Below are 128,221 nucleotides of genomic sequence, written 5' to 3' on the forward strand. Positions count from 1 at the left end.
TGCAGCTGAATGAAGGTGCTCTCCAGCCTCTGGAACAAGTGCCCTTATTGTGAGCCTCTCTCTTCTCATTTCCAGTCACTTGAGCTTCCCTTCTGTGTCCCTCAACAATGTCACCTGTCACTCGAAGCCAGGTGACACTCAGAGGAGGAGAACTTGAGTTGGAGTGTACCTGGGTCTCCAGACTCCCCTTACGGTCTTTCTCCCACTGATTTCCAAGGGCCTCAGCCTTGTTCTCTGGACCATCAGCTAATGAATTATTTCAGCTACTGGGTCCCTCCCTGTCTTCCTAAGGGGCATCTCACAATTGCTCAGCTACCCCGCCCTCCTCAGTCTCCCCCCCAGTCCCACCCCACCTCTCAGACAGCTGGACCCGCAAGGATCCTGGGGCAGCGCAAGGCACCCAGGGCTCAGATTTTAAGAGGGCGCCCACTCTCAGGGCTGTGTTAGTGTCACCTTAAATTTTGTGCCCTGAGTGCCTCGCCCCAGTCCTGGCTTGACGCTGGGCTGGCTATGGATAAAGGGATGGGAGGAGGAAAGGAGGGTAGAAGGGAGTGTGCTAGGAGGACAAGGTGGGAAATCTGACATCAACAGAAAGGCGGAGACTAATGGGCACAGGTGACCACGGGCAGGACTTCAAAGCAGGCATCCCCACAAAGCTCTCCTGCACGCAGCCCTGGACCCGCCAGCCAGCCAGACAGCCGGCACTAGAGAAGGAGGAGCAATAGGAAAAACAAAACACATGCACCCCTTTCTCATTAGGTTTCCCCGAGTTTCTTGTGGACGTCGGAGGTAGGGGGATGTGGGGCAAATCCCCAAAGTCATGAGCCCTCTGCTTTCACTCCCTCCTCCGATTTGACATCTTTTTCTTGATGCCATGAACCTCACCCTAGCCTTGGTGATCCAGACCCCTAAAATGCCAGTGCCTGAAGAGCCCTTAGAAACGGCTGGTCCAGGGCTGGAAGCTGGTCCAGGGCTGGTCCAATCTGGTCAGGGCTGGAAGCATAAAACACATACTGGGCATTTGAGGATGTAGTTTGAAAAAAAAAAAGAATGTAAAGCAGCTCATTAATATTTTTAAAAATATTGATTACATGTTGAAATGATAATGTCTGGGGTCTCTTGGGTTACATAAAATACATCATTAAAATTAATTCCTCCTGTTTCTTTTTATTTCTTTTAATGTGGCTGCTAGAAAATTTAAATTACACACGTGGCTGACCTTCGTGGCTTGAATGACACATCTAGGGGACAAGGCTGAACTAGTTCAACTTCCTCCTTCAACAGATGAGAAAACTGTGGTCAAGAGAGGAGACCTGATTTAGCAGATGGCACACACTAAAAAGCACTGTCGTTCCCAGTCCCTGACAATCACACACACACACACACACACACACACACACACACATGCACATGCATGCCTAGGAGCCTGGGAGAGGAGCCCGTGGACCTGAGCTTCAGGCCTCAAGGGAAGTGTTTCAGGACTCAAGACATTGGCTGTGGTTTCTTGAGAGAGAGAAATAAAAACCTAACAAAAGTGGAGGCACTGTCTCCAAAAAGTCACCTTTAAAAAGACTGGAAACTTGCGGTGTGAGGAGACGTGAGGAGAAGGCTGGGGAGCCCTAGGCCTTCCCTGTTCATTACATGCATAGTATCCCAGGTTAGCTGACCAGTGTGCTAACCAAGCAGCACCTTAAAAGCACACAGCGCCCTCCTGCCAGGCAGTGGGGTAGAGCCTTGCCTGAGGCCAGCACCCAGGAGGCAGCCTCTCAGGGACTGTTTGACAAGTCAATAAAGACAGGTTTCAGTGGGATTGGCTTGATCATGACCAAGGAGTGGGCAGCGGAGGGAGCGGAAACCAGACACCAAAGGCAAATTCCTTTATTTCATAATTTTATCTGGCATCCACATTCTCCTCCACCTGCACTGTCAAGGCTTTAAGAGAGGTAGGAAAGTAGAGAGGGAACCATCTCCCCGTCTCTCCGCACTGGGACAGCCTTCACGGTGCCCGTCTGGGGAGAGCTCTGACCGGCGGAATTGCAGAGCTGACTCTGGGCCCAGGGAGGAGGCTTTCCTTGGCTTCACCTGCCTTGGCTGAAGAGATCCGAGAGGGTGGCCAGCTCCTCCTCTCCCGGGCCTAGCTTCCCAGGGGTCCCAGGACCCAGGAATCACTCAGGCGCTGCGAGCTGTCTAGCCCTTGTCCTGGGCGCACGGGAGTGCCCGGAGCAAGGGCAGGTGTGGCTCCCTCCTGGGGGTGACAGCTGGCAGGACGGACACTGATCAGTCCCCTCTGACTCCTTTCTTTACCCCCGCGCCCTGGGACGTCCTGAGCTGCTGATGCGCCGGGTGGGGCGGGTTGGGTGCCTTGGGTGCCCCCTCCCATCACCACCACCACCTATTTCAAGGGTGACTGTGCCGCTGACGTCAGGCGGCTTTTGGCTCATTCCCTGGCACGGGGACTTTATTTTCATAACAGCACGCAGTGCCGTGGAACTGGAATAGGCGTGTCCTCTCCCCCTACTCCACCCCACCCTGACCCTCCCCCGCCCCTCGTGCCTCTGCTCACCCCCTCTCTCCCTCCTCCCTCCGGCGACAGCCGCCTTTATAACTGCTCCGCGCCGGGAGGGCGGGATTGCTGCCCGCGGGCTCCGCTAGCACCGAGGGGCTCCTGTGCTGCCTCTGTGCGTGGGAAGCAGCGCCAAGTTCACTCGCCGAAGCCAAGGTAGCAGGGTAAGTGAGGCGCGCTGCGCACAGAGCGCGCCCGGCCTCGGGATTGAAATCCTCCGGGGGGGACGCGCGGCGGGGAGAGCGGCGCTGGGAGAGGGGATACGAGAGGAAAGAAACCCTGGTAATAGACTACAGCTGGCTCGGAGCAAAAAACAATCCCAGGAAAGGAATTCCTGTAGTTTAATTCAACTCAGATTCCCACACCCCCATCCCGGGCTTCCCAGGCTAAGAGGCAGAGAGCAAAAAGATAATCAGGATAAATAGTTTCTGCTCAGACACATTGAACAAACTGAGTAGGTGGAATCCCGGCCAGGCAGGTGAGCAGTTCTGGGGTCAGTCTAGGGGAAGAGAAAAGAAGGAGGAAGATCTTAGAGGAATGGCAGGGAATTGGTTGGGTGGGCAGGAAGAAGGAGATGGTGACCACTGCTACTTTACCCAGGTACTACAAAGTGTCCATTTATTTTGTCCTTCCACGACAAATGTGCCCTTCTGAATTTTGGGAAGTAGATTCTAGAAGCCATCCCTTCTCTTGACGTGAGTGTGGCCCTCAGCTCTGCAGCTTTCCCTCCTCTGCTGTCCCTTGAGTTGCTCTGGATCCCTGGGTTGAATGTCCATTTGAATGTCCAGTAATAGCCCACCTTCAGGCACCAACCAGATGGGACTCGGGAATGGGCCCAAACTGTCCAAGATGGTCCCTTAAACATCCACGGGGGAAGGAAGCGGAGGCAGCTCAGGTTCAAGGAATTTGAAGGACTTTCCATTCCTGACTTCTTTACAGACTGATTTTTGCCTCTGAGGGTTTTGTAAACGCCACACCTGTTGAAGGGTTTGGTTGAATCAGCCAGGCCTGTGGGCTCATTCCTGAAGGGGAATACTTGAGCCACTTCAGATACAAGGGGCCTGGGGAGGGGTGAGGATGGGGGGTCAGAACTCCGCCCTCCGGTCTGTGTGCTGGCTTCTCCTAGGAGAGGGAAGAAATGCAGGGGGAAGGAGGGTCAGCAGAGGTGTCACCCAGGAAAGAGGCTCCTCTGGGGTGTGGAGAGGTAGGTGGGTGCTCCAAGGGCAGATGGGAATGAGCAGAACTCAGAAGGAGCTAACATTCCTGGGAAGTGCTCTTAGCCTTGAGTCAGGAAGCCTGATTTCTCACCCCAGCTCTGCAGGCTATGTAGCTGTGAGGAGGCCTGGGCTGGGCCTTGAGTTCCTCCTAAGGGATCTTGGAAAGGCCCCCAGCTCCTTCCCAGGGCTGAGATTCTAGCCCTTCTCTATCTGTATGTGTCTCTTTGGGCGTCCTCATTGGAGCCTGCTTCTTTGTATTCCACTCCTTAGTGGGAATTGAAGGTAAGAGGGCGTGAAGAAGAGTTTTTTTTTTTTTTTAATTAATTAATTAATTAATTTTTTATTTTATGGCTGTGTTGGGTCTTCGTTTCTGTGTGAGGGCTTTCTCTAGTTGTGGCAAGCGGGGGCCACTCTTCATCACGGTGCACGGGCCTCTCACTATCACGGCCTCTCTTGTTGCGGAGCACAGGCTCCAGACGCGCAGGCTCAGTAATTGTGGCTCACGGGCCCAGTTGCTCCGTGGCATGTGGGATCTTCCCAGACCAGGGCTCGAACCCGTGTCCCCTGCATTGGCAGGCAGATTCTCAACCACTGCGCCACCAGGGAAGCCCCAAGAAGAGTTTTGACTGTGATTTTATTCTCATTCTGGGGGTTTGTCTTCAGGTCCACTGCTATTTAAAAATCCACAGACTGAGCTGAGGAAATGGGCAGGAAATGATATGTTGGTATGATAGGGCCTTTAAAAACAATGAATCGAATAATAATTTTGCTTGAGGAGTCTCAAATTTTCTGAGTAGTTTGGTGTTTTTGTTTCTACTTATATTCCTATTTTTATTGCCTGTGGTCAGATTATATACATTTCTGTGCATTATGTACATTCCTGTACATTTCTTATTTCAGACTTTTTTTTTTGGTGTGGTCTAAAATACGCTGTTTTTGTAAACATTCCATGACCACTTCAATAAAAGAAATCATATAGAGAGGGCTGGTAAACTAGATTCCTGGCTAAACACTTCCCACAGTCTGTTTTTGTAAATAAAGTTTTATTGGAACTCAGTTATGCTCATTCTCTATTTATCATCTATGACTGCTCTCAGCTACAAACAAATGGCCTGCAAAGCCTAAGTTCCTTATTATCTGGTGCTTTACAAAAGATGTTTGCTGATCACAGATATAAAGGATCTGAATGGCATGATTAATAGTAGAGATCTAATAAAATATGAAGATAGAGCATATTAAAGGATCCATAGAACATTTATAAAAATTTACCATATTACTATTTGCTTTTTCTATTTCATCTGCTGAAGACTGATAAAGAAGTATTAAAGTTTCTGTAACTATAGTATTTCTTTGGATTTCTCCTTGTATTTCTGGTAGCTTTTGTTTTAGGTATTTTGGTGCTGTATTATTCAGTGCATAAAAGTTTATGATGGTTGTATCTTCAATGTGGAGTATTCTTAATTATTATAAAGAAAGCTTTTAGGTCAATATAATAGCTTTTTGTCTTGACTAAACTTTGTGTGATATTAATAACTCAACTCTTACTTAATTTTCTTACCTTGAGCAAGCTATTATTTAACTTTGTACCTGATACATAATACTTGCTAAATAAACATATCTGTTATTGTTGGGTTTTTTTGCACTTATTTTCATTTTTTCCTTTCTTTCACTTTCAACTTTTCTGAATCTCATTGTTTTAGGTGAGGTTCTTACAGGTATAATATGGTTTAATTTCATCTTTTCAAAATAAAAAATTACCATTTACATTTATTGTAATAATAGTTGCTTGCTATTGTCATCTAATTTTTGGCCATGTGGTCTGCTCTCTCTATCTTCCCCCACATTAGATAGTCTATATTGTATTTTTAGATACACTGAGTGTATGGTAGTACCATTCTCAGGGTTTAGAAATAAAGGCTTGTAAGGAGAGATAAGTTTAGCTTGGGAACATAAATATGTTACCTTCATATGTTGAAATAAAATACTTGAAAGAAGGTGTCTTTGAGAGCTTTGAGGCGGTATACCAGTAGAGGCCTTCACTTTATCCACCTATTTCCTGGAAATTTTATGTCTTAAAATTCTGGGCCTAAGAGATTTAGTAGTTTCACTCAAAATCTTAAGTTAAAAAAGGGGATTTCCAGTATTTTATTTTATATTTCAGTAATTTATCTGAAGTTCACATGCATTGTTTAGAGCAGAGGAAGATGGTAATACCTCCAAAAGTGAATAAATTGGGATGAACACTGTTGTTATACTTGTTTAGATCTGCCTGTGGTGGAATGATGATTTATTTTCTCCCAGTTACTACATAGAAACTCAACTCAGTGATGTTATTCAGATGTTATTCATAAGCTGTTGCCACGATGTATCACTTTTATGTCCTCAGAATCTGGATGGCTTACCCAGAAGAGGGGATCCTGGAGATTTCCCTGTAGACACTTTCCATTTACAGCTAATCCTTCACCTAGGGCAGAGAAATTTCTGTGGGACTCCACCCTCGTCTTAGAGCTCAGCCTAGATAAAAATACAAGGATTAGCATCAGCACATATTCAGCTCCCCAAATCCTTCCTCCCCATTACTCACACTTGCTAATGAATAACTTGCTTTGAGTTATATTCATGCTCAGTTTTAGTCCAAAACATTTGCTCAACAGCCACTGTGCAGAGCACATAGGGAGATACCAACAAATAGAAGACTTGCTCTATTTCCTTAAGAAGCTTGTTATCTGATAGGTGAGTTAGCACTGATATTAATGTATAATATATGACATATATATGGAAAAACTTGAGCACCGAGAAATTCTTAATTGTAAAAACTATGAAGAGATCTACAAATTTAGAATGAGATGGGACTAATAATTAAAAAACCCTCAAGGTAGAGGTAAGTTTTGCGTCAAGTTTCTAAGAAACATGGTACATGAATTGTGGCTAGGAGGAGAAGGGCCTTTCTGGCAAGGAGAATAATGCATGTAATGAGGCAAAGAGCGACTTTGTAAGAGAGGGTCTTAGATGAGCCCCAGTTCCCTTCCAGATAGAAAATACTCTTGGAAGTTTTGCTTACCTTGCATAGATGTGGGGAGGGGAGTTAGGAAACCAGGAAAAAGTGGGTGGGAGGACCAGTTGGAGAAAAGCCTTGAAGCTCACACTGAGGCTGAATCTGTTGTAACAGACAGAAAGGAGCTGATATGCTTTTAATTATTTATTTATTTTTCTTTTTTCTTTTTTAAATTTATTTTATTTATGGCTGTGTTGGGTCTTCGTTTCTGTGCGAGGGCTTTCTCTAGTTGCGGCAAGCGGGGGCCACTCTTGATCGCGGTGTGCGGGCCTCTCACTATCGCGGCCTCTCTTGTTGCGGAGCACAGGCTCCAGACGCGCAGGCTCAGTAATTGTGGCTCACGGGCCCAGCTGCTCTGCGGCATGTGGGATCTTCCCAGACCAGGGCTCGAACCCGTGTCCCCTGCATTGGCAGGCAGATTCTCAACCACTGTGCCACCAGGGAAGCCCTTATTTTTCTTTTGATATGCTTTTAAATTGCTAAACCCAAAGATTCCTTCCCACGCCTTCTCTTCTTTGCTGCCCTTGTAGCATTTAACTCCATCAACCACTCTTTGGGAAACTGCTCCTTGACGTCTAGGAAACCAGCCGGGCTTATTTCTCGTACTAACCCTGGCAATTTCTTTTGAACAACCTTTGCTGACTCCTGCTTCCATGAGACGGTGTCCCAGGGTTCTGTCCTTGGCCCTCTTGCTGTCGTGCATGCTTCCTCTGTGATCTGGTCTCCTCCAAAGCCTTCCAATACCTGCAATGAGCCCGTGACCCCCCATCTGTGCTCATAGCCCAAACCTCTCCTGAGCCTCAGGCTCACATGTTCAAGCACGCAGGGTCAGCACAATCTGGTGTTGTGGAGCCTGGCTTTTATTTTAAATTGTTTTTGGCTGCGCCACTCGGCTTGCGGGATCTCAGTTCCCTGACCAGGGATTGAACCCGGGCCATGGTGGTGAAAGTGCTGAGTCCTAACCACTGGGCCACCAGGGAACTCCCAGGAGCCTGACTTCTAAGAGCCAGGTGATCTTGGGCAAGTTATTTAATGTCTCTGTTCCTCTTTTTCCTCCACTGTAAAAAGAGGGCGTAATCTGGCATGAACACACACACACACCCCACTATATATGAGACAGATTACCAACAAGGACCTACTGTATAGCACAGGGAACTCTACTCAATACTCTGTGATAACCTATATGAGAAAAGAATCTAAAAAAGAATGAATATATGTATATGTATAACTGAATCACTTAGCTGTACACCTGAAACTAACCCAACATTGTAAATCAACTATACTCCAATAAAAAAAAAGATCTTAGTTCCCCGACCAGGGATCGAACCCGTGCCCCCTGTGGTGGAAGCGTGGAGTCTTAACCACTGAACTGCCAGGGAAGTCCCCCCAATTCATCTTAGATTTAACAAAGTTAAACTGGATATCTCTCCCCACGAGCCTGTATTTCTAAGCTCCATTTGGTTCTACCTTCTTAAAATCTCCCACCATTCCCTGCCCATCTTTCAGGCCTCATTTCCCCCTGGTCTCCTCTCTAAAGCCTTTTTTTTTTTTTACCGCTTTAGGTAGAGTGGGTCACTGTTTTCCGTGTGCCCTCAGCAGTCCCTGCACACTCTGCAACCCGTATTTGTATGTCAGTGTGACTCTGTTGGTGCTCCTAGGGGCAGTGGCCACACTTTCTGTCTGCGGGTCTGCATGATTTGTACACTTAACACAGCAAATGCAGGAAGATTGACCAAATGCAGGATTGCTTATTTTGGAGACTTCTTGGATGTGGTTTAAATAGAGAGAGGCTTGAACAGACTTGTGGTTGCCAAGGGGAGGGGTGTGAGGGAGGGATGGATTGGGAGTTTGGGGTTAGCAGATGCAAACTATTATACAGAGAATGGATAAACAACAAGGTCCTATTGTATAGCACAGGGAACTATATTCAATATCCTGTAATAAACCATAATGGAAAAGAATATGAAAAAGAATATATACATATGTATAACTGAATCACTTTGCTGTACACCAGGACCTAACACAGCATTGTAAATCAACTATACTTCAATTTCAAAAGAAAAAAAATAGAGTGAAGCTGGAGTCAGGGAGAAAAGCTTCAGAGAGCATAATAGTGATTTAGAGATGAAACAAAAGATTAAATTCTAATTAAGACTACTCATAAAGGGATATTCTTCCTAACTAATTCACACTGGACGTGTAACTTCATCTCTCCAAGAGTCAGTCTTAGCACCTATAAAACGGGTTGTAGGAATATTAAATATGAAAATAGATGTAAAAGCATGTAAATGAGTGAACACACATAAAAAAACATATAAACACTCAGCATCGAGCCTGGCTCATAAGAGGACTCAGTACGTGACAGTAGTTGTCATTAGTTTTAATCATACTTATATTGTGACTATTGTTATTACTACTGACTGAATGTGGCAATTCCAAGAATAGAGAGAAAATTAAAATGCTAGAAAATTGCCAGTTTGCCTGGCTTGGGATGGTGTGAAGGCCCAGCTTTAACAAACACTTGAGTTATTTGATATCATTCCCCAGGCAGTTGTCCTAAGAGGTCAGTATCGTCCTCTTCTTTTTATTTTTATTAAAAATATTTTTTTATTGGAGTATAGTTGATTTACAATGTTGTGTTAGTTTCAGGTGTACAGCAAAGTGAATCAGTTATACATGTATCGTCTTCTTCTTTTTAGATGACAGAAGGAGATAGATCTCATAAGGAGGAACATAAGATCAGCTCTGGGCAAGATTCAGGGCCGCGGGTAATTCCTGCTCAGCTAATCTGGGGTGGGCCGCGTACAATCAGCTAGGCAATTTACTAGGTCTGGACGTAAGTAACTCCAGACGCCTCCCCACCTCTCTGGGGAAACAGGAGTCTCAGAGGTTGCAAAGAAGAAGTTGAGAGACCCTTCACATGCTGGCATTTGTCCCTGCATCGCAGTCAATGCCGTGTGTCAAGGCCAGTCTAGGGCCAGTCCTGCTCTAGCACCCCTGTGGCTCTGTCTGGCAGGTGAGCGTTCACCTTGCGTCCTGAGCCCAGCCCGTACTCAGACCCTTCCATCTCACCTCCAGTCCTGGTCTGGGGTTTGGTTAGGAGTTTGCGGCACATATTCTTTTAATGACAGGAAATGGGGCAGGAAGGAGGATGAGAGGGAGGGAGAAAGTGATTTGGAAATTGTCTACAAGGAGTTCCCCAGAGGGATGAACAGAGGAAATGGACATGGGTTCAGACCGCCTAGTTCAGCACCCAGCCCCGCTTTGGAGAGGATGGAGGTTCCAGGAGATGGTGTCCGCACACAGAGGCCGCTGAAACCCCTCTTTCCTAAAGGGGCGGAGTCACAGGGCTGGGAATTGAGCGCAGCGACTCCCTCCTTTCCGGTCCTCCCCTCCCCCTCAGCCGCGCCTTCTGGTTCTTCTTGTTTCTCCTTTCCTTCTCCCTTTCCTCCCTCTTTCGTTTTTTTTTTTTTTTAACCTTTCTGTCATGCCTTGGCTCACCTGTAAAGGGCTTAAGGCAGCGCCGAGGGCTATCAGGGTCTTGGTTGTGGGTGTTGGTGGATTATTGGACGGCGGTAGTTGGCTCAGCTGCTGTAATAAGTGAAGAGGGTCTCACCCTCATGCCTCAAAGTCCTTTCTCGTGTCTCAGGCCAGAGGCGGCACACGCTGAAACCTCACTATCTCCCTCCAGAGCGCAGGGTTTAGTCAATCAGGGAACTGAGTGGGAGTGAATGACTGGATGCCAGTGAATCCCTCTGCTTACTGGCGCTGCTTGCTCAGGACCCATGCTACCAGAAGACACCTGGGGTCACTTAGATAGGAGCCCAGCCGCGGCCAGGGCTGTCCCCGTTTGGTCTTTGTAGGAGCAAGTCCTTTCTTGGTTGGACCCTAGGTCTCTCTGCCCTTTTTTCTCTTTGCTGTGCCTCGCAACTCGTGGGATCTTAGCTCCTCGACCAGGGATTGAACCCGGGCCGCGGCAGTGACGGCGCAGGGTCCTAAGCACTGGACCACCAGGGAATTCCCACAGGTCTGTCTGCCCTTGACTCTGGTGATGAGCAGACATAACCAGACCAGAATCTGGTTCTGACTCTGGTCCTATGATGTCCATATGACCACCAGTTTCATTTTCTCCTGCTCCAGCCCTTAGGTTCTTCTCTGAGGCTGTCGCTTTAGCTCCTGGTGGTTTCTGATCCCAAATGCTGATGCTTCCCTTTTCTTCCTCAAACCCTGCTTGCTAGAAGCCCTCAGCTTCTCAGAACCCTGTCCTTCGTCCCCAGCCACTTTCCTGGTGGCTCATCTGGGCCATTCCCTATGTGACCCAGCGCCTTCTCAGTGCAGACCTGCTTGTTAGTGCGTTTGGTGAGTTTGATTTCTCTCTGACAAAATTCAAAGTGCTCAGGACACTTCAGACCCGTTGCGAAATCGCTGTCATGCTGGGGAAGGGGTGGAGGAGGGCTGAGAGGTGAATTAGGAAGGATTATTCCAAAAAAATTAGTCACTCAGATAAAAAATTACTCACTCAGAAGTTTTTAAAAAAGACGTTTGAGAGAATTGAGAACTATGAACCCTAACTGGATATTTGATATTAAAGGATCATCGTTAATTTTTAAAGTGGGGTTAAGTTAAAAGCGGTTTTATCTTTTAGAGATACATACTGAAGCATTTATGCATAGAATGATGTCTGGGATTTCTCACTAGATTAAAAATGATCTAGTGAGTGGGATGGGGATGTAGATGAAGGAAAATTGGCCAAATAGTGGTAAGTTTTGAAACCAAATGATGGGCCTTCTTTATACTATTCTCTTTATTTTTGAGATGCTTGAAATTTTCTATAATAAAAACAAACATTAAAAAAAGTGGATTTTTTTAACATCTTTTCATGTTTTTTTTTTATCTTTATCTTGATAAAATTTATTCTTTTTTTTTAAAACATCTTTATTGGAGTATAATTGCTTTACAATGGTGTGTTAGTTTCTGCTTTATAACAAAGTGAATCAGCTATACATATACATATATCCCCATATCTCCTCCCTCTTGCGTCTCCCTCCCACCCTCCCTATCCCACCCCTCTAGGTGGTCACAAAGCACCGAGCTGATCTCCCTGTGCTATGCAGCTGCTTCCCACTAGCTATCTATTTTACGTTTGGTGGTGTATATATGTCCATGCCACTCTCTCACTTCGTCCCAGCTTACCCTTCCCCCTCTCCGTGTCCTCAAGTCCATTCTCTGCGTCTGCGTCTTTATTCCTGTCCTGCCCCTAGGTTCTTCATTACCATTTTTTTCTTTTTTTTTTAGATTCCATATATATGTGTTAGCATACGTTATTTGGTTTTCTCCTTCTGACTTACTTCACTCTCTATGACAGACTCTAATCTATCCACCTCGCTACAAATAACTCAATTTTGTTTCTTTTTATGGCTGAGTAATATTCCATTGTATATATGTGCCACATCTTCTTTACCCATTCATCTGTCAATGGACATTTAGGTTGCTTCCATGTCTTGGCTATTGTAAATAGTGCTGCGATGAACATTGTGGTACATGACTCTTTTTGAATTGTGGTTTTCTGAGGGTATATGCCCAGTAGTGGGATTGCTGGGTCATATCGTAGTTCTATTTTTACTTAAAAAAAAGCGTTTTAAAGGTAATTCAGGGACTGTTTCTCCATCTCCCTTGCATGATTGGGGGTGGGAGGTGGAGGTGAAATTGGGGGAAGTGGGGTTCTTCTCCTCTACATACCCACTGTCAATTGCTCGTGTCGTTACTTGGAAAACTGGATTCACTTCTTGGTGAGTGTTGAGCCAAAAGACACAACCAAGCCAAAGATCAGGAGAAGGAAGGATTTATTATTACTTGTAGCAAGTAAGGAGAACACTGGGGATCTTTCCCAAAGCAGTGTCTCTCCAAATGGCAAAATTGGGGAAGTTTTAAGCTAAGGGTCCATGCATATTCATGAAGGGGCTTGGGCATCGACAGAATCCAAGCTTTTGTTGACTGAAGTCATGATGGTCAGAAAAGGTCAACACCATCACCCCTTAGACTCCAATTGATCTGGTGGTTGAGCGCTTCAGGCTAATCTTTGAGCAGAACTGGGAGTCTTTACAACTGATCTATTATCTTTGCTGTTGGTACTTCTCTTGCCTGATCACGGTTGCTTATTTCTGCTTTCTTTTATTCCCTTAAGATCATTAATTGCTGGGACTTCCCTGGTGGTCCAGTGGTTAAGCCTTCGTCTTCCAATGCAGTGGATGCAGGTTTGATACCTGGTCGGGGAGCTAAGATCCCACATGCCTCCTGGCCAAAAAAACAAAACATAAAACAGAAGCACTATTGTAACAAATTCAATAAAGACTTTAAAAAAATGGTCCTCATCAAAAAAAAAAAAAATCTTAAAAAAAAAAAAAGATCATTAATTTCTGAGACCTGTTCATGGGCAAGCACTGTGACCAGGCTTAGATCACAAAACAACTTAGGCCAAAAATGGCTTCTCTTATGTCAAGAAAGCCATGCCTCGTTCTCTTTCTCCAGGGATCCCCTACCTTACGTGCTTACAGTGTCGGACCCTGGTCTGTGGGCACCAGGAGGCCCCAAGACACAAACCCTTCCTGCACAGCTGCACAGATGGGAAGGGCCTAGAGGTCCAAGTTGGGAGCAGGAGGTCTCTGCCCTGCCATCCCTCTGTGCAGCACCAGAACCTTCCTTTAGGTGAGAACCTCATCAGTCTCTCCAGACTGACAGTCATCAGGTTCAGAGTCCTTTATAATTATCAGGTAATTATGATAACAACTACCTGTCAACAAACAGCACTGCCCTGAGGGGTGGGGAAGGAGCAGTTTCCAGGGAAGGGCGGGGAGGTGAGAGAAATACCTTTCCAGCTGGACACTGCCCTTATGATTAATCTGAGAGGAAGTGAGGTGGGGAGGTGGAGAGTAAAGAAAATGCTGGAGCCTGGTCCCTTCCCCTGTGCCGCTGCCCTTGAATTAGACCCGGCTCTTCTTCTTCTGCATCCTCAGCATAGACAAGGGGGCGTGTCCCCACCCACCCGTCCGGTTCCACCCAGGGCGAAGTGTATCAGACTTTGGGGGGCCTTGTATTTCAGGGGTTGCCTGTATCTGAAGTGCATTTGCCTTTCTTTTTCCTCCTGTGTCTCATTCTGCACTGCCCTGGGGAGGTGGAACGTAACCCACTCTTTGCTCTGTGCTCTGCATGCGGTCGGGATGACCAGGGTGTCATTTCCCTGGAGTGGACTGCAGGTGACAGACCCCTGGCCAGGGAAGGCCACAGGAAGGTCGTGGCAGTGGTGGTAGATTACGTCCATCTGTCTACTTCTTCTCTACAGCAAGGATCATGTCTGATGTCTGTTTTCCCCTTTACCATTGAGCATCTAGAAGAGTGATTGACATGATTGACACATAGTGGTGCTGGTTGAATGAATGGCTATATTGTAAAGTGAAGCTTGCAGGGACTTCCCTGGGGGTCCAGTGGTTAAGACTTCGTGCTTCCCCTCCAGGGTACACTGGTTCGATCCCTGGTCGGGAAACTAAGATCCTGCATGCCACCCAGCGCAGCCAAAAAAAAAAAAAAAAAGTTAAGCTTGGAGAGGCACATTTCATTACAAAGTATGGAAGATGGATTTAAGCCATCAATTATTTAAGTTATTTATTTTATTCGAACACACCACACATATAAAATGCTAGCATCTACATAATAGTCATTCATATATGTATGTATGTGTTATATGGCATATACATATGTATAATTTTTTCCTAATGGCTATGTGAATAAAACAATGCTGGGACACAACTATCTCATTGAACTGAAGAGATGATTTTGCATCTTTATTTATTGTTATTATTTTAAAATTTATTTATTTATTTTGGCTGAGCCGGGTCTTAGTTGCAGCACGTGGGATCTTCGTTGGCGGCATGGAAACTCTTAGTTGCTGCATGTAGGCTCTTAGTTGCTGCATGTGGGCTCTTAGTTGTGGCATGTGGGATCTAGTTCCTCGACCAGGGATTGAACCTGGGCCCCCTGCATTGGGAGAGTGGAGTCTTACCCACTGGAACACCAGGGAAGTCCAGATTTTGCATCTTTAAGGGAAGCAGGTGTTTGAATTCTGTCTACGCGGAGGAAGATGCTTGTTTGCTCTGCAGAGTCAGCCAGCAATTGCTCATTATGTGTCCCACCTCGCTGTGCTCCGTCTTGTGATTTGATCTTTTTTTTTTTAAATAAATTTATTTATTTATTTTTGACTGCGTTGGGTCTTCGTTGCAGTGCACGGGCTTCTCTTGTTGCGGACCACGGGCTCTAGGCACACGGGTTTCAGTAGTTGTGGCACGTGGGCTCTAGAGCACAGGCTCAGTAGTTGTGGCGCACAGGCTTAGTTGCTCCGCGGCATGTGGGATCTTCCCGGACCAGGGATCGAACCTGTGTCCCCTGCATTGGCAGGCAGATTCTTAACCGCTGTGCCACTGGGGAAGTCCTTGATCTTTTTTTAAAAAATTCTTTTCCATTATGATTTATTACAGGATATTGAATATAGTTCCCTGTGTTATGCAGTAGGACCTTTTTTATCCATTTTACATATAATAGTTTACATCAGCTAACCCAAACTCCCAATCCATCCCTCCCCCACCCCCTCCCTCTTGGCAACCACAAGTCTGTTCTTTATGTCTGTGAGTCTGTTTCTGTTTCATGGATAAGTTCATTTGTGTCATATTTTGTGATTTGGTTTTGAAGAGACAGGATGGAAGGGGAGGGGAGGGTTTTCTTGTTTGTCTTGGGTTGATCACAGCACCCCTACAGTGCTGTGAAGGGCCTGAGAAATCTTGTTTATAAGCATTTATGGGTATGTGGTGCAGAAATTCTGAGCTATATTTTCTGCTATAAGGAAAGAGGCAGGACTCTAGATAGTTTTTGCTTTTTCCTGCTTCTCAATCCCAGCTGTCTTCTTCTTGCTGATTTCTTTATGCACATTTTCTCCCAATTTGGCACTAGAAGAGGCCAAGAGCTTTCACTTGTGCTTTTCTATGGAGGGGGTCTCAACGAGCCTTCCCTTCTTTTAACTCTGCCCCCGCTCCCCACCCCCGCAATATTTGTCTTCTAGTCAATTCAAAAGATTTCTCTGTTGAGTGAGCAATCCTGTCAGAAAAAGAAAAGCTAGAGCAAAAAAAAAAAAAAAAAAAAAGACTACATGCATAAATAGTATACAACAAATCAATAAGAATCGTGCCATAGAAACTTATAAACAGTAATATAATTCAGAAAAAAATTATAGTTTTGTTGAGAAGCTGTTAAAACCAGAGCGGTCCTGAATTTCAACATCTTATCTGACACTGACTTTGGAATTTAAGAATCATCCATTTTGAGGAAATATACAAACTCCTTTCCCTTCCCATTTCCCAACTCATCTTCCCACGTGTGCCCGGAATCCCTAGGAATTCGATTTCATGGGGTTTGGGAAATCAGCTGGGTCTAAAATTGACATGGAGGTTGTGGAAGGAAAAAAGGCAGCAGATCTGGGAGATTAAGGACAGATGTATAGGAAGTAAGCTGCTCTACCTCAAGTCGATTTCTGATTATCCCTGAGTGGGTGAGTAGATCACCTGCTTTGTGGATCATCTATCACCTGGGAGCACCTATCCTTCATTGGGGCTGAACTAAGAGAGTAGAATTAGGACCACAAATAGCTGGTTTATGGGGCATCTGATGAGGGAAAGAAGGGGGAGGGAATATCTCAGATTGCATTCTAAGGCCCATTAGAACTCCCTGGAGAGGTAGCACCTATAGTAGTTAAGACCAGGGATCCTCACCTAGAGCCAGATAAAACCTGGATTCAAATCCTGCCTCTGCCATTTCCTGGCTGTGTGATGTTGGGAAAATAACTTGATCTCTCCCTGCCTCAGTTTCCTCATCTGTCAAATAGGGATAATCATTTTTACCTTATAGGATTGCTATCAAATTAAACTAATAAATATATATATGAGAAGTGATTAGAAGGGTTTCTGATTCATAGTAAAAATGAGCATTAGCTATTGGGAATATTTTTTGTTGGGTCACCCACCGTTTTTGTGTCATCCGGGCCATCCCTCCTTACAGGTAGCTAATTAAGAGCTCACTATGGGGAATTCCCTGGCGGTCCAGTGGTTAGGACTCCACACTTTCATTGCCGAGGGCATGGGTTCGATCCCTAGCTGGGGAACTAAGATCCAACAAGCCGCAACGCGTGTCCAACCCTATGACAGGGAAGACCCCTTCCATTGCTTTTCTGGATTAGCAGAGCCATCCTTACAAACCTTAATTAAGAAGGGAAAATAATATGTGACAGCACAGCTGAGGAAGAGGACCCAGGGGCTGAGAGGGGAAGGCTGGCCTTCTGCAGAGAAATCTACAATTCAGATAACTCCTCTTGTCCGTGAGAGAATGGGATGCTTACAAATAATATCTGAGGCCGGGCCCAAGGTGGAAAAAAAACTGGAGACTGACAAATTATGTTTAAAGTGTTTACTTTTTAAATTTTTTGGCCACACTGCCCTGCTTGTGGGATCTTAGTTCCCTGACCAGGGATCCAACCCGGACCCCACCAGTGAGAGCACTGAGTGCTAACCACTGGACCGCCAGGGACTTCCCAAAGTGTTAACTTTATGGTTACATATTTCCATGTTCACCAATTCCTAAGGAAACACTAGCCAAACATATCAGGACCCCTGGCAAGTTATTTGTGACGTAGTTTTTGAGATGTGACTCTGAAACACCTTGTCAGAGCCCTGGGCCCTCTGGCTTCAGGGTAAATATTAACATAGTTAAATTGCGGGGAGGAAGGTATGAGATTGTTTCTTCCCTTCATCAGCCTTTAGAATTTGCCATGAGAGGTGGAGAACAGCTAGTAGCTTGATCTAACGTTGTAAGTTCAGGGGCAAAACCCTGGCTAAATATACAAAATAGTTTCCGAATCGTTTTTGGTCCTCCGTGCCTGAGTTTGTGGGGAGATTCACCCCCACCTGCAACTTTGCTTTCTTGCAGGACGAGAATGGGCACAGTTCGCCCTGACGGTTGCTGCTTGGGCCTGGACCCCAGGTACCACAGGCTCTGTGATAGGAAGGCAGCCTGGGGCATCGTCTTAGAGGCCTTGGCTGCGGTGGGCGCTGTGACCTCGGTGGCCTTCATGATCGCCCTCCTGGTCTTCATCTGCAAGGTGCAGGACTCCAACAAGCGTAAAGTGCTCCCCACCCAGTTCCTCTTTCTCCTGGGTGTGCTGGGGATCTTCGGCCTCACCTTCGCCTTCATCATCAGCCTTGACGGCAGCACGGGGCCCACACGCTTCTTCCTCTTCGGCATCCTCTTTGCCCTCTGCTTCTCCTGCCTCCTGGTTCACGCCTTCAACCTGACGAAGCTGGTCCAAGGGAGGCAGCCCCTCTCCATGCTGGCGATGCTGGCCCTGGCCCTGGGCTTCAGCCTGGTGCAGGATGTCATCGCCATCGAGTATGTGGTCCTCACCATGAACAGGACCAACGTCAACATCTTCTCTGAGCTTCCTCCGCCTCGGCGCAATGAGGACTTCGTCATGCTGCTCATCTACGTCTTCTTCCTGATGACGCTGACCTTCTTCACAACCTCTTTCACCTTTTGGGGACCCTTCACTGGCTGGAAGAGGCACGGGGCCCACATCTTCCTCGCTACGCTCCTCTCCATTGCCATCTGGGTGACGTGGATCAGCCTGCTCTTGGTTCCCACCCCTGGCCCAGAGTGGGATGACACCATCCTCAGTTCAGCCTTGGTGGCCAATGGCTGGGTTTTCCTGTTGGCTTATGTTGCACCCGAGCTTCAGCTGCTCACAAAGCAACGGAACCCCATGGATTACCCTGTGGAGGATGCTTTCTGTAAACCTCAGCTCATGAAGCAGAGCTATGGTGTGGAGAACACAGCTTATTCTCAAGAGGGAATCACTCAAGGTACAGAGCCTGGCTGGGTGGAGAATCCCTTATGGGAAAATGGGGGAGAATCATAAGATATTATTACTGTAAGGAACATGCAAGATTATCAGGTCATACTCCCGATAGAACAGATAAGGTCCCCGCAGCTCAGATCTTACTTAAAATCATCCAGCTAGAGGGACCTCCCTGGTGGTGCAGTGGTTAAGAATCTGCCTGCCAATGCAGGGGACATGGGTTCGAGCCCTGGTCTGGGAAGATCCCACATACCACGGAGCAACTAAGCCCGTGAGCCACAACTACTGAGCCTGCGCTCTAGAACCCACGTGCCACAACTACTGAAGCCCATGCACCTAGAGCCCGTGCTCCACAACAAGAGAAGCCACCGCAATAAGTCTGCACACCGCAATGAAGAGTAGCCCCCGCTTGCCGCAACTAGAGAAAGGCTGTGCGCAGCAACAAAGACCCAACGCAGCCAAAAAATGAACAAATAAATGAATAAAAATTAAAAAAAGAAAAAATCATCCAGCTAGTTAGAGACAAGTAGAACTAGAAGCTGGCCTTAGTGGTCTTTATCTAGTATGTTCTACCCAATACCATGTAGATTTCTCTGCATTAAAACAAGATGGAGCAAAGGAATGGGAAAAGAATGATTAGACAAATTCCCAGAGACAAGTGGGTGAGATAGTGTTCTTCATAAATGTCAACTAGGCAATCCTTCCAGAAATGTGGAGGCTTTGTAGATTTGAATGCACAAAACCCAGCCATGCAGTGACCACAGAGCACAGAGTGGGGAGAAAGCTCTTTTATCATAAACCAGCGGGAATCTCCGTAAATTTACTGAGGATTTCGATGTAGCCTGAAGAGACACATTTTATTGCCCGTCTGTGGCCCACGGGAGGGAATTTTGCTCTTGTCTGGAGTCCTGAGCAACCAGGTTGCACCGATAGCCAGAAACTGCTTTTGCTCCTACGCCTCTATGCATTGATCTCTTGGGTTTACATCAGCCTCTGGGCCTAATCAGGGGAGGGGAGTGGGTATGGGACAGGAGTGAGGGACCTCCAAGGCCAGGTTCGTAGCTCCAGCTAGTAAATCTCTTTGCTCTTGAAGCCTTCAGTGCAAAGCTTGCCGGTGTTTCTCTCTGCAGCCCTGGTCCCTCTCCTGTGCACTGGGAAGAGTGAAGGGAGGGGGAGGGCCGAGGGGATATTTTACCACCCACCTCCTCCTGTGCATTCCCAATGGACACTCTCACTCTGTCACCTCACGCTTGGACTCTGTGTTATCGGTCCCTAACTAGTCGTCCTTCCCTTATTATTAATTAATTTATTTATTTAGGCTGCGCAGGGTCTTAATTGCGGCACGCGGGATCTTTAGTTGCGGCACGCGGGATCTTTAGTTGCGGCATGCGGGATCTAGTTCCCCGACCAGGGATGGAACCTGGGCCCCCTGCATTGGGAGCTTGGAGTCTTACCTACTGGACCACCAGGGAAGTCCCTAGTCTTCCTTCCTTTAATCCTTGTTTCCCTTCATTCTACTGGCCATTGCCAGCTTCCCCTCCCTACAATGCTTCTCTGGCCACCACCCCTTCCGGCCCGCGTGCCTCACTGGAGCCCCAGCATCCACTGCGTTTCCCGAACCCTTGGCGAGGCTTTTCACAGCCCGAACCCACCACCCCGGAAGCTGTGCTCTCACTTCAAACAAACCAAGTCCCTGCAATTTCCTGCCTGCGTATCCGGGCTCAAAGAGCGTCTGTCCTCTGCCTGACGTCTCCCTCCTTATTCTTGCCCTTTTGCAGAGTCCCTAGTCCCCAGTCCCCTCAGTCTTTGCTCCGCCCGCCTAACTCTAGACCTTTGAGATGATCTTATCAGAGTCTGTCTCATTGCGTAGTTATTTGTGTAGCTGTCATATATTCCGGACTCTCCAGCGGCACCCTCAGGGCAGGAATCATTCTGATGAATCCTTCTATTCCTCACAATATCTTACAGACAGAAGGTGTTTAGGTATTTATTGAGTAAACTGAACAGGTAAATTTGGTGGGAAATAAATGGATTGCTTTACATTGTATTTATTTAGCCGTGCCCTGCGGCATGTGGGATCTTAGTTCCCCAACCAGGGATCGAACCCAGGCCATGACAGTGAAAGCGCAGAGTCCTAACCACTGGACTGCCAGCGAATTCCCTAAATCGTATTCATGATGAGCGTATGTGTTGACTCGTCTGTTCCTGAGTTTAAATCCCTCTGATTTTGGACTTCCCTGGTGGTCCAGTGGTTAGGACTCAGTACTTCCACTTCAAGGAGCATGGCTTCCATCCCTGGTTGGGGAACTAACATCCTGCATGCTGCGTGGTGCGGCGAAAAAAAAAAAAAATCCTTCTGATTTCCCCTAAATATATAGAAAACAATTACTCACAGGTTCTATCCCTTCACAAAGAAACTCATGACTTTTTCCCGCCCTGGTTGGGCAGGTAAGGAAGTGGGTAAATCCCCAGTGAGATTCTCTCTAGGTACACCTCCAGCCAGATCTGTGTCTGAAAAGACTGGTGTCAAATGTGCTTTTGAAGTGGTCCTAGGATGAGAAGGGCTCTGGAGAGGTTTTGGAAAGCATTTCCCTAGTGATTATACGTGGCTAGTTATTCATTTGTTCAACCAGTTTTGGGCTGACTCTGTGCCTGCGCTTGAGGACGCAGTCTTCTCCCACATGAAACTGACCATCTACCAGGGAGACAGAGAATTAAAGGGATAAGGCATCATGCTTTATAAATGACTCAACTGGGGCGAGCACAGGTGGGGGCTGTCAAGGAGGGGACCCTGACATTTACCTAATCCACATTGTCTGTTTCAGGTGCTGAAGAGACAGGTGACACGTTCTATGCCCCATACTCCACCCATTTCCAGCTGCAGGTAAATGAGCTCTTTCTCTTTGTTCATCAGCAGTGTTAGCACCCCAGGAGCATTTGGGAATGCTTTGGGAATAGATGATGTTGCCACCCTGATGGCCCCTAGACGCCACCTAGAAAGGATCGCGGGTCTACTTTCCTGTAATCTGCCTCATGGCGTTAGGACAGGAGACTGGAGTGCAGGGCCGGGGAGGGCTTAGAGGAAGGGAAGGAAAGCTAGACTCCTGCCCAGGTTGGAGTGCAGAGTGCTGTGGAAATGGCCGGGAAGTGGAGTGGGTTGAAGAATATGAATGTTTTCTTTTCAGAATCGGAACTCCCCAAAGGATTACTCCATTCCGCGGGCCCAGACTCGGGTTAGCCCTTACAGTGACTATGAAGGAAGGAAAGATGTCAGTTAACACGTCCCGAAGGGTGGGATGAACACAGCAAGTCAGCAGGGCCAGCGGGGAGTTCATGGGATGTGGGCGGAGTCCTGAGTCTTCCCAGGAAGCTGTACAGAACATCACAGGAAGACCTCGCCTCCCTGCAGCCTTCAGCCATGATTCTTCTGTTCTGGGGTTAACGAGGGCCGACGGGACCGCAGTTCTCAGCACCACTGTAGTTGTTCCCTTTGTCCCATAGCTAGGCTACTTCTCTCGAGTGGGAGTCTCGGGCCACTCCGGGTGGTTGTTAACCATCCCTGCCATCTTACACGTGACTCAGGCTCTGGTCATCTGACCACACACTGGCTCATTCAGCCTCAGAAGCCAACTCTCCCAACTGTGGGCTGATTCTGTGAGAATTGCTTGGCTCAGAGCAGAGCTGCAAATCTGAGCGAACCAGCAAAGGCCTGTCTCTCAGACCACCCCACCCACATCTACACTGGAAGCCAACTTACCGACACTTCCCTCCATGCCCGGATGGGAGAGGCTAAAAGTCACCCGGAATTTGCTAACCTCTGTGATGCTGCCTAACCAGGGTCCCCAGTGCCAATTCACTCCCAGACTCACCACTGGTCCCAGACTCACCTCCCGGCCCTGTGCTTCACCGGGAGATCTCCCTCCAGGCCTCACCAGCGTGGACAAGCCCAGTTTCTCTTTGCCAGGAGAACGTGTGCACTGGCTTGCTCTAAGCTCTGCTCAGTGCCCTAAGCACTGACTCTTCTCCCACCCCCTTGCTCCTCAGACTCTGTAAATAGATGTACTCCGTGTTCACCCCCTGCGTTCTGGAAGTGGGTATTGTCCACTCACGGGGGAGCGTTCCTTGTAAAATAAGTTACTCACCGTTCTTCACTGGCGATGCAATAAAGGTGTGGTGGCAGCTCTTGGACTGTTGCTGTGGCAGTGTGAGTGGTGGACACCGGACACGGGGAGAGTCGCAGGCTCTCGTCTTCACGTGGGAGCTGAAGTTCAAGGTTCAGTCCCACTGGGTGTGGACTTGACCTTTCTTTCCTCCTCCTTACAGACGTAAGGACGACAAGTGTGTGTTCCCCAGTTTTGGGGGTGAGCGGCAAAGGTGAGGGGGAAGCTGGGAAGGGTCACGGACCTGAGGTTTTGCTCCAGGAAACAGAGGAGTGGCAACTTCAGAATGGGGTTTGGCAGCCCGGGTCAGACAGGGAGGAGACCTCAAAGGCAGTTAGTTTCTCGTTTCATCTGAGGTTTAATTGTAGGAGGGGATAAATCCAGATCCCTAATTTGACAGAATTGGTTCATAATATGTCTCGGAAAAGACAAGGGTACCTAACAATGATCATTTGCTTAATCCCAGAAACGGCTTTGTGGGGCAGGGCAATTGAAACTCGCTTTCGGGTGAAGAAGAAAAAAATAAATCCCCGTGCACAGAAACTGAATGACCTTTACGAGATTATAGCTGAGTTAGGGAGTTACCGCCTAAGAGCCTGACGCTTGGCTTCTCATCACAAAGAAAACCCAGTTTTCTGGGGAGAAATTGGAGAGCAATTAATGACTTGCTGAATTAAGGATATTGACATTCCACAGAGATTTAGTTGATTGTTTCCCATATGACTTCGCACCCACATTAGCCCAGCTTTGTATTGAAAAGGGGAATTATAGATGATGATTTGGATCCTTCTAGACTATTCAAGTCTTCCCAAAGAGTCCATAACCCAGTGAGGTTTGTTGTGAAGAGAAAACAATATTGTTTCATGGATATTATCTATCGCAGTGTGGTTACTCAAGAAACATGTATTTCCTTCCCTCTTTTCTTTCCTTCTCTGTCTCTGGCCTGTCAACCAAGCAAAGGGGGCTGAGTGAGAGGTAAAGCCACAAAATACTCTGGATTTGCTTTCTTATTAAGGAAAGAATGTGCCAGGCCTTTGTAGCCCCATGATGGCCATCCTCAAGCCTCTTCAAAAACAGGAGAGGGCATGGAAGTGGCACCCATCGCTGGAGATTGGTTTCTCCTCCAAGAAATACAGTTTGGGGACTTCCCTGGCAGTCCCGTGGTTACGCCTCCACGCTTCCACTGCAGGGGGCATGGGTTCGATCCCTGGTTGGGGAACTAAGATCCCATGTGCCATGTGACATGGCCAAAAAAATTTAAAAATTAAAAAAAGAAAGAAGTACAGTTTGGACAAGTAGATCATCACCTCACTGAGTTCTTTTTCTTTCCAGGTGGCAGAAGAATGCTGCCCATTCAAATAGCACTTGTCACCCCTGTCCCCCCGCCCATGCTAACCTGACTTCAGGTCTCTGTCTTCTGGACATAATGAAACGCTTTTATTAAAATAGGGACATCTCAGGGACGGGAGGTTTGGGAATCTGAGAATCGCTATGCTACTGGAGAAGAGGGTTTCAAAGCCCTCCTGTAAGTCTCCATCGCCACCTGGGCTGAAATAGAATGTGCAAATTTAGCCCAGCCTGGTCCTTGAGTGACGCCAGTTGATTGATGGCTGGAAACCGGAACGGCATCTCCTTGTAACTAAATGGGTGATAATGAAATGAAGCTCAACGACCTTCCCCTCATCTTTCACTGTCGGTTGAGAAATAGACCCGAGTGTCGTCTCTGCCTCTCACTTGAGGCTGAGGCCGTCCACAGCGGCCATCCCCCCTGGTTCCACTGGATGGCGGTGACACCCCAGGTATCGGCCCTCAGGGACTCAGCGTAAGTCCACAGCTGCTCTTCCGTGAACCGTACGAGGCAGGGCGGCAGCTACTCAGCTGGCTTGAGGCAAACGCGTCCCATTTTAAAAGGCTCGAACGTGTGAGCTGTTTGCATCGCCCCTCCCAGCGTCTTTAAAGAAGCCACGCTCCGTCTCCTTTCCCAGAGCTTCACTGCCCTGTGTCTCATTTTTGTGAAACGCTCCAAGGTATTTCCAGCTCATCTGCATGCAACCTGGCATCTTTACAGGTATTGGTCTCATAGGCTGTTGTTATTAATGTCGAAGAGTGTTTATGTGGTGAGAACATTGGCTTTTGTCAGGGAAAGTTTGCCAAAACCAAGAGTACAGCCTGGCCCCGGGAATGCAGCAGTGAAATCCCTGCCCCACGCGTTCTGGGCTTTCTCCCGTCATTTCTGGACTTGTCATCGTCCCTGAGAACTGAACTGCGCCCCGCCAATCTTTCCCTCCTTGTCCACTTCCTCCTGTTGCTACCGGGTTTGCAGGTTTGCCACTGTTCCAGCCCCAACCTGAAACATGGGATTACTTTAGAACTGGAGGTGGCAGCTTCAGAAAAATCTTTCTCAGGTGTCGATCGATCGCTGAGATCCCGGATCTGGGAGCTCGGCCTCCAGGGTATAGCCAGCTGCCTTTGGAAATTCTGTGGTCCACCTGTGGTCATTTTCTGGCATCCCTTCCATCGAGGCAGATGATGCTTTGCCTCCTTGGCTTCAGGTTTTCCAGGTATGCAGAGTGTGTGGCAGAGGATGGGTGCCTGACCCCGATTCCTGCAACCTTCTGATTACCACCACTTCCCTGACCCTTCAGAGTGGGACACTGCGCTGCCTAAAACGTTAGCGTTTGAGAAGGTCACAGAGCTTCCTTAGCTGGTGACCACAGCCCTCATTTTACAGAGGAGGGAATTCAGGCCTGAAGGACTTAATACAACTGGGCTCAGATTTCTGGTACTGTGCTCCTTCTACTGTCAACACTTGTGTGGTCCGTTTTAGACACTTTGTTTTCCAAAGGGGGTGTTTGAGGAAAGAATCAGACAAAATGACTGTGGTCAGCATATATTTTAAGCTCTCCTCTAATCTTCCTTTGCCTCCCCAGATGCCTTTCCTGCCCCCCGATTTCTCCTCCAGGCACCCCTCCCCCGGGCATGGAAGCTGTGGGGAGAGGGACCGGGTGAGGACTGACATTTTCTGGGTCACCCCAGGTCACTCCTCCGCAACCTGCAAGCCACACGAGCCTCCTTCTGTCAAAGGAGGGGCTGCAAGCGAAAGCAAGAGTTCATCTTCCCAGTTGCTGTAATAATCGTTCCACTTCCTTGAGTCCCAGCCTGTGTCAAAAACCCATACCCAGCCCCTGTTCTTTTCCTTGGCCTGGAGCTATAGATACCCTTGGTAATCTCTCACTCTCTATGCGATTTCTTTTTCTTTTTTTCAAATGGAAATATAATTGACTTACAATATATTTGTCTCAGGCGTGCAACATAGTGATTCCATATTTTATTCATTACAAAATGATCACCACCCTATGTGGTTTCTGAGGGCAGATTTCAGAGGCAGTCCTCAGGAAAACTTTGCAAGGAGCTGTTGTGTGTGTAGTGGATCTCAAGCACCAGATCGAACCATGATCTTCAACAGAAAAGAAGATGAAACTTTAATGAAATTTGGTTACCAGCTGCTTTGAGTCAGATCCCCTTCCATAATATGATCTACCAAACCTGCTGGATTTTTATCAACTCAATTTAAAAAGCTCTGAGAAACCCATGTAGCTATGCCCTGAGCTCTGGGACATGGTGGTAGAAGTTAGCACCATACCCTGTGATTATGTAAAGCTACTTCATTTCTCTTTAGAAGGAATAATTCCAGATCAACTATTTTTTTACCCACAAGAAATTGAAATAGTAAAAGCATACATTGTTTTAGCAGGTATCTTTTAAAAAATTTTTTTATTGAAGTATAGTTGATTTACAATGCTGTGTTAATTTCTGCTGCACAGCAACGTGATTCAATTATACATCTATATATTCGTCTTCATATTCTTTTCCATTATGGTTTACCACAGGATACTGAATGTGGTTCCCTGTGCTATACAGTAGGACCTTGTTGTTTATCCATTCTATATATAATAGTTTGCGTCTAGCATGATATCTTTATGAACAAGCTATCTTCATGAAAAAGGCAGGTCTAATGATCATAGAGTTAGGTGGAGTCATAAGTCAAACATCCAAGAAAAGGTCATTTATTAGCTGGAGGTCTCTAGTGGTGTCCCACAGGGCTCTGTTTTTGGATCTGTTTGGATAACATTTTTATTGACCATTTGGATAAAAATAAAGCATATTTCTCAAATTTTGCACATGACACAAAATTAGGAAAGACTGAATAATAAAACCAGAATACAAATGTAGTGCAGTAGACTGGAATAAAGATCCCAGACCAAGAATTTAGTTTAATAGATGTAAATGTATTCATGCCTCCAAAATAAATTACATAAGTATAGGTTGGAAAGGCTTGGTTCGACCGCAGGTTTTATGAAAAAGACCTAGTAGTTTTAGGTGTTTATTAGACTGATAAGATCCAACCTCATCCACCAGAACACAGGCACTAGTCCCCTCCACCAGGAAGCCTACACAACCCACTGAACCAACCTTAGCCACTGGGGACAGATACCAAAAACAACGGGAACTACGAACCTGCAGCCTGTGAAAAGGAGACCCCAAACACAGTAAGATAAGCAAAATGAGAAGACAAAAAAACACACAGCAGGTGAAGGAGCAGGGTCAAAACACACCAGACCTAACAAATGAAGAGGAAATAGGCAGTCTACCTGAAAAAGAATTCAGAATAATGATAGTAAAGATGATCCAAAATCTTGGAAATAGAATAGACTGATAAGGACCAAGCAGGCAAAAAGCCAACTCAATCGAAGGCAGCACTGATACCATTGTGAAGTCTGGGTCAAGGCAGGTGCTATTCCCACTGAACTTGGGGCAGGTTATACCGCATCAGAATATTAAATCCATTCCTGTGCATCTCACCGTAATGGAGGAGCTTCTAACGGAGGAGCTATTTTTAGAACTACTTGATATACAGCATGGTTGATGGTATTGGAGATATTTCATCTGGAAAGGAGAAGACTTTGCAGTGTGTATGACCATCATCACAGCTAACATTTATTGTGTGCTTCCTCTATGCCAGGCTCCATTTAAGTGCTTTACTTGTTTCATATAATTTAATACTTATAAAAACCATATGAGTTATTATGATCATCATCTCCCTTTATTTAACAGCTGCAAGAAATGGAAGCATGAAGAGGTTAACTAGTGTCCAAGGTGACACAGTTGCCAAGTGGGAGGGCTGGGAGTCAAAGCTGGAGGGCCACCTCTGGATCTCCTATGCACAGCTGCAGCCTGCCTCAGCTACCTGTAATCATGACGGCACAGCAGACGGCTCCAGGGTTAGAAATTCGAGGGAGATGGATCCCAGAAGAGCTGCCTGTGAAGTGGTGGGTTATCTCTTGCTAGAAGTGTTCAAGGTCAAGGGTGCTCTGCTGAGGATGATGTGGGGAATTCTGTGTTAGGAATGAGGCTGGACTAGATAACCTCAGGGAGTCTTGTAACCCTCAGGGCTCTGGACTTCTACTTGCCGCGTTGCTGTTCTTGGTGCCCTCACCTTTTAGTAAGTGTTATTATTGGGTGTCTTAATCCATCCCCTGGCTGGTAGTTGTATTTTACAGAACCTTTCTTCATAGCCTTGCTTTAGAATGGAAGGTGCCTTGTGAATAGAGTCTGTGCTATATTTAATTTTGCATTACTGTGGACATGATGATGATGATGTAGAATCCTTTGCAACGATACTTGAACTTTATAAAAACCAGTGTGCCCCTACCCCTTGCCTCGGGTACATGCACTCCATGCCTGAAATATTGCCTGATTTAGTTCTTTACTCAAAAGCTACTATGTCTTAAGTCCAAAAACTACTAGTCCCTGTTGTTCTTCAAGGGTGATTCATGGCATAAGAATGCTATGATTTGTATTGCTCAGCAAAATCAAAAAGGCTTGTGGGTTGCACTTGGACAGCATGAGCTTAGTCCTCTGAGTCATGAGCCCATGAAGTCTGTGAACACTTGGGAACCAGGATGAGGGTCAGAGGGAGCATCTGATTGTACTTAGCTAGTCGAGAGAGAGAGAGAGACAGAGACAGAGAGAGAGAAGAAGGAGAAGGAGAAGGAGAAGGAAAGAAGAAGAAGAAGAGGAAGAAGAGGAAGAAGAAGAAGAAGAAGAAGAAGGAGGAAGAGGAGGAGGAGGAGGAGGAGGGGCGGGGGAGGGGGAGGGGAGGGGGAGGAGAAGGAGGAGGAGGAGGAGGAGGAGGAGAAGAAGAAGAGGAGGAGGAAGGGGGAGGAGAGGGGAGGGGGAGGACCAGGGCTGTGGAGAGAGGAGAAAGTGTGGGAGTCGGGGGGAGGAGATGGGGAGAGAGGGTTGAAAGGCAGGAGAAAGGGTTGTAACATCAACCAAATAATGGCAAAATAATGAAGAAAAAAGCATTGTAAGGTGAAATAAAAGTTAAGGACTTAAGAATCAGAAATTCAGGAAAACATTAAGTTCCAGTTCCCAGAGTGTCACGAACTGTCTGTGATATTGGGCAGATGGGTTTGACCTCATCACAGAACCTCCTATGAAGAATGGCTATTTTTCCCTCTAAGTTCCCAGAAGTTCCCTGAATCATGGAAGAGGGGGACGGTGTGAGGAGAAGCAGCCTCTGAAGGCACAGACCCTGGCATGTGGTTCTTCTGATTGCCTTGACCCTCCCTCCCCCCTCCCCTCCCCCCTCCCCTCCCCACCCCCTTCAAAGGCACTGGCTGGGGCCTCTGTCCCCTCCTTTTCCTGACACACCACACCTGGAGGCAGTGACACACCAAACCGGAACCCGTTTATTTTCCCCAGGTCACTGGGGCGTATGCGTGCGTGCGTGTGTGTGTTTTGCATTTAATTTTAGGAGAAAACAAGAGGATGGGGGAAAAAGAGTTCTTGGGAATACCCTGGGGGTCCAGTGGTTAGGATGGTTAGGACTTTCACCAAGGCCTGGGTTTGATCCCTGGTCGGGGAACTAAGATCCCGCAAGCCACATGGCATGGCCAAAAAAAAAAAAAAAAAAAAAAAATGGCCTTGGTTTAAAAAGAAAAAAAAAATTGTTCTTTATCAAGCCCACAAAAGGGATAAATGGAAGAGTTTTCATGCTCTGCAAATACGTTTTCCAGCGGCCTGTGGGAGTCTCTGAAATCCCAGTACATGTGTGAGGTGTCCGCCTGTGTAAGCACATGTGCACTCCAGCCCCCAGCCCTCCCCCCGGCAATACACATATCTACCCTTGCCTATAGCCACAGATCAGATGGAACCGTAAGGTACGGAGAGCCCTTCCCACAAGCGTGACTAAACGATTATCCTTGATCCCGGTCGCTGCCTGTATGCATACATATTATCACGCCAAAGAAAACATATTTCCATTCAAATCAGTAGCAGATCAGAAGGTTGCTGAGTGCGTAGCTGAGAAGGGATGCATGCCAACCACTGTCCCTTACTCAGGGCGCATGACCCATCCCTGGGACCTCGGTCTCCACAATCTCACGTACCCTAAGGGTTGGGTCACAACCAGACGGCATTACCCCACTTGCTCCAGCTTCCCAGACCCCTGCTTTTCTCAGAGTGTCCCATCAGCCAGAAATGCATTCCAGTCTGAAAAAACCTTTCCATATACAGCGAAGAAATTTGAGCATATAACCTAAATACCTAGTCGAGGTTAATCCCAAGTAGGTTTTCACGAGATGGTTCGGTTTGGGCCTAAAGCCTTAAGTAGGGCCTTCTAATCAGTTCACCTACTGGGACACTTAGAAGTGGTGCAAATAATTTAAGGCACACAGGGGTAAATGGACACTGCTGTGCGTTGTCCCACATAGCCAGTCTGGGTCTCTGGTCTCCCCAAACCCTGCCTGCTGCCCCAGTGCCTAGGGAATCAGTATTTTGCCACCCTTGTCATCCATTCCACTCAATGCCTCTCTCCTGTCTGGTTCTGACCCTTCCGGGTAGAGTTCTTTTTTTTTTTTTTTTTCTGACTTGGAAATAAGTTTTTTTTTCTTTTTAACATCCTTATTGGAGTATAATTGCTTTACAATGGTGTGTTAGTTTCTGCTTTATAACAAAGTGCATCAGTTATACATATACTGATATGTTCCCATATCTCTTCCCTCTTGCGTCTCCCTCGCTCCCACCCTCCCTATCCCACCCCTCTAGGTGGCCACAAAGCACCGAGCTGATCTCCCTGTGCTATGCGGCTGCTTCCCACTAGCTGTCTATTTTACGTTTGGTAGTGTATATACGTCCATGCCACTCTCTCACTTCGGCCCAGCTTCCCCTTCCCCCTCCCCATATCCTCAAGTCCATTCTCTAGTAGGTCTGTGTCTTTATTCCCGGCCGTGCCGCACAGCATGCGGGATCTTAGTTCCCCGACCAGGGATCGAACCTGTGCCCCCTGCAGTGGAGGCGTGGAGTCTTAACCACTGGACCGCCAGGGAAGGCCCCGAGTTCTTAATGTTTCAATCACTCATTTCTGAGACAAGTTTCTCCATCAGTTCTTCCCTCGAGGGGGTCCAGCTCTACACGCCTCTCACTGGAGTCTCCCTGCCCCCGCCGCTGCAGCTCTTCCCCTTCACAACATTTGCATCTCAGCTCAAATGTCACCTCCTTAATGAGGCCTCCCACCTCCAGTCTATTTAATGCTGGTCTCCCCTAGCAGCTGGTCTTCCGAGTCATCAGTCTGTTTGCTTCAGAGCACTTATAATTTGCAATTACATTTCTGTGTTGGTTTACTTGCGTTTCTCCCACTATTCTGAATGTTTTAGAAAGACAGAAAATTGTTTTGTTTCCTCCTGTAGCCCCAGGGCCTAGCACAGTGCCTGCAGCAGGTAGGAGAATTTATTGCAGGAACCAATAAATTTTGGGGGAGAAAGGTAATTCTTTTGTTTGTCACAGGCTAATTAGGATTATGGCACCTCCCACAGAGAGCACCACGGTCAGATTCCCTCTTGTTTGCTCTGGTGTCTTCGGTGTCATTTATCTTTAAATAATTGTGATGAATTTCAGCTGATCAACCATCCGATTTTTTTGTTTGTTTCCTTACAAGAACACTTAACTCCAATGTGATAAAAGCTATTCACAACCCTGAGCCTTGGAGGAAGGAAAGGAAATTCTTTATTTTTTGGGCTGAGTGCATTTCATCACGTCCAAGTTTTATTTCCCTGAGGCTTTTCTTTGTCAAGCTTGGGAAAGTGCTGTTTCCTAGGAGAACTACATAAGAACAAACTTCAAATATGAGAAAAGAGAAAAGCAGCCCCCAAGGCAAAAATCAAAGAAGCATTTTAGATTGATTCCCCCTTCCCGAGCCCCGCCAAGAGCGATGGCAATCTTTTTCTTTTCAAGTGCATTCCTTTTCTAAACTGACTAGAACAAAATGGATGAACAAGGACCTTTCAGACTGTATAAACCAAACTGGAAATAGATGAGAGTGTCAGCAAAGAGGCTCGGAAAGGATTTATCTTCCTAAATCTCAAGGCAGTAAGCTGCTTCTGGCAACATTTTCTCTTAGGAAAACTGGGTGAGTGTGTCCTGGGTTGGGACTGGATGGGAGTGGGCGAGGGTCAGCAGGGATGCGGCAGGCGTGGGGTCGGAGTGAGCTGAACATTACACGGGACAAGGGGAGAGAAGAAGATGCAACCTGGACGCTGAATGTTCCTAGGGACAGGACTGACTCATAAAATCTTTCCATTGATTATGCCATATCAAGCCAGTCACTTTCTGCCTTCTCGGGCCAAATTGGAAAAGCCCAGGCAGACTTTGCTCCAAACCAGAGCAAAGAGGAAGCCTTCTCTTGTCAGCAGAGCAGCACTTCCCAAACTCATGCTATCTTAAGAGTCACATGGGAACTTGTTAAAAAGGCAGAGTCCTAGGGCCCTCTCTGGAGGTCCTGATTTAGTAGGTCCGGATCCAGGTATGAGAAGTTATATTTGTAACAAGTGTCCCAGATGATTCTTCTGATTGGGCAGGTTTGGGGAAAGGCGTTGGAGAGTTAGCTACATTTGTCCTCATTTTCTAATTCCCCAATCTTCCAGGCAAGCCCCAGCAGCTGCCTTCCCCACCTTTGAACTCAAATCCAGAGGAAGACTCTCCGTCTGCTCTCTTGTTTTGGAGCTATAGTGTGATTCTGCAAACAGGGCTCCGGTTCCGTCGCTGGAGGGATCTTGGTGGAGACCCCCCAGTGTTAAAGGTGGAAGTGGCTATGGAAGCAACGGCATCAGGAGGGAATCCCCTTAGGGATGGAGCAGGCTTCTCCACCAATAGGCGTTCTGGGGCCCTTTCCTCATGCTCCCCGTAAAAGCACATCTCCTCTCACAACACCCGCCTCCACCTCTAAGCTCATTCCCGAAACTCTCTCTCTGTTTCTGGTGGAACTCCACAGCCTTGGATTCAGATGACTGTGCATTTCCACTTCCAACTCAACCGGTTCAACACAACTCATCTGCTGCCCTCTCCATTTCCAGATCTGTTTCTCCTCCTGGACCCTCCACCTGGGGTCACCTCTTTTACAAACTCCTCCGCCGAGTTACCCAGGTCAGGATCCTGGCACCTTCCTCTTCCTCATTCTGTACATCGAAACCTAAATATCTGTTTAACCGCAGTGGTTTGCAAGCCTGGCTGCAAAACAGAATCATCTGGAAAGATTTAAGCACATACCCATGCCTGGGCTCCACTCCCAGAAATTCTGATTTAAATTGGTCTGTGGTGAGGTCAGGCCATGGAGAGCTCTTAAAACTTCCTAAGTAATTCTAACATCAGCCAGGGTTCCCTCTCCAGCCGCCGTCCCACCCTTTCCCACCAGGCAAATCTGGTCCATCCGCAGGGCTGGGGCCAGGGTGGGGAGAGCGGAGCTCTTACCTCGGGCACAAAATTCAAGGGAGCGCCAAAACCCTCAGTCATCAAGATAAATTACAATATTTAAAAGAACCAAAATTAGTGCAAAAAGTCCATGATCAACAACACAGAGACATTTTATAAAAAACAGGCTGTCACGGTTTGTTTGTTTCACGACCCTGCGTTATTTCGCAACAGGAACAATTTTTTCCAATCAGGCTGCGGTTCCCCGGCTGGTGTGCCTGTCAGGTCCCTCCCAGGGGGTTTATGAGGGTTGACAAAGGCGTGTAAACAGACTGTGCAATGAAGGGCTCTAGATTTTTTTTGACTGGAGAGCTTTTGTTAACTTTTTCCATTAGGTTCAAAATGTGGGAGGATTTGTTGATAAGCGTGCTCAGGGGTACACATGCCTCTGCCCCAGCTTCCAGGCTGAACGGCCGCTCCTTTCCGTGTCCTTCACACCCACATCCAGATTCCTGCTTTTGGGATATAAGCCTGGTGTGAGCCGAGGAACCCCAGTTCTCCAACGTCATCTCTTACTGCTTTCCGCTTTGTGTGTTTCTGCTCTGGCAATAATGAATGCCTTGCAGTTCTCCAATACGCCTTGGTTTTCTTTGCAGCTATGCCTTTGCACTGACATGTTTTCTGCCCTGCAAATCTGGGTCATTGCGGTCAGTTGCATGGTTGTTGTTGATTTCTGCACTGCGCCAAGACACCTGGCTGAGATGGTGAGTGGGGTTGGAATTCAGCCTTGCTCTGCTTACCAAGCTCCGTGCCCTTAGCATAGGCTGCATCCCTGGGGGCTGCGGGCATGCGTTCTGATTCATCCACCCAGAGGGGGCACGTTTTTCTAACTTAAACAAAGACGCCCTGTTAGCGGCTGCTCAGAGTATCATTCCCAACGTCATCTGCCCCATGAATTCCTACCTACCTCCCATGTAAGACAGAGCTCAAGCTTTGACCTCTATTGGGAAGTCTTTCTTGCCCTCGGTCTCTGAGACAGAGTGACTCTAAGTTACCACCTTGCCCTCTGCATGCTTTTATGACGGCAGCTGTCCCAGTGAAGTGTAATTATGTGAACAGCTGTAAAGCCATATGCCTGGCAGAGAGGTCTGGCCTATATCAGTTAAATTCAGGATCGTTTTTCTTTAATCTAAGGATGCCTTTGTAGAACACTGGAAGAACAAGTGGTAAAGTAAAATATTCAGACAAGTACCTCCTTGTTTTACGTTAAGGTACCAGACAATTTGTTCAGTGGCTACGACAGTCAGTCAGGCTGGGCTGGGCAGGCGGAGGTAACAACCCCAAATCTGGGCGGCTTACAATAAGAAAGTTCTATTTCTTGCTCACACCGTATGTTCATCATGGAACCCAGATGGATGCAGCAGCCACTGTTTGAAGCTCTGCTTGCCACACGGTGGAGGAAAAAAGTTCTTGACCTTGTTGGACCAACAATTAATTGCTTCTGCCTGGAATCAGCTTTGGAAATGACATCATTTCTGCTCCGACTTATTGGCCAGAATTAATGTCGTGGTCCCACCCAACCTCAAAAGGGACAAAAAGTGCCATCCTACCATGGGCCTGGACGGCAGGAGAGTTTGGAAACATTTGGCAAATAGCACTGCTGACTCCCAGAGCTGACATTTTCCATAAAATGGACTGACTTTTCTTATTTCCTAAATAGCCATTTCTACCAGTTGTTTTGGCCTTCACAAAAATGCATTATCAACAGCAGGACATGGCAATAACAACTATAGCTAAAGCACAGTCTTTTTTGGAAACCTTTCAGTGACATCTCTGTCCATAAATAAGGATTCTTTGGAGGTATGTGTCTATTTTATTTTATAGTTCAGATTGCATTGTACAAAACAGCCGAGTGATGGTGGCCCAAGGGCAGTTTTAGATTCTTTGTATCTTAAGAATAAATAAATAAATAAATTGTCTAATCCATCCAGTAGATCAAATGAGATAGACAGTGGATGTGAAAACTATTTGTAAATTGTAAGATGCTAAAAAATAAAAACGCATTATTATTAGCCTAATGCACCAGTCAACCCAAATCTTTATGTTCTAAGATCTCCTCCTGCTATAGGTATCTTCTCATTTCTTTTCCATAGATTTTCATTTGCTTTTAAAACAAACCCCTAATAAGAACAGAACCACAGAAAACATTCTTTCAGTCTGAATCAGCTATATATTCAAAACAAAAATTGGAAAGCTCAGTTTTTCCAGAAACAAATTGCCCTGGGAATGATGCCACTGAATTAGACATTAAGGGATTTAAAAATGAGTTGAAGATGAAGTCTATACAAGTTTCTTCTGCATGCAGATAAAGTCCAGGTGGAAACTACATCCAAACGTTCCCTTTGTAGCATATATTTTAAAAAGCCCAGCCCCCCTCCTTATACGCAGGTGGAAGATGTACAAAGCCTTCAACTCCTAATAACAATAATTAAGGGGTGAATTTCAAAAAGGAATTTTAAAAGCACAATGTGCTCCCTTAGTGCGTTTATATCATATAAAGAACATGTTACACTTAAGAAGTGTCGGTTCTATAAATGGAAATATATATGCAATGCCATATTTTGTATCTTTTCTTTGTCTGTGTTTCACACCTTTTAAAATGGATAGCTTCTTCTCTTCTGCTTCACAGCATAGACTCCATTATCCTACAGTTAGTGGACAGTAATGGATGGCAACTGAAATTCCTACCAGTTTAGTTTATCTTGAATCCTGTGATGACACAGAACTTGTGACTCCAGAATTTGTGACTGTAATCATGTGAAAATCCTGTTGAAATGAAAAATTACGTTAACCTCCAATTAAAGAATTTATGTGTAAAAATGTGAATAAATCTCAGATCAAAAATCAAACATTTAGATGTGAATTGGGTTTCTCTAAGAATGTAGAAAAGTCAATATAATCCTCTAAATTTTCACATTAAAAAAAAGTCTGCCCAGAGGACTCTTTTCCAAACCCAGACTTGATTTAACCACATCCTAAATATGGTTCAAGTTCTAATAGTTTCACTATCTTTAGAAAAATCCAGGGACTTCCCTGGCAGTCCAGTGGTTAAGACTCCACGCTCCCAGTGCAGGGGGCCCGGGTTTGATCCCTGGTTGGGGAACTAGATCCCACATGCTGCGTGGCGTGGCCAGAATTGGGTTCTTACTATCTAAAACCTTGGTCAAGTGGCTTAATCTCCCTGATCCTCAATTTCTTCATCTGCAAAATAACAACATGCCTTGCAAGTGTGTACCTTGCCTATGCATAAGTATTAAACAAAAAAATCCAGAAAGATAGCAGATGGTATTTCCAAAGTGTACTTGGTAATTCTTTGAGTGATGGATGAGATCAGTAGTAGAAATTCATCCTTGAACTCACCTCTCTGATCTGACAGTTTGACCATCCTAGCAACCCAATCCCTCTGATTTTCCTGAGACATTCTTTTTTTTTAAAATAAATTTATTTATTTATTATTTATTTATTGGCTGCACTGGGTCTTTGTTGCTGCACGCCGGCTTTCTCTAGTTGTGGCGAGCGGGGGCTACTCTTCATTGTGGTGCATGGGCTTCTCACTGTGGTGGCTTCTCTTGTTGTGGAGCACAGGCTCTAGGCTTGTGGGCTTCAGTAGTTGTGGCTCGCGGGCTCAGTAGTTGTGGCTCGTGGGCTCTAGCACGCAGGCTCAGTAGTTGTGGCGCACGGGCTTAGTTGCTCCGCGGCATGTGGGATCTTCCCGGACCAGGACTCGAACCCATGTCCTCTGCATTGGCAGGCGGATTCGTAACCACTGCACCAGCAGGGAAGCCCCCTGAGACATTCTTGAAGGCAGTCCAGGAAAGGCATTCTAATAATGCTTTAAGTAATGGTGATCTTTATGCCTCCTGAGGTAGTCACTTTGAAGTCCTTTGAATAAATAAGTTCTGATATATGTTAAAATGCAAACATAATTCTAACTAATCTATCTTTGAAGAGTAGCAACATGATCTCTCACTGGAGACCAGCGGCTTAAAACTGGTCTTAGCCATTAAGACATTTTAAACAACTCCTGGGGACTTCCGTCGTGGTCCAGTGGTTGAGAATCTGTCCTGCAATGCAGGGGACGCTGGTTTGATCCCTGGTTGGGAAACTAGGATCCCACATGCCACAGGGCAACTAAGCCCACGTGCCACAAGTAGAAGCTCATGTATCGCAACAAAGCGAAGAGCCCTTGCGCCACAACGAAAGATCCCGCGTGCCGCAACTAAGACCCAACGCAGCCAAAATAAGTAAGTAAATAAACAAATATTTTTTTAAGAAAGACAACAAGAAAAAGTTTTTCTTTACTCAGATGTCAAGCTTGACTTCTCAGAAGTTAAGGATGTTCACTCCCATTTAATGTTAACTGAGAAGCACTTCTTTCAGACGCAAAATACAGAGGCTTTTGTACCAAGGAAGAAAAAACAAGATTTTCTAGTTTATTTCTCATGAATTGTGTACTTTTGAAATAGATGATTAGACTTATTCAGAGAAAGATGCTACAGAAGTATCTTGTTTACCATCTGAGTTTGAAGAAAAAAAGAGACTTTTATTCTGCCATAAGTTGGTGTGTGACAGCCCTGTGTCTCCATGTCATCAGAGAGAGTTTCTGGGAAAAGGTAGATTCGGAACTGATTGTGGAAGGGGGAAAAGAAGGATAAGAAGGCATGAATCTGGCCAATGTGAAGTAGATATAATCCTAGGAAAAGGGAGCATTTGTTTAAAAGAAGAAATAAGAAGGAATAATGGGTAGAGAGAATGAGGAAACTTGAACCTGACTAGACCACAGGTTGAAATAAGGCATAAGTAAAAGACCCTTTAAGCTTATGGAGAGATCATGGAATTTAATGTAGAGAGAAACAAATCTTTGATCCTCTGGATCAGGAAAAAATTCATCAAGATGAAGGATATATTAATTCCACCTGGGCAGGTATTTCATTAGCACCATGCTCTACTGAGCAAACCAGCCATGCTCTACCAGGAAGGCATTTTATTTTATTTTATCTTATTTTATTTATTTATTTAATTAATTTTTTTGGCCACACCACGTGGCATGCAGGATCTTAGTTCCCTGACCAGAGATTGGACCCGGGCCCCCTGCAGTGGAAGCGTGGAGTTCTAACTACTGGACCACCAGGGAATTCCCTCCAGCAGGAAGGTATTTTGTAATGAATTTTTTCATTGATACCCTTTCTTTTGGTAAATGAATAAAATCAGAAAAATAAAATCAGAAGAGGATGATCTAAAATGCTTAAGTGAGTAAACAGCTTTTGCATTCAGTAAATGAGTTTAGATCTTCAGATACTCCATGTTGAACTGAGTAATTGAGTAATTGAGTATAATATGTGTATCATAAATCGTTTTTAAAAAATTTATTTATTTTATTTACTTACTTTTGACTGAGTTTGGTCTTCACCGCTGTGCATGGGCTCTCTCCAGTTGCGGCGAGCGGGGGCTACTCTTTGTTGCAGTGTGCGGGCTTCTCACTGCGGTGGCTTCTCTTGTTGCAGAGCACGGGCCCCAGGTGCATGGGCTTCAGTAGTTGTGCCACGCGGGCTCAGTAGTTGTGGCTTACGGGCTCCACAGCGCAGGCTCAGCAGCTGTGGCACACGGGCTTAGTTGCTCCGTGGCATGTGGGATCTTCCCAGACCAGGGCTCGAACCAGTGCCCCCCTCATTGGCAGGTGGATTCGCAACCACTGCATCACCAGGGAAGCCCCATAAATAGTTTTATCTATTCTTTTAAGTGGTTCCTCATGGATCCCAACTTAGAAGACTATTGAGGTTTTTAGCTTTACATGAATTGCTGCATAAACTCAAAAGAAATGAATTGGTATTTTCACTAAAATATTCTATAATTTCATAAAATTATATTTTCCTGGATTAATCTCTCCGGAGTAGGTCACTCATCATGCATGCTATACCTTCCCTAGCTGCCCAGAGGATAATTCCCTGCCCACAGCATCTCACTGAGGGAGCAGACATACACAATCAAGTCTGCACCGCAAGACCAAGCCACACATAGCTGAATGGACCAATGGTGGGTACTGGATCCAAGGGCAGCCAATCCACAGGCTGAATGTAAATGAAGAGGCTGGCCAAGGCAAAGGAGTACCCAATCAGAGACAATGGTGATCAGCTGGACCAAGCAGACTCCCTCTCAGGAATCTGAATTATGACATATGGGGAGAGAATAAGTCAGCGGCTAGTGGGTGGATGGACATGTGAAGATACCACAAAAGGAAATAGTGAGGAAAGTATCAAAGTGGCTGAGGGGGATTGTGGGGCTGGGGCAGGAGACAACAGGGTCCACCCAACACCTGACAGTATTCCATCTCCATGAAGCCGGCGGCTGTTGTGGGTTCCCGGAGAGAGTTTTCGCTCCCTCCTCCCACATGTAACCTTACAACTCCATTCTTGAAACAGCCTGAAGGAGATACTTTGCAACCTTACAATCCCCCAAATCTAACTAGTATTAATGCACGGTCCAAAATTTGATAAAATTGTGCTATAAACCTCGGAGGCAATTTGGTACAAAGAGGTTCAATTTTACCTTTACTGATTTTAGGGAAAACATTTTGGGAAACAATATTAGCCATCCTATATGACTTTAATAGGTTTATTGACATTTGTCAGCTGACTTAAACACCTCTCACCTACAAAACTGAACAGAACAAAATTATGTTGAAGGTGTCATTGTCATCATTTTGGGGATAAAAACTAGGAGATCAGTGATGATGTTTTCCCTCCAGAGCAGACGGAAGTTTGCATGGCTTGCTGTTCTCTCTCACATTAGGTTTCTTATGTGGTTTGTTGAATAGTATGCCACCTAATCAGTAGGTCAGAGTCTTAATGTTTAAACATTTTCTATTTTTTTATTACCAATAAGGGCAGAAGGTCAAACTCTTTGGTCGTTCACCTAGGTGCTTGCTTGTGCTGAGAACATTGCTCAGGGCACAGATTTGAAAAAGGAGCAGGTAATCTGAGAGCAGCAGAAAAATATATGAAATCGCTGGAACATTGTGTAGAGGGTGAGCCCTTGAACAGCAGCTGGGAACCTGGATTCTAGCTGGTTCTTCCCCTAACAAGCCATATTATCCTGGGCAAGTCCCTTTCCTTGTCTGTAAAAGGAGGTGTAACAGAGGAAGAACAGAACTAACACCATGTTGAAACTGCCTCTCTCATTCTTTAGCCTGTGTATTCCATTACTTTAGCCTTGCACATCAAGAGTTAAACATTAGAGAAATGTTGCTTGTACCCAAATAGTTCATTAAACTCCTGAAGAAAGTTTCTATCCCACGGACTGGATCTGGATTAGTTATGGCTATTATTTATAGATAAGTTCTCTTTCAGCCTGGAAACCTTGCAACTAAGCAGAGATAAGAATGGGAAAGTAAAAATAACTGCTAACAACTTGAAGTTTTGCAGAAGCCTCGTGATCCAGCCTACGTGAGCAAGCAGAAGAACAAAGTTATGCTTCCCTTGAAGGCCAGGTGGCTCCAAGAAGCCTGCAATCCACCTTTATCCTTTAATCTTGAACCCTCTTGCTTCCCCTTTTCCCTTAGCATAAAAGAAGCCTGAATTCTATTCTGAGTTAAGATGGTCTTTAGGACATTAGCCCTCCATCTTCTTGGTTTTTTGACTTTCCGAATAAAGTTGCCGTTCTTTGCCCCAACACTTTGTCTCTGGACTGATTGGCCTGTTGTGCTGTGAGCAGTATGTGTCTGGACTTGATAACAGAGGAAGTGGTGTTCCTGAAATTCTCTGCATTGTGTTATCTCCCCCACCAAAAACGTAAGCCCCGTCAGAGCAGCGTTGTGTGCCTTGTCTGCCTAGGACTGAGTCCGAGAACAATTCCTGGTACCTTGCAGGTGCTCGGGAAATACTCATCCATGCTGTGCACTGGTCATTAAAAGGGCTTTTTTTCAATATATGGAATCTTAGTTTCTTTTCAAAGTGTTTTCACATAGCAGGCGCTCAGCACTCACTGGTCTGAAATATCACATTTGATTCTCAAGGGTGCACGCCTTACTTGTTAATACAGAAATACAGGCATGGAGAAGCCTCGTAGCGTGAGAGAGGAGTGGCCTGAGAGTCAGAAGACCTGGCCCAACACAAACTACCGTGTGACTTTGGACAAGTCATTCCATTTCTCCGAGGCTCTGTTTTCTCATCTGCGAGGTGGGAGGCTGAATTAGACTCTAAAAATCCTTAGGGCAACACGCCTCTGACTCTGGTCCTGTTATACCTGTTATATCTAACAAATGGGTCTTAAGGATGTATATATCCACTGGGAAGGATGGGAAGCTGCATGAGGGATGAAGGAAAAGTAATTAGGGCAGAGGCATCAGTGCATTAGAAACATCAAGACAGGTGGACTCTCCTTTTCATGTACACCTGAAATCCTTTACGAGCATCAACTCGGGTGGCTCTCCCTTTGCTGTTTTTAGTTCATCAAAGCAGGTCATTGACCTCAGTCACATCTGCTGCCGTACTCACTGTCATGAGGGTGCTAACATCATGGGAGAAACCTGCCAGATTGCAAGCCCACGAGATGCACAATTGTGGGGATCCTGAGGGTTCTGCTATAACTTTTATTGCAAATTCTGGGTCAATCATATTTAGGGGCCCTTTATAAAAATGACTAGAGGGGTAATCCAGTACTAAGTTGCTACTGACATCTATAATTTGTCATATTAGCATGACCATAATTTCATCAAACTGAGGTCTTTCGGTCCCATTAGTAAGAGATGCCAATTTGTCCTAGCATTACTGGGGAAGGGAATCTTTCAGTTACATGAATGAAGAAAGAGGGACTCCCCTGGTAGTCCAGTGGTTAAGAACCCGCCTTCCAGTGCAGGGGAGGCGGGTTTGATCCCTGGTCGGGGAACTAAGATCCCACATGCCATGGGGCAACTAAGCCTGTGTGCCACAACTACTGAGCTCCAGCGCTGGAACAAAGATCCCGCGTGCTGGAACAAAGATCCTGCGTGCAACTAGAACCCAATGCAGCCAAAAAAAAAAAAAAAGAAAAAGAATGAAGAAAGAGACACATAGTCACGGTAGGGTGGCCAGCAAGATTGTAATTCTGCTTGAAAGGGCAGTCTCCTGATGAAGGGTCCAGATGGATGGAGAGGACTAGGTGTCAGGGAAGGAAGGACGAGCCGATGTTTTGTTGACAGGTGGGCTTCCCAGTGGCCCATCAGGGCTACAGTAGGATGATCTTCTGGGCTTTCACTACTCATGTTTCCTGCGGACTTTATCATTCTGCATCTTGCTGAGGGCTTCCTTTAGCCCAAGGGATGAAATCCTCCTGTGTGGGATCAACAGTATGCAAAAGAAGAAATGCCATCATCAGCTTTCTGAGGCAACATAGGGGATAATACTCTCCAAAACTATGCTTGAAATATTATCATTTCACCATCATTTAATCCTTTGATAATAAAAAAAAGGAAAAAAATGTTGAGCCTATCCATATCACAACTACTTTGCCATCTTCCCTCTTAGCCATTAACAAGAATCTTTTTGCAGGATTACTGGAAATTGAAAGTAATCCGAGAAATTCTTGGCAGGGATAGTAAAGATTTTCTCATCGTGTAAAGGCCCTCTGGAGGATTAATTACAGCAGATGATATAGCTGTGTCCTGGTCTGTGTGTCATTCCAGGAAAAGGCAAATTCTCAGATAACAGACCAGAGGGTTTAACCTAGTTAGAGTTGCCTGGTACAGTTCATTGAACAGACAGTCTGAGCATGGCTTTCCCTCTTGGATCTTAGTGACTTCTGATCCTCATAATAAAACAATTGTGTCCCAAAGTGGTATTTTTAGCTGTTCGTATTTGTGTGTCTTCAAGTCGTCATGGCACAAACGCAAGTTACTTCCAGTCCTACTCAGCAGTGTCCCTCTGTTTTCGCAGGCAAGGATTAAAATTGGTACACCCATCTGGGCGTCCAGCTGATGCTGACAGACCCAGCCCGATTCTCGGGGCAGCCTGGGCTGCTGGAGCTAGACAGTGACTCAGAGAGGCAGCCAGCGTGGCCCAGAGGATACATTTAGACAACTGATAATAAGAACAGATCTGACACTCATACATATTTATAATCCCCTGTTGTCCCCAAGGCAACAAGCCGTGAGCTTGCATCTCTTCACCCTCACACAAACCCTTCAAGCTGCCTTTTCCTTCAGGGACATTCACCTGCACCAGAATATACTGTCGATGGCAATGGCGGAGGGGATTGGGAGGGGCTCGGGAGGGGCTCCTGCAGAGGCAAAGGCATGATTTAGCTTTACTGCACTGCCCTGGTGTGGATTCAGTCTGGATGGCTCAAGCTCCACATGCCTGGAGGGAAGACCCTGCCCTGCCTCTCCTCTCTCAGGTCAGTACAGCCATTGGAGATGAAGACTGACTGCTCTCCTAGGGAAGGAGTGAGTTGCTCTGTCCTTCCCTGGAGAATGCAGATGGGCACATTTACCTGCTGCTGAGTTGGGGTTACCATATTCAGTTAATGCTACATCCTCCTCAGCTCCATCACCGTCTTGGACTGAAAGTCAAAGGAGAGAAGGGCTGGCTTAGTGTCACGGATTCACCTGGAAACAGCACCTGAGGACTATGAGACTCAGTGGCTTGCAAAGAGGCTCCTGACCCTTTAAAAAAGGAATTCTCTGCTGAGGCTGTGTGTGTGTGTTTTAATCTGTGATTTTAAAAAGAGTGTTTTTAAAGCTTCTGAGGAAGGTTGCATAGGGATCACATTTGTGTGCTCAGGAGAAGCACATCTGTGTTTAGTAACTGAAGAGGCTGAAGGCTCATCATCGCTTTCTACAGAAAGAGCCCTAGCACGGGGTCAGGGTCTTTGTACCTTCGTGACCTTGGGCATCTCACTGTCTTCAGCAGTAAAATAAAAGGCCTTCACTACGTCATCTCTAAAGTCCCTTTAGGCTTGATACTCTGCAATCTTTGGTTCAATTTAAAAAACTGGACATAGGGAATTCCCTGACCGTCCAGTTGTTCGGGCTCTGCACTTCCACTGCAGGGGACATGGGTTCGGCCCCTGATCTGGGAATTAAGATCCCGCAGGCCGTGCCGTGCGGCCAAAAAAAAAAAAAAGAAAAGAAAGAAACTGGACATAATTTTTAAAATCCCTAAAGACCATTTTATACTGTCGTAGAATAATCACACATGGTTGTTTAATATCTGTCTCCTCAACAAGCCTGTAAACTGCTCTGTGAAGACAGGAGTTGTGTCTGTCTCTTAGACCAGGTCCTTGCTCGATACTTAGTTGTCATTTGATGGTCTGGGACGTAGCCGTGTCATTTTGTTCCTGCTTAGTGGCTGCAGCACGGACTGTTCTGCCCTCTCACTTGTTAGCTGTGTTACCTGCGGCCAAGTTCCTTAACGTTTTGTTGCCTCTGTTTCCTGATGGGAGTAAAAGAGGAATCATGATGATCATAATAGTCAATCTATCTCATACGGTTGCTTTGAAGATTAAATCTATCAGTATCTATCTAGAAAGCCCTTGGAATAGGACATGAAATATAGAAAGCACCATAGTGCTTCCCTTTGTATATTGTTATTGGCGGTGGTGTTGGTGGTATAGTTATAATTGATGCTCTGACATCCTCCTCCTACTGGTGTTTTTTAGAGGGATTGAATCCTGTGAAAATAAAACATTCTTCTTTCAGCAGAAATGAACTGAATCCTTGGTTTAACTTCGTTCCTTGCAGCATAACAAGACTCCTTCCCACTCAGCCCCTTGGTAACCCGTGTTCCTCCAATAGTCTCATCAGACCAGATCATAAATTAGAGAAGCCTAATTCTCCGGCTTGAGTTATTGTTCATGAATTTACCAAAAAGTCGAGTGTTTCTCTCTATTAATCCTGCCACCACCTCCTGGTATGGATTCGAGTTGAGTAAGTAAGACCTTACATTGATACCTGGAGGGGCCAGGGACACTATGACCATCATTTCACTACAAGGAGCCTGAGCTCCCAGAGGTTGGGGAGCTTGGTTGGGTCTCAACGTTGGTAAGAAGCAGAGCTGAGCCTCGAAGCCAGGGCATGTGAGGACAGGGTCTGCACCCTTTCTGCTGCCCCATTATCCTTGTCACCCAAGCATAATGACAAAGAGAATGTCATTATCCTTGCCTGGTCTGTCCTCACACCAAGCAAATCCTGCCCAGACCCACGGCTTCTTCTGTACTTCACGCCAGTTCGCTCTTTGTGACCTGTAGCTCTAGAGGGTTACAAAGAGAGGTTTTCAGTTTTGTCCCCCTGAAAGAACAAACAAAAATGACACTGCCTGGGACCATCCAAATTTGGTTTCTCCTAGTAAGGTGGGCACCTTGAAGCAAAAAGTGTTGAGAATTGTCCAAAAAAAGGCTATGTTTGCCAAAAGTTGGTATGCCTGGTACTTGCTGTAAGGAAAACAATCTGAAGGACCTCTGTTTGCAAGAACATTTTTCTCTCGTTTTACATCATTTGATATTCATTGACCCATTTTTACATTTCATAGCCTCATTATTTCTGTCTTAATAATACCTTCAAAAAAATCATACTAGATTTGTCTGTAGATATTTAAACACAGGATAGAAAAAATGCCCACAATTACGTGATCCTTTAAAATATACAGGGGTCTTGCTTTTAGCAAACTTGATATAACAATATTCTAATTCATCTAAAACAGATAAAGCAGGCCATAATTAGAACAGGAGCTTTCCCTTCATAAACAAAGATTCATGGCTGATATTCTATATTTAAGGTCTTTGCAAATTATATCACATTTAAAATTCTCAGTTAAAAGAGCAATTGATTTTAAAAGTTCAATCAGTCTACAGTTTTTAAGGAACACGTTTATAACATGGGGCAAAGAATATTTATACCCATTTGTTTGGTGTTTTGTAGTAATACGCCTGATTGCATTTTCATTCTCCATCAAGATGTTTTTATATCTTCGAACTAAGTTCCTAAGCCAATTCCAAGAGATAAAGACTAATCTTTTGAAAGACTTCCAAGGAAATGAAGTCCTTAATCCGCTTTGCTGATCTGTTTCAGTGTGTACCAACTCTTAGTTTTGTATTTAATCTAAATGCTTTGTGCTTCGATTTGAGTCTATTTCTACCCCTCGTCTTTAGCTGGAGACAGAAAGCAGGACAACAACCTCTTGGAGAGAGGTATTCATACGTGTGAAATTCCCTGCTAATCCCCTCTTGTCTGACTCTTCTTTCAACTGAATAATTCTGGTCTCACAACCCAGCGGTAAATCAAATAATTATGTGACAGGAGTCATAGCTATAAATTCGAAGAGTCACATGACAAATGCACGCCTCAGGGACTGGTACAAAATGTTGTGTTTCAGTACAGAATTTAGAGAAAGGCACATAAAGCTTAAGAACTACCATCTCAGTTTCACTGTCCTAACCTTTCCATGTAGGTCTGACGTTATAACCCCTTCATCATCTCTGTGGTTTTCCACCCAGCCTCTCCCACACTTCTCATCAGTGGATCTCAGAGCTGAAATGGGTATTCTTGTCAGAGACTGACAGATGCTGAGAACAACGGCCGGATTGTTCCAGCTGACCACTTGTCTGTTTACACAGCACTACGATTGTTTCTTGAGCAAACAAAAACAGACAGCCGTGGGCTGCGCTCCCACCGTCAGCTCATGACCTACAGCAACACTTAGGATTTTTTGAGTTATTGTTATTATACTGTACTGGTCTGGCTCTTATTTATTTTGTATCTCTTTGTACGTGTTTCCTAGCTAGGTGTCATCCTGTACTTTTTCTTGCATTTTAATCATCCTTCTAATTTTTGATATTTGTACTTTTTCTAGGTGACCTAAATTCTGATTTCCTTCTCTAAGCTTAAGTTTCTGGTTATTCTGCCTAGTTCTGCAGAGCAATCTATATGTTCTTTTCTACACTATCGATTTTTTTTCCGCCACAAAATATTGAGCTACGTTGCTAATGACTCTCACTGGCAGAAATGGATATTCTACCCACGCTCCAGAAATACGGATAGTTATAAGGAAACATTGTGCTTTTGAAAGCTCTTGCTTTTCCACTAAGACACTTCTTAGAACACTTTAAACACCTGCCTAGTCTTTTGGGCGCATGGAAAATTGATCATTACAAGTCCCAGTGGGTTTTGGGTATTATGAAACTCTAAGAACTTTCTCTCTCTCTCTCTGACTTTTGTTTCCTGGAAACATAACAGCAACAAAGCAAACAGAAGAAGTTTTATCCTATTTTTCGGTGAGAACTATGAGAAGTAGTTTCAAGAAAGATCGACTCTGCAATTCTGCCCCAAACCTCACATCATCAAAAGCAATGAAAAACTCTTAAAAGAAGGATGTGTAGTGTCAATTTCCAACTCGTGGTCAACTGAACTGAAAAGAATTAATAGATGCTTCCATCTGCACAGGATTGAATTTGAGTATGTAATTAGCCATAGATTACAGCTCAGAAAAGTGTATGACTTAAAAGGAAAGCTTCTATTAATTTTTTTGAGCCTGGTAAGCATAATGTGTGCTATACAATATATAAAATAACATCATCTTTGCACATTAGAAATACACTGTGAGAAATCAGATGCCTATTAAGACACAAAATTTGATGTAGAACTGTGATACTGGGTTATGAATAATAGGCCAGATATTTCAGAAAGGGATTAATGAGTTTTGACACATTTCCAGATAACTGAAATTAGCCACTAATCCCCCCAGGTTATTGGGGTCCAAGCCTCCTTGTTATCATGGATAATATATTTTATTCTTTAACAGTATATAGTCAGGTGGCTTGGTCTTATATAAGGATACAAATCCGACCCAGAAATTATTATGAAAATGTCACATAAGCAAGTTCTTTATCTCTATTAATGATTACACATCTGAGACTCTGCTCAGAATTCTGACTTCATGGCTCATCCTGTCACTTTTTGTAAACCTCGAAGGCTTTCAAGGAGTGAATGGTTTACAAAGTAGGAATCCAGCAGTTATTGGGCTTTGAGACTCTAATGAGGGGATGAGTCATACAAATCAGTCTGTTATGATATTTGGGCAAGTTGGCTTTGAGACTTAAATTTGAAAAGTGTCAGCCACTGGTGCCAGGGTTGCTTTTGCACTTGATGGCCAAAACATCTGCACTTAGCATAGTATGCCATGCAATGGCATGGGCCAAGCCTAATTTGGGGCTGGTTAACTCATTTTATAGGGGGTGCCTTTCTTTATCCAGCATGAATACTCAGAGCCACACCCTTTCTATTTAGGGCCTTTGAGTCATTTCTGTCTTGGCCTCTCCCCATAAATCTCTGTATTTCGGAGGAACTGAATTTTCAGAAAAGTTTAACCTTGACTCTGAGTGTCCCCATCTCCAGGCTTGAGGTATGTAGTCACCCACCTAAATTCTGACCATTCCCTTTTCTTTCTCTCTTGGTTCATCCTCTTGCCCTGTTTTTTCTCCTGCTTCTCTTACAGGAGAGCCTCCCCAAGCTCCCCAGGAAAGTACCTCTTGAGAGTTGCTGATTCTCCGCTCTGAAGCTGCGTTCATAAACTGGGAGTGGGCAGGCATTGCCTTGCAGAGGGCAATCCTGCTGACACGATCTATAGAGAAAGCACAGCTCCGGTATGATGTACAGCAGCAGGAAAACCCACGCGTTGGTGACCAGGGCGATGCAGAGGACAGGGTCGTCCCACTCGGGCTGCCGCTGGAGCTGTGGGTTGCCTCTCATGAGCATGGAGATCCACGCCACCCAGATGATGATGGAGATGAGCACGGTGACGAAGATGAGCCTTCCGTGCTGCTTCCAGTTCTCACACGGCCCACAGAAGGTGGCTTTGGAGACGAAGAACGTGAGGGCCATCAGGAAGAGGACGTAAACCAGGAGGACCACGAAGTCCACGTTGAGTTGATAGGGTGTCATATCCATGAACATTGTACCTCTGGTCATGATGAGAGTCACATACTCGGTGGCGATGATCGTCTGCAACAGGCTGACACCAATAGCAATGCACAGAATTGTCGTCCAAGAGGAGGACACTTGACCCCAGACCAGCTTCACCAGGTTGGAGGCATGAGCCAAGAGGCATGAGAAACAGAGAGCAAAGAGGACCCCAAAGAGAAAGTAGCGGATGGGGGCGGTCTGCTGATTGAGCTGGATGATGAAGGCAAAAGCAAGGCTGAAGAGCCCCAGCACGCCCAGGAGGAAGAGGAACTGCGTGGGGAGGACATTCCACTGGCTGCAGTCTTGAACCCTTCTCATGAGGAAGACAAATGCCAGGAGCAGCAAAACTGTAACTGCTATGCCAGTGGCTGCCAGGGACTCCAGAACAGTGCTCCACGCTCCCGTGGTGTCACAGAGGAAGTAATAGTCCCCAGTGGGCTCTCTGCAGTGCTCATACATGGTGACTTGGAGGTGGACCTCACAAGAATGGTCTTTTGTTCCCGTGCAAAAAAAAAGTAAAAGACAAAGGAACAAACATAACTTCATAACTTGACCTGCACCCTCAAGAACCCCTGTTGGGTAGTCTTGGGCAGGACACTATAATATCTCCGATTCCCACATCAAGATACCTGGACCTACTGAATGAAATAGCTCAAAACTATCAACCCCTCAAAACGATCCTAGCTCTATCCTGCTGGGAAAGGAGAACCATCTTCACTTAGGGGCTCCAGAAAACTCATGAATTTTCACGTCGTAATTTCCACCAAGGCTTTTTGAGGGCTAAGGCAGAATCTTTTTCATAAAAATCGGGCATGTGACCACGTTTGCATGATGGTTAGGACTCCAGTTATAGCAGGCTCCAGAACAAGCGTTGTCAACATTAATGGACCATTTGATCATTCAAGACATGAGGCACTGCTCGAAGGAGACGGGCAGATGATTTTTCCCAGTCATTTTAATGACTCTTCCTTCTTTTAATTCAAGTCAATCCAAGGCAGCGCATTACAGTTAAATACCCACTGTTTTAGTCTGTCAAAGAATTTTACAAAAAGGTCTCTGCCTTCAATTAACTTTTTGGAGAGTTTAGCACCAAACTCTATGTCTTGCCTGGGGTTGTCTAGAAAAACATCACACATATTCATTTGGAAACAAGTACCTTGCAGTTGAATACCCCTAGCTCTACTCCCCTTCAGCTATTCCCAGGCCAGCTGGCTGGAGTGACCCAGGCTGACAGCTGAGGGCATGGCCCCTTCAGTCCCACTTACCTCCTCTGTGTGCACGCTGGAGGCCGAGACTGTAGTGGCTGCGAGGTTGTAACTGCCAATGAGTAAGAAGGAGACAACCTCAGTGTCTTTAATCTCTCCCCAAACGGGCGGAAGGATGGAGGCCCGCACTCGGGTTCCTGCAGGGCCTATAAAGGGGTGTGGCTTTAGGAAAGACCGCCTCCTCCCCACAGCCTCCGATGTGGTCTGGAGGCTGCGAGAGGCCCTCTGTTGGGCTCACGCGAGGACACTTCGTTCTTCTTCTGACCTATTCCCTAAAAAGCCGTCTCCAGTCTTCCCCACATCTTGATCATAAGATCCAAAAGAGCATCCATCCCAGAGGAATAAGAGGTTTACTGGGCCATAAAGAAGGGTTATGCACATTAAAAGGGCCCGTGGTTGGCATCAGTGTGATTAGGGGAAATTTGTCTTCTCTGCTCTGCCCATTTCTTTTCCTCTCCTGTGGAGGTCCTTCCTCAGGCTTTTTTTTTTTTTTTTTAGTATTTTGTTTACTTATTTATTTATGGCTGTGTTGGGTCTTTGTTTCTGTGCAAGGGCTTTCTCTAGTTGCGGCAAACGGGGGCCTCTCTTCATCACGGTGCGTGGGCCTCTCACTATCGCGGCCTCTCTTGTTGCGGAGCACAGGCTCCAGACGCGCAGGCTCAGTAGTTGTGGCTCACGGGCCCAGTTGCTCCGCGGCACGTGGGATCTTCCCAGACCAGGGCTCGAACCCGTGTTCCCTGCATTGGCAGGCAGACTCTCAACCACTGCGCCACCAGGGAAGCCCCTTCCTCAGGCTTTGGCTGCCCATCAAGTGGGGTCCCTACCTGGACCAGCTCTTCCGGGATTGCCAAAGCCTTTGGTATAATTTCCCTCTCTCCTTGCTCTCCTCACGCCCTTCAGAACGTACTCTTTCTGGGTCTCATTCCGTCGTGGCTTTCCCAGGGCCCAAGATAGAAGAACTTGCAGTTAAAAGTTCCAGCTGATATTGGTATAACATATTCTTTTTCTCTGTGGTGACGTATAATAGAACACGCAGTACAGGGTCCAAGCTATACTGACCTCAGGCCACCCCCCCAAGCCCCCCTTCAAATTTACTTAACTCCTTGGTTCTTTTCCTGGATATTTGCCTTTTTAAAAAATGTTTGGAGGTTTTCCTTGCTTTCATTTTTTTAATGAATTATTATTTTTATTTTATTTTTAAAAATTTTTTATCGGGGTATAGTTGTTTACAATGTTGTGTTAGTTTGTGCTGTATGGCAAAGTGAATCAGTTATACATATACATATGTCCACTCTTTTTTTAGATTCCTTTCCCGTATAGGCCATTACAGAGTATTGAGTAGAGTTCCCTATGCTAGACATTAGGTCCCTATTAGTTATCTGCAATTAATTTTTAAAGATAGAAGTATAGTTGATTTACAATGTTATGTTAGATTCTGGTGTACAGCAAAGTGGTTCAGAGATATATATATATCTTTGCTGTTGATATATATTCTTTTTCATATTCTTTTCTGTTATGATTTATTACAGGATATTGAATATATGGATATTTGCATTTGACAGAGGACTTCTGAAGACCCCAATCAGTGCTTGTTAGTGTGGTTTCAAGTGTCCCTGTGATCTGGCCCCTCCCTCCCCCATCCAACCATATTTCCTTCAGGTCTCCTGACCCTGTGTTTTATTCAGGTTGGTTTTCTCACTCCCATCTGCTTGCCTTCTCTTAGAGATTGTCCCTGTCCTGAACTGCCTTTTGCTTTATTCCCACTTATCCTCTGTGCTCAATTCCCATTGATCCTGCTTCCTACCCAAATACACTTTCCCTGCCTCTGAGGTCTAGTTCATCTTCTCTCGTCTGTGAGCTTCCCTGATCACTCTGGCCCTCACTGATCACTCCTGCCGGAAACTCTACAACATGTAGGGTCTATGCTGTCCAAAACTACGGAAATAATATTTTCTGTCCATTTTATTTGTATTAATCAATTTATTCATAACTATAAGCAACAAATGACTTTAAATAATACATCTATTAATTACTTTTATTTGTAATGGTCTCATCCCCTTGATTAGACTTGTAGTTGCTTGGGGGTTAGGCTCCACAGTTTATGTCCCCACAGCACCTGGCCCTGTGGGGAGCACCTCCTAGGTGATGGATGGGTTGATTAATTGAAGGATTCTAATGATAGAATTCCAGGCCATGTGAAGGTACTTTTTAGCAGTGTGGTTTTCCAACCAATGCTTCTAAATGGAAACCATCTGCAAATAAATCAGAATCTTAACAAACCCTGGACAAATTCATTCTGCAGTTGTGTTTTATCATATAAAGGCTCTTTAACTTTATTTTTTATTTTTAAAAATTTATTTATTTATTTATTTATGACTGCATTGGGTCTTTGTTGCTGTGCGCGGGCTTTCTCTAGTTGAGGTGAGCGGGGGCTACTCTTCTTTGTGGTGCGCGGGCTTCTCATTGCGGTGGCTTCCCTTGTGTGGAGCACGGGCTCTAGGCGCGCGGGCTTCAGTAGTTGTGGCACGTGGGCTCAGCAGTTGTGGCTTGCGGGCTCTAGAGCGCAGGCTCAGTAGTTGTGGCGCACGGGCTTAGTTGCTCCACAGCATGTGGGATCTTTCCGGACCAGGGCTCGAACCCGTGTCCCTGCATTGGCAGGCGGATTCTTAACCACTGCGCCACCAGGGAAGTCCCAAGACGCCTTAACTTTAAAAAGCTTTTTTTTTTCCTCTGAGAGAAGATGATTCTAGGGAGAAGAGTCCTCCCCTTTACTTGCTTTGGGCATAAGCACGGTCTGTCTGAAGCTGTAAAAGCTAATCTGAAGTTTACGTTAAGCATAAAGGAATTTTCCAGATGCTAAAATGTGACATGCAGGAGGATTCACTCAAAGACCCTTGTGAGCTGTGAAATTGCTGTTAGTAGACCAACAGGAAGATTTCCCATTTAATTCTTCCAAGAGGACTATTTTGGTGGCCCTGTCTCTCCTCCGGCCCAGTTCTGGCTGGCCTTTAGTCATGGCATTCCTCACTGTTGTGAGGTTTGAGCTCCTGGTGTGCTGGTCTTCTAAGGAGATTCCTCCTGACCCCCTGATGGCTTGAGGCAGGTGAATTAATGGGTTAATGACCACAAAGCCCTCTGAGCACCTTAGATAAAAGAACTGTCACAGGTACTAATTATTGTTATTTTAAAATCTGGAGTCATAGGATTAGCCTATCTGCTCTGGGCCCTAAGGAAATGAGGGCTTCCTTTGCTTACTCACACCTCCTTACTTTTGTCTTTTATGTGGTGACAACATCACACCAAACAGCTCAGATATGGCTTTGATAAGTCAAATTATACTGATTACAACGAGTCCATTGAAAATGGAGATAAAACAGTCAAGAGGCTAAACGCCTTTTGCCAAACATCTATTTGCATTGTTTCCTTCTCCCAGAAACAGAGCTGGAGGGAATGTTAGAGGTGACCTAGTCTAACCCTTTCATTAATAATAATAAGGAAGCCACCATTATAACATGAAGAATTTAGCAATAAGGAAGCAGAGGGGACGTGCCCAAGGTGTGGAATGTTAGAGGGAGACAACCAGCGTTGTCTGACTCCTGGTCCCATTCTTGCTGCTGTACGAGGTTGCTTTCCTGACACTTCTCACCTCGTGAGGACAGGCCCTAAGAGAGATAAGCCCTTAGATGTGATGAGTCGGTCAAGACGTGAAAGAAAAAAAAAGATTCGGAGAGTGCATCACATACCCTTCATCCCCAAACAGCTGTCATGGCAACCATGTGAGGACCAGCTAGCTGTGTGAGATGGGGTGAGTCAGCTGGGGACATCCTTCACTCTTCTGCTCACTGCCCTCTCCAGGGCTGGCTTCATGGGGGTGCCACCAGTGCCCTTGTTCAGGGCCCAACACACAGAAGTGTCCTGTACTTGGAATCTAATGCTTTGCTGTCACTGTTTTGAAATTCTTATTAATTTAGTGTTTGAATTTGTGTTTTATCAGTGAAGTCAGATGGGACAATGGAGCAGGCACTGGGGGCTTGGAGCCTCGGCTCATGCATGACCTGCCTTCCATGGTGTCTATGTCTCATCGCCCCCCTGTCTCTCTGGGACAGGTTCCCAGCCACCCCTCCATGCCACCCCAGGTGTACTGGGTCACCTGGTTTCCTCATTTCTGCCCCTGTCTCTCGACTGCTGCCACATTCCACCTGGGCTCACCTGTCTGACGTGGGTTGGGGTGATGAGCCCTTGGAAACGGGGGATTGACTTATGTCCAAGCAGGGTCCTACATTTTCATTTTGCTCTGGGCCCTGCAAATTATGTAGCTGGCCCTGGGCAACTCCTGCAGTTTTCTGGTATATGATGGCTAATTTGATCAATTTCCTATCAGGATGTTAATGTTGTACAGTTTAATTGTATATTATAATGTGCAGTTAGTTGTGAAGAACCGCAGTGTTTTATTTGGGTCAGGAAATTGTGAAGACTCTCAACTGAGTATTATTTAATTAGTATTCAGAGTATTTTGGGGGAAGGAAGTTATCTGACATTTTTCCCCCAGTTGGTGGCTATTATAACTTCTTTTTTTTTTTTTTTCTTTTTTGGCTACATTGGGTCTTCATTGCTGTGCACAGGCTTTCTCTAGTTGCGGGGAGCAGGGGCTACTCTTCGTTGTGGTGCGTGGGCTTCTCATTGCGGTGGCTTCTCTTGTTGTGAAGCACAGGCTCTAGGGCACATGGGCTCAGTAGTTGTGGCTTGCAGACTCTAGAGCGCAGGCTCAGTAGTTGTGGCGCATGGGCTTAGTTGCTCCACAGCATGTGGGATCTTCCCAGACCAGGGACCAAACCCGTGTCTCCAGCATTGGCAGGCAAATTCTTAACCCCTGCACCACCACGGAAGTCCCTATTATAACATTTTAATTGAACTAATATACATTGCTCTTATACTGGGTTGTTTTATCATTATTAGTAGAAAGAAGATGATGGGAAAATGTAGAGGTATGTTCAAGTTCAACTTCTTGATCAGGAAGTGTAAACATGACAATATTGAGAAAAATGCTGACCAATAAAAAATTTTATTTTATTTGAGCTGCATTCTGAAAAGGAAGAAGTAGATGCAAAATCTTATAATGAAGATTATTTAAGTGTGATTTAATAAAATATGCAAAGCTTAACAAAAATGAGAGACAACATATAATTTGTGATGAAATTTTTACAAATGAAAACTTAAAATCTTCAAAATTAAAAACACACCCGAGAAAATAACATGGTAACCTGTCAATAAGTCCCTCATGTTTCCAAAGGGAAAACACATACATTTATCAATGATTTCTAAGTTGTCACCTACTATTAATGAAAGAGACTTCTAATAATCTATTTAACAACATATTAAGTGGCAAAAAGGAAAACGGGTCACACAGCTGCTAAAAATTATTCTTCCAGTATGTATGGAATAGTACATATGATTCTTGAGGGTAAAATGATAAATCAGCTGACAAATTAAAAATTAAACCTCTTAGTATCTCATAATATCTAACCAAATCTGTACTACTGCAGAACATAGTGAAGCAACGTCTTAATGCAATTATAGTCTGATATAGAGTTTGTGATTCAGCTTGATAAAAGCACTGATATAAATTTCCAACACTTTCGATTAGATTGGATATGAGTGACAAAAGGATTTTTTTCTTTTTTTAAAAATATCTTTATTGGAGTATAATTGCTTTACAATGTTGTGTTAGTTTCTGCTGTACAACAAAGTGAATCAGCTATACGTATACATATATCCCCATATCCCCTCCCTCTTGAACCTCCCTCCCACCCTCTCTATTCCACCCCTCTGCCACAAAGCATCCAGCTGATTTCCCTGTGCTATGCGGCTGCTTCCCACTAGCTATCTATTTTACATTTGGTAGTGTATATATGTCAGTGCTACTCTCTCACTTCGTCCCAGCTTACCCTTACTCCTCCCCATGTCCTCAAGTCCGTTCTCTACGTCTGAGTCTTTATTTCTGCCTTGCCACTAGGTTCATCAGTACCGTTTTTTTTTTAGATTCCATATATGCGCTTTAGCATATGGTATTTGTTTTTCTCTTTCTGACTGACTTCACTCCGTATGACAGACTCTAGGTCCATCCACCTCATTACAAATAACACAATTTTGTTCCTACAAAAGGATTTTTATAGGGGATTTTTTGTGGTATTTAATTTCACTCACAACTGGATTAGATATGATCTCTGAGTTGGAAAATATATATATATTTTAAAAATAAATTTATTTATTTATTTATTTATGGCTGCATTGGGTCTTCATTGCTGTGTGCGGGCTTTCTCTAGTTGCAGCGAGCGGGGGCTACTCTTCGTTGCAGTGCGCGGGCTTCTCATTGTGGTGGCTTCTCTTATTGCGGAGCATGGGCTCTAGGCGCATAGGCTTCAGTAGTTGTGGCTCGCAGGCTCAGTAGTTGTGGCTCACGGGCTTCAGTAATTGCGGCACACGGGCTCTAGAGCACAGGCTCGGTAGTTGTGGCGCACGGGCTTAGTTGCTCTGTGGCATGTGGGATCTTCCCGGACCAGGGATCGAACCCGTGTCCCCGGCATTGGCAGGCAGATTCTTAACCACTGCGCCACCAGGAAAGCCCGAAAATATATTGTTAATTCAGCTGTTTAAACTGGAAAACTGTAGAGGAATTATAAGCTTAGACAACAAATATGACCAGAAAAAATGACTAACAACCATGGTTTATTCATCATGAAGCTTTGGCACCTAAAGAAATTTTACTTGAACCTCACAAATTTATTGAAATCAAATGAAAAGCCAGTGAGCAAAACCTTTAGACATATTTTGTTCAGATGTTGGAGCTGGCTATATCCATTTACGTACACGGTGGAATTCCTGGTTGCCAGAAGGTAAAATACTAAGCTAAGCATAATACATACACTCAGAAATAAGATGTAGATTTCTCGAATTGAAAAACTATCTCATTTGGCAGATATTTTTGGACATGGTATTCGGATAATAAAAGTGCACGTTTAACTGATTTTGGGACATTCTTAAGTACAATTTTGGAAGAAAATCGTGATATATTTTAACATGTCAAACACATTCAAGGATTCCAAAAGACGTGGTGGTTTTAAAAGATGGCTGTAATTCATCAAGAGATGGGGTCAAATTCCCCTCCGCTTGAAGCCCTGGCTGGCCTTAGTGATTCTCTTGTAACCAATAAAATGGGGTGGAGGTGATGTTGTGCACATTCTACCAAGGCTAGGTCAAAAGATGCCTTTGCAGCTTCAGTTTTGGTCCCTTGGAATGCTTGGTCTCTGGCTGCTTTCTCCTGAGACACAGTTCCTTTGTTCTTAGAATCCCAAGCCACACAAGAGACCACATGTAGGTTCTCTGGTCAACAGCACCAGCTGAGTCCAGCCTTCCAGCCATCGTGGCCAAAGCAACAGACATGGGAATGGAAAAGCCAGTTGGGAAATGGATCCTCTTGTTCCAGCGGTTCAATTAAACCTTCACTAAACAGGATTTATGTACATGTCAAATGCAAGACTTACTTGCATTGCTATGAGTTTTCTACAAGTTAACGTTTATTTCTATAGAGTTCTAAAATAGCCTAGTCGAAGCCAAAGGCACACATCTTTATAGGATCAGGTAATCTCAGAGGCACCAGCGTTCCATCGAAAGGATGTTCATTCCAAAGTCTTTAAATTTTCCTTATAAAGAAGGTAATTCTAGCTGCTGTATGTTCCCAACATAATTGTAACACATAGAATGGAAGGTTATAAAGTCAGTTTGAATGAAATAAAGTTAGAGATACACATTGTTACATTTTGCTTTTCTCTCAAGGTCACAGTCATTACTTTTGCGAGGAAAATATGAAGTTTGAAAGAAAAATGTTCGAATAAAAGATCCATTTGAGGGACTTCCCTGGTGGTGCAGTGGTTAAGACTCCGCACTCCCGATGCAGGGGGCCTGGGTTCGATCCCTGGCCAGGGAACTAGATCCCACATGCATGTCGCAACTAAGAGTTTGCATGCCACAAATAAGGAGCCTGAATGCTGCAACTAAGGCCCGGACCAGGGCTCGAACCCACGTCCCCTGCATTGGCAGGTGGATTCCTAACCACTGCGCCACCAGGGAAGTCCTTTCTAATGACTTTTTATGAGCATCTATTTTGTGCCAGCCACCGTGCCTGTGCTTGAGCTATTGTTACCAGGTCCAAGCTCATACTGCTCGCTGCATGACAGGCCAATAAATTGAGAGACGAGCTGTTGGGGCAAGTAATAGCGACTTTACTTGGAAACCAGCAGACCAAGAAGATGGTGGACAAGTGTCCCAAAGAACCATCTTCCCCGAGTTAGAATTCAGGCTTCTTTTATACAGAAGGGGCGGAGGTAAAGTCCTGGTGCCTGCCAGACTCTTCCTGCGGCCGTTCAGATGTGGGCCTGGTTAGGATGTTTCTTGCAAGCTAAACAAAGGTATTTTAGCTTAAAGTTCATTACCTGGGAGGTAGGGTTCCAAGAGATGGGCCATTTTATGTAATTTAGTGATTAACTTGTAATTCTGATTAACTTGTAATGGAATATAAAGGTTCTTCCCTATTACAATACCATTATCACATGAGGCTTAGGGCCCATCACCTGTATTCAAGTTGCTTACAGACTGGGGGTGAGTAGAGGGTAAGCAGGTAATGAAAACAGCAAATATTCTGTGTGTACACCAGGGAGGGGGTCCGAGAAGACGTTTCAAGAGGGAGAGATGTCTAAGCTGAGGGAAGCTTTGTGAAATGAGGGGTAAGAGAGCTCCAGACGGAGGAAACAGCCCCCATGATGACCAGCGTGAGCCGTGGCGAGTAGGTGAGTGTGGACGAAGCACCAATGGGTGAGAGAGAAGGCGGCAGAGGGTCCCAGGCCTTGTATTTTAAGGAGTACGGATGCTATTTGGAGAGTAATTTTATGTATTGTGTTTAGCTTTATATTGCATTGCATTTAATATAATTCATTTATTTACTTCTCCAGCACATCATTATGGAGCATCTCTATTTCTTTTGCCAAATCCTGTGGCTATAGTGATAACCAAAAGAGACATGTTTCTCGTGCTCAGTGAGCTTACAGTTTGGTGGGAGAGCAGCCAATAAAACAGCAAAAAAAAAAAAAAAAGTATATATATATTTATATATAAATATTTACTGATTGTGGAAAGTACTATAAAAGATGCTGTGATGGGGAACAATGGAGTGGGGTGCCTCTGTTAGGGTGGGTTGGGGGGGGGGGCCTCTCTGAGAAGCAGAGACCTGGAGGATGGGGAAGAGCCAGCCACGCCCATGCAGAGTGGGAGAAAGAGCGTTCCAGGCAGAGAGGTCAAGATGGGCAGGAGCCTGAAGGTGCCATAGAGCGTGGAAATTTGAGAAATTGCAAGAAGCCCATTGTCTGCATCACGGAGGGTTTAGCAAAGGAAGAGAGTGGAGATGGAAGTGGGCATCAGGTGGTACAGGCACTTGCGACCCAGGGAATGGAGTCTGATGTCACAGGAAACCACTAAAGGGCATTAAGTAGGGAAGATGAATTGTATTGTGGAAAAATCACTCTGGCTGCAGACTGTCTAACCTCATAAGAAACACGAGGCATTTGAGAATGGATGAGAGCACCAGGATAGGAAGCAGGAGGCTGTCTCGAGAGTCCAGGTGAGCCGTGATGGTGGCTATGAGTTTCCTAGGGTTGGGTGGGGCTGACAGAGAGTGCCAGTAAGGTTCAAGAGGCCCTTTGGAAGTGGACTCTCTGTCTGGCTGGTGGTTGGGAGACAGAGAATGAAGGAAAACTGGGCTCCTGGTACCCACACACCTGTTCCACCAGCAGCCTTCCAGCGTTTATTGGAAATCCATCCTTCCAGTTGCTCAAATCAGAAGTCTTGGACTCATCTTGACTTTTCTCTTTCATGCCGCATGTATAGATCCTGTTGGTTCTATCTTGAAAATATATACAGACTCTGATCACTCCTCACCACTTTGATGTCACCAGCCGGGCCTGAGTCACTGTCATCTCTTGTCTGATGGCTGAAGTGGCCTCCTCACTGGCCGTCTGCTTCCACTTCTGTCTCCCAACCGCAACCCTGACCCTACACCTCTTCCACTGTATAATCAATACAGCAGCCAGAGGGGTTCTTTAAAAAGTTGAGTTTGATTATGTCAGCCCTCTGCTTAAAATCCGGCAGCAGGCTTCTCTATTTTATAAGAGGAAAAGCCAGTCTTTAAAGTGGCCTTTAAGGGAGTTCTCTGGCGGGTCCAGTGGTTAGGATTCAGCGCTCTCATTGCCGTGGGCCTGGGTTCAATCCCTGGTCTTGGGAACTAAGATCCCGCAAGCTGCACGGTGCAGCCAGGAAAAAAAAAAAAAAAAAAAAGAAGAAGAAAAAGAAGTAGACTTTTAAGGCCTTAAATGACCAGGCCCTTCTCATTACCTCTCTGACCTTAGCCTTTGCTTATGCCGTTTCAGCCTCTCTGACCTGTTCCATAATCACACAGGCTTGCCTTTCTTAGCGTCTTTGCACTGGCTGTTTCCTCTGCCTAGAATGTACTTCCTTCCCCCAGACAACCAACCACAGGGCTGCCTTCAAGGCTTTGTTCCCTAAGATGCCTCCCCTGACCATACCTGTCAAAGTTTCACACAACCCTCTCCATCCCGTACTCTCTAACGCTGCCCAATTTCTTATCCCACTCTACTTTTTAATTTTCCACAGCCTTTATTACTTTCTAAAATATAATGTAACAAAGAATTGTTCACTCTCTCTATTCCCTACCCTACAAGGGCAAGGGTCTTTGTCTGTTTTGTTCACTGATAAATCTAATTGCCCAGAACAGTGCTTGGCATATGGCAGGGGCTCGGGAAATACCTGTGAAATGAATGAATGATGAGAAGGAATTCAGAGTGTTTAGCCAGAGGGCGGAGCCAAATATCACAAACAATAAGCACAGGCTAAAGCAGGGCTAAGGGGGAAGACTTAGAGGCGGAGTCAGCAAAAGGTGTGTGGTCTCCCAGACTCCCACTCCTGACCGGGCACGGCTGGAGGCACTGAGCTGACTTCATGCCGCAGGAGAGGGTCCCCACTCCTCCCCACCCTCCCCTCCATCTTCTGTAAGAGACATTGGGAGGCCAAGACATCAAGTTGAAATGGGGGCTTTCCCGGGGAGGGGCGGGGAATGGCCCTGATGGCAGGAGGAATGTTCTGACCTCAGATGATAGCTGCGTGGGGAGGGGAAACTGCCTGAGGACCATCCAGCAAATAAGGAAGATTCGTCTCTTAGGATGAGTTCCGGTTTTTTTTTTTTACTTATTTTTTGGCTGCGTTGGGTCTTCGTTGCTGCGCGCGGGCTTTTCTCTAGTTGCGGCGAGCGGGGGCTACTCTTCCTTGCGGTGCTCGGGCTTCTCATTGCGGTGGCTTCTCTTGTTGCAGAGCACGGGCTGTAGGCGCGTGGGCTCAGTAGCTGTGGCTCGTGGGCTCTAGAGCACGGGCTCAGTAGTTGTGGCGCATGGACTTAGTTGCTCCGCGGCATGTGGGATCTTCCCGGACCAGGGCTCGAACCCATGTCCCCCGCATTGGCAGGCGGATTCTTAACCGCTGTGCCACCAGGGAAGCCCTGATTTCTGGTTTTTTGACTTGAGCAAGTTCTTGAATGGTGTTGCTATTTAGAGAGTCGAGGAAGATGGAGGGAGGAAAAGGTTTGGGGGGACGGAAGAGTCTGAACCAAGACTTCTGTTCTGGGCGTGTCGAGTCTGAGAAATCTGTGAATTACTTGTGTGGATATGTCAAGCAGGTCACTGGATCTGTGTATCTGGAGCTTATAGATTTATTTCTGCCTTTTTGTACTTTTTTTATGTCCAACTTGCTGTTGGCATCGTAGATATACACCAAGCTGGATGGCACCCAGGTGGACTGGCTATCACTCTCCATCCTCATTTCCCAGCTTGCTTTCAGCAGTTGCAAGAATTGGGAAACACAATCATTCACTTACTCATCCCACAATCATACACTGAGGTTTTGCTGGGAGCTGAGAGTACAAAAACGAATACTACTAAATATCAGCACTCAGGAAAATCATATTTAGTTGGTGAGACATGCTGACAAATACTTGAGATTTATGTACTCTGAGATGTGTGTAACTTAAAGGATAAATTAATACTTCCACCTCCTGCCAGAAAGAGACCCTCAAAAGAGAATGGATCTTAGCAGTGCCTTATGAGACCTTACAAGTGGTTATTTCAAAGTGTTTATGCTTTTTGCCATAAAACATGCAGGACAAAACTTGAGGGACAGTTCAGAGTATGTCTCAGCAATGAACCCATTTCTTACTTCTGCATGCCTGAGGGTCACATTTTGAAAGGAGATGGGATGCATAAAAAAATCAAGTCAGGAAAAGAGATAGGCTGGAAATGCACGCTTGGGAGTCACCAGGACATGGATGGTCAGAGAACCAGCGGGCGTGATCTGCATCGTCACAGATGGGCTCATCTTGGGAGATTGTGCAGAGTGATGTGATGCGGTAATAAGAGGACAGCGTGTGTCATCCTCCCTTCCCCCACCTTGGAGAACGCCAACATTTAAGGGCTGGGCGGGAGACAGAAGCCAATGAAGGAAGTAGGGAAGTGGTCAGAGGTGGGTGCACCTGGAGATTGACAGGTTACAGGTGCCAAAGGAGGAACTCAAGGGGGAAGGAGAGGTGTCAGTGTCAGCTGGTATAGAGGAGCATCCAACCCAGTAGGGAGCAAAATGTGCCTGCTGGACTTTGTGGATGAAGGTCAGTTTCAGAGGAAGCACCTGTCTACGAATGGAGCAAAGGCGACGAACACTTTGTGCGTGGAGTGACTTGTTAGGCAATTTGTGGGGGAAATGAGAGCCCTGACATGGTGCCTGGAAAGCCAGATGGGACTGAGGCAAGGTTTTCGTCTGTTCACATTGGACCGTGCGAGTGAGCATGATTATGTGGTAGGAGGAAAGCGCCACGGAAGAGGGAGAGACTGAAGTCATAAGGACAGAGTAAAACAGACGGGAGTTCCGAGGGAAGGGAGAGACCTGGCTCCCAGCACAAGTGACAGGATTCGCCTTGGCTGGCAGGTGGGACACCTCATTCTCGAGAGAGAGGCAAGGAGGCAAGGAAGGCGTGCTCCACTGCGTTGCAAGCTGCTTCTCCTAAGAATGAAACGGACTCCCCAAACCCTCCTTCCTCCACAGAGCCCTTGCAGATGCATCCAAGTGCTGAAGGGTCCTCCTGATTCTTAGAGTGGCTGAGGCTTGGCTGGGCTCTGCCTCTGGTTTAGGAGACCCCATTCATTTGTGGCAAATACCCTGAGTGGGTCCACAGTGTGGCAGCCCGGAGGAAAGGACTCTGGGAGTGGAGACAACATGATTACATACACGCATTATATGTTCAGAGGCACATATGCCGGGGGGTGGGGGGAGAGGGAATTGGATGAAGGTGGCCAAAAGGTAGAAACTTCCAGTTATAAGATAAGTAAGTCCTAGGGATGTCATGCACAACAGGATAAATATAATTCTCACTGATGTCTGTTACACAGGAGAGAGGTTAAGAGAGTAAACCTGAAGTTTTCTCATCACAAGGAAAAAATATTTTTTTAAATTTCTTCAACGTTGGTTCTTTTTTTTGTTTTTTTTGGCTGTGCCACATGGCTTGTGGGATGTTCCCCGACCAGGGATTGAACCAGGGCCCCGGAGGTGAAAGCCCAGAGTCCTAACCACTAGGCCACCAGGGAGCGCCCATTTAATGTTGTTTCTATATAAGATGCTGGATGTTTACTAAACTTATTGTAATAATCATTTCATGATGTATGGAAGTCATTATGCTGTCCATTTTAAAGTTCTACAGTGCTGTATATTAACTATATCTCACTGAAACCTGAAGAAAAAAAAGTCCATATTTTGTAGACATTATTTAAGGTGGGACAATGGTCCTGTGTTAGTACACCAGAGCTTCTTTTAGCTCACTTTTAATCTATAGAGGGAGAGAAGACAGACAGGGCTGCTGATGTGACAGGGGGCAAATAGGTTGCTGCTGGGTCTCCGAGCTGTTTCTGGAGTTATAAGTTCATGGAGTTTGTTTATCTACGTTCCAGGCAGCGGCATATGCCCTAGGGACATAGGGATTATATCACTGCCACAGTGGCTGAGCCTCGGAATGAATGATACAGGGAACAGGGAGTATCCACCCGGTACACTCACTTGTACAGTCACATTCTGCCTCATCTCCTATCTTGCCAGACAAGGAAAACAGACATTGAACTGAGTGTTCAGCAGTATTTGGTCTTGGAGTTAAACTGCCTGCATTTCGATTCTGGCTCAGCTGGGTACCATCTGTGTAGCCTGGAGCGTGTTAATGAACCTCTCTGAGCTGCTCCAGTTCATCTGTAAATGGGGAGAGATGACAGTGCCTGTGACTGCCTCATAGGACTGTGGTGTCTAATAAATAAGGTAATTCGTGTAATGAGTTTGCACAGTGAATGCTTAATAAATGTTAGCTATCAATAACTCTTATTTTTAAAAATTCAAACATATCTACATTAAGAAGACTGAGCGTCTACTGTACACGTACCCTTACGCTAGGGGGTGATGTGGGGACTATAAATCACTAGGAAGAGGCGTGTAGCTGGAGAGATCAGGGAAGAATTCAAAGACTCTTGAGCTGGGACTCGAGGGATGGGTAGAGGATGGATAGGGAGACGTGGGGGGCGGGATTCTAGGTGTGGGAACAGGGTGAGTGAAGTGGGGGACAGTGTAGGGGAACCCCACGGAGCGCTGTTGACAGGGCTGGCCCTGCGCACCCTGGGAGGATGGCACGCCCTCCCAGTGCTGTGACCCACTGGCTCTCATCCTTACTGGCTCACCCAGGCACTTGGTTCCAGCTTAGCTACTTTCCCCACCGCCCCTCACAGCCTCGAGTCCCCTTTCCTTCTCTGCTGGCCAAGATGCACATTGATTCTTTCACTTCTATCCTCTTCAGTTAACGAAACTGGACCCCAGCTTTTCTAACGTCATCTCACCATCCTGCATAAACCCTCTGGGCAGGTCTTCCTGTCTCCACGGTTATGCATCTGGGGTAGTGATTTTTCTTCTTGGTCTATCTTTGTGGTCCCTGGAACCCTCTGTGGCCCACAGCTGCAAACAGTTTCCTCAACTTCAGAGCATGGAATCACTGTGACACAGTCACGGTAAATGTCTGTGGTTTAGAGATGATCAAGCATGTGGTGCATGTTCTCCTTCCCTGGGATCTTTGGGCTTCTATTCTGAAGGGCTTTGGAACTGTAAACACAGGATTCCTGCGACAGTAAACACCATCAGTAGTATCTATACACCTGTGGAATCTTGGAAAATAACTACACTTCGGATTCGTCTCAGCTGTTTAAGTCAAAGATCTTTATTCCCAGTTTCTTTTTAAAGAAAGCTCTTATAAGAATCAGAGACGAAAGATCACACGTAAATCACACTTCTTCCTCAATAACAAAAATACGGTTTCAATAATTTTTAAAAATCAGTTTTTAGGGATCCAGAGAGCTGGGAAAATGCTGCTGGGTTTTTCTGGTCTACCGCGGAATTTTCTAAGTCATTTAGAAGGACGCATGTGTATCGTGGGTGCCTTATTTCCCTCCACGAGAACAAGAGCCTCAGGATCTGGAACGTGCTTATTTCAGGAAATTGGCAGTGACTGATTGGCTCTGAAGGAAAGTCGGCCCTGCTGGAGCTGCACAGGGAACTTCATTTCCTCCTGGAGGAAGTGGGCACAGACGCAAGCATCCGGGGAGCTCGGGTTCAGCCAGTTATTCATTGCTCTTCACCAGCCAGACCTCGTTGCGGCGTCCGTAGGGCTTCATGGGAGGGTCATACCCAGTGCAGAAGTAGAAGTCACTCCGGCAGGTGGCTGTACCCTCCAGGGTGGTGCGCAGCTGGGCGGCACGAGCTACGTAGTCAGTTGCCCTGGCATAACCGCCAAACTGCCTGAGGACACAGAGCAAGTCACTGGTTCAGAAAGGACAGGGTCTCTGAGAGAGGGGGGGGATTTCAAAAGAGTCACTCACTACTCTTATTATGACAAGCGTGCTCTAGTTGTTAAGATTTCAGATCTGCCCCTTCCTCCAGGGGTGGACTGAATCTCACTGAGCGTGAGCCTCGTTTGTAAAACTGGGATATGTTTCCTTTTTCTTCCAATCGGTTATGAGCATTAACTACAATCACGGATGTAAAAAACTCTAATGCAGGGCCTGAAACACAGTACATTCGGCCCTCTGCATAAGGGGGGCGGTCTGTACCCGCAGATTCAACCAACTGCAGATTGAAAATATTTGGGGAAAAAAAAAACATTCCAGAAAGTTCCAAAAAGCAAAACTTTAAATTTGCCACGTGCCATCAACTATTTACATAACATTTACAGTAATAGGTATTATAAGTAATCTAGAGATGATTTAAAGTAGATGGAAGGACATATGTAGATTATATGCAAATACTATACCACTTTAGATAAGGGACTCTTGGATTTTGGTATCTGTGAGGGTCCTGGAACCAGTCTGGAACCAGTACTGTAGTCGGTACTAAAGGCGAGCTTCCCCTCCCTTTCTGAAATTTCCTGAAGAGATGGGAGGCTGACTTTTCCCAAAGCCATGGCTTTACCCTTTTCTCTAGCTCTCTCTGCTGCCCCAGTCGCCTCTCTTCCCTGCCTCTCTGTCGCCAGCTGTCGGGGAGGAGAACCAAGGGAGTTAGGGTGGAGCTGGAGCTCAAGTTTCTCCCACTGCAGAGCAGTTCTAAGGACAAGTAGCAGCTTTGTTAAAAAACAGAGCTACCTTGTGACCACCTAAAGGGGTGGGATGGGAGGGTGGGAGGGAGACTCAAGAGGGAGGAGATATGGAGATATATGTATATGTATAGCTGATTCACTTTGTTATACAGCAGAAACTAACACACCATTGTAAAGCAATTATACTCCAATAAAGATGTTAAAAAACAAACAAACAAACAAAAAAAACAGAGCTACCAAAGGCAGGGCCCCGAGGCAAGCTTTAAGCATGCCCCAAATAAAGAAATCACTTCTAATAAATCCTTTCTCCTGATCAAATCAGGAAAGCCTTCTTTTTCTAGAAAGTAAAGATGCTTTTTCCTAAATCAGGCTTTTCTCTTGATGGCAGAAGGTGGAGACAGAGAAGCAATAAAGTTTGTCTTTTCACGACTATTATTCTCTCCTTACGTCACCTGCCTTCTCTCCAAAATTCATCCCGTGACCTACCCTAAATATACCACTCTAAATCTGGGGCTGCATTAAAATCTTTACTAGCGTCAAGCACATCCCCATTTCTAACGAGCTTTATGACTCAAAGGTCCGAATCTGCACCAAGCCAAGATTCGGCCAAATGCATTATTTTGGGTGGGGTTCTCTGACTCATGCTTTGCTCTTTTATAAGCGGTTAGTCATGCTCCCTAAGCATTCAGCACATTGATTACAGGGTTACTGTTTTGAAAACACCCAGGATTTCATCTCTAAGGAGTTGGTTATTCTAATGTCTAGACAACAGCTACAGAACATGGACAGGGCTGAGACCAATTTGGGAGACAGGAGGCTTGGTCCTTCAAGTTTATTGAAGGAAGATTATAAGGCAGATGGAGAAATGTGAGTTCTAGCTTCATTGAGGCTCAAATGAGATAAAACTGGATTAGGAGGCAGAGGATGAATATTAAGGAAGGACTGTTCTGACAATAAAAGCCTGTAAGACACTGGGCTTATTTTCGAAGAATGGCTATAGATTGAGGACCACCTGTCTGAAACGAATCAGATGCTGGATGGGGGTGGGGTGGTCAGGTGTTAAATGCCTCTGCAGCCCCCTCTCACGCTGTGATACTGAGCTGTTTTCTGTGCAAATCGATGATGTCCGCTCTTTAAGCTACTGGGTTCTACAAACATCCAAAGGAGTGGTCCTCAAATATCTTCATTCATCAGCTGAGAGGCAAAATGGCTAGTTGTGTGCTCACATCCTACCTCTGCCACCGTCTAGCTCATGGTCTTGGGCAAATGCTTGCATTTCTCTAACCTTCAGGTCCGTCATCTGTTCAGTAGGAGTGAGGGCGTCAATTTCAGAAGGCCGTGGTAAAGATTAAGAAAGAGAAAACCACGCAAACTCCTCAGCCTCCTGCCCGTCACGTGGGAAACGCAGAGCAAACAGTAGCTACTGTGGTTACTTTGCAGTTTGCTCAGAACAGTCGTTCAGTTCCCTGACGCCCGAGGCGAGAGACATAATGGTGACGTAAAGTAAGATCCTGAACCGAGCGAGAGAGCTTAATGACGAAGAACTGGCTCAGTTAACAACCTCAACTTCTCAGTGAGGCCTCCTCTCAAAATGCTTTCAATCTTGTAACCCCACTCCCTTTCCCCATTCTTCCTTTCCCCTCCCTTCTTTCCTTCCTCCCTCCCTCCCTTCCTTCCTTCCTCCCTCCCTCCCTTCCTTCCTTCCTCCCTCCCTCCCTTCCTTCCTTCTTTCCTCCCTTCGTCCTTTCCTATCCTTTTCTTTCTTCAGTACTTCTCACCTTCTAACATACTATATAATTTATTCTAACATACTATATAAGTTATTCATTGTTTACGGTCTGAGGCCCCTGGTAGAATACAGGTCCCATGAGGGCAGGGATCTTTGTCACTCTTTGTCCACTGCTGTATTCTGAGCACCTAACACACATATTAGACCTCTTGGCTAAATGAACAGTCTGGGATAAATGACAGAAGTTGCTGTCTTCAGGCTGATAGACCTAAAGATGAGGGCACTTAAGTCTGTTGGCCTCCATCTTCACTCACTCATAGAATAAAATCTGAAGCACCTACTAAGGGCACAGTGGTGGGAATTCAAACAAACAAAGTGGAGGGACTGGGGCCATGTTGGAAAGGGCCTTGAAGGTCACGCTAAGGACTCTGAGCCTGACCTTAGATGCAAAGATGGACTCAGGAAGGGGTTTTAAAGTTAAGGGACTGCCGTGATCAGACTGTATTTTGGAGAGACCCCTCTGGGGTGGGGGGGTGGGAAAATGAGGGGAAGGGAGTCACGGGAGGCCAGGAACAGCTGACCGAGAGATGAGGAAGGCCTGGACAAAGGCAAATGTGGGAGGTGAGCCTGGGGTGGGGAGAGGCCAGGGCGGGGGTGGGTTGGAGGGAGTCAAGGATTCTCCAGGGCTTCCAGTTAAGTCTCTGAATGGAAACTGACACCGCCACCCAGAAGAGGGATTCGGGGCTGAAGAGTCCCTTTGGAGAGGAGGGGTGGGTGGGTTTCTCATCTGGTTTGGGGCATATTTCTACGAAGGTGCCTATATGAAACGAATTCGTGCAACAATTATTGAGCCCCTAAGCGTGTGCTGGGCACTGTGAAATCTGCCTAGACTTGGGTAGGAACTGGAGTCAGAGATACGACCGGGGAAAGAGACGGGTCTAGCGACAGAAACTTGGGCGTCCCCCGTGAGTAGGTGCTGGCTATGGTCACAGCGAAGAGGGGGATGAGGCCCAGGTGGTGAGCATACAGAAAGGCAGCAGGCTGTTCTCAGAAATCCTGGTCCCCCGGTGCTGGGAGGAGGACGAAGGCTCGACAAAGGCCACTGAGAAGGACCCACCTGAGTCCAAGGAGACCTGGCAGAGAGTGATGCGGAGAATGTCATCATTCAGGGATTCTTAAATTCATTACCAGAAAAAAAAAAGACCCTTGACTTTTATAGTTTTTCCCAGGCTGACTAAGATGCTCATAACGAGGATGAAAATTTCCCTATTGCTTCATCAAGGAAGCATTCTACTGGGAAACGAGCAAAGCTGGATGAGCTGCGGAACAGATCCACGTGTGCCAGTCTAGCCAACTGACTCGAACCCCCATCACAGAACCGCATGAACAAGCCAGAAAACCAAACCCTCCCAGGCGCAGAGCCCTAGGATGTGAAGGAGGCCCAGCTCTGGCTGCCTCGTTCCCCGGGCTCAGCTTCCACGCTGCACCCCCAGCTCTCCAAGTCCACGGGCACATCTGACTGTGAGTTAAGGAATGCTTGTAAAGCGCTTTGAGCTTCTCAAAGGAAAGAAACAGGAAGTCTATACACCATTTCTGCAAGCCTGTTAACAAGTGTCTAAGTCTCCCTCTTCAAAGCTGCTCACCACCAGGGCTCTGTAGTGGGAGCTCAGTATTCCCAAGAATTTGGTTACCATGGGAACCGAGGAAGGACACACATGCCCTGGATTCCAGAAATACAAAAGGAGCTGCCTAAAAAGGTCTGGAAGAGTTGGGGTGGGGGGATGATGCAGGCTTCATTGAGGCGGGATAACAGACGGAGACTTTGGTCCAAGGTCCGAAGAATCAGAACGTGTTACCTTTCAGGGAGTGCCTGGAGCAGGCATGCAGCGAGGAAGAGGAGAAATGGAATGACTCTGAGCCTGACCATCCGACGTGGCCTAGAACTTTCACAATCAACAGGTCAGCACAGATGTGTGGAGAGTCTGCCATGCACATAGCCCTGTGCTAAGCAGGAGAAGCATAAGACGAAGAGCTGATAATTCCACATCAACAGGAAAGAAGCTTAACACCGTATGGCATTTCATTCAATCAGATTGAACCAGGCTTATGGAGTTGAGCATCGCTCAAGCAGGAAACACACGCTCGAGAGCATAGAGCCGCAAAGACGATGGGGAAGACTTTCTACCCCGGCGAGGTCTAAGTGTAGTGGTCAGGACAGAGACACACATACAGATTAGGCAGGGCAGGAGAAAACACCAGAACGGAGGTACACACAGAGCGCTCTGGGGGCAGGGAACAGGGAAGCGTTGGCTCTGACTTAGAACATGAAGGGGAGGGTGCTATGGACGTGATATCAAGCTGCTATCTCTTGAGCGTCTCTTCTGATGCCGGCAGTGAACAACATGACAAAAATTCCTGCCCTCACAGAGCTGCCAATGAGCAGAGGTTGGGGAAGGGCTGAGAGGAGCTGGATGAGTGAGTGAAGGTCTGGGAGTGGATGTTGTATGTGTGTGTGTTTGAGGCGGGGCTTGGGAGGTGTGGGTGACATGCTCTGAGGCTAGGCGGACCCCCGGAGTGGGGCTGTGCTGTGGAGGACAGTACACGCCACAACAAGGCATTTTACTAGGCTTCACTGCCTGGCCAAACATCTGGGGACCCAACCCAAAGCCCACCCATCCCCCTTCTTATTTTATTACTATCCTGGGCTTGGTCCCAAACCTCGGATGTGCCTCGGGCAGAGTCAGGCGAGGCCCACAGCCAGAGCCAAACAGCAGGGGGAAGTAGTGCGATCGGTCCTGTGCTTTAGGGCTGGCGGTGACAAAAGGACGTCTCAGAAGAGGCAGAGGTGGAGGAACTAGAGACACTAAGGAGGCCTCGGCAACGGTTCAGGCAAGAGGTGATGAAGACCGTGGCCGTGCGTTTGGAGGGGAAGGCACAGCCAGGAGGTGACTAGGACTCGGTCAACACTGATGTGGAAGATGAAGGAGTCGGGATGGATGTGAACGGGATGGGTAGGATGGAGGGGGCCTCTAGGAAGACAGAACACTGGGGGTCAGAGGTGGGAAGGAATGTGAGTTCCAATCGGACATGCTGATTTGGGATCCACCCGAGGAGGTTTACACGGCGATGCTGCCCAGAGAGCTTGGGATAAAAGGCGGCAGCACCAGCCATGTTGATCTGGGTTCATCCACCTGGAAATAGTGACTGAAGCCCCTTCCAAATACTAGACTAAAGGGACAACTGAGCAGCTGTGGGGGGAGTGAACGGTGATGGATTAGGTTTTAGATACAGAATCTTATCACTGGCGGGGCGCTCAAAGGGGACGGGGCTTAAATAGCAGAGGTACCCAATAAACATTTGTCAAACGCAACCAAACTTGCCACTTGGGACAAACGTTGCGTGCATAACTGTCGCACATCTGATCAGATGGTATTTGAATTCCTCCAGGGCAAGGGCTTCAGTGTCTCATCATCTGTCCATTTTACTCTGAGACAGATTATGCCGGAATGTATGTATACATGTATTTATTTATTTATTTTATTCTATTTTTTGTTTTGGTTGTGCCGCGTGTCATGTGGGATCTTAGTTCCCCGACCAGGGATCAAACCTGAGCCCTCTGCATGGGAAGTGTGGAGTCTTAACCACTGGACTGCCAGGGAAGTCCCGAATGTATTTATTTTTGAGTAGAAATAGGCTTCCCTATAATTTCAGTTCAGATACCACTTCTTATCTCTGGAACGACACTGTCCTGAAATATCTCGAGACATTTACTTTTTGTCTGTTTTCCCCACTACAATGTTTCTCCCACCTCAAGGGGCAGACGCTTTGCTCGTTCCCTGCTATATTTTCAGCACCTAAAACGCTTCCTGGCACAGAGTAAGTGAATGATGAAGATGTGATTTTTTTTGACTGAATGAATGAATGCGTAAGTGGCCTCGCCTTTGTCTTCACATTGAGTCTGAGGAATGGTTAAGACGTTTAAGGGAGCTGGATGGAGGTCAGGTAGGAGAGTTACTGATGGAAGGGTGACAGCTGAAGCTGAAGCTATTGGGAGGGGCCGAGCTCTTGAGGGAGGAGAGCAGGAGGCAAGGTCCAAGACTTTCATTCATTTACTTATTCACCAGCTTTTCTGTTTTTAATTAAAAAAATTTTTTTAAAGAGCCTTCAAATCCCCCTTTTTGTTTTGTTTTATTTTATTTTTACTTTTTTTGGCCGCGTGGCTTGTGGAATCTTAATTCCCAGACGAGGGATTGAACCCGCGCCCTTAGCAGTGAAAGCTCAGAGTCCCAACCAGTGGATCGCCAGGGAATTCCCCTTATTCACCAACTTTTAACTGAGCACTTAGAAACCAGCCAAAGGCCCTGCCTGCAAGAACATTCTAGTGAGGGAGAGGACAGTAAATAAATGAACTAATAGGTATATAAAGCAGGTGACAGTAGGTGATGTGAAGAGAACTAAAGCTGAGTAAGGGGGTAGAAAAGGAAGGGGAGCTATTTTCGATAGGACGGTCAGGTGAGGCCCCTGGAAGTTGACACGAGAGCGCTTGGGTGTTGAGCAGGCCAAGTAGGGAAGGCTGTATCGTGTCACCCGTGGCCCAAACCTCCTGTGATACAGATGAACGCTGGAACCCTCTAGGAGCTTGGCCTACACTGGTCTGTAGCTCTCCTAGGCAGTAATATGGGAACGCCCTAGAGGCTTAGCAGTTGGACCCTTTCTTCCAAACTCCTCTTCCTCTAGGCCGAACTTCCCAAGCTGCTGGTGGCCTCAGTTAGGGCCTGGTCATTCAGAGAGAGAAGCAACATTGGCAGCCCTAGAGGCGTTGCCTCAGGGCCGACAAAGTGCTGTCACATGCAAAACCTCACTGGACCCTCCCGACACTGCGTCCTAAGTTCTATTTTATAAATGAGAAAACTGAAGCTCAGAAACCCAAAGTTATAAAACTCATAATTATTAGAGTTCAGGTAGTAGCTTGACTTTTTTGTTAATTCTAGTAAAACTTGACCTAATTCTCAGAGGGTGGTGCAGTCAGAAAGAGAACAGGCTGGCACTCACTGAGTGTTTCCCTAACGTCCAGCAACATGCAGGCACTTGCGGATATTATATTTCATCCTCACAACAACCCCATGGGGCGCTACTCTTACCCCCATCTCACGGATGAAGACACTGAGTCACAGAGAGGCTCGGTGAGATGCCAAAGGTCCTCTGGCCATTAAGCGGTAGAGCTGAGCTTGGAGCACAGGTCACCCCGACAAGGAGCTCCTTGTTTCCAACTCTTTCCTTTATACCCAGACATTTCATTAAGATCATGAAAGTCTTGTTAACACCATCGAACCTCTCCTGCTGTTGGTCTCTGTTGAATTGCACTGAGGAGGCTGAGCTCTAACCTAAGTGGCCTTTCTAGAACACAGAGGGAGGACAGTGGTCTGGAATGAGGCCACTCATCGAAGTGTGAGGACAACTCCGTTGCCTCTTGTGAATACTGAAAAAACTCTGATCACGTAAATTTTTCATAGCCTTCTTTTCATTTAAACAGTATTTGTCATACATACTGCTAATCAATGGACATCCCTTCACAAGGTCATAAAAAAGGAAGACTGAGTTAAGGATGCACTATGTATTTGAAACAGTACTTGTGCCTTCTATTATGTCATCAACTCTGCCTTCCACAGAGAGGTACTATTAAACGCACACTTGACTGTGCAGTGACACCTAGTGGCTAGTTGAGGAATGAACAGATGCTAACTTAGGATCCGATGCTAACAGGTTAAAAAAAATTCATTGAGCCAGGCTAGATGCCGTCTTTGTCACTTTCCTCTCTGTTTAGGTTGCAGTAAAGGAAACTTCGACAGACCTGGCTTGAATAGCACCTTTTAAAGAGATTCCCTTTCCCACCATAAGGAACCAGGGTTCCTTGGAGAAATGGCTAATTCCAGCTCTGGAGCAAGAAATGTCAAGATGTGCTTGAAATATCCTGTCCTACCAGAAACCAAGGAAGTTACTGAAGATTACCAGGGTCATGTCAAAAGGACCAAGAAACCAACTTGAAGAGGTTCCCACTGGCCAAAGATGGGACAGTTTGAGCATCTGTGAGAATAATAACTGCAAAGAACTGAAACACATCAATTATGTTTGAATTCGTATGTTTATATTGGTACTCAAAAACCAGAGATCAACACTGCCTCCCCTTTGGAGGATGTTAAGAAATGAAATCATTATTCTGAAAACTGATAAAGAGAAGGCATCAAGTTAAAGAGAAGGTATCTGGCCTTTTTTCTACAACTCTATCTCAGGGAAACCAAATAGTAGATGAAGGGAAGTTTCTCTTTACCAAAGTACTCTGGCTAATAAATGAAGAAGGAAAAATAGAGAATATTATCATTTGACAACCTCTAAGGAAACATGGCATCTGGGAAATGGTGATCTAAGGTCACTAATATCACAAAAACAGAGGCAAGCCAACATCATGAGCCCCTGATGGAGGTACACAACACCATCTTTGAAATAACCTTGCCCAAAACTCAAACTTGAATCTGATTATGCCTCTAGTTCTGACTATGAATTTCAAGCAATACAGGGGCAGAGAAACATGTTAAAATGCCACAGTAAGGAAACCAGCAAAATTCAGACTGTGGGAAACACTAGGATAAATGATCCATAAACGGCAAGGAAAGATGAAAACGTGTGGTGGTGAGAAAATCAACAGATCAATAAAAGCTTAAAAGATGTACCAACCAATTGCAATGGATGCATCTTATTTGGACCTAGATTCAAACAAACTGTAGGAACAAATTATGAGCTAGTAAGAGAAAACTGAACACTGGATATTTAAAATTATTGTAACAGTAATGAATTGTTAAAATTTTAGGAATAATAAGATATTATTTTTGTATTTTTAAAAAGTCTTCAGTAGTCACAATGAAATATTTATGAATGAAATAATGTAATGCCTGGAATTTGCCTAAAAATAATTTAGGGTCGGGACCAGGTTGAAGTTGTGAGGATACACATGACACAAAATTGGCCTTGAGTTAATTATCATTAAAGATGAGTGATGGGTACGTAGGGTTTCATTTTCTTATTCTATCTTTCTATAAGTTTGAAGATTTCCCTACTAAAAAGTTAAAGGCAAAAGAAAAAAATTGGACCAAGTTATTATCCTGGGTTTGGAAAAAGAAATGATTAGAAACTAGTCCGTTCTGCTTGAAGTCTTATGTGACCTGACTTAATCATGTCAACCTCATTTCTTATGAAATAAGAAGGGGCAGGGCTTCCCTGGTGGCGCAGTGGTTGAGAGTCTGCCTGCCAATGCAGGGGACACGGGTTCAAGCCCTGGTCTGGGAAGATCCCACATGCCGCGGAGCAACTGGGCTCGTGAGCCACAATTACTGAGCCTGCGCGTCTGGAGCCTGTGCCTCGCAACAAGAGAGGCTGCGATAGTGAGAGGCCCGCGCACCGTGATGAAGAGTGGCCCCCACTTGCCACAACTAGAGAAAGCCCTCGCACAGAAACGAAGACCCAACACAGCCATAAATAAATAAATTAAACCTTATTTAAAAAAAAAAAAAAAAAAAAAAAAAAAAAAAAAAAAAAAAAAGAAGGGGCAAAGAGAAAGAATAATTACTGAAACCTACTACAGGTCATAAACATTAAGCAGTTTATAAATAGCATCTCAGTGAATACTGAAAGGTAGTCTCTAACAATAATACTATGAGGTAGATTATATTATCAACACTTAAGATGGGAAAACCAAGTCTTATAGAGGCTGAGTAACTTCCCAAGCATCATCCAGGATTCAAACTAAAATATACTTGTTCATCATATTACACCAGGCTGCCTCCCAAGACGCAGGAAAGAGGATGGAGAGGACAGAGTGGGAACTAGGAGAGGACAGAGTGGGAACTAGGATGAGACAGCTGAGACACCTGGGGCTCAAGATTTAAGGAGGTGCTCACTCTCAGGGCCAACCCTACATACACTTGGACAACTGTGAGACTGAGTGTCTCCTTAAATTTTGCACAACAGGTGCGCCCGCTTCCTCACCCTAGTCCCAGCCCTGGGAAAAGATAGTCTAGGTATTCTTTAAATAGAGTTTGCTTTCTCTGCAGCCTCTGCAGTGAAGGCTGGAAAGTCTGAATGAGGGCTGGAGCAGAAGAGGTGGAGGCTCCTGTCACACAGGAGGATTTTAACAACTGGGGAGTCACTGATTATCTAGAAGAGACCTGGCTTCTGAAGGGAGGTTGAGGCCCAAAGAATAAAATCATGCAACCACTTGCACCTGTTATTCTCTAAAGTCAAGGGAACTGGACCCCAAGTAAAGCCCTGGAAACAGGACTAGAATAATAGGAGGCACATGTGCTCTGCTGAAAGGCCCACAGACCATGAATAACTAAGGCGGTAGCAGTCCGGCTCTGGCAAACGCTCCCTGCCCTTCTGGCATTCAAGGGGAGTGTGGGGTAAAAACAAAGTATCTCTAGCCCTTTATGCTCCCCAGATATTCATGACCCCAAAGTACAGATTGACTTAGATATTCTCTGAATCTCCCAGAACCCTGCTGTGGCTAATGTAGATGTTCAGCTTAAGCTGAGGGGATATTCTCTGTATCCAAATCAGTTTGGCAGCTGGCAAAAGCGTTTACTTAGATACAATGCAAATGTTTGTGTGCTGTAGGCTGAAGAAATTCAAGAAGAAAGTCAGTATTCAGTATTTCTTAATTCATCAAAAATATGAATTTAGAAAGAGAAATTAAGAAATAATCCCATTTACAATTGCATCAGAAAGAACAAAATACCTACGAATAAATTTAACCAAGGAGGTGAAAGATCTTTACACCGAAAACTATTAAGACATTAATGGAAAATCTGGAGAAGACACAAATAAATGGAAAGATATTCCATGCTCATGGATTAGAAGAATTAATATTGTTCAAATGTTCATATTACCCAAAGCAATCTACAGATTTAATGCAATCCTTATTAAAATTTCAATGGAATTTTTTACAGAAATAGAAAAACAATGTTAAAATTTGCATGGAACCACAAAAGACCCTGAATAGCCAAAGAAATCTGGAGAAAGAAGAACAAAGCTGACGGCATCACATTTCCTGATTTCAAACTATATTACAAAGCTATCATAATCAAAACAGTATGGTATTGGCATAAAAACAGATACAAAGATCCATGGAACAGAACAGAAAGTCCAGAAATAAACCCAGGCATACATGGTCAACTAATTTACAACAAAGAAGCCAAGAATGTACCATAGGGAAAGGACAGTCTCTTCAATAGATGGTGTTGGGAAAACTGGACAGCCACATGCAAAAGATTGAAACTGGACTACTATCTTACACCATACACAAAAGTCAACTCAAAATGGATGAAAGACTTGAACATAAGACCTGAAACTGTAAAATCCCTAGAAGAAACCACAGAGGGTAACCTCCCTGACATCGGTCTTGGCAATGATTTTTTTTTTGTATTTGACTCTGAAAACACAGGCAACAGAAGCAAAAATAAACAAGTGGGACTACATCAAGCTAAAAACCATCTGCACAGAAAAAGGAAACCATCCACAAAATAAAAAGGCAACATATTAAATGGGAGAAATTATTTGCAAATCATATATATGTAATGGGTTAATATCCAAAATATATAAAAAACTAATATAACTCGAGAGTAAAAAAACCCAGACAATCAGATTAAAAAGTGGGCAGAGGATCTGAATAGACATTTTTCCAAAAAAGATATACAAATGGCCAAGAGGTACATGAAAAGGTGCTCAACATCACTAATCAGCAGGGAAATGAAAATCGAAGCCACGTGAGATGTCACCTCACACTTGTTAGAATGGCTATTATGAAAAAGACAAGAAGTAACAAGTGCTGGAGAGGATGAGGAGAAAATGGAATTCTTATGCACTGCTGGTGGGAATGTATATTGGTGCAGCCACTACAGAAAACAGTATGGAAGTTCCTCACAAAATTAAAAATAGAACTACCATATGATCTAGCAATTCCACTTATGAGTATATATCTGAAGGAAATGAAATCACTAGCTTGAAGAGGTATCAGCACCCCTATGTTCACTGCAGCATTATTTACCATAGCCAAGGTGTAGAAATGACGTAAGGGTCCACAGACAGATGAATGGATAAAGAAGATGTGGTACATACATACAATGGAATATCATTTAACCATAAAAAGAAGGAAATCTTGCCATTTGCAGCAACATGGCTGGACTGTGAAAGCATCATGCTAAATGAAATAAGTCAGAGAAAGGGAAATACTGTATAATCTCACTCATATGTAAAATTAAAAAAAACAACAATTGAACTCACAGATACAGAGAACAGATTGGTGATTGCCAGAGGGTGGGGAGGTGGAGGGTGGGAGATCTAGCTAAAGGTGGTCAAAAGGTAGAAACATCCAGCTATAAGATAAATTAGTTCTGGGGATGTAATGTACAGCAGTGACCACAGTTAACAATATTGTACATTGTATCGTATATTTGAAAGTTACAAAGAGAGTGGATCTTAAAATTTCTCATGGGGACTTCCCTGGTAGCGCAGTGGTTAAGAATCCACCTGCCAATGCAGGGGACACGGGTTCGAGCCCTGGTCCGGGAAGATCCCACACGCCGGGGAGCAACTAAGCCCGTGCGCCACAACTACTGAGCCTGTGCTCTAGAGCCCATGCTCTGCAACAAGAGAAGCCACCGCAATGAGAAGCCCGCACATCGCAATGAAGAGTAGCCCCTGCTCGCCGCAACTAGAGAAAGCCCGCGTGCAGCAACGAAGACCTAATGCAGCCAAATAAATAAATAAATTTGTAAAAAAAAAAAATTTCTCATCTCAGGAAAAAAATGTGTAACTTTGTTTAATGAAGGATGTTAACTAAATGGTGGTAATCATTTCATAAGATAAACATATATCAAAGCATTATGTTGTATTTTAAACTAATGCAATATTAGATGTCAATTCCATCTCAAAACTGGAAAAAAAAAATGCAAATGCTCACTGCAGATGATTCACGTGCTACCCGTGTATGCCTAAAGAACCGTTTCCTTACGTGGAATAGACAGTGATGCCTTCCCTGTCTTCGATCTTAATGCTGTCATCACTGGGAGCTGGTGGGTTGCTTTGAAACTCATTTGGAATCCGGAACCAGACTTTTAATTTCTTCTGTAGGGACCCATCGGCACTGGGGAACACGGCAAAGGAAATAGGAACTGTCATCCCCATCCCGATTCCTGAAAACACAGAACCCCACAGAGGGATGTGGGTGTTAGAGACAGAACCTGCTCAGGCCCATGGACCATCTGCTGGTCTCATTCTTCTTCCGAGACAATATTTGTTGTTCTTGAAATTTATAATAAGTATTTCAGGCATTAAAACATATCATCAGACAGACAAAACACCTCTTATTTGTATATATTGGAGGTAAGAGCATAGTGAGTCAACTCGTCTGGAAAAAATTATTTGGTAATATATATTTAAGACTGTAAATATATCAGTATCTAATTACTTCCTATCTAATTGTTGATTTTAATGAAATAATCCGAAATACGGAAAAGGCTATAGGTAATAGGATTTTCCTTGCAGCAGAATTTATAATGGTGAAAAATTGGGATTCATATAAATGTTCAAAATAGGAATATGTCTAAGTAAATTATAGGCACATGATGTAATTTGATTTAGCTATTAATAGTTATGCTTAGGACTATTTAGCTACAGTGTAAAATAATTATGAAGTAAGTGACAGAAGCAGGATGTATTGCACAAACACTATGATTACATTTTAAAAACCTATTAAAAAGCCCTAAAAAATACATTCGAAGATGACAATGATTATATTAGAAAAGATAGATTAGGGGTGCTGTTTTGTTATTTTCAAAAATTTTTAATGAGTTTATAATTTTTACACATATTTTCTTCTAAAGAAAATGTTATGACAGTGCTAAGAAGGAAAAGATTTCTTCTTGACCTCTTACTGGTCAACTTATGCCCAAAGCCTGATTACTTTGGTCCTAGTAAATGTTACTAAGGTTAATACTAGTTTCTAACTTTCTCAATTATCAACTTGAGATATATCCTAAAAATTCAACACGTTGTCTCTTTTTTCACCTTGTGTTCTGACCCATTTTGGGTTTGCACTGATTCCAAAGTGCAGGACAAATTAGAGAGCTAAAGAGTTAAATTCGTATTTAAATATGGTTTACATGCTAATAGGCACACTGAAACTTCAGGCCTCTCACTTTAAAAACAGGGAGGCAGCCAGCACAGACTGCCAAGTCTTTTTATTTATTTATTTGTTTGTTTGTTTATTATTTTTAGGCCATGCCACGCGGCTTGTAGGATCTTAGTTCCCCGACCAGGGATCGAACCTGGGCCCCCGGCAGTGAGAGCGCTGAGTCCTAACCACTGGACCGCCAGGGAATTCCCATGGACTGCCAAGACTTTAAGAGGGGAGTAGACTAAGAATTCTCAGGCTCTTTATTTGCCAGAACAGAGCCAGGGACCCTCCATAATCATCACTCACTGACCCTCAGTATCCCCACACAATCTGAGCTACCAGGGGGCTGACTCTGGAGATTTCCAGTCTGGGGGCAGAGGTCCCATGTCAGAAGCTGGCCTTGTTCTGTGGCCTGGCTTCTCGTGGGCACACCTTACCCAGTCCACCAATCCAAAGACATGATAAGCAGTGTAGGGTTAAAAAATAACAAATAAACAAACAAAGAAACAAACAAACAGCGTTGTGTCTCCACACCTGGGAGAGAAGCATGAACTCAGTGCTACTGAGCGGGGATCCCAAAGTCGGGGGAGGCTGGCATGAAGTCAGTGGGTCTCCCCAGAGCCTCCCTGCCCACAGAGCACAGCAGGTTCACGTGCCACTGAAACAGGTAGTGACAGGTGCCTTGTGGTCCCTCCCTGTGTTTTCCATCGAGGACGTGAGGCTATGCAGCCCTGGCCTATGAGACCAGAGCCAATCCTTCAGGGATACTCACCCTTGTCATTGGTGCCTCCCACATACTTCATGACTTTGGGCATTGCTTCCCGTAGAGCCTCATCCACAGGCTTATCAGTCACTTCCACTGTGGCAAACTTCCCACCTTCACAGGCCCTCTCCTCATAGGAGACCTCTCCCTAGAGGCAGAGAATATGCAGCGCTTAAGAGATATAAAGTAGCAACCTGTGATGACTCTAGAAACAGTGCAAGTCCAGTTACCAGAGGCACACACTGCTAAGGAACTTTCCATAAAGAGCCCAACTATGGTGACAGGGAAGAGACAGGCCAGAGTATGAAGGGCCATGACAAACAGATTCTGAGATTTCTTACAGATGTAGAGACAGCAGAAAAAGCTTCATATAATCAATATTCACAGAGAAATAATAGAAGATATTATAACCCAAACCACCCAGAATGCTATAAAAATAGACTGTTCTGAGATCAAAGAGCTCTGGGAAATTAAAAATATAACAGACAGGAAAAATTCAGTGGAAAGGCTAGAAGAGAAGATTGAAGGAAATATTCTAGAAAGTCAAGTAAAAAGGCAAAGAAGTAGAAAATAGAAAAGAAAATCAAAGGATCAAGCCAAGAGATCCAAACTCTGAATAATAGGAAACCCAGGAAAAGAGAAGAGAAAATTGCAAAGGAGGAAACAAAGAAATACAGCAACAATCCCACAAAACTCTATGGCCCCGAGATTAGCCTCAATCTAGTAGAAGGGCTACAATTCAAGAAGAATCAGAGTAGTTCTTTTCACACTGTACTCCCAGACGCAATTCCTCTTCCCAATCTGTCTCACTAAGTCACACCCCCCCATGCCCCTCCATGACCAGCTGCACTGTCACCTCCCCCCCAAACCCTTCCTCCTTGGCAGTGATCCCCTCTCTGTGTTGAGTCTCTGACCTAAGGTCGTTACCCTTTCCCTATAGACCCACACAGCCCTCTTTCACCCCTCTTCCTCCTCCTCACCATTTGATGTCTCATATGAAATAGTTTTGTATTCCTGAACATGCTGTAAGGCAGTGCTTTCAAACTTTAAAAGAAACCACAATCCATAACAAGAAATACATTTTTACACCACACCCTATCATGAACATACACGTTTGAAGCAAAGTTTCACAAAATAACACTTTACCCTTATGGACTGGATGCATTATGATACATGTCTTTTCTTTTTTTTTTTTTTAAATTGAAGTATAGTTGATTTACAATGTGTTACTTTCAGATGTACAGCAAAGTGATTCAGATATATATATATATATACATATGTGTGTGTGTGTGTATATATATACATATATATATATATATATATATATATATATATATATATATATATATTCTTTTTCAGATACTTTCCCCTTATAAGTTATTACAAAATATTGGGTATAGTTTTCTGTGCTATACAGTAGGTCCTTGTTGGTTATCTATTTAATACATATAGTAGTGTGTAAATGTTAATCCCAAACTCCTAATTTATCCCTTCCCCCACCTTACCCTTTGGTAATCGTAAGTTTGTTTTCCATCCTGTGGATCTATTTCTGTTTTGTATATAAGTTCATTTGTATCATTTTTTTAAAGATTCCACATATAAGTGATACCACATGATATATATCTTTGTCTGACTTACTTCACTTAGTATGATAATCACTAGGTCCGTTCATATTGCTGCAAATGGCATTGTTTCATTCTTTTTTATGGCTGAGTAATGTTCTATTGCGTATATACACTACACCTTATTTATCCATTCAACTGTCGATGGATCTTTAGGTTGCTTACATGTCTTGGCTATTGTAAATAGTGCTGCAGTGAACACTGGGGTGCATGTATCTTTTCGAATTATGTTTTTTTCTCGATATATGCCCAGCAGTAGGATTTCAGGATCACATAGTAGCTCTCTCTTTACTTTTTAAAGGAACCTCCATACTATTCTCCATAGTGACATGCCTTTTCTTTCTATCCTGTTTATTTCTATTTTGCTCTACTAAAGTGAATTTTAGTCTAGTCCACAAAAGGAAAAAAAAACCTTGATCTATATTGATTTTACTCTCTGGTAATGGAACACCAGTACAGTTTGAAAAATCTGCTAGAAGGTCTTTGTGAACAGAAACTATACCCCAGAGCTTTACATGTTAGATGCTCAAAAGATATTTATTTATTGATTAAGGAGGTGCCTCTCTTACTAATGATTATAAAAAATAGACACATGACAGAGGATCTGGATGCCCCAGGCTGGTCAAACAGGCCTTCCTACGACATCTTAGACTGAAGATTCAACTTCCAAGGGGATATAATGAATCTCTAGAGGAGGGTAGGACTGTGAGTGGCCTATACAGTCTGAAAAAGTACACTTAATATTATAATCTTATACCTAGAATGCAAAAACACCTATTGTTTTTGCAATGCAAAATTGAAGGAGACTAGTGAGAAAGGGGTCAGGGAAATCTGAACATAAACCCTGAGTGCCAATTTCATATACTTCCCTCCACACGGGGCAGGGGAAATTGCACCAGACCAAGAATCGAGAGGCCACAAATTGGCCTTGACTTTGGGGCACTGTGCCTACTAATTCCGAGGACTGCTATGAGGCCCTCCCCTTAGTGAGTCTGACACTTCCAAAGAGCCTTCAGTAGCAAATTGTGTTACGTAAACTTAGGGTATTTTGCTCTTTCTGGCTCCGTCTGTCACAGCAGAGACCAGACCCAGCCTTCATTTGAGGTCCCACTGAGTCTTGCCGCTTAAAATGTTTTAAATTCCAGAAATGTCACTCTGTGAGTCACAGAATTTCAGCCTGAAAGAGGTTTCAAGGTTCACCCAATCAAACTAATTTTACCAAAGAGGAAATGAACCAGAGACACTGAGTTGCCCAAGACCACACAGCTGCTGAGTGGTGAAGCTGGAACCAGAATTCAAATCCCCAAACTCTGGTCTAATGCTTGCCACAAGGCTCTATGCTCCACAGGGGATGAATTGGATGTTTTTTTAACCTCTTTCTGTAGCTACTGAGGTAGTTATTTCTGACAGACATTTGTAGGTTCGTGTCACACTCAGAACTGGGCCATCAAAAGTCATTCAATGTAGCTCCTTCTCTTACAAATGAAGAAACCAGTGACCAATTCTCTCGGGAGAAAGAGCTGGCTGGCTCTCTCCTTTGTTTTCTTTCCTTCTTTTATTCATTCAACCAACTAAAGAGATGAAAGACATGGTCCCTGACATCAGGAGGCATGGTCTAACAGAAGCAGCCAGGAAAACAGGTTATAAATCTGACGATATGTTTAAGGGGAGAGGCGCTCCAGGGCAGTGTGGGAGCATGGAAGAGGACCACCTAGGTTAGTTTGGGGGACACGGGTGTCTGTTTACAAGTTTGGGTAGGCCAAGCTGCATTTGAGGTGCTTACAGATCATCCAACTGGACATTCAGTCACCGATGCATTGATTCATCGAATAAACATCTACTGAAAACCTCTGCCAGGTGCTACAGATTTGGAGATTAATATGATACAGGAAGTCTAGTTGGATGGTGAGAAGAACTACGTAATTATTATATGATGTAGTAAATGCTCTGATAGTTTAGGGAGGGCAATTTCAGGTAGCAGGCACCCTAGGGGTAAAAGCAATGAGCTGAATAACATTATGATGACGGTGAAAAATATAAGTAGTTCACTGCCACTGGAGCAAGAACTGTCCAGCAGGGCATGGCAAGAAAGGAGGCCAGAGACTCTGGCAGGGGCCAGACTTCCGAAGATCTGAAGGCTCTCACAGGGAGTTGGATTTTGGAACCACTAGTCCAATGACGGTGATCTGACAGCAAGTCCATTTCATCTACCCCAAATTAGTTCAACCTACTTTTGTGATCTAAATATAGGGTTTTGCAGGCGTGTCTGAGTCTTGAGTGAGCATGTTCTCAGCTTGTTCCCCGAGGCCGGAAAGTCCACGGCTAGAAAGGAACGGCTGCTGAGAAAGGAATCCAGTTTGATTCAGGGAGCCCAGCCCCCATGATAACTCTACCATCCTTTAAGGCTGAGCTTAACTCTACCTCTTCTTCCTGAATGATCCTGTCTTCCCATGAACTTCAAAGACAGGTGACACTAGAGCTGGAAGGGCGCTTACAAATCCATTGGTTCATCTGTCTCTTGTTACAGATGAGCAAACCGTCCATTGTACAGTTGGACACATGGGTCTGGACTCAGCAGGGGCCTGGCTCAGTTAGGATGCATCAGCATAAGGGGCAACCAAAGCTGGGAATGAGGCTGTGTTGCCCAGGGAACATAGAGCATTCTATATAAATTAATCAAGTTAATTAATCCCCCGCCTAAAAGCTGTCATTCACCAAGTTCTTAACTTATCTGTGATGGCCCAGGCACCACTGAGCTTCTTCCTACTTTGCCGGCCATACCCCGAGCACCTCCTCACTGGCCTTCTGCTATTTCCTTCAATGCCACGGTCATTCCTGCCTCAGGGCCTCCGTACCTGCCTCTTCCTCTGCCTGGGGGATTCCTTTCCTGTCTCTGCCCAATGAATCCCCACTCACCCAACAGGTCCCAACCTAAAAAGTCACTGCCTCAGAGAGGATCCCAGTTTAAAACAGGTTCCCCATGATATTTTCATAAGCCCTTGTATTTTCACAACATAGTATATTGTAATTATAATTACAATGGAATTATAATGGAAGATAATTACAATGGAAATTGTGATGGAATAATAGTGTGTTTAATCTCCAACTGCAATCGTTAAGTCCCATGGGGTCAGGGACTGTCTGTATTGTGTACCGCTGTATCTCCCAGCGTCTAAGACCACGTCTTACACATATATATAGTAGGCCCTCTATAAGGATTTGTGGGAAAGGAGGCCGTGGAGTGAAGCCTGGCTTTACTCTAATGAAAAGGAATATGGTAGCCATAGCTGGCTGGAGAGATGAGAACCTAGCCTAACTATATATATCCAGCCTGGAGGAAGGTTGCGCCACATTGTCTGAACGTGGTTCTCCAACAAGTACTGCCTGTTTTCACAGCATCTATGTCTGTAACTTCTCATTTGAACCACTGGATCACTATGAAAATTTAGCTTTGAGAGATGGATATTATCCAACTATTCTGATTTTCCAGGGAGCTGAATTTAAATAGAGTTCTATTTCTGCAGAAAATAAAGCACCTAAGTTAACACCGTTAGCACATGTGATTCTTCAAATTTAACATCTTGAGTGCATTTCCTTGTTACGTGTAACAAAATAATGGCCTTCCCTCACCCCACATTCAGCTAGCTTGTGCTCCCACGTCAGTAACTAGATGAGGATTTCAGCCAGTGGCCACAAATAGCAGTTTTCAACATTCAGTGGGAACCCTGGTCAAGTTCAAGTCCCAGACAGAGATGTTGCAAGAATGCCTCTTGCTATGAGATTTGCAAGGTCCTCTGCAAGGTTGTTTTTTTTTCTCTTGCCACCTGCTGTGGTTGGTATACATGCTGATTTTGGAAGCCAGCTTTCTCACTATAAGAAAACAACAATAATTATTATAATAATGATCAACCTAACTGAGTACTTTCTATGTGTCACGTATTATTTTAAACAACCCTGTGAAAAAGTAAGTGTTTTTATCTTCATTTTCGGATGAAAACAAGAGGTTAAGTAACGTGCCCAAGATACAGTGGCAAGAGGTGGGGTAAGGATTCCAAGCCAGGCAGTGGGGTCCTCATCAACGTGCACAGGCTGGAAACAAATCCCATAAAGATGTCCATTACTAATATCAGTCCTGCTCTCAGCAGCCACAAGACCCACCCAACCCCACACAGAGAGCTGTGTGTCCTCCTCCCTCCCCAAGCAATGCAGAAGGACCTGATAAGGTCCGCAGCAGCCTGGGCCTCCCCACCAGGTGCCTGGAATCAGCCCTGAACATCTGGGTGAGTCTGACTTTGAGCTACGTGGGGCACCCTGTGTAATATATTCATTCACCCAGGAAAGTGAACAATGGTTTCTGACCCAGACTCTTTCCAGGAAGAGAGAGATCATTTCAGAAAGAGGCTCTCTTCACAATAACAACACCCTGAATTTGTATATTTTTTAAAAAAAAAGATTACAAGGATCTTCGACTGTTTAATTCATTGTCACATAAGGCATTGTCATTCTCATCTTACAGCTGAGGAATTTCAGGGTTCAGAGTGGTTGAGAGGTTAAGTAACTTAACCCAAATTACCTGGAAAACTAAGGGAAAGCTAACAATCAAGTGCTAGGTATTTTGTTGAACAATTTATAATTGGTTTTCTCCTTTAAATTTCAGAACAATGTTATAAGACGTGGATTATTATTTTCTCTCATGATTAGCATCAGAGAGGTTAAATGGGCCGTGACCACGAAGCTAGTAAGAGTGGAGCTGAAGTGAGTTCCAACATAACGATATTACTACATTTGTAGGGTGTATTAGTTTACAAATCATTTTCATGTTTCTTAAACAATTTAATATTTCTAGCAACTCTGGGAGTGGATGGGGAAGATATTTTGATATCCTTTCTACAGTTGCAGGCACTGAGGTTCATTCAGGTTAAATGATTTGCTTCAGCCTGGTAACAATATCCCGTATGGCTCCACATTCTTATCAAATGTTGAGGGAAGATGCTTATCAGGGAGCTGCATTTATCCCTGGAGACACCAAATCAGTGGCAGGTGACACTGTACTATAAGGGGCTAACAGAAAACCAAATGACTGGAGCGTTCTGAACAGAGGCACCTTGATTCAGAGAACTGATTTCACAGATCATAAAAGAGCTGAGATGCCCAACAGGGACAGTGAAGCAACCCTGAGGTTAGTAAGTGCCCTACAGAGGTAGAGGGAGGCTGATCTTTTACCTGAGCTCAGATACCTGGATCACTTGGTGAGAACCAGAACCACGGTGGCCTGGCTAGCAAGAGCTGGAGCCCCAGAGAAGCTCCTGCTTCCAGAGACCTGATAGGGAGGAGAAGGAGTGGGAGAAATACCCTGGCCTCTCCCTTCTTCCTGCCCTCCTATTTCCCTCTAGTGCCTCCCACTGGGAGCCCAGACCCTCAGCCTGCATTGCAAATAACTGTTAACACCAAAGACAAAGTGAGCCCAATTCTACTACAGAAAGGAAAGTTCTCTGCAAGCTGTGGGTAACACGTGGGCTCCTCAAGTGTCAGGGCCAACGAGGACCCTAGAGATCATCGGGCCGAGTCCACAGGCTGGTATGCACACAGGCGACATCCCACCACAGACAGATCCTCCTGCCTACCTGACCCACAGGGTTTACAAACATTTGTAACAGTTAAAACTGACACAGTTGTCCTACTTAAAACCATAGCCTCACCCCTAACACTCTCTAGGCCCTCCTCCCCTTCCCTGCTTTATTTTTGATCACAGCACTCATCACCACCTGATACATCAAATATTTGACTTACTTGTTCATTAGTCACTAAAGGAGAAGTTCCATGAGGACAGGGATTTTTGCCAGTTTTGTCCACTGCTTTATCCCCGTTGCCTATAAGAGTACCTGGCCCACTCAACAGTTATTTGTTGAATGAATAAATTTTAACTTTAGAGATTTCACATGAAGAGTCTGGATTGCTGGTTTTCCTGAAAAACCCAGCAACCCTGGTTCACATCACTGCATGACAACTGCCTGGAATTACCCTTTGCAGATGGGGACTTGAGTTCTCTGTCTCCAACTTGCCTCAGTTCGCACCCTGCCTTATATTTTGTCACTCATTTTCATTATGCGCCTGGCTGCTTGTAGGCACCTGAATAGGTCACCTTTGATCAGGGCTAAAGTGCTTATTCTACGTACGGCTAAGGAAACAGATAGAGACAGATGAAGTAACAGGCCTCTGGCTATAGCTGCTTGAAGAGTCCAGACTCTAGTTGAGGGCTTTTGTGTGATGATCAATGTAATGGGTACCTGACTTTGGCCCCCCAGACAACATGGTCCTTTAACAGATGAAGCACTGGGCAGGGAGCTGAGTATACAGCTGCGAGGTGCGCAAGGTACCTGCCCACAAGGAGGTTATCATCTAGTGGCAGATTTCTTGTTTTCAGGGGGCAGTCTAACTTGCCTGGGTGAGCACTAATGTTAGTTTGGGGGAAAAGTGCAATGATGCCCTCCTCACTCATCCTGTATTCTAGGCGTCCAACTCCCATAGGCCAACAAGCCATTTGACAGCTCTGGGCCTTTGCACGGGCTCTTCTTGTTTCTGTGCATTCCTGCACATCCCTGAGGCCTAGCTGACGACAGTTCCTCTGCGCAGGCCCCACTATCACCCCCTGGCAGAACGGACTGCTCCTTCCCCTGCGCTCCCGGCCTTGAACAGTTACCTCCTTCGCAGCGCAGATCTTGTTCTATTATATTCAGTTCGCCGCCAAGGACAGTTTGGGAGTTTCTTAAGGACAAGCACTTTTTCAGTCTTTCCTGCAACCGAAGGCCTCTCAGCGAACAAATATTCATAAAGTTTGGAATGTTTAAATGGACGAATGCATTCAAGAGGCGCAGTCCATCTCGGTAAGCTGGGATTCTCCCCTCAAACCCATCCTGCCTCTTTGGCTCCCCTCCTCGCAGCACAGCCCTTCGCCCCGCTGCACCCGACCTCCTCCTCCCCTCCTTCCCAGTCCAAGCGCTGGGCATCGGAGGGCCGTACCCACGGCAGACGCCAGAACGCACAAGCCCGGGCACGTTCCTGCCCCACCTAACCACCCTCCAGCCGCGAACAGGGTGCGGTGGGCGCGGCCCCCCTTCCGGTCCCCGGCAGCCCTGTGGGCCTACCTTGTCCCCTTTGCTCAGGATCTGCCAAGGCCAAGTCTCTACGCTCCCAAACAGCGAGTTCTTGATCATGCCCAACATGGTGTCGCCGCGGCGCTCTGGATGCGCGGGTACACACTGTGTGGCCGCTGCGGCTGGCGTCAGCTGGGCTACCCGGAGGGACGGGGGTGGGGGGGGGGAGGGCGGGGCGTGGCGAGCGGGGAGGGCGTAGCGTGACGAATGGGCGAGGCGAGCGGGGGGTGGGCGGGGCGCCTCGGGCTCCGCCCCTCGGAACGCGCTCGGGGAGGTGGGACTCGGCGGCAGGGGCGGCGCAGGGGTCGCGCTCTGACACCTGCCGGCCGCCCACCAGGGGCGCGGGGCGGTGGGTAAGCACGTCGTCCTCTGCTCGCCCTGCCTCCTGTACTGGCTCTGACCTCTTCCCTGGGGGCCTGAAACAGATGTGCCCCGGTGTGGGCTTTAGGCAGCGGTGGTGAACACCCCGCTCTCCACCCTCCCAGACTGTCCCCCGCCGTGTCCTCTCTCAGGTACCTGGGCGCTAAACTGCAGAACTTTCGGATTCCTCGCGTGCTTTGCCGGGCCTCCACCCCCAGGCCCTGTCCCCAGGCAGGCGCTATATCAGGTTCACAGTCTTTGTAGCCTCCGCCCTTAGGGACCCCTGGCTGCAGCATCTCCACCGACAGATGTCCTATTTTGCCCTCGGCCCCTGCCACCTCTCATCCAGACGATTGAAAAAGCATCTTAACTAGTTTTCTACTGAGCACTTTCTTTCTCCAGCCCGTTTTAATCACAGATTCTACGTTAATTTCCCAAATCACAGCTTTGCTCATTCACTTCTTCCGTTCAAAACCTTCTAACCAATTTTATTACCATTTGTTGAGTGTCTGCTCTCCCTGCCAAATACTTTACAAATATTCCCTCTCCTCCTCACAGCACTAAATGTATTTTATAGTCATTTTACAAAGGAGGAACTGAAACTCAAAATAATTATGACTTTCCCAGTAAAGTGACTTTAAAAGAATAAAATGACTTTCCCAAGGTCAAAAACCAGTGTGAGGTTTGGTCAGGATTTGAATCTGTGACTGTGGTTCAGTGTCCATCATGCTTTTGTTGCACCCCTGTCACCCAGACTTTCACAGATCTCCATACACCCTCTGAATTCTGCCACTGTGCCACGCTGACGCCTCCATCAGGACGTCCCCTGCTTCTAACTCACCCCCTGAAATTCGACTTCTCTGAAAATACAACTTTCACTGTGTTTCCAGGAACAATGTGCTCTTTCTGTCTGAACTCATGGTACCATTTTGTTTATTCAAAGGTTCTGTCCACATGAGGGTTCTTCTTGCACAGTTCCCCACTGGTTACACTGTCATCTGAATTTATTAAACTAATTGTTAGCCTGATTTGTGCAGGCTGCTCTGACCCAACGCTGAGGAACCTCTTGCTGTGCCTGCCTCTTGGGAAAGAAGACCTTGAACCTGAGCCAGGGAGTAGGAATCAATAATGGTGATGCTGATGACCTCCAGTTTTGTGGTAACAGATATTAACTTTATTACTTACGGATAAAACGATTTACTTTTTGGCAAATATTTGTTGATTGCTATTAAAGAAATGGCCATTTAATTATTTTATATTTTCTTGGCTCTTATATAAGAGGCTATTGATTATAAGAGGCATGCTATTTTATGTGCCATTAAGATAGAAAACAACTGCTAACAAGTAAACTGTGATGTTCAATTGATTTTACAGCATCCAGAGATATTAAAGTATGAGGTAGCATGCAGCTTACAATTCATGAGAAAGTATGTTGCTTTGTAAGCGTCCCTGAGTATTTTTGCTGCTCATAGGTATGTGCCTTTATTACAGATGAAGCTCTTAAAGGGCAAAGATCTATTTTTCTTTAGCCTTTTCCTCTCTCACCACACCCAGGGGTTGCTTAATAACTGTCAAATGATTAACGAAACTGTTCTTGATATTAGAGCTAATCATCTATTTTAGTTACTAAACTAGGTACAATGAAATGGGGCCTAATTCTCCCTTGGGTCACGTAGCAAAAGCATTTGGAAATCAGAAGACATCTGGTCAGAAGATTACAGGCCTCAGTTTCTACATCTGCAAAGTTGGGGTAATAATGTCACCTCGCAGTGCTGCAGAGTGGATTAAAAGAGCCTGTCAGGCACTTAAAAGCACTGTGTACACTGTTAAGGGCTAGACTCTCTCCCGCCCCTGGTTGAGTTGGTTCTGCTACCAAGAACTGAACCCAGCTACTTCAAGAGCATGGCATAAATGCATCATTTTAAAGCACAGATTATTAGGTATTTTCCTTTATCTAAAGACTTTGATGTGGTATGAGACACTTTCCTTTGCAATTTATTAAGTATTATGACTGAATAATGTTCAGTGTGTGTGTGTGTGTGTGTGCGTGCACGTGTGTGCTGTAGGCAAAAGATGTATGTATTTTTGCAATAGTTTTAATAAAAATATTATTACAATGAAGCAGAATTTGGTAGGAGAGAAATAATAATAACTTACACTTACTGAGGGCTGGTTATGAGCTGGTAAGCATCATAAGTGCTCTATTTGCTTTATCACATTTAACCTTCACAGTAACCCTAGGAGGAAGGTACTATTATTTCCTCAACATTGCAGATTAGGAAATTGGGGCTTGGAGAGGGTAGGTTATCTACCTAAGAGCAGGCAGCTAGTAACAAGCCTGTGCTTTTTTTTTTTATATACCAAATCTGCCCACATTTATTTATTTATTTATTTTTGGCTGTGTTGGGTCCTCGTTTCTGTGCGAGGGCTTTCTCCAGTTGTGGCAAGCGGGGGCCACTCTTCATCGCGGTGCGCGGGCCTCTCACTATCGCGGCCTCTCTTGTTGCGGAGCACAGGCTCCAGACACGCAGGCTCAGTAGTTGTGGCTCACGGGCCTAGTTGCTCTGCGGCATGTGGGATCCTCCCAGACCAGGGCACGAACCCGTGTCCACTGCATTAGCAGGCAGATTCTCAACCACTGCGCCACCAGGGAAGCCCCAAGCCTGTGCTTTTACTCAACACTTCTCTTGCTGCCTAGGGCTGTCAGGGCAGGAAGTTGAACTCCAACTTTCAAATCACCAAGTGCGGAAAACGGTGGGAAAAAAGACACCAGAGGACTTTACAGTTAATCAGAGCAGTTGCTGCAGCTCTTGTATTTGTTTCCTTGGAAATGATACCCAGGGAAAGAGATTAGTTCAAAAGATCAGGGTTGAACGAAATAGTGCCATTTGCAGAGATGTGGATGGACCTAGAGATTGTCATACAGAGTGAAATAAGTCAGAAAGAGAAAAACAAGTATCGTATAATATCGCTTATATGTGAATTCTAGAAAAATGGTACAGGTGGACTTATTTGCAAAGCAGAAAGAGAGTCACAGATGTAGAGAACAAACTTATGGTTACCAAAGTGGGAAGGGAGGGAATGGGATGAATTGGGAGATTGGGATTGACATATATACACTACTGTGTATAAAATAGATGACTACAGAGAACCTAAAAAAAAAAAAAAAAAAAAAGACCAGGGTTGATGTCTGCAACAGAACCCGCTCCAAATATGGAGCTTGAAGGGAAGAACTTTCAGAAGCAGAGCTTATCTAGCCTGAGAGTGAAGTCACAGAAGTCGTAATATTTATGTGTAAAGCAGAACTCTGTCCATAAAGCTGCATGCATGTTAGTTGTCTATGAAAATTTTACAAGGGGAAGAAAGCAAGACCGTGATGATCTTTCCATAGGAAGAGATGCTCAAGGGTGAATGTCGTAAGGAGAGAGAGGGAATTCAGCTGCTGAGGAGAGAGGAAGATTTTGAGGCAAGAGACTGGAAAGGGGAGCTTTCCTTTCTGATACACAAGACAATTGCCTCCTCTGTCTCTGCGGGAAATGTTCATCAAACCGACATACTTTCTCAAGTCAGTGGGGTTGTATGGGGCCAAGTTGAGACTGGCCTTAAGAGGAGCTAAAATGAGCAAAGAAGATTCAACCACTTTGGGGTTACATTTCGTTGACCTTGATTTTTACCTTTATTCTTCCTTTGAGTTGAAACTCAAAAATAGGCTGTCTACTGAGATGGTGCCATTTTATACAATCTTTCCCCCTAAATAAGACTGAGTAATGAAACCTTGTTTTTCCATTTTTGTCTGTTATTGCGATCAGGCCTGATGAGCCATTTCCCTTTTGGTCTCCCCCCTTTCAGAATGGGTTTTAATTTACTGTTTTAAAAATCGCTCACACATTAAAAAATTGGCATTTTAGTTGCCAATTTTTATTCATGATGGGTGGGATGAATTGGGAGATTGGGATTGACATATATACACTACTATGTATAAAATAGATAACTAATGAGAACCTACTGTATAGCACAAGGAACTCTCTTCGGTGCTCTGTGGTGACCTAGATGGGAAGGAAATCCAAAAAAGAGGGGATATATGTATAAGTATGGCTGATTCACTTTACTGTACAGCAGAAACTGACACAGCAGTGTAAAGCAACTATACTCTAATAAAAAAGAAAAACACCCAAAAAAACCCAAAAAATTTCACGATGAATATGCTAACAATACCACCAGTAACATTAATGCAATGAAAGTAGACCCTAACCTTTGGCGTCTTTACTATGTGACAATTATAACTTAGTTTTCCCCAAGAGAAAATGTGCTGCCGCTCTGAATGTGCTGGTAAACCAAGTTTCTGAGCCGCAAGAGCTGAGGCTGAGAATTAGGCTCAGGACTGTGGTGTCCCAGGGGAGAGATGTAGGTTGGAGAAATCGATATGAAAGTCATCAGCATCTTTGGCTAGTCCCTGGCACCTTGGAAGTGATGAAATTGCCCAGGTAGAGTATGTAGAATAGGAAAACAGAGCCTAGGACGGGACGCTGAGGAATGTCAGCATTCAAGGGGACGGGCAGTGGGGGACAACTGCACTGAGGAAGAGGAGGAAAAGTGGTGACATAAGGAGGGGGAAATCCATGGAGCCACTGAGCCAAGTCACGAGAAGAGGAGTGATGGGCAGTGTCAAATGCCGCCAAGAACTCAAGTGAGAAGAGGACTGGGAAGTGGTTATTGGATGTAGCAATGAGAATGCCTCTGACCTTGGCCAGAACAGTCAGAGTGCAGACTGGTGGGTGCAGACCCCAGGAGTGAGTGGATGGTAAAGAAGTGCACTCAACACAGTTTGGCTGTTAAAGGGAGGAGGGAAACGCACAGCAGCTCAATGAAGAGGTAGGGCCAAGAGACTTTTTTTTTTTTTTTTTTTTAACATGGGAAATACTGAAGCAAGCTTTAATTTTGAAAGGAAGGAGCTAGGAAGAAGGAAGATGTTAAAGATTCAGGGGCAAGATGGTTGACTGAGTGATATTCCTGAGAAGTTAAAAACAAATGTGAATCAGAACATGGGAGGTTGGATATAGCTTTCATTACAAAAAGAAGACATACAGATGGCTAAAAAGCACATGAAAAGATGCTCAACATCACTAATTATTAGAGAAATGCAAATCAAAACTACAATGAGGTACCACCTCACACCGGTCAGAATGGCCATCATCAAACAATCTACAAACAATAAATGCTGGAGAGGGTGTGGATAAAAGGGAACCCTCCTACACTGTGGGTACAGCCGCCATGGAGAACAGTATAGTGGTTCCTTAAAAAACTAAAAATAGAGCTCCATATGACCCTGCAATCCCACTCCTGGGCATATACACAGAAAAAACCATAATTCAAAAAGATCCATGCACCCCAATGTTCATTGCAGCACTATTTACAATAGCCAAGACATGGAAGCAACCTAAATGTCCATCAACAGAGGAGTGGATAGAGAAGATATGGTACATATATACAACAGAATGTTACTCAGCCATAAAAAATGAACAAAATAATGCCATTTGCAGCAACATGGATGGACCTAGAGATTGTCATACTGAGTGAAGTAAGTGAGATAGAGAAAGATAAATATCGTATGATGTCACTTATATGTGGCATCTAAAAAAAGTGTACAAATGAACTTATTTATAAAACAGAAATAGAGTTACAGATGTAGAAAACAAACTTACGGTTACCAGGGGGTAAGGGGGGTGGAGGGTTTAATTGGGAGATTGGGATGGACATATACACACTACTATATATAAAATAGATACCTAACAAGGACCTACTGTATGGCACAGGGAACTCTACTCAATACTCTGTAATGGCCTATATGGGAAAAGAGTCTAAAAAGAGTGGATAGATGTATATGTATAACTAAATCACTTTGCTGTACACCTGAAACTAACACAACATTGTAAATCAACTATACTCCAATAAAAATTAATTTTAAAAAGAGGGAAAGAGGGACAGATGCGTATAGGTGTACAGAATTTTGTAGGTTGGAAGTGGGAGGTTTTGGGAGCTCATGTTGGAAGACTTTCATTTTCTCTGTGAAATAGGTTATGATGATGATGGAACAGGTAGGAGGATAGAACAGGTACTGGCTGTTCTTTCCATATTAGCAAGGCATAGGCAAATCCAACAATAATTGGCAATAAGGCATCAGAATACTGTTGTTCTAATACTAAGAAGGCCAGAATTTATTGTTAAGGTAATGGGGATCCATCCCACTAATATGTTTACATTTTACATGGCATAAATGGAATAATTGGTATTCCTGCCTCACATTAGCAGAGTGTCTTCTGGTGCAACCAGGACTCTTGGAGAGCGCTGGTCCAAGAGTATGAAACCCAGGGAGGGAGTTCCCGCCTCATTACCCTCTGTCCTCCATCTGCATGAAGCCTACCTTCCCAGTTAGTCAGCGTTTCTTATCCAGCATGGGCCTTGTACCTGGTGTTGATTATGGACATGTTCCAGCCTTCAGGAGACACCCCCTCCCTGCCCATCACAGTAGTGCTGGTCTCACCTCTGTCTTCTCTTAGAGAACAGTGTGTGATCAGTACCACAGACATCCATTCTCCAGGGAATCACCTCCTTTCATTTTTCCTTCCAAATTACAAGATGAAAGTCATCTCCTTTAATTTTCAATGCTTCTTCAGGTCTGGTTTGTTTAGTCTTAAATTCATTTCACATGTTTGTTTGTTTGCTTGTTTATTTTTAAAATTGAAGTGTAGTGGATTTACGATGTATTAGTTTCAGGTGTACAACAAAATGTTATACATATGTATATGTCTATTCATTTTTAGATTCTTTTCCGTTATAGGTTATTACAAGATATTGAACATAGTTCCTTGTGCTATACAGTAGGTCCTTGCTGTTTATCTATTTTATATATAGTGTGTGTATCTGTTTTTAATAACACTATAAAATAGTGTTTGGTACACACTATTTTATATATAGTGTGTACCAAACTCCTTATTTATCCCTCCCCCAACCTTACCCTTTAGTACCATAAGTTTGATTTCTATGTCTGTGAGTCTGTTTCTGTTTTGGAAATTAGTTCATTTGTATCATTTATTTTAGATTCTACATATAAGTTGTATCATATGATATTTGTCTTTGTCTGACTTACTTCACTTAGTATGATAATCTCTAGGTCCATCCCTGTTGCTGCAGATGGCATTATTTCATTTTTTTAATGGCTGAGTAGTATTCCATTGTGTATATATACTACATCTTCTTTATCTGTTCATCTATTGGAAGCAACTTAGGTTGCTTCCATGTCTTGGCTATTGTAAATAGTGCTGCTATAAACATTGGGGTGTATGTATCTTTTCAAGTTTGAGTTTTCGTCTTTTCTGGGTATATGCCCAGGAGTGGGATTGCTGGATCATATAGTAGCTCTATTTTTAGTTTTTTAAGGAACCTTCATACTGTTCTCCATAGTGGCTGCACTAATTTACATTCCCACCAGCAGCCTTTAAGAGGGCTCCCTTTTCTCCACACCCTCTCCAGCGTTTATTATTTGTAGACTTTTTGATGATGGCCATTCTGACTGGTGTGAGGTGGTACCTCATTGTAGTTTTGATTTGCATTTCTCTAATAATTAGCAATATTAAGCACCTTTTCATGTGCCTGTTGGCCATCTGTAGACACGTTTATTTAATACCTGCTATGTTCTCAGGTAGGCTCTGGGGTTATAAATTGTAGCAATGAGCAAAACAGACAAAAATCCTTGCTTTCTTGGAGTTTACATTTCAGTGCAGGAGACAGGCAGTGCATAAGTACGCTAATAAATATGTAATAGGTCAGGAGGTGTGGGTAGAGACACAGGTGTGCCAGCATATGCCACTTTAGTTGGAGAGGTGACATCTGAACCCAGACCGGAAGAAATGAGGGCATAATCAAGGAGATAGCTGGGGGAGAAGTGTTCAAGCCAGTGAGAAGTGCATGTGCAAGGTCTTGTGGTGGGAGGGTACTGGTATGTTGAGGAAAGTGAGGCGGCTGGTGTGCCTGAGGTGACGGAGAGGGAGCAGGTAGCAGCGAGAGTGGCTAAGCCTGGACCCCGGAGCCAAGCTGCCTGGGAGCCAAACCCCAGTTCTACTGCTTATGAATTGGGAGACCTTGGGCAAGTTACTTGCCTTCTCGGTGCCTCAGTGTTGTGATCTGTAAAATGAGGATAATGATAATATCTTCTTCATAGGCTTGTTATGAGGATGAATACTTGTAAAGCCCTTGGAACAGTGCCTGGCACATCGTAAGTCAAGGAAGATCTGTATATATCTATGTGTCTCATGTGGGTTCATTTCTCCAGAGAGCCCTGGCTAATGCAGATGGGATGCAGGGCGGGTCTTGTAGGACCTTGTGGGTGTGAAAGGAAAATAAACATGGAGTCGGTATGGCTAAGAGAGCTCTCTCTCTAAAATGGAGCCAGGAGGCCATAGAGGAAGTATGACTTATGCACGTCAACCTGGATGGAATCTGGCCCTTTGACCACTTATTGTCCCAATGCAGGCATCCAGAACATCTGCAAAATGCTCCAGAAGCTCAAGATACCTATCAGACCCTTACCCTAAAGCAACTTGTGACAGTCTACCTGCTTATTAGACCCGTACCCTAAAACAGCTCGTGACAGCCTATCCCTTAGGACAAATATTTCTTTTTTTTATGTCAGGCTATAGCTTTGTGGTTTAATAGGCCCCCGACTCTTCTCATCCCTGGAACACTCTTTCAGTTTTACCCTAATCTGTGTCTCCTGAATTGCAATTCTTAAGACCCCAAATAAACACTTTTCTTATTTGCAGCTTTCTGTGGGTTTTGGTTTGTTCGTTTCGTGTTTTTTGGTTTTTGGTTTTGGTTTTTTTTTTTTTTTTTTGGTTCACATAGGTCATTCATAAGGACTTTGGCTTTATTCTGAGCAAGATAGGAAACCACTGGAGGGTTTAAAAGGGCCTCCCTTACCCCCTAGGCGGTAGGGGCAAGGGCAGAAGCAGAGAGACCAGGAAGCCGGCCCTTGGGAGATGCAGTGAGAGATACTGATGCTCAGACAAGGGTGGGGTCTGTGGGGATGGGGTCTGTGGGGATGGTGAGGAGTGGTTTTGCTCTGGATGAACCGGGAGGAACGGCTAATAGGATATTGCTGGTGAAATGGGCTGTGCGGTGTGGAGGATGGCTCCAAGGTGTTTGACCTGAGCACCTGGAAGAATGAAGAACTTTCAAGAACTTTCAAAGTCCAGCAGGTGGGACAGCAGCGGTGGGTGATCCTTACAGCCCTTCCTCAGGAGTGGGTGCCGATGCTGTCTGTCCGTCTGCCTGTCCTGAATTCTCTTTGCCTCACACATTCACCTCTGGGTCGCAGTTGTTCAAATAAGGACAAATAGATCTCCCCCAAATAGCCATTAGTTTTTAGCTACAGTACAGTCTAGATGGACATTTTTTTCCCCCCCAAAAGAGATGGTCTGCAGAGCCAGCCTCGGCTCACACACCGACCATATGCATTTTGTCAACGCTCTGACCTCTGGTTCCTGGGAGTCGCAGCTCCTTCCACACTGTCGTTTCCCACCACGGTTTCTGCTTCACATTTGCTCATCTAAGTTGCCCGTCTGAGCAGTTTTCCCCAACATAACAGTCTGCACCAGGAGGGCATTTGAGCCTCTAAGGTAACACACACACACACACACACACGTTTGCAGTGTTTGTAGTGAGTCTTTCAGTATGTACCATTCCTGATAACGGTATTTAAATACTTTACAGTCAAATTTCAGCCAGCGTTCAGTCTCTTCTCCACACCAGCGGTCATAGCAAGGAGCACTTTGTCTTGAGTAGCTCAGCCCTGAGGTAATGACCGAGAAGGCCACTTCCTCCCTGCCACTCCCCGTCCATTTCACATCTTTGCCCCCCGAGTTGGTGGCTTGCATACTTCGTGCCGTGAGCAGGCTCAGTCCAGGACTTTGGCTGACTCGTGTTTTGGAAGTCGGCCCAAGCTCTAGTCCTCACTCAGGAGGGAGATTTCTGAGTCTGGAGAGAACACAGCACAGCCACGACCTGCTGCAGAGGGAGCCGATGTGCTTACATGGTTGGAAGTGAGGACCCAACAGTTTGAGAAAAGTCGGTGAGCTCGATGTGCCAGGCGCTGGAGTAGAATCACCACCCTGCGTGTGTGTCCAGGAAGCTTCTCGGTCACGGAATTTCATGCTTGTGAGAATTGGCGAGGATTTATGTTCCCTCATCATAGACCGAAAGAGACACAAGACGTAGCAGCCAAATGCATTGTAAGGACTGTCCTTGGACCCTGATTTAAACAAAAAGTTTGAACATTTTCCCAAATAACCCAGAAAATCGAACCCAGGAATTATTGTCTGTTTTGTTGGGTATAAATTAATGTGTTTATGTTTAAAGGGTTCCTTTGATGAGGAGTAAGATATCTACATGCTCTCAAAGTATCTTTCCACAAAGAGTAACAAAGCAGTGGAGAAACTAACAATACCTTCCCCCAGATAATCACAATTAACATTACCAACAAGGGATAGCATGCCTCTGGTTTGATGCTCTGAGAACACAAAATCGCCCATGGGCTTTCCAGCCATAGATTTGTAGCCTGAATCTAACCATAAAGACATCAGAAAAACCCACATAGAAGCAATGAACTTACTTACAAAACAAATAGAGTCACAGCTGTATCAGTAGAAAACAAACTTATGGTTACCAAGGGGGAAAGGGGCAGGGAGAGGGATAAATTGGGAGATTGGGATTGACATATACACACTACTGTATATAAAATAGATAACTAATAAGGACCTGCTGTATAGCTCAGGGAACTCTATTTAATACTCTGTAATGGCCTATATGGGAAAAGAATCTAAAAAAGAGTGGATAGATGTATATGTAAAAAAAAATTTAATAAATCCAATCCAAGATAAGCTAAAAAAAAGCAAATTCTATGAAATTACTGACCTGTATTCTTTAAAAATGCCAATATCTTAAAAGACAAGTGAAGGCTGAGGAATTGATCCAGGGGGAAGGAGGCTAAAGAGACGTGACAACTAAATGCTGTCTGATTTTGGACTGGACCTTGGACCAGAAAAAATGCTATAAAGAACCTAGTGGAATAGTTGTTTACATTGGAATAAGGACTGTGGATTAGAGAAATATATCAATGTTAAAGTTCCTCATATTGATGACTGTATTGTGGTTGTGTAAGAGAATATCCTTGTTCTTAGGAAATACACACAGAAGTATTAAGGGATAAGAGGGCATGATACATGTAAGCTACGATGCAATGGTGTAGAGGTGAGTTATAGTACGTATATACACACGCAGCCGCCTTCTTTTATCTAATATTTTAGTATCCTCCTCCTAGTTTACTGTACTCCACCCATACTGGTCTTTGCACTCCTCAAGAATGTAAGCATGCTTGAGATCAGAGCCTTTGCACTCGCTATTCCTCTGCTTGGAATGTTCTTCCCCCAGAAATTCACGCGGAAATTGGCTCCTCCTCATCATTCAGGTCTCAGGTCACCTCTTCAGAGAGACTTTCCTTGACTACCCAACCTAAAGTGTTCCGTCTCCCCCAGAGCACTTATTACTACCTGAAAATATATAATTTATTTCTATGCTGTTTTCTTTTGTTTGCCCCCTTCCACTAGAATGTACACATCATGGGAGGAGGGACCTTGATCAGGACTCTGTCCCTGGTAACTAGAATAGCGCCAGAAACATAAGTTCTCGATATATGCTCGTTGAATGAATGAAGGCGGGACAGGACGGGATGGTGTGGGAGGAGCAGGACGCTAGGAGGAAAGTTAGCACCATGAACATGGTTATTGGAGAGACTGTGTGTGTGTGTGTGTGTGTGTGTGTGCACGTGCGTGTGTGCGTGCTGGTGTCTACCACTCCATCCTACACCAAGTACATTTTTTAGAAGGGAGAAGGAAAAAAGTTGTGCACAATTCTTATTTGAATCTTAAAGGTTGATCGTCATCAGCAATTTTGGAGAAAAAGAGGAATCCAAAGAGAGGAGCTCTACTGACATGTCTGTAATTTAATTGTCACATCAGCTATTTCTTTCTGATGACACAGTCTATATTAAAATTGCAGTCAGAATGGAGAAAGGATCTAGTTCTCATTTACATCTGCCTGGATGGATTGTCCTTTATTTTGGAAAATTCCCCTTCCATCTTATCCTATGGAGGACAAGGTTATAATCTCCCCATTCTGAGGGACCAGAGCCTGGATGTCATCTTTGGCTCTCTTCATCCTCATTTCCTTGTGCTTCCACTTTTATAATAATTTTTTTAAAAATGGTTTATTTATTATTTATTTTTGGCTGTGTTGGGTCTTCGTTTCTGTGCGAGGGCTTTCTCTAGTTGCGGCAAGCGGGGGCCACTCTTCATCCCGGTGCGCGGGCCTCTCACTATCGCGGCCTCTTTTGTTGCGGAGCACAGGCTCCAGACGCGCAGGCTCAGTAGTTGTGGCTCACGGGCCTAGCTGCTCTGCGGCATGTGGGATCTTCCCAGACCAGGGCTCGAACCCGTGTCCCCTGCATCGGCAGGCAGATTCTCAACCACTGCGCCACCAGGGAAGCCCCACTTTTATAATAATTTTATATGTGGACCTGTGAGGAGGATTTATGTTACTCACAGTGTGCTCCTTGCATCTCCTGTATCACTTGGGAAACCTGTTAATAATGCAGATTCCTTGGCCCCAAATCAGAATCTCTGGGAGGGAGCAACAGGGAAACAAACTTTTACAATTCCATATATTTTTGGAGTAGAATATATATTTCAAAAATTAAAAACATACTGAAGGATGTGTAGTAAAGAATTTCCGTCTAGCCTCTGTTTTCCAACCACCCACTTCCCTTTCTTAGAGGTATGTATTGTTATGTTAGTTTCATATATATTTTTCTGAAGATTTTTTTGTACATAGACAAGGAAATACATGCATATGTTCTTCTCCCCTCTCCCTATTACTCAGATGGTAGCCTACTATACTCATGGTTTCCGTACATTGTTTTCTTTCCATGTGCCTATATATCTTAGAAATTATTCCATATTGGTATATGAGAACTGTCCTCATTTTTTCTGCAGCTGTATATAGATTCCCATGTGTGGATGTGCCATACCTTACTGAACAAGTAGTCAATCAATGGACATTTACATTGTTTTCAATCTTTTGATAACAAGAACAATGCCGTAATGAATAACCTACTACAGATATCATTTCCCTTGTTTGCAAGTTTATATAAATAAAAATTTCCTGGGCTAAAGGATAGGTACATTTTAAGTTTTGATAGATCTTGCTAAATTATCTTCCATATAGGTTGTTAAATTCACCAGTGAAGCCATCTGGGCCTTGTGATTTGTTTTTTGGAAGGCTACTAATTATCGATTCAATTTCTTTGAGATAGGACTATTCAGGTTATTTATTTTTTCTTGTGTGAGTTTTGGTAGTCTGTGTCTTTCAAGGCATTGGTCCATTTCACCTAAATTATCAAATTTGTTGGCACACAGTTGTTCATAGTCTTCCTTTATTATCCTTTTAATGTCTATGGAATCAATAGTGATGACCTCTCTTTCATTTCTTTTTTAAAAAATTTTTATTGAAGTATAATTGATTTACAATGTTGTGTTAGTTTCAGGTGTACAGCAAAGTGATTTAGTTATACATATACATATATCCACTCCTTCTGAGATTCTTTTCCCATGTAGGTCATTACAGAGTATTGACTAGAGTTTCCTGTGCTATATATTAGGTCCTTGTTGGTTATCTATTTTATATACAGTAGTGTGTATATGTCAATCCCAATCTCCCAATTTATCCCTCCCCCGCTTTCCCCCCTGGTAACCATAAGATTGTTTTCTACATCTGTAACTATTTCTGTTTTGTAAATAAGTTTATTTGTACCATTTTTTAAAAAAAATTAATTTATTTATTTATTTTTGGCTGTGTTGGGTCTTCGTTTCTGTGAGGGCTTTCTCTAGTTGCGGCAAGCGGGGGCCACTCTTCATCGTGGTGCGCGGGCCTCTCACTATCGTGGCCTCTCTTGTTGCAGAGCACAGGCTCCAGACGCGCAGGCTCAGTAGTTGTGGCTCACAGGCCTAGTTGCTCCGCGGTATGTGGGATCTTCCCAGACCAGGGCTTGAACCCGTGTCCCCTGCATTAGCAGGCAGATTCTCAACCACTGCGCCACCTGGGAAGCCCCCTGTACCATTTTTTTTTAGATTACACATATAAGCGGTATCACATGATATTTGTCCTTCTCTCTCTGACTTACTGCACTCAGTATGACAATCTCTAGGTCCATCCATGTTCCTGCAAAAGGCATTATTTCATTTTTTTTTATGGCTGAGTAATAGCGCATTGTATATATGTGCCACATCTTCTTTATCCATTCCTCTGTCGATGGACATTTAGGTTGCTTCCATGTCCTGGCTATTGTAAATAGAGCTGCAGTGCACATTGGGGTGTGTGTATCTTTTTCTTTCATTTCTGGTATTGGTAATTTGTGTCTTTTTTCCGTAGGTTGGCTAGAGGATTATCAATTTTACTAATCGTTCAAAAGAACCGGTCTTTGGTTTTGTTGATTCCCTGTATTGATTTCCTGTGTTCAGTATTAGTTCTTTTGTTCTTTCTGCTTTAGTATCAAATTGCTCTTCTTTCCCTAGTTTCCTAAGGTGGAAGTTCAACTTATTGGTTTTAGAGCTTTCTGCTTTTCCAACATGGGCATTCCATTTCCCTATAAGGACTGTTTTTGTTGCATCTCTTAAATTTTGATAAGTTGCATTTTTATTTTCATTTAGTTCAAAATATTTAAAAATTTCTCTTGAGACTTCTTCTTTGACTCGTGTTATTTAGAAGTGTGTTTAATTTCCAAGTATCTGGGGGATTTTTCAGCTATCTTCCTATTGTTAATTGCTAGTTTAATTCCACTGTGATCTGAGAAATTCTTTTGTGTGATTTTTAGTCTTTTAAATTTGCTAAGTTGTGTCTTAGGGCCCAGAACGTGTTCTTTTGAGGTGAATGTTCTGTGTGGGCTTGAGAAGAATGTCTATTCCTGCTCTTTTTGAAGGCAATGATCTATAATGTTAATTAGATCAAGTGATCGACAGTGCTGCTCAGGTCAACTGTCTCCTTATTAATATTCTGCCTGCTTGATCTACCAATTACTAACAGGAAGATGTTGAAGTCTCTGACTATAATAGTCAATTTGTCTGTTTCTCTATTCAGCTTGGAGTTGAACAGCTTTATGACTGGTTTATCTTCTTGGAGAATTGATCCCTTTATCATTATGCAGTACCCCTCTTTATTGCTGAAAATTTTCCTTGTTCTGAAATCTGTTTGTCTTAAATTAATAAGCTCTTCTAGCATTCTTTTGGTTAATGTTAGCATTATCTATATAAATATATCTTTCTCCATCCCTTTACTTTTAATCTACCCGTGTCTTTATAAGTAAAGTGGGTTTCTTGTCCTGTAGACAATATATAGTTGGTCTTGTTTTTCTTATCCACTCTGACAGTCTCTGTCTTTTAATTAGTGTATTTATAGATATATTTGCTTGAATATCCACTGTGTTTGTAACTGTTTTCTATTTGTTGCCAGATGTTTCTTTTCCTGCCTTCTCTAGTTTTGACATCTTTTTTTTTTTTTTTTTGGCTGTGCTGCGTGGCTTGCGGGATCTCAGTTCCCCCACCAGGGATTGAACCTGGGCCATAGCAGTGAAAGCCCGGAATCCTGACCACTAGGCCACCAGGGAACTTCCTGCCTTCTCTAGTTTTAATTGAGCATTTTATGTTATTCCATTTTTTATCTACTCTCTTAGTTTATCAATTATACTTCTTAAAAAAAATTTAATGGTTGCCCTAGAGTTTATAATATACATTTTGACCCGTCTAAATCTACCTTCTAGTAACACTAGACCATTTCCTGTGTAGTGCAGGTGCTGTCCTTACATTATAGTAATTATGCAACTCTGGGGGAGTTTTAGAGGTAAAGGAGTGGGAGAAAAAATGATCTACTTGTTTTTTCATGGGTGGAAAAAGGTTAAAAATTCCCAATCCTATTGTGTTTCTGCCTATTCTTATATCACCTACAGGTTTGTTTTATGACTGTGCAATGTGATTTGGTGCATAGACACTGGTAATTGTTATATCTTTACTGTGAGTTACATACTTTATCATTATAAAGTGCTTTAAAAAATCTTGTTAATATTTTTTTGTTCTGAAATCAATTTTTATATTAAGACCATAGCCTCAGCTTTCTTTTCAGTTGGATTTTTCTGATATGCTATTGCCATATTCCTTTTTCAAAAAAATTAATTATTTAATTAATTAATTATTTTTGGCTGTGTTGGGTCTTTGTTGCTGCGTGCAGGCTTTCTTTAGTTGCGGCGAGCGGGGGCTGCTCTTTGTTGCGGTGCACAGGCTTCTCATTGTGGTGGCTTCTCTTGTTGCGCAGCACGGGCTCTAGGCAAGCAGGCTCTAGAGCGCAGGCTCAGTAGTTGTGGCGCATGAGTTTAGTTGCTCCGCGGCATGTGGGATCTTCCTGGACCAGGGCTCGAACCCGTGTACCCTGCATTGGCAGGTGGATTCTTAACCTCTGCGCCACCAGGGAAGTCCCTGCCATATTCTTATTTTTAACTTTTCTGAATTTTGAGCACACATATTTGAACTATGGATAAAGAATCCTACCTCTGGCTATATTAATGCACTTTATAACTGAACTCACACTCTTCATATGTACAGAGATGCGTTCATAAACATATGATAAGCACCAGCGAAGTTTCTAAATGAATTTGTGACAGATGAGGTTGCACATTCAATGGTAATATGGGCCAGGTCATCTTTTTCTTGGCTCAGCTCCTACTTAGCAACTCAAGATTCATTTTCAAATAGACAAAGCAATAGACACTAGGATAATCTCTTTTAGGTATGTCCTTATGCATAGCAGAATTTTACTCTGTGATCCAATCTGAAAACCTTTTCTTTTCAAAGGTGAATTTAGTCATTTCACATTAATTCAAGGTTAATGTTTGTTCTTGCTTTGTCATAAATTTTTAAGTGTATTTTCTGTTTTCACATTTCATAGATAGCATCTTTGTTTTTATGTGTGGGTTTCTTCTGTTAACACTCAAGTATTTGTATTTTTATACAAGTGGTTTACTTTACAACACACCATTTCACCTGTAGTTCTTGAGATAATGCCACTTAATTCCCTACAATGATCAATGGTAAATCTAGTATATTGGTTCTTCCACCTCCCTTCTTGAATTAGTGTGCTAGGACTGCTGTAACAAAGTACCACAAACTGGGTGACTTAAACAGCAGAAGCTTATTGTCTCATAGTTCTGGAGGCGAGAAGTTGAAGATCAAGGTGTTGGCAGGGCTGGTTCCTACTGAGGGTTGGGAGGGAAAGATCTGTTCCAGGGCTCTCTTCTAGCTTCTGGTGGTCTCAGACATCCTTTGGCAGGTAGATGGCTTTCTCCCTGTGTTTTCACATCATCTTCCCTTTGTATGTGTCTGTCTCTGGTCCAAATGTTCCCTTTTTATACGGAGGCAGTCATATTGGATTACACTCCAATTACTTCATCTTAACTTGATCATAATTCATGACAAAACATTTGGTCTAAATTTTCATCTGGTCTATAGAAATATTTTTCTGTTGTTTTTTGATTCCCTCTTTTTTCTGTTCCTCTCCTCCATTTTTTTCCTTGCTGTATCTCTGTATAGCTGCTATCCTAGTTCCAATTTGATTACTCAATTTTGAATGGATTTCCCACACCTTCCCACCCCCATGGAGTTGTATATATGAGAGACGAATGCATTTCTATCATAGATGCCGTAGAAAAAAGTTTCAGGATGGAGAGCTTAAAGGCATTTCAGTTAAAAACTGACAGAGAGTTGTGGAGGAATGTCTGCCACTGTGCCACCTGAAAACAGCCTGGGACCTGATCTTTTTTGTCTCTGGGCCCCTGTCTCCGGATACAAGAAGCCTGAATGCTATTTTGGGGGATTTTGAAGATTTTAAATGCAGCATCAGAGAGAGAGAGAGAGAGAGCCAGAAGTACCAGTCAGTGAAATAAAAAGTTGAATCATTGAAAAAATTTTTTGGAATGGATTGAGTTTTTACTGGATCAGCTGTTCATGGAATGTCAGTGAGAGAGAGGGGTAAGAACATGTATCAAGTTAGGGACATTTTAAAAAACAATTCTGAGATATATGTGGGAATTCATTTGGTCTTCCCCGCCACTCCTTTCTAACCAGATGAAATCAGTTCACAATGTAAATTGTCTCTTACCTCCTTATGGACTGAGATGATGATGATGATGATGATGATGATGATGATGGTGGTGATGAAGAGGAGGAGGGGGAGGGTGGCGGAATATGCCCAGTCCAAGGGATTCTTCTTTAAACCTACAGCCTATATATATATATATTTTTTTTGGATGACCACAACAAAAGCAACAATGATGGCAATTACCAAACACGAAACACACTCATACTATGTCATAATATTGACATTCAGTCCAGTAATCCTCCCCTGTAACAGGTCCTTTACTTTGCAGTGAAAATTGATTTGTATATTTTTTGCCTCTGAGTTCTTGTGGGATTTTTTATTTTTATTCAAACAGAAAGTCACAAAAATTATAATCATCCTCATCAGTTCACTCAGTCCCATGTAATTAATTTTTTTTTCATCTTGATCTTTTGTTAGCACTTTTATGAATTCATCAGTTTTCCATTAGAGTTCTGAAAATGCTTATTCATTCAGTTGCAGCCTATATTTTTATGAATCAACCTGTACATCCCATTCCCCACTGTTGTAAACTAATTATTTTGAGTTTGCACTTCAGTGTGTTCCCTTAATCTTGGTAAAATGCCTTTGCCAACTCTTTCTGAAACCTGTAGCCCAGGGTGATCTCTCCATCTCTGAATTTTCTTGAATCCTTGCTTAATCCTTTCTACTTTTGGCATTCTTTGGCCTACTTAGAGGTTCACAGTTTCAACTATTTCTAAATTTTATTGAATATTATGTTTGTGTTTGTGTTTCTCCTTCTCCTTGCTGTTTTGGGGTAATTTTCTAAGAGTCAGTGGATAAATTCTGCTTTTACACCATCATATTTAATTAAAAAGTTGGTGTCCAGGGACTTCCCTGGTGGCACAGTGGTTAAGAATCTGCCTGCCAATGCAAGGGACATGGGTTTGATCCCTGGTCTGGGTCTGGGAAGATCCCACATGCCACGGAACAACTAAGCCCGAGCACCACGACTAGTGAGCCTGTGCTCTGGAGCCCGCGAGCCACAGTTAGTGAGCCTGCGTGCCACAACTACTGAAGCCCACGCGCCTAGAGCCCATGCTCTGCAACAAGAGAAGCCACTGCAATGAGAAGCCTGCGCACCGCAACAATGAGTAGCCCCTGCTCGCCACAACTAGAGAAAGCCCGTGCGCAGCAACGAAGACCCATTGTAGCCAAAAATAAATAAATAAATAAAAAAAATAATAATAAAAAAGATAAGCAGTAGCTTCTAGCATTCGCAAAAGCTGTTTTAAAAAAATAATAAAATAAAAAATAAAAGTTGGAGTCTCCACTTTGAAAGCTCCTCCAGTGTTAAAGCTTTAAAGATGACCACAAATTCTTTGCTATTCTTCCCACTGAGAGGTGAGGTCTAATTTGCCTTCCCCTTAAATCTGGACTGGCTTTAGTCAGTCACTTAGAGTAACTCACTTTTAAGAGAATTAAGCAGAAATGACACTACATGACTTCTGAGGTAGGACAAAGAGGCCATGCAGCTTCTGCCTTGTTTGCTGGCGCACTTGCCCTTGGATCCCTGAGCCACTGTGTAAGAAGGTTGACCACCTGAAGCTGCCATGCTGTGAGGAAGCCCACACCACATGGAAAGTCTCCATGAAAAAAACTGGCTTGATAATCCCAGTTGAGTTCAGCCTTTGAGTCATCCCAGCCCAGGCACCAGACATGTTGGTGAAGAGGACTCTAGCTTATTCCAGCCTCCAGCGATCTGCGACATCCCCAGCTATAAGGCTTGTCAACTGAGCGACCCAGACATTGTGAAGTAGAGACAAGTTATCCTCACTGTGCTCTGAATTCTTGATCCATAGAAGCCCTGAGAATGATAAAATGGCTGTTGTTTTATGTCACTAATTTGGGGGAAGTTTAGTCTGTAGCAGGTAGACAATCAGAATGCCTTACGATACTTTTGCACAATAAAACTTGAGAACTATTGTTTATAATTTACATGGAACTTAAGAAAGTTGGTGGGGTGTTTGAACCTAGCTAAGCTAGAACTGCATTTCTTAGAATTTCTTTCCCTGTGTGGTTCCAGGTTGGGGTTGGTGACAAAAGAAACTTGTGCAAGTTTCTGAAAGGTGGAAGGGAAGAAGCAGCCATTTTTTAATGCTTTCAAGGTCAGTGTAGGGCATCAGTTGCTAATGCAACTCAGATGTGTTATCACTGATCTGCTGGTTTACCTTGTTGGCCTGGAGCAGAAACCTGTAGCTTCTTCAGCTTCTGATGGACCTTTTCCTTTGACTTCTTTGTGTTTTGGGCGAAGGAAAAAATGCAGCTCCATGATGAAAGATGCCAGAGGCTGGGAGGTGAGCATACCCCTGGGACAAAACAGTGAATGAGTACTGCTGTCCAACCCACATTAAAAAAAAAAAAAAAAAAAAAGCTTTTGGTCCTCTTTATTGCTAGGAATTGAAAAGAATGCGCTTGCCAGGTCAGCAGTAGTGTATACCAAGTGACAGAAACTATGTTGTTCTGTTTCAGTAAAGGTATCACATCTGGTATAGCACCTGTGATTGAGACTACCCCTTGCTTAACTTTATATCAGTTTATGGTAGTGAACCAGCAGCTGTCAATCTTTTTTCTTTTTCTTTTTTCAGGATTAGAAAGGTAAATTAAACTGGGATATGATGGGGACCACCATCTCTGCTTTCTTTAATACTTTGAAGGTGGTACTAATTTCTGTAATTCTTCCCAGTATGTGGTATTCCTTCTGATATACTATCATGGCTGGAAGAGGAAGCAGGTAATTTCAGAGGCTTTCACTTGGCCATTTCTACCATAATGACTCTTACTGCACAAGTCAAGGAATAAACATGAGGGGTTTTCCTGTTTTTAAGTATATCCATCCCAAGGATGCACTCAGGGACCTGACAACATTCATGCACACATTGTACCCACCATGAGATGAACTTGGGCTAAGACACCATTTCTCTCCTCGCTTTCATAAGCTTCACTCTCACTTGGGAACTATGATGGCATGTTAGGTCCCATGGCATCACTGTCAGTCCAGACTGTGTATCCAGTAGGTCTGGGTATTCCCCTTTCCCTAGTGTGTCTAGAAAATGGCTGCAGGTTCCTTTGGGGAAGGAATAGGGAAGTGCTTATGTATGTATTTGACGTGGCATTGCAAGGTCTTTTATCAAGGGAATTAGGCATCCTTTTCAGTCAGTAGGCTCTAGGTCTCAGAACAGTCCCAGAACTGATAAATGAGATTGTAAGTAACTATTGTAGTGACTGATATCAACCTTTTTCTCATTAGCTTTCAATTTTTGTGTGGTTACACAAACCAAGTAATATTCTAATCTGTTGTCCATCTGTATTATTCCTAGTAACACCCTGGTCTATTAGCCATTGCCACAGATCCTGGTAGGTCAAGGGACCTTGACTATCATCCCAAGCTTGGTCTGTATTACAATAATCATGTTCATCTTGACTCTTAAGTTTAGGTGCCATCATCTGGCCTCTGCTGGTCTGGAATCCTGTCACCCCGTTTGATAATAGAGAGTTTGACTCCATGGCAGAATCTCCTGCAATCAGTGGTGTCGTACAGCGGCCACTTATTGCTGGACTTCTCGAAGATGCTGGCGCCCCATGACCAGTGTCATCTCTTGTTGCTCTTGTGATGGGAGTGCCCTCTGGGCCTTCCTGGGGGACCTAGTTAGGTATCAGGTTCTCCGAGTCGTATAGCAATCGTTCTAACATTTCTACTTTCCTGAACCTTCCTCCGCACTCTGTCAAGGCAGTTCTAGCATTTCTATCTCATGGCCAACCAACATTGTGTCCAAGCTTGAAGGAGTCATCCCAACAGCATTTGAGGACTGATTCAGGTGTCCTTGTCAGGACAGTAAGCCCCAGGTCATGAAAGAGTGCTCCCATGTCAACAATTGCTCCCTTATCCTGCCTTTTATTTTTCCCTCTCTGTCTAACACCCTTGAGTTCCATTTCCATACATGCCCCAGCTCCTGTTGCTATATGCTGGCCAGGTATTCATATTCACAGAGTGCGTATACAGTATGCTTCCAGAGGAGTAATTCCCCACTTGGGTTCCACTCTGACCTGCCCCTAGTCATTGGTTTGAAGGCAGGTGGGGAAGATGGAGCCAGATCTAGAAGAGAACAAGCATCATTTTGTGAACTACCTGCCTCAGGTGTGGTCTTTTGGGAGTCTCCGTTTGAATGGAGGCTGTTCTTCTTTAGCAAGGGGGGAGGAAGCTGCTTTTGCCAACCTGGAAGATTAAGAGGTATCGGGGTTCAAGGTGGTTAGGTTCATGCACCCAGATAACCCCATGGTAGGTCTTTGACTCTCACCATTATGATATCGGGTCCTTGAGCTTGATGTGAGACCTGTTTAGACTGTTGTTCAGTATTCTTTGAGCTCTGCTAGCCTAGCAATTAAATCCTGGACTTGATTTTCAGTCCCCTGTGAAAAAGGGTAAGAACCTCTTTAAACACTGCCATGGAGGCTTTCTCACTTTCACAGTATGTCTAGAGTTGTCTGGTTAACCTGAGCCCAACTTTTTTTGTTTTTAATTTTTTTCTTCAAGGCCTTTAAGGCCATGAACAAAAGTCAGCCAAATCCATAGTCTTTCTTACTTATCACCAGTAGTGGAGTCATTACTGTTGTTTGACCTATCAGTGACCCAGTTCCAGAATCTCCTTCTGAGGGAACAACTTTTGAAGAACCCTAGGTTCTTCAGAAAGGCAGAGCCTGCGACAAGGACTTGCATGATGGTCATTGTTTTGGAAAATGATCCTCCAAGGAGCAGAAAAAGGGAGAATGAAGCAGGAAAGGAGGAAAAGATAACCTGAGAGCACCTCACTGAGTTGATCCCGCTATGGGGAACTAGAAGTTCATCCTGCTAGGGGCACCCTGGGAAGTCATGTAGAGAGCCCGTGAAGAACTGTTGCTTGAAAGAGAAGAAAGGGGTATTTACACTGACTCCTGTCCTTGTAGGAGGCTTGCTTCGTGGGGTATTAATTCTCTTGCATTTCCAGTTTTTAGAAAAATTATTTGGTTCTTTTGTATCCTCTAAAGGTGATCAATGAGGTTTTTAAAAAAGTATCATTATACACTTGTGGATTTTAACATATTTTATATGTTTCACTCTACTACGATCATTATTCTTATTGATAATGTTCCATCTTTGGCTATTGGGAGCCCCTGCAAATTGTTTCAGTTTTGACCATTGGGAGCTCCTTCAAACTGGTTCCCGTGGACTTTTTTACATGACCCCAGTGAACTTTAATAGCTTCCTTGTTTTCTAGTATGACTAGGTATTCCAGGCTCATTCCTGCTTCTGACAGGAATTCATCCATTTTCCCAAGGAGCCCTGGTTCCTTTTCATGGGAAATGGTATTTAGAGAATACAGTCTGGGCACTAGGGGTCCTCATTGGGCTGGTCATTGCGTCTAGGTCGTTTCCTTGGGCAGAACTAAAAACATTTGTTCTTGTATTTTAAGTTAATACTCGTATTTCCAATTCAAATAAAATATCACATTCTCAAAACCTAACTTCTTTGATTTTATATTTGTGTCTCTTTATGCTTACTCATTAGCATAATTACTTAATTTGCCTTAGTTTAGTCTATGTGTATATATAATAGTTTCAGACATCATTAACGGATTACTTGTTTTATCCTATTATATATATGTGTGTTTAACAGTTTCATACTTTTGTTATTAGCAATATGACTCCTGAATACAATTTAAGATTACTTTGCAATTCTATTTTTCCTTTAGACTATACCTTACAAGGAAGGTACAAATCGCTGTGTTTTGAAGTTATTGAATTAATTCTTCTCTGTATAGTTAAGCCATCGACTTGATATATTTGATTTTTTTTGTTTTCAATTTTCAGGATTAATATTTTCCTATCTTGATTTAATTTGGTTTTATAATTACATAAACCATTTACATGGTTTCTAAGTTAAAAGCTATAAAACAAAGTATATTCAGAGAAGTTTATCTTCTAACCCTGTTTCCTCGAACCTGCTTCTTCCTTCCTCCTAAAAGTAGTCATTTCCCATTACATTTTACTTTATTCTTCCATTTTTGAAAATATATGCATTTTCTCATTTTGCCTCCCTTTTTAGGTAAAGGTACACTGCTATACACTTTATCCTGCACCTTGCTTTTTTCACTTAGCTATGCATCATGCAATCACTCCATAGTGGTACATAGGAATCTTATTATTTTCCCCACAGCTGCATAGTTCTCCATTGTATGAATTTATCCAGGTATAAATGGAGGACAGCACCAAGAGATTTGGAATCAGTATCTAGAAGAACAGAATTATCACTTACTGTAATGGGGAAGACAGCAAAAAGAAGAGGTTTTGGGGGGAATATCAAGAGTTTGTTTGAGGACACATTTTGTTTGAGGTGCCTATTAGACATCCAAGGAGAGTTATGAGTAGACTGTTTTGGATAGACGAGTCTGGAGTTCAACGGCAAGGTCCAGGCTGGACATATGATTTGGAAGTTAATAGCCAGGGATTATGGTGAAGGGGTGGAGGAATAAATGTTCCAGGCTGGTCACTTCACCCCTGCTTTTGTTAACTCCTAACTCTAGCTGAGATTTTGGTTGCCTGATTTTACCCCCTGGACCCCTATTTCACTGATTTCCCTGATGGACAAGAAGGCAGTCATTGCCTCAAAACAGAGTACGGAAGAGGCAGGAGGGAATGTCAACTTGTCTTCACTAACGTATTTCTCCCAGCCAGTCTTCTGCCCCAGGCTCTAGCCAATCCATATGCCCCCACCCCTTTCAGGTAGATAAACCAGGTAAATGGTTTATGTAATTATAAAACAAAATTAAATCAAGATAGGAATATATTAATCCTGAAAATTGAAAACAAAAAAATCAAATATATCAAGTTGATAGCTTAACTATACAGAGAAGAATTAATTCAATAACTTCAAAATACAGCAATTTGCACCTTCCTTGTAAGGTATAGTCTAAAGGAAAAATAGAATTCCCTTTCAGGTGCACTGCTTCTACCTCCCCAGAGGTTTCTTACTGTCGATGTCATTAGTCCCTGGAATTCATGTTCTCTTGAAGCTTTTTCTTGTTTGACTCTGGGGAAGAGAGCCAGCCATCTGTGCCAGTTTACCATCTTTGCAGGAACCAGAAATTCTATTTGAGTTTTAAAATTAAACAAGGGAAAAGAATATTTAGTTTTTTTTAGAGGAAAAAATATTGGGGAACTCTAGTTTATCATCTCTTTTCAAATAGCCTGTGAAAACATCCCAAAGAGATTGAACCTGATTAGAGTCAGGTTCAGGAAAACAAGGATTCAACAAAGCTAGGAACTGCAAACTGAGTGAAAATATAAAAAATTGACTCTTTATGAAGAAATGTTATAATATAAGAACTCTGAAGTTCTACTATGGGTAAACGTGTAATGTCTCCTTAAGAAGTATTTCCCTGATCTATAGTATGCATGGGAAAGATGTCAAAGTTCATCACTGACTACTTCATAGAAAAGTTACAATCAACCTTAAAAATGATCACCATTAAAATAACGAGACGTAGATTACGAAATGAAACTAGATGACATAATTTGAGGTTAATAAAATGTAAATAGTTATTAGAAAAGAATTTCAATGGAAATTAACATCTACATTTTATATAATTTCTCTTGATTGATTCTAGGTTCTTAGTATATTTTCTTTTTTCTTTTCTATTTCTGTTCTGGTGGCAACTTTAACATTTTTTAGAAGAAGTATATGCTTATTATCCACTTATACAAGTGAATATGGCGTCAAAAGTGAAAGTTCTCTTATAACACAGATTCTCTCCGTTCATGGATGCAACGCAACACGCCGCCCACAGATAATCATTCTTGACAGTTTTGTATTTACCTTTGCTGTCTTAGTCAATTTAGGCTGTTCTAACAAAAATACCCTAGATTGGGTAGCTTATAAACAACAGAAATTCGTTTCTCACAGTTCTGGGGGCTGGGAAGTCCAAGATCAAGGCGCCAGCAGATTTGGTGTCTGTTGAGGGCCCGCTTCCTGGTTCATAGAAGACCGTCTACTTGCCATGTCCTCATGTAGCAAAGAGGCAAGGGAGCTCTGTAGGGCTCTTTTATAAGGGCACTAAGACCTTTCAAGGCCTCACCTCCAAATAACATCACATTGGGGATTACGTTTCAACATATGAATTTCAGGGGGACACAAATATTCAGCCCCCTGCACCTTTTATACACGTTAATCATTTTTACACGCACACACACATACACACGATAGAGCATTATAGATTTATTTCTGAAATTTATGATGGGCATGTTCTCATATTAGTACATTTGTATCTATGTCATTATTTTGAGTAGCTAAAATTAATTTTGTACACATATTAATAAATTATATTTTTATTTCTTTGAAATGATATACACAAAAATCAAATTGAAATGAATTATACCTTCTTTTATTCTTTAAAATTAAAACATTGTAAATATAAACTGAAGTAGTGGGACTTCCCTGGTAGCGCAGTGGTTAAGAATCTGCCTGACAATGCAGGGGACAAGGGTTCGAGCCCTGGTCCGGGAAGATCCCACATGCCGCGGAGCAACTAAGCCCGTGCGCCACAACTACTGAGCCCGCGTGCCACAACTACTGAAGCCCACACACCTAGAGCCCATGCTCTGCAACAAGAGAAGCCACCACAATGAGAAGCCCGTGCACCGCAATGAAGAGTAGCCCCTGCTCGCCACAACTAGAGAAAGCCTGCGTGCAGCAACGAAGACCCAACGCAGCCAAAAATAAATAAATAAATAAAGTTACTTAAAATAAAAAAATAAAAAAATAAACTGAAGTAGTAACTGGTTATTGGTCCCAGTTGTATCTCTTTTTCTCTAAGTTGCCAGTTTGTAACTTTCGTCCCTTCATTAAAAGGGATAACAAATTCACAGATCTATAAGGCTAAGGTGTGAAAAGCGATACTTTTGTAAAGGAAGCAAATAGACTCTTGCATCCCTGATCTTTAAGACTGGGGAGTGGAAGAAAATATATTCAACAATTTTTCAGATAAGAAAACAGAGATGCAGGATTAAAATTAAGGTTAAAAAAAGAATTTGTAAGGTTAAAAAAAGAATTTGTAAGGTTAAAAAAAATTTGTAAGGTTGAAAAAAGAATTTGTAAAAAGAATTTATATGGACTAGGCAGAAAAACTTCATGCAAAAACCCTTTCTCTGAGGTGCTTTCTCTTATTTAAGGTTGGTCTAGTAAAGAAGAAAAAGAGCTTCATTCTTAGACATGAGAACAAAACCTCAGGTCTTTATGGTTAACTCAGAAAAAGAAACAAGGAGAGAGTTCTGTGATGTCATAGGTAGCAGTAGCTCCAGGTACATTCTCTTCTCTAAATAATCCATTCTTGCTCTTCACTGGGCATTTTCAGCTTTTAGAATACACGTCTCATGTCTCATGTCTTTAAAGATTTAAAGCCCGAACAGTGAGAGAAAACATTTCTGAGGGGAAGGAGGAATTAATTCCATAAAATAACCTTCTCTCTAAGGAATGTGAGCGTTGACTGCTGAAGGAGAAATTAATGTCAAAGGAAACCTCTTGCGTTGGGAGACAAAACTTCATGTGCTTAAGAGAAAGAGAAAGGAGGGAGGGAGAGAAAATATTTTTGATAGGAAGGAGGAAATAACTTCAAGCAAACAGGCTTCAGTGTTTCAGGCCTCTGAAGGGTTGCCATACGGAACAGGGATTAGGCCTTGTTCGCTGCGGCTTTGGGAGGGAAAATTAGCTTGCGGGCTGGTGGGTGTGGGCAGTAGTCACGACAGCATCCAGCAGTGGATTTCGGCTGCATACCACGAGCTCTCGGGAGCTGATATTGTCCAAGCAGGGGTGACGTGATGGAGGATTACAGAAGCCATTCCTACTCAGCGGGGATTAGATTTGCAGAGCTCTGAGATCCTGTCCAGCACTGAGATCCAGCGCTATTAAAAGAAACAAACACACACTCTCAAATCCCCTTCAGCCAGGCAGGCGCTGGACACGGGGGTAGGAGTGACATAGGATGGCTCTGTTGCCCTGGAGAGACCGTTGGCGGATGGGGGCAGAGGGATGACCTCGGGAAATATTTCTAGCAGGGCTTCAGCAATATAAAGAGTTTAATTGAAAATGAATGGCAGAATTCGGGGGCATGTGGGTGGAGACAGGGTCAGAGAGCTCCCCTAAGGACAGAAACCGGAGCTGGCATGGGCACCTCGGCCTGAATGGCCCACATGCTGGAGGAGATTTAGAGCATTTCCACACAAAGACACTTCAAAGCCTGGGGTGCCCTGAGGCATAAGACTCCCAACAGAAGCCCCCTTTGCCCCCATGTGAAGGCTGTACTGTCCTTTCCTCTGAAATTGCCATTCTGGATTTGCATAGAAGGCATGAAATTAAAGTTGGTCCACGGGGAATTCCCTGGTGGTCCAGTGGTTAGGACTCCGTGCTTTCACTGTTGAGGACCCGGGTTGGATCCCTGTCCTAAGATCCCACAAGCCGTGAAGTGTGGCCAAAAAATAAATAAATAAATAATAAATAAATAAATAAATTTGGTCGATGAACAGCATCTGAGGCAAATATATTGAGTGTGATAAAGACTAAAGAAGAATTTTATTTATCATTCCAGTTTAAACTAAATTTTTTTGCCAAATTCTTTCCTCTAAATTAATACTTACGAATATCTAGTTTACCATGTACTAGAAACTGGAAGAGATGGTGTGTCATCAATGAGATTAATATTTTAAAACCTGGATAATGATGTAATGGAAGACAGATTGGAAATTAAATTGTCACTCCACGGGGAAAGAATTACATAATATAAAGCCAAAGATAATGAAATGAAATTCTTCAGCGTCTAATATTTCTAGCCCTACTTTCAAGGTGAAAGAGAAAAGATGTACACAGATTTTCTCAATAAGAGAACTCGATCATTATGTATTGAAGGCTGAGGAAGAAAGAAATTTGTCTTCTGAAAGAACAAGTTAATATTGTGTGAAATGTCCTCTATCAGAAATCTGCTTGTCTTAAAAGATTTTGTTAGTGAAGGAGAGAGTAGTTTTGTGTAAATAAAAATCTCTGGAATAAGACAACAGAATTTCACAACTGTAAGGCCAAGGTATTAAAGAGAAACATAAAAATAAACATTTTTCACAGGAATGAGAAAGTATAAAAGAATCATATCTTACCTCTGAGGGTGGTAGAATGAAAATGAAGTGTATGTGATGGTAATAAGAAAATAGCTTCCTGTAAATCTCCCTGAGAATACTGCTAATAGTCTTTAAAGCTATTGATAAGGCAAAAACTACAACGACAGAAAGCCCCAAGGTCTGTAACTCTAAGGAGAAAGAGAGAATGAAGAAGAAATATGTCTAATGTCATGGACGAGTAACCCCATGCCATATCATCTCTCCAAAAACTCCTCCTTAGTTTTGTTTTTAGCCTCTTCCCAAATTAGGACAAGTGCCCTTTCTCAGCTGGACTGTACCTTGATGCTTTTGATCTTGAGATGGAAATGTCAGACCCTAAGAGCCAGAGGCCATCAGAGGATTTCTCATCATCTTTGTGAGCTTTGTGGCTCCTGTTTTCTGCCTGAGCTTGTCTTCCTTAAAGTTCCCCGTGGTCCTCTGCCCAGATTCAGTGTCTTTGTTCATCAGGACATGAATGACAGAGGGCAACTGAGTGTCTGCAGGCATGACCCGGTGACATTTCCAAGGACTTAGATTGTTTTTCACTCCATGTGTTACTCTGCTCAGAGCAGATCCTGTGGGTTCATGGAGATATCCATATTCTCTACTTCATTTGGGTCACCAAGGGGCAAGTTCATTCCTATCCTCTTAGAAACATGAAAACATACACACATGGTTTTTCCATAAAGAGAGGCTTTTAATGGTGAAGTTGTAAAAAAAATCCTGACGCTTGTGTCAGATGTTCAGCCTGGCTTCTGGGAAGAGGTTTATGAATCCTGTTGTACCTTGTTTAAGAACAATAATTAGGAATTATTAGGTCTGTCAATCCCATCTGCTTCCCATGAGAAGAAAGAATCACTGTGGGGCTGGATTAGGGTCCCTGGCTTCACACTGAGGTATCTATACCTCCTACGGTGGGTGTTAAAAGCCGGACAAGAGAAGAAGAAAGTAGCTTGGGGGAGAATCTTTCTAAGACAGGGCAGGAAGAAGAGAAAATAATATTGGGGAAACCTACTATATATAACAAAACAAAACTTCACATCTATCAAACAGAGATACACAAAAAGAATATTCGAGATCGTTGAAGCTTTTGGGGGCCAATAAATTAATACCCATCTTCCCTGCATAGCTCCGATTGAAGGGAGAGTAGACCAAAGAGATACGCAGATGAAGATAAAAATATCAGCTTCACTATCGAAAGCTAGACTGAATAACGTGGCTTAGATTTGTGGCCCAAAGGGCTTGCAGCTTCTTTCTTTGAATTAGAGAGGCTTACTCAGTCTGGCATAGCAGGAAAACTGCAGGCTCCTTAAGCCACAGCAGAGTAGACCGAAATGCACGCTCTGAAAGCATGCAGATCACTCCTAGTCTTTCCTTCCTGGATCTCTCTGTAGCATTTAAACAATTGATTAAATACCGCCCCCCCATCCCCAAACACTTTTTTCTCTTGGTTTCCCGGACACCAAATTCCCCTGGTCATTCTTTGATCTCACTGGCTACTCCTGCTGGTTTCCTGCTGGTTCTCCCTCTTCTCTGTGAACTGTGAATGCTGAAATGCTTCAGGGCTCACTGTCCCCTTCCCTCCCCTCCCCTCCCCTCCTCTCCTTTCTCACACTCACTCTTTTAGTGACCTCATTCACATATGGGCTATATGCTAATGCCTCCCAAATTTACATCTTCTCCTAGGACTTCTCCCTGAACTCGAGGTTCTTATATCCAGCTGCCTAGTTCCCACTTCCACTTGCACATCCGATTGGATGTCCACTTTAGCACATCCCAACCCAAACCCCTGATCTCCCTTTCTAGCCTGCTTCTCCTCCAACTCCCCTTTTCCAGTTTTCCAGGTGCTCAGGCCAAAGCCTCAAAGCCTCCTTGGTTCCTCTTTCTCTCACATTCAATTCATCAGCAATTCCCATGGGGTCTAACTTCAAAATAAATTATCTTACCACTTCTCCCCACCTCCAAAGCCACCACCCTTGTCTGAGCCATCATCAGTTCTCGGCTGGATTATTGCAGTGGCCAAAAGCTATTCACCACCACTACCATCCTGATCCAAAGGGATCCCTTTAAAATCTAAGTCTTGTTTGTTTGTTAATTAATTAATTAATTTTTATTGGAGTACAGTTGATTTACAATGTTGTGTTAGTTTCTGCTGTACAGCAAAGTGAGTCAGTTATAGGTATACATATATCCACTCTTTTTTAGATTCTATTCCCCTATAGGCCATTACAGAGTATTGAGTAGAGTTCCCTGTGCTATACAGTAGGTTCTTATTAGTTATCTATTTTACATATAGTAGTGTGTATATGTCAATCCCAATCTCCCAATTTATCCCTCCCCCTGCCCCTGTCCCCTTTGGTAACCATAAGTTCGTTTTCTATCTGTGACTCAATTTCTGTTTTGTAAATAGGTTCATTTGTACCATTTTTTTTAGATTCCAGGTATAAGCGATACAATCTAAGTCTTTTAAAATCAACACTTCTGTGTCCCCAAACTTTAAATAGCTCCCTTTTTAACATAGACTAAAAGCCAAAGTTTTTGCTTATACCTGCAAAGTCTACATAACCTGTTTCTGCTCTGGCCATATCTGAGCTCATCTTTTGCTAATTTCCCCCTAGAACCATCCTTTCCAGCCACATTCTTGTTGGTCTTCTAACAGTCCAGGCATGCTTCTGCCTCAGAGGCTTTTCATTTGCTATTCATGCCACCTCCATAAATCTTTGTTCAAGGGTCACCCTCTTACTGAGGCCTTCTCTAGACATCAAATTTAAAATTGGGATCCCCTCCCCCATTGCCAGCAACTTTCACACTTCATTCCCCCTTCCCTATTCTATTTTTCTCCATGACATTTATCACCACCTGATACACTATATATTTTATTTAGTTATCTATCTTCTCCCTGACCTGGCTCCACTATTTTGTTTGATCTTACATCCCAGCATCTAGAATAGAGCCCAGAAAGTAGCAGTCACTCAAATATTTGTTGAATGAATAATTTAAAAAGTGAATGAATGAATGAATGAATGAGTCCCAAAGAGGAAGCAGCTATGCTAACATGCCCTCCTTCCTTCTTCTGATCTCACCAATCAGAAAACTCACTTCTTCCATGGTGCTGTAGCAGAAATGTCTCCATGTGGCAATATGGGACTGGGAAATAAGTGTTTCCCAAAAAGTAATGGGAGAAAATATAGAAACCCATTACAAAGCATCTCCTCAAATCAGACCAGTGCTGGCTTTTAAGACTGGGGAAGTGGAGGAAAGATTAGCCTCATGCAAAATCTTCCAAGTGAAGAACAAAACTCAGGTTTTTAAGATTAACTCAGAGAAAGAAATAAAACAAGACAGTTGTGTTGGGAAGGAGGAAACACCTTTATGCAAAATCTCATCTCTAAGTGCCCACCTGTGGTCTTTAAGACTGGGGTAAAGGAATTTAAAAAAAGTAATTACTTAGATGAAAGAATAAAATTTACAGGTTTTGATGACTAAAATAAAAAAGAATATGAGAAGGAAGAAGTAAAAGAAATGAATGAGATCTGAAGAACTGGATACATAAAAGGCAGCTTTATATACACAGTTTCTGGAAATTTTCTCAGAGCCTTTAGTTCTTTAAGGACAAGCACTTGGAAGGAAAACAAAGCAAAAGAAAAAAGAATGAATGAAAATATTTGTGGAGGCAAATGTCGAGTAGATTTATTTGTCTCACAACCTCTGCCCAGTCTGTGGCTAACTACATCCTCTCAGCTCTGCCACTGCTCTTCTCAGAACCTCAGATAACATCCTAGTGATGAACTAAGCATCACATCAAGTACTGTGTTATATTAAACCCCAGGCTGATGAACCAAGCTTGCTGCCAAACCTAGAAGGATGGCCAGAAGTACATGGTGATCAGGTTTTGTTAGTTTATTTTAGAGGCAATATTATAATAAAAATATTTAAGAAATAATTAGATGATGAAAAGTATGAAATAATTTTTAGGTCAAATATTTGAGAAATAATTTTTAGGTTATTCAAAAGTTACATTATTATAATGTGCTTCAAATAAGGAAAACTGAAAGTGTTAATGGTACAGGAATGTGAATAATGGCTAGTATTTACCATGATTGTATGTTAGGGGGAACTTACTTTTTATATAGTATATCTCATAGAATGGCCATTCACCTTCCTTTTGTGACAGATTAATATAGAAGGAAAGTTTATTTCCATACGTTGCGTGTTGGGCTGTCATCTAAGGCGATAGTTCCACCTAGCCGGGGGCATCGCTCAGGGCAGAGAGATCCAGGGAGCCTCAGTGTCTGTGTGTTATTAGGTCCAGTCCTCCAAGGGATAAGAGCCATCTGTGGCTGCGGATAAGAGCGTGGCTGTTGGAGCGGCAGGTATGCGTCAGACCGGGGGTAGGTAACTGTCCCATCTACAGCCAGGCTCACCGGAGAAGGAATGTGAGTTCTGTAAGCTTCAACAGGTTGTATGATAAGAGGAAGATAAACAGCACCCATATTTTCTTTTTTTTTGCCAGAACAGGAAAGCAGGTGAAAAGTCAGAATTTGTGCATACACTGTGTCTGAGAGACAAAGCATGAGTAACTGAATCCACCATGATCTCTTTCTTGTAGCTGGTCTCCCCATCTCCACTTTCAGTTTCTTCCAGTTTATTCTCCACATAGCAGCCAACTAGATCATAGTTGATCAAAGTCTTTCTCGGTCAAGGCCTGGAGGTCGCTTGCATGATCTGGCTGATGTTACCTCTTGCTTCTCACCACCAGCTCTCTGCACAGCTGTCCTCCAGGCCCGCTGGTTTCCGCCACTGAACCAAGCTCTTTTCTGACCCGGGTCTTCACTCAGCCAACTTCTGCCCATTCTCCGGGCCCTCAGGTTCTCAGAGAGCCCTCTCCTCGCCCCCTCCGCGCCCCGCCTAAGCTATGTTCTCCCCGTAATTGTCTCTCATGGTACTGGCTTCCTCTCAATCATAGTACTATTGTTATTCGTAATACTACACTATTCATAACCTGCTTAATGTCTGTCTCCCCCACTAGACTGCAAGGTCTTTGAAGGCAAGAATCTTATTGGGTTTGTTCACTATTTTATACGCAGCTCTGCGGAAACAACTGGCCCTTGAGAAGGATATAACCAGCGGACTCCAGGGCCCTTGATATCAAGTGTCAGTGTTGCTTATTCTGTAGTATGATGCCTATGGAGACGCAGAGATGAGATGACCAGAGGAAATTATCAGAAAAGCTGAGTCCACCTAACTGGAGGGCAACCGGGAGGCATGTGTGGAGTGTGTAAGCATTCCTGGGGGATAGACATTCAGAGGGACTGGGTTTCCTGAGGTCAAGTAGTCTGGGTGCTTGGACCATGGCACTGGTATGAAGAGGCGCAGTGAAAGAACTTGAGAACATCTGGATTACAGGAAGCAAGGAATGTGACCTTAGAAAAAGAAAGTCTTATTAATTATAAAAAGGTCCCCCACCTGTTTAAAAAAATTTTTTTTTTCTAAATGATCTTATTCTTCTCTCATAATGTGATAGTCATTCATTTGTGAATTCAAGTTTATCCAACAAACATCTGGGGCAATGTGCTTTGCATCAGATAGGGCTAAAAAGGATACAAAAATCTCACTTCTTTTTTTTTTTTGGCCATGCCAGCGTGGCTTGTGGGATCTTAGTTCCCAACCAGGGATTGAACCCAGGTCCACAGCAGTGAAAGTGTGGAGTCCTAGCCACTGGACAGCCAGGGAACTCCCTCACTTCTATTCTTAAAGAACTCAGCATTTAGTGTGGGGTTTTTAATATGGTAGACATATATTCAAATCATTACAACACACAGCTGCCTATGATAAATCCTCTAAGAAGGGCAGAAAAATCAGGTGTTCTAATAGTATGTGGTTACACAATCAGCAGTACCCTAATTTATTGACTTTCAGAGCATTACTTAGGACTTAACCAGTGAACTAGAAGTGCAGAACTAAAAAGACTCAACCGGGACTTCCCTGGTGGCGCAGTGGTTAAGAATCCGCTTGCCAATGCAGGGGACACGTGTTCGAGCCCTGGTCCTGGAAGATCCCACATGCCGCGGAGCAACTCAGCCCGTGCACCACAACTACTGAGCCTGCGCTCCAGAGCCCACGAGCCACAACTACTGAAGCCCGCGGTGCTCCGCAACAAGAGAAGCCACTGCAATGAGAAGCCCGCGCACTGCAATGAAGAGTAGCCCCCCCTCGCCGCAACTAGAGAAAGCCTGCGCACAGCAACGAAGACCCAACGCAGCCAAAAATAAATAAAAATAAAATAAATTTTACAAAAAAGTCTAAAAAAAATAGAAAAAGACTCAACCAGGGGTGTAATCCAAATATTAACAAATCAGTACATGTCCTGGCCAATCAGAACATGTCTGACTAATCAGCTAGGACTCCCAACCAATTAGAACAAACGTTGGCCAAATATCAGCCACACTCAATCATTGAACACCTATCATGAATCAAGTACTGTCTTTTTAAAAAAATAAATTTATTTATTTATTTATTTTGGGGGGCTGCGTTGCTGCGTGAGGGTTTTCTCTAGTTGCAGCAAGCGGGGGCTACTCTCCGTTGTGCTGCACAGGCTTCTCATTGCGGTGGCTTCTCTCATTGCAGAGCACGGGCTCTAGGTGCGTGGGCTTCAGTAGTTGTGGCATGCGGGCTCAGTAGTTGTGGCTCACAGGCTTAGTTGCTACGGGGCATGTGGGATCTTCCCGGACCAGGGCTGGAACCCGTGTCCCCTGCATTGGCAGGCGGATTCTTAACCACTGCGCCACCAGGGAAGTCCCTCAAGTACCGTCTTGAAGGGGTTTTTAGTATGGTTAGTATGCTATGAGTGAAGCAGGGATTACAAATAGTTTTAAAATTTTAGGCTGAATCAAATTGATAGATAGTAGCTCCCAGGAAAGCTGGGTTAAGGATTCTAAAGCTGTGTGTAGGCTCACGGTGCAGGAGTGTGTGATTGACATGTGCCACGGATGAAGAAAGGACAAATTGTAGCACATGTGCCATGTTCTTTCTTATGATTAAACAAACAAACCTGCATTCAAATCCTCCTTCAAGCGCTTAGCAACCCTGTGCCTTTGGGCAAGTGGCTTGTTCTATCCATGCTCACGTATCTTCATTGTAAGAA

The 128,221-nt window shown here is 44.2% G+C and overlaps 3 protein-coding genes and 1 long non-coding RNA gene across 4 annotated transcripts; 2 read left to right on the forward strand and 2 right to left on the reverse strand.

Annotated features, from left to right (window-relative positions):
* Positions 1-2,578: 2,578 nt before the first annotated feature.
* Positions 2,579-22,970, forward strand: GPRC5A (G protein-coupled receptor class C group 5 member A). The gene is made up of 4 exons (XM_059934493.1): positions 2,579-2,727; positions 17,858-18,786; positions 21,608-21,666; positions 21,968-22,970. Exons 2-4 carry the CDS (start codon positions 17,865-17,867, stop codon positions 22,058-22,060), a joined length of 1,074 nt encoding a protein of 357 aa, XP_059790476.1. The 5' UTR covers positions 2,579-2,727; positions 17,858-17,864; the 3' UTR covers positions 22,061-22,970.
* An 11,402-nt stretch (positions 22,971-34,372) lies between these two features.
* LOC132372416 (uncharacterized) lies at positions 34,373-40,240 on the forward strand. The gene is made up of 4 exons (XR_009505185.1): positions 34,373-34,455; positions 35,103-35,551; positions 38,805-38,903; positions 39,678-40,240. It is a non-coding gene; the product is annotated as an uncharacterized LOC132372416 (long non-coding RNA).
* Positions 40,241-42,801: 2,561 nt separating this feature from the next.
* On the reverse strand, positions 42,802-50,138 carry GPRC5D (G protein-coupled receptor class C group 5 member D). The gene is made up of 3 exons (XM_059934494.1): positions 49,244-50,138; positions 44,228-44,284; positions 42,802-43,086 (listed from the first exon to the last, which is right to left on the reverse strand). Exons 1-3 carry the CDS (start codon positions 50,136-50,138, stop codon positions 43,007-43,009), a joined length of 1,032 nt encoding a protein of 343 aa, XP_059790477.1. The 3' UTR covers positions 42,802-43,006.
* A 16,191-nt stretch (positions 50,139-66,329) lies between these two features.
* Positions 66,330-91,362, reverse strand: HEBP1 (heme binding protein 1). The gene is made up of 4 exons (XM_059935343.1): positions 91,207-91,362; positions 82,449-82,587; positions 80,513-80,693; positions 66,330-66,928 (listed from the first exon to the last, which is right to left on the reverse strand). The coding sequence occupies exons 1-4, from the start codon at positions 91,282-91,284 to the stop codon at positions 66,751-66,753; spliced, it is 576 nt and encodes a 191-aa protein (XP_059791326.1). The 5' UTR covers positions 91,285-91,362; the 3' UTR covers positions 66,330-66,750.
* Between the last annotated feature and the right edge of the window lie 36,859 nt (positions 91,363-128,221).

Source organism: Balaenoptera ricei, chromosome 10, assembly GCF_028023285.1.
Source record: "Balaenoptera ricei isolate mBalRic1 chromosome 10, mBalRic1.hap2, whole genome shotgun sequence".
In the NCBI taxonomy this organism is placed as follows: domain Eukaryota; kingdom Metazoa; phylum Chordata; class Mammalia; order Artiodactyla; family Balaenopteridae; genus Balaenoptera; species Balaenoptera ricei.

Excerpts from the sequence above, each read along its gene's own strand:
- HEBP1 (XM_059935343.1), bottom strand. The coding sequence starts at position 91,284 with ATGTTGGGCATGATCAAGAACTCGCTGTTTGGGAGCGTAGAGACTTGG. Across the intron at positions 80,694-82,448 it reads GGGAGGCACCAATGACAAGG|GAATCGGGATGGGGATGACA; the intron begins GTGAGTATCCCT and ends CTGTGTTTTCAG. Across the intron at positions 66,929-80,512 it reads GGCATCACTGTCTATTCCAC|GCAGTTTGGCGGTTATGCCA; the intron begins GTAAGGAAACGG and ends CTGTGTCCTCAG.
- GPRC5A (XM_059934493.1), top strand. The coding sequence starts at position 17,865 with ATGGGCACAGTTCGCCCTGACGGTTGCTGCTTGGGCCTGGACCCCAGG. Across the intron at positions 18,787-21,607 it reads TCAAGAGGGAATCACTCAAG|GTGCTGAAGAGACAGGTGAC; the intron begins GTACAGAGCCTG and ends TGTCTGTTTCAG. Across the intron at positions 21,667-21,967 it reads CCACCCATTTCCAGCTGCAG|AATCGGAACTCCCCAAAGGA; the intron begins GTAAATGAGCTC and ends TTTTCTTTTCAG.
- GPRC5D (XM_059934494.1), bottom strand. The coding sequence starts at position 50,138 with ATGTATGAGCACTGCAGAGAGCCCACTGGGGACTATTACTTCCTCTGT. Across the intron at positions 44,285-49,243 it reads GAATCAGCAACTCTCAAGAG|TCCAAGACGGTGATGGAGCT; the intron begins GTACTTTCCTGG and ends TTTGACTTTCAG. Across the intron at positions 43,087-44,227 it reads AACTGAATATGGTAACCCCA|TTCTTTTGCATACTGTTGAT; the intron begins ACTCAGCAGCAG and ends TGATGGCATTTC.